At 35.4% G+C, this 140950-nt stretch overlaps 14 protein-coding genes, 2 long non-coding RNA genes and 5 pseudogenes across 25 annotated transcripts; 13 read left to right on the forward strand and 8 right to left on the reverse strand.

The window, feature by feature from the left end:
* The first annotated feature begins 7427 nt into the window (after positions 1-7427).
* On the forward strand, positions 7428-8982 carry LOC110224378 (BURP domain protein USPL1). The gene is made up of 2 exons (XM_021010384.1): positions 7428-7615; positions 8138-8982. Exons 1-2 carry the CDS (start codon positions 7559-7561, stop codon positions 8921-8923), a joined length of 843 nt encoding a protein of 280 aa, XP_020866043.1. The 5' UTR covers positions 7428-7558; the 3' UTR covers positions 8924-8982.
* Positions 8983-20752: 11770 nt separating this feature from the next.
* LOC9327553 lies at positions 20753-22158 on the forward strand. The gene has a single exon (XM_021011147.1). The coding sequence runs from the start codon at positions 20958-20960 to the stop codon at positions 21927-21929; it is 972 nt and encodes a 323-aa protein (XP_020866806.1). The 5' UTR covers positions 20753-20957; the 3' UTR covers positions 21930-22158.
* A 1184-nt stretch (positions 22159-23342) lies between these two features.
* LOC9327554 (phosphatidylinositol 4-kinase alpha 1) lies at positions 23343-36515 on the forward strand. Of its 2 annotated transcripts, XR_002328991.1 has the most exons (26): positions 23343-24591; positions 24826-25167; positions 25325-25501; positions 25602-25769; positions 25935-26093; positions 26183-26310; positions 26670-26979; positions 27112-27280; positions 27382-27599; positions 27787-27945; positions 28633-28815; positions 29336-29863; positions 29973-30332; positions 30613-30827; positions 31261-31441; positions 31528-31664; positions 31764-31917; positions 32853-33119; positions 33700-33777; positions 33875-33919; positions 34372-34544; positions 34633-34828; positions 35088-35228; positions 35357-35565; positions 35719-36193; positions 36323-36515. XR_002328991.1 is itself a non-coding variant. In XM_021010376.1 (25 exons), exons 1-25 carry the CDS (start codon positions 23638-23640, stop codon positions 36137-36139), a joined length of 6072 nt encoding a protein of 2023 aa, XP_020866035.1. In that variant the 5' UTR covers positions 23343-23637; the 3' UTR covers positions 36140-36308. The 2 variants fall into 2 exon arrangements, 1 of the variants encoding a protein (XP_020866035.1); XM_021010376.1 differs by lacking the exon at positions 36323-36515 and having other exon boundaries at positions 35719-36308.
* A 635-nt stretch (positions 36516-37150) lies between these two features.
* LOC9327555 lies at positions 37151-39482 on the forward strand. The gene is made up of 8 exons (XM_021015247.1): positions 37151-37349; positions 37605-37707; positions 37790-37828; positions 37979-38076; positions 38197-38311; positions 38389-38471; positions 38559-39105; positions 39226-39482. The coding sequence occupies exons 1-8, from the start codon at positions 37260-37262 to the stop codon at positions 39285-39287; spliced, it is 1137 nt and encodes a 378-aa protein (XP_020870906.1). The 5' UTR covers positions 37151-37259; the 3' UTR covers positions 39288-39482.
* Positions 39483-49296: 9814 nt separating this feature from the next.
* Positions 49297-52201, forward strand: LOC9330232 (cytochrome c biogenesis protein CCS1, chloroplastic). The gene is made up of 8 exons (XM_002891449.2): positions 49297-49821; positions 49898-50117; positions 50198-50309; positions 50395-50667; positions 50789-51054; positions 51205-51361; positions 51459-51542; positions 51708-52201. Exons 1-8 carry the CDS (start codon positions 49431-49433, stop codon positions 51855-51857), a joined length of 1653 nt encoding a protein of 550 aa, XP_002891495.1. The 5' UTR covers positions 49297-49430; the 3' UTR covers positions 51858-52201.
* Positions 52202-52271: 70 nt separating this feature from the next.
* LOC9327558 (protein SRG1) lies at positions 52272-53787 on the forward strand. Its single transcript, XM_021011342.1, has 4 exons — positions 52272-52566; positions 52633-52880; positions 52970-53297; positions 53384-53787. Exons 1-4 carry the CDS (start codon positions 52333-52335, stop codon positions 53618-53620), a joined length of 1047 nt encoding a protein of 348 aa, XP_020867001.1. The 5' UTR covers positions 52272-52332; the 3' UTR covers positions 53621-53787.
* Positions 53788-54981: 1194 nt separating this feature from the next.
* Positions 54982-58282, reverse strand: LOC9327559 (CASP-like protein 5C3). Of its 3 annotated transcripts, XM_021011343.1 has the most exons (4): positions 57837-58281; positions 57634-57766; positions 57412-57548; positions 54982-55512 (listed from the first exon to the last, which is right to left on the reverse strand). In XM_021011343.1, coding segments are annotated over exons 1-4 (402 nt in total). In that variant the 5' UTR covers positions 57968-58281; the 3' UTR covers positions 54982-55511. The 3 variants fall into 3 exon arrangements, with proteins under 3 accessions (XP_020867002.1, XP_020867003.1, XP_002894171.1); XM_021011344.1 differs by lacking the exon at positions 54982-55512 and having other exon boundaries at positions 57191-57548; positions 57918-58282; XM_002894125.2 differs by lacking the exon at positions 54982-55512 and having other exon boundaries at positions 57191-57548; positions 57837-58279.
* Positions 58080-64014, forward strand: LOC9330233 (annotated as a pseudogene).
* Positions 64015-64239: 225 nt separating this feature from the next.
* Positions 64240-66218, reverse strand: LOC9327560 (annotated as a pseudogene).
* A 332-nt stretch (positions 66219-66550) lies between these two features.
* Positions 66551-68692, reverse strand: LOC9330234. The gene is made up of 5 exons (XM_002894127.2): positions 68394-68692; positions 68230-68297; positions 67392-67499; positions 67088-67297; positions 66551-67012 (listed from the first exon to the last, which is right to left on the reverse strand). Exons 3-5 carry the CDS (start codon positions 67494-67496, stop codon positions 66662-66664), a joined length of 666 nt encoding a protein of 221 aa, XP_002894173.1. The 5' UTR covers positions 67497-67499; positions 68230-68297; positions 68394-68692; the 3' UTR covers positions 66551-66661.
* Positions 68693-68775: 83 nt separating this feature from the next.
* LOC110224694 lies at positions 68776-69632 on the forward strand. Its single transcript, XR_002329189.1, has 2 exons — positions 68776-69216; positions 69352-69632. It is a non-coding gene; the product is annotated as an uncharacterized LOC110224694 (long non-coding RNA).
* Positions 69633-74697: 5065 nt separating this feature from the next.
* On the reverse strand, positions 74698-76893 carry LOC9330235. Its single transcript, XM_021010526.1, has 4 exons — positions 76885-76893; positions 76056-76670; positions 75443-75517; positions 74698-75356 (listed from the first exon to the last, which is right to left on the reverse strand). The coding sequence occupies exons 1-4, from the start codon at positions 76891-76893 to the stop codon at positions 75096-75098; spliced, it is 960 nt and encodes a 319-aa protein (XP_020866185.1). The 3' UTR covers positions 74698-75095.
* A 1600-nt stretch (positions 76894-78493) lies between these two features.
* On the reverse strand, positions 78494-84567 carry LOC9330236 (annotated as a pseudogene).
* A 3368-nt stretch (positions 84568-87935) lies between these two features.
* LOC9330237 lies at positions 87936-89111 on the reverse strand (annotated as a pseudogene).
* A 5944-nt stretch (positions 89112-95055) lies between these two features.
* On the reverse strand, positions 95056-99138 carry LOC9330238. Of its 2 annotated transcripts, XM_021013959.1 has the most exons (19): positions 98906-99138; positions 98722-98788; positions 98585-98628; positions 98351-98467; positions 98104-98259; positions 97836-97984; positions 97577-97701; positions 97393-97484; positions 97119-97227; positions 96971-97034; positions 96655-96889; positions 96388-96561; positions 96228-96284; positions 95902-96036; positions 95729-95818; positions 95558-95633; positions 95376-95472; positions 95241-95302; positions 95112-95147 (listed from the first exon to the last, which is right to left on the reverse strand). In XM_021013959.1, the coding sequence occupies exons 1-18, from the start codon at positions 99029-99031 to the stop codon at positions 95251-95253; spliced, it is 1965 nt and encodes a 654-aa protein (XP_020869618.1). In that variant the 5' UTR covers positions 99032-99138; the 3' UTR covers positions 95112-95147; positions 95241-95250. The 2 variants fall into 2 exon arrangements, with proteins under 2 accessions (XP_020869617.1, XP_020869618.1); XM_021013958.1 differs by having other exon boundaries at positions 95056-95302.
* A 12163-nt stretch (positions 99139-111301) lies between these two features.
* Positions 111302-113638, forward strand: LOC110225461. 2 transcript variants are annotated; one of them, XR_002329798.1, is made up of 4 exons: positions 111302-111470; positions 111589-111679; positions 112265-112429; positions 113291-113638. It is a non-coding gene; the product is annotated as an uncharacterized LOC110225461 (long non-coding RNA). The 2 variants fall into 2 exon arrangements; XR_002329799.1 differs by having other exon boundaries at positions 111598-111679.
* Positions 113639-117741: 4103 nt separating this feature from the next.
* Positions 117742-119710, forward strand: LOC9327562. The gene is made up of 8 exons (XM_021010802.1): positions 117742-117884; positions 118130-118171; positions 118261-118295; positions 118413-118511; positions 118799-118931; positions 119042-119124; positions 119212-119305; positions 119406-119710. Exons 1-8 carry the CDS (start codon positions 117757-117759, stop codon positions 119500-119502), a joined length of 711 nt encoding a protein of 236 aa, XP_020866461.1. The 5' UTR covers positions 117742-117756; the 3' UTR covers positions 119503-119710.
* Positions 119711-121394: 1684 nt separating this feature from the next.
* On the forward strand, positions 121395-122553 carry LOC110225100 (annotated as a pseudogene).
* On the reverse strand, positions 122520-131463 carry LOC9327563 (E3 UFM1-protein ligase 1 homolog). Of its 5 annotated transcripts, XM_021013888.1 has the most exons (18): positions 131373-131463; positions 131230-131277; positions 131010-131077; positions 130796-130899; positions 130589-130682; positions 130442-130498; positions 130098-130349; positions 124825-124966; positions 124583-124737; positions 124379-124444; positions 124221-124289; positions 124118-124142; positions 123665-123711; positions 123504-123567; positions 123337-123398; positions 123195-123257; positions 122902-122994; positions 122520-122791 (listed from the first exon to the last, which is right to left on the reverse strand). In XM_021013888.1, the coding sequence occupies exons 4-14, from the start codon at positions 130846-130848 to the stop codon at positions 123544-123546; spliced, it is 984 nt and encodes a 327-aa protein (XP_020869547.1). In that variant the 5' UTR covers positions 130849-130899; positions 131010-131077; positions 131230-131277; positions 131373-131463; the 3' UTR covers positions 122520-122791; positions 122902-122994; positions 123195-123257; positions 123337-123398; positions 123504-123543. The 5 variants fall into 5 exon arrangements, with proteins under 5 accessions (XP_020869547.1, XP_020869545.1, XP_020869543.1 ...); XM_021013886.1 differs by having other exon boundaries at positions 123337-123383; positions 123665-124142; XM_021013884.1 differs by having other exon boundaries at positions 123337-123567; positions 123665-124142.
* A 2015-nt stretch (positions 131464-133478) lies between these two features.
* Positions 133479-136169, forward strand: LOC9330240 (phosphatidylinositol 4-kinase alpha 2). The gene is given in 9 exon segments (XM_021015098.1): positions 133479-133642; positions 133756-133800; positions 134328-134500; positions 134584-134779; positions 135035-135123; positions 135125-135152; positions 135313-135521; positions 135671-135823; positions 135911-136169. Coding segments are annotated over 9 exon segments (1266 nt in total). The 5' UTR covers positions 133479-133528.
* A 1275-nt stretch (positions 136170-137444) lies between these two features.
* Positions 137445-139557, forward strand: LOC9327564 (pseudouridine kinase). The gene is given in 9 exon segments (XM_021010527.1): positions 137445-137534; positions 137689-137724; positions 137727-137796; positions 137923-137961; positions 138201-138289; positions 138448-138562; positions 138638-138720; positions 138817-139363; positions 139496-139557. Coding segments are annotated over 9 exon segments (1131 nt in total).
* The last annotated feature ends 1393 nt before the right edge of the window (positions 139558-140950 follow it).

The raw sequence follows: 140950 nt of genomic DNA on the forward strand, positions 1-140950 counted from the left end.
TCCGAATGACTCAATTTCGGGTCTGAATAAAATAACGACATGATTAAATGCTCAATTTGTTCTTAAAAATGTTAATATAGATTACACACATATTTTTATTCATCGATTGAGTAATATATGTCCGTTTTAAAAAATTTGAATTGTAACATATGCAGAAAAAAAAAAACTAAAATTTACTAACTATTTATATATTTTATAATAATTTAAAATAATATAAATATAAGATCAAATAAAAGTGAAATAAGAATCATATATTTATGTTTAAATTAGGTAGAGAGGTTTTAGGAAATTAGTGCAAATTTGTTATATTAGCATTAAATCATCATATTTGATTTCTTTATCTATAAAAATCGTGGAGAATATACCATAAATAAAGCGTTTAAATATAGTAATTAGTTGAGAAAGTATATATATTTTAGATTTTATTAATTATTTTCGTTTTTAATTTTGCCAAAATTTAAGGAAAGATCCGATTGAAGATTTCCGGGTCAAAATTAAACAAATTTGACCCGATTTGGGTACCCCAAAAACTGCTGCAAAAATGTATAGTAGATATTTTAACTATATTTTTATAAAAATAAGTTGATTTTTGAAATTTTACTTTTATTTTACGTTTTCATTTAGTTTTAGTTACAAAGAAACTTTGTAATGTCACTTTTTGATACTATAATACATTGAAATCATATAAGGACGATTTTAAAAATGAAAATGTTAGCATAAATTGACACTATTTGTAAAATGGAAAGAGAATACATTATATTCATCCATGTGTTAGTCATTTTATGTCCTCGAAGATGTAACAAATGGGAAACAACCCAATTATATCACAAGAAATCAAAAATAAAATTGAGAATAATTGAGGTAAATATCTGTATTTAAATTTTCTCATTTATGTTTTTTTTTTGTCTTTTCATTCCTTTTTATTTTATATATCTAGTTCTTGGTAGTTTTAATGCGAAAGCGAAACTACTATATTTTTGTTAGCACTCTGCAGTTTCCTATTTAAAAGCTACTCATGTCAGAAACATTCATAAGAGAGCAAATTTAAAACAAATCTCGACCATGGATTTAAACCCTTAGTTTGTTGTGATTTCGGCACGTTAAATTTCTCTTAAATTCTTTTTTTTTTTTTTTTGTAAAACAAAACCACATCCATATGCTAAAAACAGATTCCACGAACATGAATATTCATTCTGATTTCTTCTTCTTATTTTCGTGTAAATTCGGATGATAAAATATAATGGATGATGTATTAAAGTCAAAGATTTTATATAGTGGGTTGGTTGTTGCCTTAGGATTAGAGTAATTATGCGAAAAAAAAATTAGGTCAATGATACTGCGACTAAAGTGCAATGAAAGATCAAAGAGCTTTAGGTTTACTTTTTATTTTTTTCTTATTATTATTATTTTTATTATTATTTTTTCTTATTATTATTAGAAGAAGAAGAAGAAGAGAAAGAACCGTGAGGTGAGGAGAGAGATGGAGACGTCGCGGAGTTGGTGGAATCCGGTGGGTGGAATCCGGTGGTGGATCTGATTGGTCATGGCCTGGCTGTGGCAGGCTTCAGTGGTGGTGAAGAGAAAAGTTAGAGCAGAACAGAGGTGAAGAAGAGAAGAACAAGAAAGAAAAAAAAAAAGGAAATAAAGTTAGTGTGGAGGAGGCAATTCTGGAGGCTCTTCGACACCAAATATGACGTCTTTCCTGCAAGATAAAGGTACTGATGTTTTCATTACCAACCCAGGAGTCCATAGCAACTGACGGATCTTGAATCGGGATTAAAGGCAAGAAGTTATGGTTGTTGCTTTCGGGTCAAGTAACTGCAGAATCTGTCAAACCCCAAAACCCTAAACGGGTTCCGAGATGGCTTCTTTGATGCAACATTTGGAGGTCCAAACGTTGTCCGATCTGAGTGAAACTTTTTGGAGTTATTCATGATACTACTAGCTAAAGATTCAATGGTGGGATCCGGATTCTAACGGTTAGTTGTTAAGTTATTCTTATGTTTCCGAGACAGTTCATTATTGAGTAAATGATGACAAGTTATATTGTTTGATTTGGTAAATTGAGGTTGGATTGAGCTGAAGCTCTACAGGAGAAGTCTTGGTGTTTTGGTGTATGTGTTGGTTAGTTGGAGAACCAAGATGGAATTTTGTGTTTATGTCGTAGCGTCTCCAACAAGTTTAAGGCTAAGGTGAGGACTAGTTGGTGTCTTTTTCATATACCGATATGTTTAGATAGTTACTTAGTTTAAGGTTAAGCCAAGCATACCTATATGTTACATTATAAGTAACATATATTTGGGTGATAATTGTATATTTTATTTATATGTAGATATATACTTACTGTATTTATTAAACGAACGTATAAGATGACAACAGAAAATAAATGTGTGTTGGTTGATGTTATGAGTGTGTGAAATGCATGTTATTTTGTGGTGAATAAATGGTTGTGTTATGAGAGAATGTGCCAATGGCACGAAGATGCGGTGAGCCGCGGAGAGTCCTACAAGGAGGAATCCTTGTAGTTTTGTGATGGTCTATGGACGCGGGTTGCGGATAGATCAGGATGGCTGACGAGCCGACGATTGAGAAGTGTAGGAAGAAGTGCAAGAGGCACGAGGAATCCGGTTGCACGAATGAAAGGTGCAGGAAGAAGTGCAAGAGGCACGAGGAATCAAGTAATGCACAATGTAGGAAAAAGTGCAAGAGGCACGAGGAATCCAGTAATGCATAGGGGATGGCGTGATTTGACACGTGATATCCTCCCTGCCTATGTGGTAGTGGTTATGGGACGTAGTCTCATTTGTTTGATGTGTGTGTGTCTTTGACACGTGATTGCTTGCTTGTCTTAGGTTTAGACTTTGTAATTGTCTAAGCGTGTTTGTGTATGAGGACTTCTTGAGCCCTAAGGCTTGTCCAGACTGAGTAATTTTCAATAGCTCACCCCTCTCTCTTTTGCAGGTTGGTTAAGTCAAGAGTTTGTTTTCCGTTGTTAATTGGCGGTTTTCATTTAAAGATGGTTTGGGCCGGGCCAGGAAGTCAACACGTTGACCAGCTCCGTATAGCGGATTCGGGTCCTTTCAATTTGGTATCAGAGCCCAAAGTTATGTCAAACCGGTTCTGATCCGGGAGACCGTCCTGAGGGAGATTGGATTTCTCGGGCATATTATTTGAGAAGTTGGGGTGTTAAGTTGACTTTGGAAAGTTAACGTTGATAAGCAATTGACCAACTACCAAGAAAACTATTAAGGTCGGTAGTTTTCTTGGACGAGAAGGTTACATTTGGAAGGTTGTAAAAACTTGCTGGTATACGTAAACATAATGACTCGACTCACAAAGGACGTGAAGTTCGAATGGACGGAGTTAGAATAGCTTCCGAAGGTGAAAGGAGTTTTGACGGAAACAAGTGTTACTACAACTAAAGATGAGGTTTCGAGATGGTGCCACTAAGTTCAAAGAACGGATCTTGTAGCAAGCACACCAATATCTTATGGATGGAGAACACATGAGAGAATTGTTGTAAACAAAGTGACGGAGAATAGTGTGGAAGGATACCACATAAGAACCCACATGATAAACTTCTTCAAAGAACGTGTATGTGATAGATGGTCATAACAAGAGCTAGTTATGCCAATGAAGAACGGGCTATTATAATTTTCATTGACTTTAGTGAAGTTATCTTTACCCGAATAGAAAAGAATATGGTCGAAATGGAATTTGGTAGTGGACTGCCCAAGCCAATTATTAGTAAGGATGCAACTTGGATAGTTGCAGAGGAGATGGAGTCAGGACGGAAGATGTCGGAAAAAAAAAAAAATGGTAAGATAATTTTTACATTGTGGATTCAGAGAAAGCTTCCGACAAAGGCTGTCGTTTCATATATTAAAGAAAACAAAAGTTTGTTGGAAGACAAAGTAATATCAGAAATCATCAATCTGGCTAGGTGGTAATTAAAGGAGTCCCCTAAGGATAGTGAGAAGGAAACCACTAAGGACTATGAGGATACATTAATTAGATTTGGAGCTTCGCCTAATGCAAGATGGACATTTTGTGGTAAATGAGAATTACTTGGAGAAGTAATACTTTGGACAAAAAAAAGCATAGAAGCGTGAACTTTGATAGGAACGAGACCTTATAGAGAGTGTTAGGAAAACACTATGAGAACTTTATGAGTTTGAAGAATTTTAGATGGATATTAGTCTTAAAAAATGAGCGCAGTGGAAGCGTGGTCGGTTATAACATGCGCATGGCATTAAACCATAAAGGTCATGGCTAATGTTTATACTATAACATGTTGTTAGACAACGTCGTCTATTGGTGATTCAGTTATTTTCACAAAGACTAGGTAGTGTGAAAAGTGTTGTTTAAAATTCAATTGGAAATTGGAAAAGTTTATTCAAGCTTGAGAATTATTCGAAGGATGAGTATTCTATATAAGATCGGGAAGGTTAAAAGAACTATGACACTAGAATATTTTTGCTCTCAATCAAGTGTATACTTGACCGGGTTGGATAAGAGACGGGTCAATTTCTTTTTTTTTTTTGTGTATGCATGGGTTCGTTATTGATATAAAAATCGAACAAAATATGTAGGCGAAGGGTATTTCAAGTTGGGTCAAAAACCAAGTGAAGGAGAAACAGATTTACGAATTCGAGGACGAATTCATTCTAAGTAGGGGAGAATTGTAACATCCCTAATTCCAAAATGTGGATATTTTGAATTGTAGCCCACATATATATATTGTCGTCTTCTAAAGAGCCATCGAAGCCACCACCCAAAACCCTAAGCCCTTGTAACACGAGATCATACTTGTTGCGCAGTTGTCGAAATTGTCTCCACAGTGACATACGTGAGTTAGACGTTGTTGTGTGTCGTTGCCGTGATGCCGTCGTTGTCGTTATTTTGAGTTGAGGCACCGTCGTGAATGCTTGATCGGATCCATCTGGTGAAAAGAGATGAGCAGCTTGGAGAGAATGCATGAGAGAAAGAACCGTGAGGTGAGGAGAGAGATTGAGACGTCGCGAGAGAGATTGAGACGTCGCGGAGTTGGTGGAATCCGGTGGTGGATCTGATTGGTCATGGCCTGGCTGTGGCAGGCTTCAGTGGTGGTGAAGAGAAAAGTTAGAGCAGAACAGAGGTGAAGAAGAGAAGAACAAGAAAGAAGAAAAAAAAAAAGGAAATAAAGTTAGTGTGGAGGAGGCAACTTTAGAGGCTCTTCGACACCAAATATGACGTCTTTCCTGCAAGGTAAAGGTACTGATGTGTTCATTACCAACCCAGGAGTCCATAGCAACTGACGGATCTTGAATTGGGATTAAAGGCAAGAAGTTATGGTTGTTTCTTTCGGGTCAAGTAACTGCAGAATCTGTCAAACCCCAAAACCCTAAACGGGTTCCGAGATGGCTTCTTTGATGCAACATTTGGAGGTCGAAACTTTGTCCGATCTGAGTGAAACTTTTTGGAGTTATTCATGATACTACTAGCTAAAGATTCAACGGTGGGATCCGGATTCTAACGGTTAGTTGTTGAGTTATTCTTATGTTTCCGAGACAGTTCATTATTGAGTAAATGATGACAAGTTATATTGTTTGATTTGGTAAATTGAGGTTGGATTGAGCTGAAGCTCTACAGGAGAAGTCTTGGTGTTTTGGTGTATGTGTTGGTTAGTTGGAGAACCAAGATGGAATTTCGTGTTTATGTCGTAGCGTCTCCAACAAGTTTAAGGCTAAGGTGAGGACTAGTTGGTGTCTTTTTCATATACCGATATGTTCAGATAGTTACTTAGCTTAAGGTTAAGCCGAACATACCTATATGTTACATTATAAGTAACATATATTTGGGTGATAATTGTATATTTTATTTATATGTATTTATATGTAGATATATACTTACTGTATTTATTAAACGAACTTATAAGATGAGAACAGAAAATAAATGTGTGTTGGTTGATGTTATGAGTGTGTGAAATGCATGTTATTTTGTGGTGAATAAATGGTTGTGCTATGAGACACTGTGCCAATGGCACGAAGATGCGGTGAACCGCGGAGAATCCTACAAGGAGGAATCCTTGTAGTTTTGTGATGGTCTATGGACGCGGGTTGCGGATAGATCAGGATGGTTGACGAGCCGACGATTGAGAAGTGTAGGAAGAAGTGCAAGAGGCACGAGGAATCCAGTAATACACAGTGCAGGAAAAAGTGCAAGAGGCACGAGGAATCCAGTAATGCACAGGGGATGGCGTGAGTTGACACGTGATATCCTCCCTGCCTATGTGGTAGTGGTTATGGGACGTAGTCTCATTTGTTTGATGTGTGTGTGTCGTCTTTGACACGTGATTGCTTGCTTGTCTTAGGTTTAGACTTTGTAATTGTCTAAGCGTGTTTGTGTATGAGGACTTCATGAGCCCAAAGGCTTGTCCACACTGAGTAATTTTCATGAAAATTGATCAATTGCTCACCCTTCTCTCTTTTGCAGGTTGGTTAAGTCAAGAGTTTGTTTTCCGTTGTTAATTGGCGGGTTTTCATTTAAAGATGGTTTGGGCCGGGCCAGGAAGTCAACACGTTGACCAGCTCCGTATAGAGGATTCGGGTCCTTTCAAGGATGACATACTTTTCTATATTTTAAAATTAAATCAGAAACATTCATACAAAATAAACCTTATATATATATATCTAAATTTGAGCTATTAGGAATCATCCTATCACAAATAAATATGTCTTAATTTCATTTATCAGGATTCAAACGTCTCCATCATATAGAGAAAAAAAAAACTCACAATACTATCAACACATACAATAATTTTAACTTTTTATGAGATCTGAAACTTTATGGAAAAAATTCTGTTCACACAAGTATTGAAAAGTTTCTTATGGCTGATAGTTGTTTTTTTTCTTACGCCATCGTTCCCTAGCGTTGATCCCCGATAGTCCTAAAGACTACATGCAAATGCGGATAAACAAATTTTGGCACGAATAATACAAGAATTATTTTGCAATTAAATCTTACTATTTATAGATGACTCTCGAATTCTCTATCTATTTTTAAGATGATTACGACCATAACTAATATACAAACAAGATTCATTTCTTTCTTTTTTATTTTTCAATTACGACGTAAAGGATGATCCATGAACTATATTGTTTGTATTATAGAATCCAATCAAACCAATCTCTTTGGATTAATATCGAATTATTTTATCTCCGTATCTTTTACAGTTTCAAATTAGATGACGATTTAAGAAGCTGCAGGCGTCACAATAATTTAATAATTACAAATAAAATTGAGTTAAAACTGTCAACAGTCTACTTATATGTGTAAACTTAAATAAACGAATAAATCCTCGAAATTTAAAAATAATGAAGAAGTCAGCATCATCATAATGGATTATTATAAATACACACACATAGATGGATGTTCAACTTCATTGAGATCTAAGATCACTTTTAAAAAAATATTCTGCTCTCCTTTTTTTATAAACAAAAAGTCAAAATATCAAGAAGAGGAAGAAGAAGAAGAAGAAGAAGAAACTCATTTTCTCTCCGCAGAGAAAATAAAATCCATGGCTTCTACTTTTAGGCTCTCTATTAGCTTCCTCACTCTCCTCCTCTTCTCTCTGGTATGTTTATCTCTCCCCATATATTGTTAACAAATTTATACACATATGTATATGATTCTTTATATATATGTACCTCTATATATGTATATACATATATGTGTGTTAAGAGGCTCAAATTGAAAGCCTTATTCTTTATACATATGAACCTCTATATATGTATATGGTTAAAAGTATTACTATAAGAAATAAAAATCCTGGAAACTAATCACATAATTTGTAATTGTGGCACACAAATTTACAGAAGTTTATGCATCATAATGTTTTAACTTTTAAGAACCTTTTTTTTTCTCTTCAGTCGGACAAAAATCTACAGCATATATTCATGACATAGTTTGTAATGAATTTTGATTTGTACATAAGTTCTTGCATCATGGGTTCTTACCACATTGTTAGGAAGAAAAAAGTATTATTTTCCTTCTGGCAACCTTTTTAAAAAAAATCTATTTAAATCGAAAAGAAAACTTTGAATCTTTCTGAAGTTTTTGGTGTCTAATTTATTGGTTTTGTGTTTCTTGAATGTAGTGGGTAGTGGAGGCACACACGTCAAGAAAGCTGATATCAATCAAGGAAAACGAAGGTCAAGATATTAGTCATTTGCCCAAAGATGGTGAATTCGATGATCCTTCATTGTACATGTATTTCACACTCAATGATCTCAAACTAGGAACCAAATTGCTGATTTACTTCTACAAAAACGATCTTCAAAAGCTTCCTCCACTTCTCACAAGACAACAAGCTGATCTCATTCCTTTCACTAAATCAAAGCTTGACTTCCTTCTCGACCACTTCTCTATCACCAAAGACTCTCCTCAAGGGAAAGCCATAAAGGAGACTCTGGGATATTGTGATGCTAAAGCTATTGAAGGTGAGCATAAGTTTTGCGGGACTTCTTTGGAGTCTTTGATCGATCTTGTGAAGAAAACAATGGGGTATAATGTTGACCTCAAGGTCATGACAACTAGAGTAATGGTACCGGCCCATAATTCGATAAGCTACGCTTTGCATAACTATACATTCGTCGAGGCTCCAAAGGAACTTGTTGGGATTAAGATGTTGGGATGCCATAGAATGCTATACCCTTATGCTGTTTACTATTGCCACGGACATAAAGGTGGAAGCAGAGTCTTTGAAGTTAATTTGGTGACGGATGATGGGAGACAACGGGTTGTAGGACCCGCTGTCTGCCACATGGACACGTCCACGTGGGATGCGGATCATGTAGCTTTTAAGGTGTTGAAGATGGAGCCGAGGTCAGCACCGGTTTGCCATTTCTTCCCTCTTGATAACATTGTGTGGGTAACAAAGTAAGAAAATAGACTTAGCTCTATATAATGTGAGTATGTGTTGTAATAACTATGGTTTGAAAGATAAAAAAAAAGGAAAAAAAAAAAAAAGAAAGACAGCCTTAATGTTGGCTTTGGTATTGCCTCTTTTGTGTAACTTGCAGCAGCTCGTGAAAATACTAGGTAATGTAACATATAATATCTCATGCTATACTACATATTTATATATCACGATGTATGTAGCTTTTGGTCCATGAAATATATATGTCCGGTTTGGAAGTTTTCGAATTTTGGATCGAAGTGACTCGATCATGCGGGAATATATGATTTTTACACGTGATGCTTATAATACAGGGTCGTCCAACGTATTCTTGCCAATATATTTGGGAGCCTTAATTTTTTTGCCCTATTATTATATATAAATAGAAATTTTATTTAATTTTTTAAAAATTTGCAGATTTTTTTATACTGAAAAATTGTTATTTTAAAATTTTTAGGTCTTTTTATACATTTTCTTATAAAGAATTGGGCCTCTTGAAATATAATTTTCATATTAATAATATTTTTTAAAAATATTTGGACCTTTTTTACATGTAAAATTTATATAAAAAAAAAGCTCCATGCTGTCGCACCTCCGCCCCACCCCCTCTAAGCCGGGGCTGTTGCCAATAATAGCAAGGTTTAGTAATATCTCTCGACTGTCGACAACGAACCATTCACATCACCAGGAATTGAACATCTCATCAAGTTATTCACTTAGCCTTGAGAGGTATATATACTAGATCATCATCCGTACTATAGTACGGGTTAAATTTTATTTATTACAAAATTTACGTATTATATATTTTAGAATAAAGTTGTGATATATTATAATAGTAATTGAAAAAATATAATTAGATTTTTGTCAGTCCCTATTAAGGGTGTCAAAATGGTTAACCCAACTCAACTCAACTCATTACCCAATGAGTTTGAAGTTAAATGAGTTCATGGGTTGACTCAACTCATTTAGCAAAATGAGTTGAGTCAACCCATGAACTCATTTAATTTGATGGGTTAGATGGTTAAATGGGTTGAACCATTAATGTAATAAATAAATTAATAATTAAAATAAATTAATAATTAAAATAAATTCACAATAAAAAGAAAATAATAATAATCACGGATTTACGTTTTTGGCGGGAAAATCACGAATTTATGTTTTGGCGGGAAAATAACAGATTTATGTTTTTGGCGGGAAAATCATTGATTTACGTTTTTGGCGGGAAAATCATAGATTTACGTTTTTGGCGGGAAAATCACGAATTTACGTTTTTTGGCGGGAAAATCACGAATTTACGTTTTTGGCAGGAAAATCATTGATTTACGTTTTTGGCGGGAAAATTATCCATCCTTATTTTTGGTTAAAAATTGTAAAAATTTTTGGCGGGAAAATTGTGTATTCACATTTTTGGCGGGAACATTGTGTATTCACATTTTTGGCGGAAAAAATAAGGATTATATTCAATCGGTTTTGAAATCGGTTTAGAGATTTAGATTGTTTTAATTCAATTTAACAAAAATTGTTGGGTTAAATGGGTAAACCATTGACCCATTACAACCCAACTCATTTCACCCATCAAGCCATTTGACTCAATAACTCATTTGATCCATCAACTCATTTGAATCAAAAATTTCAACTCATTAGGGTTCATGGGTTGAGTTGAGTTGACCCATAAATCTTGACCCATTTTGACACCCCTAGTCCCTATATATAATGTTAGAATGAATATATATATATATATATATATATATATATATATATATATATACATTTTTTAATTATACTCAATTATGGATATATTTTTTTAAGATATGAAAACGGAAAATAAAATTATTTTGATAAATTAATATGGTCTGAACAATGAGTTGATTTATACTAACAACCACAAATGATATTGCATATAATTCACTTAGATCGAAAATCAAAATATTATAAATGAATCGCTTCTAGAACGTAGATTATTTTTTAATTAATTAAAAAAGTTAGCTATTATTTGGAATTAATTTAGGAAATTCTTTTTTCAATTTATAATTCTTTGGTTGTTGAAATAGAGATTTGTTTGAGTAACTACGGAATTTACTAATTATTCGCATAATCGAATATGTTATGAACATATATTTAGTATATAATATACCAAATTCAATCCGTGCGTAGAGTCTATATTTTTATTTTAGAATCCTAATGAAAATATTGCATGCACAATTATTCGTTATTTTCAAAATTGCTTGCACAATCAAATTTTTAAATATTTTGTAGTGTCAACCTTATTTAATCTATCTGATCATATAATCTTAACATGTCGTCTATTATAAGGATCATAATTTTATATCATATAATATATTACATTTAACCCTCCGTCTAATATAACTATTTTAAATATATCTTTTTTAAAAATCAAATTAAAGTATTTATAATTTTTTTTTATCTTTTTAATTTATTAAATATTTATGATATTTATTAAAATATTAAATTAAACTATTTTTAAATGTTCCAAATTAAAATCTTTAAAAATATTTTTTGTAGTATATAAAATTATGAATTTCAAAAAAGAATTATATGAAATTAAATAGAAATATTCAAACAGTTATAAGGATCATAACTCATTTGTTCATATAATATATTATATTTAACCCACTGTCTATTATAAATATTTATTTTAAAAAAAATCAAATTAGAGTATTTATTGATGATATTCTTTAAATATTGATGATATTATTGAAAAATATCAAGTAAACCTAATTTTATATGTTGCAAATTAAAATATTTAAAAATATTATTGTAATATATAAAATAATACATCTCAAATAATAAATATATGAAATTAAATATAAATATTCAAATTCTGACCCGTTACTTAGTCGAAATTTTTGTTGAACTTATTTTTGGTTAAAATATATTACTCAAATGTGAATTTTTGACCCCTTAAATTTTTTTTTCATAGATTTAACAATTTATATTCGTTTTTAAAAATTCAAATCTTAGCTTATGCAGAAAAAATTTACGTTTTTTTGTTATATGGATGATATGATGATTTATTTGTTTCATAAAAATAGAATCATATAAAGATGAGAGGTGAAGTATAATGATTAATAACAAATTAATATGGTAAGTTAGATATCAAATCTTATATGTTCATTTTGATTGGTAATTCTTTTTTTTAAGTTAATAATATATTTTCGTTTTTAATAATTAAATTAATTAAATTTCATAAATAAGTACTCCCTCTGTTTTTTAAAAGTTGTCGTTTTAACTGTATTTGGACAAATTAAGAAAAAGTATACAATGACTATATTAACCTCATAAAAATGACAAGTAATTATTTACAAATAATTTGTGTTCAATAAAATGAGGGTAATTTGGGTAGTTATTGGCATAAATTATATTATTACCTTAAAACGACAACTAATTTAAAACAAAAAAAAGCTCTAAAACGACAACTATTCGAAAACGGAGGGAGTATTTGACTTGTTTATCCTTAATGAGCTAAATTAATTTACTCTTTATATTTTTATATTTAATGGCATTCTAATCCCTGTTCTAAAAATCGGCCGCCTATCCGCCTAGACGCGGATCGGGTGGAGACCGCGGCGATTTTGTCCAAATCGGTAAAAAAAATCGGTGATCCGATTTTTGTCCGCCTAGACGGCGCCTAGCCCAATTTTTTTTTTTTTTTACATTTTTTTCTTTTTTTGAATCTAAAATTTAAAACGTCCCACTTATGTTCATAATTTGTATAAAAATCATAAGTTTGACCTTAAATTCTTGTTTTCATGTATTTAATGCAATTTTAAAAACAAAATTATAGAAATTTCATATTTATAATAGATTAATATGTTTTTAAAATATTAAATAGCCTTAAAACTAGTCTCCGATTAATCCCCTTTTAATCTCCGATTTTTTTGCTAGGCGCTAGGCCCACCCTCACCGCCCGACTAGCGCCTAGCGATTTTTTAAACAAGGATTCTAATGTAATAACTTACAAAGGAGAAGTTTATTAAAGAGTAATTATAAATTATACTCCCCAAATAATAGTATAGGATATATATTATAGAAGTTAAGAGCAATATGCTTAAGTTTATATATATAAATAAAACATAGATCAAATACAAACCAAAATAAAACCAGCAGAAGTTATACATTCAGATGTGAATTTGAAATGAATAACATGATTGTTACACGTTTTCAACAAATATCATACATAATATTTTAAAATTTTATCCGATAGTGCATTATTTATATAATATCAGTATATCACGTAACTTGTTTAAAACATATCTATATCTACTAAATTAACAGTCACTTTTTTAATAACGGCTACATTTTCCTCTTGACACGTTAGCAAAACACTATTTTTTTTTAGTTTTGTTTTGCAACTGCACAAATAATTATTTTCATACAATACTTTAATATTTACAACCCTGAAATCTTTTCCTCTTACTCGCCGCCATCTCTCTCCCACGATCTCCATGACTACATTTGCAAATTTTTGCAAAGAATATTAACCCAATTCCTTCTTGCAATTGATTGATCACCTTATTTATACGGTTTCATCTTCTTTGCGAATTAGTTTTTTTAATTCCTCACCTAGCTCCGACCCGGTTACTTTCTGGACGTAAAGTTGGTCGCCGAAATATACCATTCTACCATTGTCCACTTTTCCTTCACAAATCACAATTCCTCATCAATTACTGATGAAGAAGAGAACGAGAACATAGTCATTCTGAAACACGAGAATAGAGTGAATTGCGGACCGCAATGATAAAACACGAGCACGAGAGTGATTCTGGTTTTTGAAATCAAATTCTGGTGCCGCATATATTATTATTAACGTGTATATAGTCATAGTTTTGATCCGGTTTAAAGACTCTGGAATATCTGGTTTATAAATCTAATTATGATGTAATCTCGGTTCATGGTTGGTTTAATATGTTGTTGTTGTATATATCCGTTGTAACGACATTTTGATCATTCTAATGAGAAAATCTGGGTTTCATCAAAACACTAATATGGTATCAGAGCAAATCTCGCTCAAATTCTCTGAAATTTTCTCGGATTCTTCTCATTTTCTTTGATTCTTCTTCAAATTCGACCTCCGATTGTTACGGCGATTCCAAATTTGTGCTTAGATTCGTTATCGGTTGCTTAAACTCATCTTTGCGAGCTCCGATTTTGGTTGAATCTTCACTCCTGAGCTTCGTTTGTTAACAATGGCGAAACAGAAGAAGAAGACGATGGTTCGGGACTCGCCTGAAGTTTCCGATGCCTCGCCGATGCAGACGCGTGCTAGATCTACTCTCATAGCTGGTGAACACAATGAGGTTACATCTCATCCTCAGTTTCCGGCTAATCGCAGTAGATCCGATGCAATTTCTACGGGGATGGAGCTGTACAACAACGTGCATAGTCCTTTCTTCCTCCATTCAGCTGATCATCCAGGTCTTTCTATCGTTACTCATAATCTAGATGGATCGAACTATAATAACTGGTCGATTGCGATGCGAATGAGCTTAGATGCGAAGAATAAGCTTAGTTTCGTTGATGGATCTTTACCTAGGCCAGATACTACAGATAATTCATTCAAGATTTGGAGTAGATGCAATAGTATGGTTAAGTCCTGGATACTGAATGTTGTTAATCAAGAAATCTATGACAGCATTTTGTATTACGAAGATGCGGCTGAGATGTGGAATGATTTGTTCTTGCGGTTTAAAGTCAGCAATCTCCCGAGGAAGTATCAATTGGAACAGTCTATAGCTTCTCTCAAACAAGGAAATCTTGATCTATCTACTTATTACACCAAGAAGAAGACACTTTGGGAACAATTGGCTAATACCAAGTCGTCTATTGTGAAGAGGTGTAACTGTGATCATGTTAAAGAATTGTTGGAAGAAGCTGAGACTAGTAAGATTATTCAATTCCTTATGGGATTGAATGATAACTTTGCTAATATCAGAGGACAAATTCTCAATATGAGTCCAAGGCCAGCGTTAACAGTCATATATAACATGCTTGACCAAGATGAGAGCCAACGTCTTGTAGGTTGATCCATGTCTAGTACATTGGTTAATCCTACGGCTTTCCAGGTCCAAGCTCAGACTGTTCCTGACCAGAATCAAATTCTTTTGGCTCAGAGTGGTTATCAGAAACCAAAATGTTCTCATTGTCATAAGATAGGTCACACTGCTGATAAGTGTTACAAGTTGCATGGTTGGCCTCCAGGGTCTGGTCCAAAGTGGAAGAAACCACAGACTATTGGCTCCACAAACCTTACTGCCACTCAACTTGCACCTCCAGTTGACCAGAAGATAGAGAAGCCAGTAGATACATCTGATATGTCTACAGCGCAGATTCAAAGTGTCATTTCTTATCTTAGTATGAAGCTTCAGACTACATCTGTTGAATCCATACCCGATATGAATTGTGCCTCAACTTCAACATCCGTACCTAGGGTCTCACAGGTCTCAGGTACATTCCTTTCTCTCTATTCCAATGCTTATTATGACATGCTTATTTCTTCTATCTCTAAAGAACCAGCAGTGTCTCTTAGAGCTTGGGTAATAGATTCAGGAGCAACTCACCATGTCACTCATAACCGCAGCCTTTATGTAGAGTATAGAGTTCTAGATAGTACCTTTGTTACCTTACCTAATGGATATACCGTTAAGATAGAGGGCATAGGATTCATTCAATTATCTGATACTATCTCTCTATTTGATGTGCTGCATATACCTGAATTCAAGTTTAATTTGATCAGTGTTAGTGTGTTAACTAAAACTTTAAAGTCTAAAGTTAGTTTCACTTCTGATGCATGCTTTATTCAGGAAATTACACAGGAGTTGATGATTGGTAAAGGTCTTGAGGTTGGCAATTTATATGTTATGGATTTCAATGAGTCTGATCATTCAGTTTCTTTAAAAGGTACTAGTTCTGTCTTATCTTCTCCACCTGTTTGTTCTAGTTTCATTGCTGATGCAACTTTATGGCATAAGAGATTAGGCCACCCTTCACAGTCTAAAATTGAATCTCTTGCTGATGTATTGAGTTTGAAAAATGTTAAAGATATAAATAAAAATGACTCTCATGTTTGTCACATTTGTCATTTGTCTAAGCAAAAACATCTTCCATTTAAATCAAGACAGAACATATGTAATACTGCTTTTGAATTGCTTCACATAGATACATGGGGTCCTTTTTCTGTTCCTACAACTGATGGTTATAAATATTTTTTAACCATAGTAGATGATTACAGTAGGGCTACCTGGATTTATTTGTTGAAAGCTAAATCTGATGTGTTGCGTGTGTTTCCTGAATTCATTCAAATGGTAGAAACTCAATATACTGTTAAAGTCAAATCTGTGAGGTCTGATAATGCTCATGAACTTAGATTCACTGAATTGTTTGCTGCAAAAGGAATAGTTGCATATCATTCTTGCCCTGAAACACCTGAACAAAACTCTGTGGTAGAGAGAAAGCATCAGCATATATTGAATGTAGCTAGAGCCCTGTTATTTCAATCAAATATACCCTTAGAATTTTGGGGGGATTGTGTTTTGACAGCAGTTTTCCTGATTAATAGATTGCCTAGTCCAGTTCTAAATAACATGTCACCCTATGAGAAACTAACTAGCAAACCACCTGAATATAAAGCCTTAAAGTCATTTGGTTGCCTATGTTATAGTTCTACCTCACCAAAATAGAGACATAAATTTGAACCTAGGGCTAGAGCTTGTGTTTTTCTAGGATATCCTGCTGGTTATAAGGGGTATAAGCTACTAGATATAGAGACACATGCTGTTTCTATTTCAAGACATGTCATATTTCATGAGGATATTTTCCCTTTTATATCTTCCACTATCAAGGATGATATAAAGACTTTCTTTCCTCATTTACAGTCTCCTGCACCTATTGATGTTCAATTGCCTCTTGAGCAAACATCTTCTGATGCACATCCTCATCATGATGTGTCATCTTCCAAGGCTTTGGCTCCTTTCGATTCAAAGCCTAACAGACAAAGAAAAACCCCTAAACACTTGCAGGACTTTCATTGCTATAATTTTACTAGTAATATTGTATATCCCATTTCAAACTATATTTCTTATTCAAATATATCTGAGCCTTTCCGTGTTTTTGTTAACACCATCACAAATAACCCTATCCCACAAAGATATTCTGAGGCCAAGGATTATGAGGTATGGTGTGATGCAATGAAGGTTGAGATTGGTGCTATGACAAGGACTAAGACATGGAGTATCTGTGCTTTACCAAATAATGTGAAAGCCATTGGTTGCAAATGGGTTTTCATTATTAAACATCACGCTGATGGAAGCATAGAGAGATATAAAGCCCGGTTAGTAGCAAAGGGGTATACACAACAGGAGGGGATAGACTATGATGAAACTTTTTCCCCTGTTGCTAAGCATACTACTGTGCGTCTGATGTATCTTCTTGCTGCTAAAATGCGTTGGTCAGTGAATCAGTTAGATATTTCTAATGCCTTCCTTAATGGTGATTTGGATGAGGAAATATATATGAAGATACCACCAGGATATGCAGATCTTATTGGAGAAGTCATGCCACCTAATGCTGTTTGTAAGCTTCATAAATCAATTTATGGCTTAAAACAAGCATCTAGACAATGGTTTCTGAAACTTTCTTCTACATTGTGTGGTATGGGATTTGAAAAGTCTGTAGGTGATCATACTTTGTTTGTGAAGTTTGTCAATGGAGCTTTCCTTGGCGTTCTGGTGTATGTGGATGACATTCTGATTGTTAGTAACAATGATGATGCAGTGAAGAATTTCATTACTGCTATGCAATCTTATTTCAAGCTAAGAGATCTTGGTCAGTCTAAATATTTTCTAGGCTTGGAAGTGGCAAGATCAACAGCTGGTATATCTCTTTGTCAGCGTAAATACACTCTGGAGTTATTGTCTATCACTGGTTTTCTTGGCAGTAAACCTTCTGCAACACCACTGGATGCCAGTATCAAATTGTCTAAAGACAGAGGAGTTCCTTTACCTGATACAAGTACATATAGAAAATTACTGGGGAAGTTGATGTATCTACAGCTCACGAGACCTGATATTACTTATGCAGTCAATACTCTTTGTCAGTTTACTCAAGCTCCTACAGATATTCATCTTACTGCAGCTCATAAAGTTTTACGATACTTGAAAGGCACAGTTGGTCAGGGTTTGTTCTATCCAGCAGATGATAAGTTTGACTTTAGAGGTTTCTCTGATTCTGACTGGGGTTCATGTGTTGATACAAGACGTTGTGTAGCTGGCTATTGTATGTTTCTTGGTGACTCATTGATGTCTTGGAAGTCGAAGAAACAAGATTCAGTCTCCATGAGTTCCGCAGAAGCAGAGTTTAGAGCCATGTCTTTGGCTACTAAGGAGATGATATGGCTTTCTCGCATTCTTTCAGATCTCAAGGTTCCACTTCAATCACCAGCCTACCTGTATTGTGACAACATTGCTGCGTTGCATATTGCTAATAATTCTGTATTTCATGAGCGTACAAAGCATGTTGACCTTGATTGCTACAAAATCAGGGAGTCTGTGGAATCTGGCTTCTTAAAGACCATGTATGTCAAGACCGAGAATCAATTGGCAGATGCATTGACTAAGCCATTGTATCCGGCTCCGTTCCGAGAGTTGATATCCAAGATGGGAATCTGCAACATATTTGCACCTTCATCTTGAGGAGGGGTATTAACGTGTATATAGTCATAGTTTTGATCCGGTTTAAAGACTCTGGAATGTCTGGTTTATAAATCTAATTATGATGTAATCTCGGTTCATGGTTGGTTTAATATGTTGTTGTTGTATATATCCGTTGTAACGACATTTTGATCATTCTAATGAGAAAATCTGGGTTTCATCAAAACACTAATAATTATTGAGGTATCAAATTTGTAAAATTTCAAGACTTGTAGATCTCTTCGTTTTGCATATATCGTTCTGGGTCTCAATTTCAATATTATTTAGATGTATAAATTGTGAATATTGGTATAGTAGAAGTTGGGCACATCGAATACATGGGCTTCAATGTCAAGGCTTTATGGGAAATATTTCCGGGAAAAGAGCAATTCCACGGAGCAAATCGTGGATACCAAATTGTTAGATCGTGATGAATCCAAGGTAACTGTCATTTATTTTCTTTGGTTTTCGCTAATCGTTGATTAAGTGGTCTTAGACCGTTTGGGTTTTTGCTTTGAATACACCACTTTTCCATTCCCATGAGTTACAGAATAGAATCTACAGTATCGAGACTTAGAAGTGTGGTATATAGTTAAATTTCATTTTTGTTTCTAAATTTCGAATCTCTTTGTTCTCTGTTGCAAAAGGATATCTTTCTTTTCTATAACTCAGTAACTTTGGTTTTCTGTACTTATTTTTTTTTGGGCAGCAACAAGTTAGACATAAAAGAGAATGGAGAAAGTTATAGGTGAAAACAACAGCACGATGAAAGAGTATGCACAAGATCTCCATCTTTAAGGTTTCTCAAACATATTTATCAGGCTATTGATCCGGTTATAAGGGTGAAATCTCCAGATCAGCCACCATGTTTCTGATCACAAAGACACAATTGGCGATGATAATTGAAGACAAGAGATGAGACTCAGACTGAGATTGTTATACACGTGTATTTGCTCTTATACCACCTATATTCAATTTAGTTCTCTTTTTCATTTTTAAATGTTTTCTGAAATATTCGGTAATAAAATTTTCCTATTGGTAAAACAACATATTACGTCCGTGCATAGCACGGGCCATAATGCTAGTACACATAAAATCAAAACCTACATGATTACGATTTTTCCACGGCATCATTTTCGTAAATAAAGGTGTAAAATTTGGCTATCTAGGATCTAGCATACTAAACCCTAACAGAAACTCTCATGTTGACAAAATAAAAATCCAATGGAGATTTCAAGAGATTTTTTTATATTACAATCTTCGAAAATAAGAATCTATATTTTCACTTTGAATTGTTGGGCTATTTCAGCTGACATTTTTTTTGTTTTTGTAAATTATGAATGTGGTGCGATGCTCTAATTTAATCCGACTACTTCTTGACCTTCACAAAAAGTATATAATAGGGTTGGTTTTCAATGGCCCTTAATCCACTTGTATAATTGGGTACAATAACTAAACACGGAAAACTAAAAAAAAATAGTGGTTCCAAAATCCATATTTGGATTTTAAGTTTAAGGCCACACTTGCGTCTACTCATTTATTGGGCTTTTGAATTGTTGGACTATTTCAGCTGACTAGTTTTATACGACTACGGTATGAAAATTGATAAGTGTTTTTTTTTTTTGGTAATAAATATACACGTAAAAATAATTGTAAATAAACATCTATTACTATTATCAGATAATGAAATATCTTGTAAGAGATTTATCAATTGAACTATAGTCTCATTCAATGAACGATTAAGACATTATCTATACTAAGCGGTAAAAAGAAAAGAATGAAAAATCTGAAAATCAGAAATACTCAAAACTAAAAATCTGAATTACAAAAAAAAAACAAAATCTGAATAATAGCTGTCTGATAACAGTATTTCAAAATTTGAAAAGAAGTTATTATTAAGTTTTATCCGAATCTTTTTGTTTGTTAAGATTTCTTATCACAAAAAAAAACCCCAATCTCTCCTTAATTTACACTTTTCACCTTAACAAAAAACAACCGTCCAATAGTATATCACCACACAAATGACGTGGCATAAAATAGCGTACCTTGGACAAATTTCGAATTAATTTAAAATTTAGAGTGTATATGCATAACAGAAAAGATCCTATTTTCTTCTCTCTCTCTCTCTCTCTCTCACTTTCTCATCATTTTCTCTCGTTTTCTCTCCTATTTTTCCGTCGTTTTCTCGCTTCCCTAAATGTTAATAGTGTACGACATTTCACAGTGACCACCACGCATAAAAGAAAAACCACTGACCTCCATTTTTTTCTTACTTTGTCTTATTCCTTTCCGTCGTTTCGTTTCCCCAGAAAACCATGACGACGAATCCGATCAACAAAGAACCGGTGAACGAATCTCGAAACGACGAAGTACAACAGACTGATGATGATGATGATGACGATGACGAGCAGCTTCCTTTTTCACTAACCTTGGGTTCAAAATCGTATTCCTCTAAGATCCGTCCGAAGACGTCACCGGTTCGTAAAGCTCCACCACCGGAGTTCGCTGGACCTATGACAACGTGGCCAACACCTGCTGATTTATTGGCGGCGCGTTCTATGCCGCCTTATCCCACTCCGCCGCCGCATCTGATACCGTCATGGATGAGTGACTATCCTGATCACCAGAGACCTAATCCGCCTCAGCTGTTTACTAATTTCTTCCCGCCGTCAAGTTTCGCTCCTACTCCGTCAAATCTAACTACTCCGCCGGCGATCAGACCAGTAACCGCTTCCGTTCGTGGTTACAGATCACAATCCACCGCAAATCAGAAATCCGGTACGATTTCTCCGCCGTTTCCTTGGGCGACTAATTACCGTGGGCAGATACAAAGCCTTGAGTATCTCGAATCGAAACAGATCACAACCATCACCGGAGAGGTACAATGTCGACACTGCGAGAATGTTTATCCGGTAAGCTACAATCTAAAGGAGAGATTCGCGGAGGTTGAGAAGATTTTCTTAAATAGGAAGAGGATAATGAGGGAAAGAGCTCCTTCGATTTGGCTGAATCCAGAACAACGGAGATGTGAGCTTTGTGGCCGTGAAAAAGCTGTGAAACCTGTGATTGCTGAACGGAAAAGTCAGATTAATTGGTTGTTTTTGCTTTTGGGACAAACGTTGGGTTTTTGTACATTGGAACAGCTCAAGAATTTCTGCAAACATTCAAAGAGTCATCGTACTGGCGCTAAAGATCGTGTTCTTTACTTGACGTATTTGGGTCTCTGCAAGATGCTTCAGCCTAAATGTGACCTCTTTACCCGTGACAGTACCGGCTCTAAACGGTGAGCTGATTTCTATCTTCTTCTTCTTCCTTGGTTTGATTCAATTTCAGTTTACATTTGTGGAAGATCTTTTGAAACTTTGATTCGGTTTTTTTTTTACGATATTTGGACTGTTGCTTTTAGGAGAATAATTGTGCAATTGCATTGCATGGATTATCTTTTGTCGTTTTCTGCTTCGTTGTATTCGGGACTTTGGTTTAATATCTCATTAATCTATATTATGGTTTTATATATGGATTATCAGTATCTTTTTACATTTTAATTTCGAATTCTCTGCATAATAGTTGATAGGTATTGGTACTATATAAATGATTTTCTTCTGATATTTTGACAAAAAAAATAAAAATTGTGATTTGACATTAAAGAAGATATTTAGAATGTTAACAATCTGTCTAAATCTTAACAGTTTTTCTAATATATGGAAAATTCAAAATTAATTTTTGTATGACCTCTAATTTCTAAATATATATCATATCACAAAAAGCATATAAAACAAAAATTGTGGATAATCTCCAACTTCCAAATGTTGACAAAAAAAAATAAAAAAATCTCCAACTTCCAAATATTTATCATATCTTTAGATATATATCTCGTAGATATGACTAAGTTATTGACAAAAATGATTAAATTGGAAATCATAGACACTTGAATAATCGGGGATAGATTTTATATTTAGGGGATGTTATTGGTTCCTAATTTACAAAGAATTTTGATGATTTTAATAAAATCATATAAAGTAAACAAATGAAAGATTTTAAACTATTGCTAGAGAGTTTTCGAGAGTTTTTTATAATCTTATTGATTAGTATTTCATAATTTTGTAAAGTTTCCCAAACAATCTCTTTATTTTGATGATACTTTTTATGACTTTATTTTGTGAAGAAAAGTAAGAAAGTCATAAACCAATAACATAATAATTTAATTCATTGACAATTATAGATTTTTTTGTTTTAATTGAATAACACAAAACTTTTAATAACTTTGTAAAAGTATGAATCTAATAACTCCAGATTTACGAGATTTTAGATTACTTTTTATAAATCTTAAATTAATAACATCAAACTTTAACAAACTTTTTAAAAATCTTGATTGAATAACAAAAAATTCTACATAATAAAGTCACTAAAACTCTATTTAAATCACAATCCAATAAACACACCCTTAATCGAGAAATGAAAGATATAGTCAGCTCACATTGACTGACCCTTTCTTCGCCTATATTATGAATCATGCACGCATGTTTTTAACTGCCAAATTTTCAATTCCAGAGTCAGATCTTTTGAAAAATTCACCAATTGATTTCATAAAATAAACCGTGTGCTGTTCACTATCGTCAGACCGGTTATACCGATATTAGTAAGATTTTACCAATTTACCCTTTCGTACATCCTCCACAACAGACAAAATTATCAACGAGACCCGAGAGCGAAGAAGAAAAGAGAGAGAGAAAAAAAAAAGGGAAGGGAAGGGACAAAATTAAATGGCGACTCAGGCGACCCACAAGCCCTTCCATGGCTGCTTCTTCTTCCTCCCACACAGCGACACGAATTGAAGATATTTGAATTCTTTCTACACTCACATTTATGATTTTCCCGTTCTTGTTGGATCCTACTAGATTTTGACTCGATCTTCAGGCAGATCTGATCGCGAAAATTCCCTATTTCCAGCTAATTTTCCCGTAGCGTTGGCTTTTTTTTTTTTTGTGATCGGAGATGGAGGCACTGACGGAGCTTTGTGACATTATAGCAGAGAATCCGAAGCAATTCTCGGAGAAGTTAGCTTGGATATGCGGTCGTTGTCCACAAACGGAATGGCTTCTCGCTGATTCTCCCAGGGTTTCTCGGAGTCATCTCAACGCGGTTTTAGCCGTTGCTCGGATCATCTCCAAAAATCCAGAATCAATCGATAATCGTGCCAAATCCGTCGTGAATGAGTTTCTCAGCGCTATACCTGCATCGTTCCGCCGTTCCTTCTGGCCGCATTCGTTTCCTTCGCAGTCGATCTCTTCGTTTTATTGTGATTTCTTGAGTTATCTTTCGTGTGCGGCGGATCTATCGCCGGAATTTGGTACCGAGGTTGCTAGGTTTACAGGGGAAGTTGTGATAGCCGCTATTGCACCGAGTTCTGGTGTGAGCGACGGGGATCCAGCAATTTCTAAGGCTTTTTTGGTCGCACTTTCTCAGAATTTTCCGTCGATTCTGCAATCTGATGGGGATAAGTTGATTTTAATGCTGCTTGATCAGTTTGTTGTGAACCGTGCTCCTGCCTCTCCCAAGGACCAGCGGCAACAGAACTCGGCTAACTCTGAAACTGAAACCTCGTCGTCTCAGGGCTCTAGTCCTGGCGACGATGGAACTAGCCATGGTTCCAATGTATCCTCTAAGAGTTCATCGTCTGTAGTGGTGGATGGGGGTAGTATTGTATGGAAGATTGGTGTTGATCAGCTGAGCTTTGGATTTAGCGAGGGGAGTGGAGGTGCTAACCCTGTTTTTAGACAACTAGTGGCTTCTTTTGAAGACGAATCCATTGAGAGCTTGGAGAAGCAAGAGATTGCCTTTAGATTGATAACCCATATTTTGGAGAAAGTTAAAATTGATTCCAAACTTCAGGATCAAGTGAGAATTATAGCCAAGAGGAAGCTTCAGACCATGTCTGCATTTCTGAAGGTAATGCTTTTCTTTTGGTGATATATTATGGTATTTTCTAGGATAGGTCCTTAATTAGGAATGCTAGAGAGGAGATATCTTGGTGAAGCAATTGTTGGTTCATACTCCCTTTTACAGTCTAAATTTGGCTTGTTTTCATGAGGGTTTGTGAGATGGTGCTTACCTTGCCGATTTTGAGTGGAGTAGGATTTCTTAGAAGAGATGATGACTCTGTTTCTGCCTTTTATTTTTCAGTCAACAAAGCGAGACTGGAACGAACAAGGCCCAGTTCTGAAAACTAGAGTCAATGCAATGCTGTCTGTTTATCAGGCTGCAGCTAAAATGAAAATCAAGAGCCTGGTGTCTCTTGAAACAGATGGAAAAACTTCTAAAAGGTTGGTCCTGGAGACGCTTGCATTGCTTTTAGATGCTGCAGATGCCTGCTTGACATCTGTGTGGCGGAAAATGAAGGCCTGTGAAGAACTGTTCGATTCTCTGCTTTCTGGGATTGCGAAGATTGCAGTGGCAAGAGGAGGGCAGCCACTTCGCGGGTTGCTCATCCGACTTAAACCACTGGTACTGGCTGTCTGTGCAAAGGTAATTTTGTTATGTCTTAACTCATATGAGCAACATACTCTAAACTACTGATGATCATGTCTGAAGGTCCATAGAAGTATTATCCAACACATCATGTCACAAGTCTTCTGGACATTTTACCTTTACTTTACTGAAGGAAGTTTCTATTTATTTTTAGTGTCTCTTGGAACAGCCAGATACTTGGGTTGGCAATCAAGGGGCTATGCTTGAGAGCGTATTTAAGACTAGTTGTGAGATTATTGAATCTGCCTGGGCCAAGGACCGGGCTCCAGTGGACAACTTCATTTCGGGGTTAGCTTCAAGTATTCGTGAAAGAAATGATTATGAAGAACAGGTGGAGAAATAATTTTTCCTTTCCTTTAGCTGGTTAATTAGCCTTTCTTGTGTTGAATTGCAATTTCATCTTTCAATAAGGCTCATCATTTGGTGTCCAGGTTGATAGAGAGAAGCAAGTACCTGCTGTACAGCTTAATGTGATTCGGCTGCTAGCTGATCTCAATGTTGCTGTTAAGAAGCCGGAAGTAGCTGACATGATTTTACCACTTTTTATTGAAAGCCTGGAAGAGGGTGATGCTTCGAGTCCTAGCTTTTTGCGACTCCAAGTACGATTCCAATTTCTACAGTGATACCTGGCTGACTATCGATTAGTATCCTATTATATACTACTTCCTCGAAAGTTAGCAATGGCAGAAACTGCTACCATCTATATCCTTTTTCGTTTGATTTTTTTGACATATTTACTTTTGCATTTATGCCAATTTGTGCAGCTTCTTGATGCTGTTTCTAGGATAGCAACATTAGGGTTTGATAAGTCTTACCGTGAGACAGTAGTTCTGATGACCAGAAGTTATTTGAGCAAATTATCGAGTGTAGGATCTGTAGAAAGCAAAACGTCAGCACCGGAAGCCACAACCGAGCGTGTAGAGGTATATGTCATTTGATACATGGTAGTTTGTTGTGTTTCTTTTTTACTTTTACTATGATACTGATGCTCACAAATCCAACTGTCGTGTAGACTCTTCCTGCAGGTTTTCTTACAATTGCCAGTGGTCTTATGGATACAAAATTGCGTTCGGACTACCGCCATCGTTTGCTTTCCTTGTGTTCAGATGTAGGCTTGGCTGCTGAGTCCAAAAGTGGAGGGTAAGTATATGATCTTAGCTTGTCTAAAATTTGAGTTTCTTTAACTGTTTTTGGGTTAAGTGTTCGCTGTCGAATAAATATTTGGGGATAAAAATATGTGCGCAAATTTTTGAGAAATCTACTGGCAATAGCTTTTGCTGGCTACAACATGTTTCCAGCAAGGGCTAAGTATTGGATGAACAACCAATGGTGTGTTCATGCTGTTAACGTAAAGATATATCAATCATCTTCCGCAGTCCATCTAGCCTAAAAGTTTAGTATAATCGGAAATTATTCAGTTAATGTTTCTCCACCTAAAACATTTTTCCTTCATATTTCGTACTGACTGGAATATTTATTGTGTGCTTCATTTCTGCTAGGAGTGGTGTGGATTTTTTAGGGCCTCTTCTTCCCGCTGTTGCAGAAATATGTTCAGATTTTGATCCTACTACGGATGTGGAACCTTCACTTTTGAAGTTGTTTCGCAATCTCTGGTTTTATATAGCCCTCTTTGGCTTAGCACCTCCTATTGTGAAAACTCCTACACCACCCCTGAAGTCAACCTCCAATTCAGTGAACAGTGTGGGAAGCATGAGTGCAACTGCTTTGCAAGCTGTGGGAGGTCCTTACTTGTGGAACACTCAGTGGGCCCTAGCTGTTCAGCGAATTGCTCAAGGCACTCCCCCCCTTGTAAGTCAGTCTAGAAGGTCATCTTCAGAGTTTAATTTTTGGTTCACTGTATTATTAACCTACTAAAACTGAATCTCACATCTCCCAGGAGTCTTTAGTTAATCTTATCTGATTGAGCATTGCTCTTCGTAGGTCGTCAGTTCAGTAAAATGGCTTGAAGACGAATTAGAACTCAATGCGCTTCACAATCCTGGTAGCCGCCGAGGAAATGGAAATGAGAAAGTAGCTTCAACCCAGAGACTTGCTCTTTCAACTGCCTTAGGTGGCAGAGTTGACGTTGCAGCAATGAACACAATCTCAGGTTACCAAATGGGGAGTTATTTACAATATCTACTAGATGGACTTTGATGTGATATTGTGATATTTTAGATACTTAGGAATCCCTTTCTTCAATTCTTTCAGGGGTGAAGGCTACCTATTTGCTTGCTGTGGCTTTTTTGGAGATCATACGTTTTATTAGCAACGGGGGTATCCTTAATGGTGACTCAAGTGTATCTGCCTCTAGAAGTGCCTTCAGTTGTGTGTTCGAATATCTGAAAACTCCAAATCTTACTCCTGCTGTTTCCCAGTGTTTGACGGCAATTGTGCATAGAGCCTTTGAAACAGCAGTCTCATGGCTGGTATGGAATTACCTGGTCATAGTATTTTAGCAAAGACCTTTTAGTGGCAACTCTAGCGCAATCATTCTGTCCCTTTGTATATGCAATTTGGTCTTTTTGTTACCAACACTAGCTCTGCTTTTCTGTTTTTGCTGCTTCTTCATTTAAACAGTATATATCTGTTACAGAAACTTTCATTTGGTTTCAGGAAGATCGAATATCTCTTACTGGGAAAGATGCTCGTAATAGAGAACTGACAACATATGCACATGCATGTTTCCTCATAAAGAGCATGTCACAGAGAGATGAGCACGTCCGAGATATCTCTGTGAACCTGTTGACTCAGCTACGAGACAAATTTCCTCAGGTAAAAACATATGGGTCTACATTCTCTCGTTCGAAAGATTATATGTAGGTTCACCATTCTGTAAGAGAGAAACGAGGTGATATAGTGCATATATGAGTAACTCACATTGATAATGGAGAGATAGAGTTATCTTTAGTCTTGATTGCTTTTCCAATGCGTGTATTTACAGAAGATATACCAGGAATAATACCCGAACCTCATAATTCTAATTATAATTCACATTTAGTTTTACATGGAACAAAAGTTACTTGGTTGATCCTTATGTGTTTTTCTTCTCACTTGTGTGCAAAAATTTCATGTGTTACCCATTGCAGATCTTTTTCCTTTTGAATCTAGCTGTTCGTATTGTTTTTCTTTCTTTTGATCTCTTACAAATTGGTCAATTCACTTACATTAGACATCAGTGGTGTAGTCTGTTTATTTTTATGCACTTTAAAATGTTTTGTGATTTCTGTTTCACTTTTGTTTACCATAGAGATTTTGGTCACGGTTTACTTCCTCCTACATAATTTCTCTCCATTGTAAATTGATTAGATATTTTTTTCCTTCTGTTTACTATCGGTGTTTGCCTTCTGTATGTGTGTGCTGGAGTATACCTCCAGGAAATGTTTGTTTGCTGTTGCCTTCTTCAACTGTTCTTCTGGAATCCCCATGCTTTGTAGATCAACTAACAATGAGAAAATGCAGGTCCTCTGGCATTCGTCATGTCTGGATAGTTTGCTGTTTTCAGTTCATGACAATACACCTTCAACTGTTGTCAATGATCCTGCTTGGACTGCTGCTGTTCGATCCTTATACCAGAAAGTTGTACGAGAATGGATCATAATATCACTTTCATATGCTCCATGCACCAGTCAGGGTTTGCTTCAGGTTTCCTTCTTTTTGCCAATACATATTGTCTTCTATATGCTCATTTAAATATCTTTATTTTTTATAGCGTTCTATTTCTTCAAGTCAATCTGTTTGTTTAACAATTATAAATGAAACCCACTGTGGAGATGTAGTTCCTGTCTCTTTTCTGTTGCAGTGCCATGTTTTAATTCCTTCTACTGTCTCTAACTAATTCGTTTTTATTTATCGATTCCTCTGTTTTCTTAAAATGCTTAAAGCAGCTGGACTTCAGTCCTTCTCTCCCTCTAACTACCGTAAATGCTTTTTCATGTTTCTGTACGATTCCTTGGTCCCTTCAGATGTACAGTCTGTTTTTCGTTCACAAACGAACTATGAAAAGCTTTGGACGTAGGCACTTAAGTTGTTCCTCTAGATTATTTTTGTCTATATTCTCATAGCAGAGCGCTATCCTTGGTTTCTGGTTAGATTGTTCTTGCTGTTCCTTTTGAGTTATAATAGAGATTCACATTCCGTCTCTTGTTTTTAATATGAACCTCAGGATAAGCTGTGCAAAGCAAACACATGGCAGCGAGCACAAACTACAACTGATGTGGTTTCTCTTCTATCTGAGATAAAAATTGGAACTGGAAAAAATGAACTTTGGTCTGGGATAAGAACTGCTAATATCCCAGCTGTGATGGCTGCAGCAGCTGCAGCGTCAGGGGCAAACTTAAAAGTTTCTGAAGCCTTTAACTTGGAAGTACTTGGTACTGGTGTAGTCAGTGCAACGGTAAAGTGCAACCATGCTGGAGAAATTGCTGGCATGCGAAGGTTGTACAACAGTATTGGTGGATTTCAATCTGGCTCGACACCTAGTGGTTTTGGTGGTGGCCTTCAAAGATTAATATCTGGAGCATTTTCCCAGGCACCACAACCAGAAGATGATTCATTTAATGAGATGTTAATTGCCAGGTTTGTGCGTCTTCTTCAGCAATTTGTAAATACTGCTGAAAAGGGTGGAGAGGTGGAGAAGTCGCAATTCCGAGAAACTTGTTCCCAAGCAACTGCATTACTTCTGTCAAACCTGGTAAGGTTTTCTTACCAAGAACAAAAGGGGTTATTTTTCTTACCAGTAAATGTGATATCTACCAGCTATTTTGTGCTGTACATTCTAATCTCTCTTATTGTTGCATTAGGGTGGTGAGTCGAAAACAAATGTCGAAGGCTTTTCTCAATTACTGCGTCTCCTTTGTTGGTGTCCAGCATATATATCTACTCCAGATGCTATGGAAACTGGAATTTTTATATGGACCTGGTTGGTCTCTGCTGCTCCTCAACTGGTATCTCTTGTCCTTGCCGAGCTTGTTGATGCATGGATATGGACAATTGATACAAAGCGAGGACTCTTTGCATCTGATGTACGATACTCTGGCCCAGCTGCAAAATTAAGACCCCATCTTTCCCCAGGGGAACCAGAAGATCCACCGGAAAGTGACCCTGTTGAGCAGATAGTCGCTCACAGACTGTGGCTTGGATTTTTGATTGATCGTTTTGAGGTTAGGATTTATTCTTTACTTTTTCTAATACAGAGGGTACTCATGTGTGATTTACCTCATTCTTCTTCCACATTGGTTAAGACGGTCTTAAGTGTTATAAGTGCTGAGTTTTCTTGTGATCCTCCTAGTTGAATCAATTTCACTTTTCTGTGAAAGACCTTAGGTGACAAATTGCAGTCTAAAGTAATTTTGCTTCACTTGAAAATTTTGCTTACTGATCATCAAGGAAGCAGATATTCGATATTTGAGTGAGTTTCTTATTGCCACTATGCTTTTTTAGGTTGTTCGACATAATAGTGCGGAGCAACTGTTGCTGCTAGGTCGGATGTTACAACGGAGTACAGACCTTGACTGGTGCTTTACTCGCCACCCTGCAGCTGCTGGTACCTTTTTTTCTTTGATGCTCCTTGGACTGAAATTCTGCTCATGCCAAACACAAGGCAATATGCAGAAATTTAGATCTGGACTCCAGCTCTTAGAAGATCGAATCTACAGGTAATTTTTTGCGGATTTCCTTTGTTTTTTCTTGCACTATACATTTTGTTACGCTTTCTTTATGGACATCTCTCAGCCTGTCTCTATGATTTGGCGGCACGCATCTGATTATTTTTCTTTTCGTCCCTTTATTTACAATGTACTAAATATTAATGTTCATGTGATCTCTTAGTGTTTTGTCGGATGTAGGATTTAACATAAATTGCCTTTGCACAACACATTGAACTGCCTGGACTAGTATCTGCTATGATAATAGCTATATCATATGCTGAGAACAATTTGGAAGTAGCTACATTTTAAGCTTTATGTCATCTTAGCCATCCAACATGGAATTTTCTGTGTTTTCAAAATACTTAAATAATGTTGCTTTGGTCAATTTTATTATCTCTGACTTACCTCTATTTTTATTTTTGTGCACATCAACTTATTCCAGGACGTCTTTAGGCTGGTTTGCTCATCAGCCAGAGTGGTATGATGTAAATATTCCAAATTTTTGTCAGAGCGAGGCTCTATCTGTTTCAGTTTTTGTTCACTTTTTATCAAACGAGCTATCAGAATCAAGTCAATCTGATTCCAAAGGAAAACCTCGTGAAAGTGGGAATTTGATTGATGTGGTAAGACAACGATCTGCGATTTTTTCTACTTTCACCTGTAAATTTGACTACAAACAATGATATTTCTTTGGGCTGGATGTTTACAGACTGATCAGTATCATCCTGTCTGGGGTGAGATGGACAACTACACTGTGGGAAAAGAAAAAAGGAAGCAGTTGCTTTTAATGCTCTGCCAGCATGAAGCTGACAGGCTTGACGTTTGGGCACAACCTATTAGTTCAAAGTAAAACTCGCTATCTTTGTATCACATTTTCACTTCTCAGTCGTTTTCTTTGACTTACATTTTTGATATTCATTCTTCCAAGTGGCAACGTATGTACAGGGACAGTCCATATTCGCGGCTTAAAATAAGCTCTGAGAAATGGACCGAATATGCTAAAACGGCCTTTGCAGTGGATCCTCGCATTGCTTTATCAGTCGCCTCAAGATTTCCGGCAAATGCTTCTGTAAAATCTGAAGTCACTCAGCTGGTTCAGGTATGAATTTACAGCTGCTACTTTCTAAGACTGTAGAAAGACAGATTTTACATTTTGTAGTTTGAGATGGATATACTGTATCTCTGGTATTAAGTTTTAAAAGAGCTGGGGTTGCACCACCACACAAAACCAGTGAGGCATAATGCAACTGGGAAAAAGTCCGCCATGGTACTTTTGGTTAAATATTTATTGAAGAACTAAAACTTATGTTGAGAATCAGATTGCTAGGACAGCTATGATGCACGGGGACGTTAATTTTCAGCCGTCTCACGTCCCAGTTTCGTTTCGGGGACGGGTACTTGATGGGGACAGCCTAAAAACGTTTCCCCCACGTTTCAGAGTAGTTAGGGACGTCAAGCAAAAAATGGAAACGTGAGGGAACATATACGGGGACGTTTCCAATGAGTTTTTGGAAATAAATTAAGTGTCCTCCTTTTAGAATAGGCAACTTAACTATTTTTCCTACAAAAAACTCAAACGTAAAAGGAATTAAAAGGCATGTTCTAGGGGTTTAACATAAGATTCCATGGAAGATATGAGGTTCTTTGAGTTTTCCAACCTTTAGATGATCCAGATCTTTGAAAATCAATTCCTCAATATTAAGCTTTTTTATGTTATTTAGAATATTAAATCAAAAAAAAAATTATGTTGAGACTTATATTTATATTTAAGGGTATTATATATATATATATATATGTATATGTTTTATTGAAGTACCCATGCCGTACCCGTATCTATGAATTTTTATTTTGCCGTTTTCCGTCCCCGTTTCCGTACCCGTTTCTAGTTCCCGTACCCGTTTCGGTGCTACTTAGTAGGACAGTACATGCTCTGGACCTCTTGGTATATAAAAATAATAATTTGATACCATGGCTATATTTCTTAATATGTAAATGATGTAAAATGAGCGTTCTCACTGATATTCTTTCTTGCAGACAAATATAGTAGATCTTCGTACAATTGCTGAGGCATTGCCGTATTTTGTTACACCAAAAAACGTTGAAGAGAACTCAGTGCTGTTGCAGCAGCTACCGCACTGGGCTGCTTGTTCAATTACACAGGCTCTTGAGTTCCTCACGCCTGCTTATAAGGGACATCCACGTGTCATGGCATATGTCCTACGAGTTTTAGAGTCCTACCCTCCTGAGCGAGTTACTTTTTTCATGCCGCAGTTGGTGCAGTCTTTGCGCTATGATGAAGGGGTAAGTCTTATCATGAAAATCTATATATTTAATGGCACTTCTCTCAAACATGACACACTCTCTCTCTCTCTCTTTCTCTAAGCAATTTGAATTATATTATTCGGTTTGTGCTCATAAGATTAGTGAAGGCACATCTTAATTATTGAAATTAAATCATATATACCTCTTTTTCTGTCGTCTATTTCAGCTTTTATATGTGGTTTTTTTCTTAGTCTTCGAAATAGAAATTTCCATTGGGTGTAGAAGCAATTCCCAGAACTCCTCCAACCATGGTGCTAAAAATTGGAATGACCAGCCCATTCAACCTTTTCTTTTCTTGGTCTTTTATCTAAACTAAATTACTTTTACGTTTCTTAAAATTAGTATTGGATTATCAGCTTCACATTTTTAAAAACCAGGTCTATCTCTTTGTAGTTGAGCCATTCAATCGCTCGAGGTTTTTCTTGTCATAGTTTTATCTTCAAATGCTATGGAAATTGCCCTTCTACTGGGGCTGGATATTGTGTAATGCCTTACATGAGTTCTTTCCCTTTTCCTGTTTCGTAAGATATTTAACAATTCAACTTCTTTTTAAATGCAGAGGCTAGTTGAAGGGTATCTTCTTAGAGCTACCCAAAGAAGTGACATATTTGCCCATATTCTCATTTGGCATTTGCAGGTAAGTATAACCTAGTAGACTTTTGCAAGATCTTAATTTTGCTTGAAACCTTTCTAGAGATTTGTTGCTTTCTAACTTCTGTCTTTAATAATGCCAGGGTGAGAATGTTCAGGAAACTCCGAAGGATGGTTCTATCGATAAGGTTTGCCCATTATTATATTTTCTGCTTATATTTTATTGGTGTTAGCTCCAATGTGGAGTCTACATCTTAGGCTAGACAATCTTTCATCTCCTTAGTTTGAGGAAAACAGTATCCTACAGTTGCAAAATATGGCCTCCTGAAGAAAACATCTGCGAAGTATTTGGTTAGGTTATTCTTCACATGTGATAGAACGCTGAAAATATCCTTGATTCAGCATGTTGACCGCTGGTTTATAAGCACTTAATTCCAAGATCTGGAAAATGGGTTTTATGACTGCTTATTGTTTTGTATTAGCATAAGTTTGTTCTTGGAAATAATTTTTTGGAGAAAAGATGTAGTGAGACAGAGAGTAGGTTGTTAAGCTATAGATAGTGGTAAAATCTTCGTTGTATATCTTTTGACTGATCTGCTGAAAAAATCTGAGCTTATCTCTTGTTTCTGTAATATTTCAGAATGCGGCATTCCAAGAAATTTTGCCAGTGGTTCGGCAGCATATCATTGATGGTTTCAGTCCCAATGCCTTGGACATGTTCACTAGAGAGTTTGACTTCTTTGACAAGGTTACTTCTATTTCTGGGGTGCTATTTCCTCTTCCAAAGGAAGAACGCAGAGCCGGTATTAGGAGGTAGCATTTTAAATTTAATAAACCATATCATGTTACGGATGTGTCTGCATGTATTAGATGCATGGTAGTCTAATACTCTCCATGGCAGGGAGTTGGAGAAAATTGAAATGCAGGGAGATGACCTTTATTTGCCAACTGCTCCTAACAAGCTTGTTAGGGGTATCCGTGTAGACAGTGGAATACCCTTACAATCAGCTGCCAAAGTCCCTATTATGATAACTTTTAACGTTGTTGATCGTGATGGTGACCACAATGATGTAAAACCACAGGCTTGCATTTTCAAGGTAAGCCTCCACATGATTTTCATATAAAATTTTATGTTTGTAGGTCGACGTGAAAGCTATTCTACTTGTTGTTCCTTATAGTAATTGCCAGTGCAGAAAAAAGAAAACAATTCTCCTGCCAGGCTCTACCACTTGTTTAAGTAAATATAGTTTGGAAAACATTGACAAAAAAACGTAGCTAGTGGTTTCTGGACATTCAGATGCTGCACTCAGATGGTGTTTACTGTGAGTTTGATGATTCTCTCTTGTATCCATTCAGGTTGGAGATGATTGCCGGCAAGATGTTCTTGCCCTTCAAGTGATATCTCTTCTTAGAGACATATTTCAAGCGGCTGGTCTTAATCTTTATCTTTTTCCATATGGAGTACTCCCAACTGGTGCGGAGAGGGGCATAATTGAGGTAAAACTCACTCTAAATTGTTTAATATCCTAGCTGGATGATGTAGATACGGTGGTATGAGAACTTTCTTGTATCAAATAAGGCTCAGACTTTTTTTTCGTATCTCTTTTCTTCCCTTTTATTTACAGGTTGTGCCTAATACAAGAAGCAGAAGTCAAATGGGTGAAACTACCGACGGGGGTTTGTATGAGATTTTTCAACAAGACTATGGACCCGTCGGCTCAACCACCTTTGAAACAGCACGAGAGAACTTCCTCATCAGCAGTGCCGGTTACGCAGTGGCTAGTCTTTTACTCCAGCCCAAAGACAGACACAATGGAAATCTCCTCTTCGATGAGTACGTTTCCTAGTTTGTGCATTTCCTTTGTTCTTTTCACTTGGTGCAATGGAAAAAAAAAAAAAAATCAAAAACTCACTATGGAAAAAGATAATGTGGGAAATTTCATGGAAGTAACACAACTTTATTACCATGTGTTATATGCTAATGCAGCGTGGGAAGACTTGTCCACATCGACTTTGGTTTCATTTTGGAAACTTCACCTGGTGGAAACATGCGGTTCGAGAGTGCTCATTTCAAACTGAGCCACGAAATGACCCAGTTGCTAGATCCGTCGGGTGTTATGAAAAGCAAAACATGGCATCAGTTTGTGAGCTTGTGCGTGAAGGGGTACTTAGCTGCTCGGCGGCAGATGGACGGAATCATCAGCACTGTTCAAATGATGCTAGAAAGTGGATTGCCTTGCTTTAGCAGAGGAGATCCAATTGGTAATCTTAGGAAAAGATTTCACCCAGAAATGAGCGAACGTGAAGCTGCACACTTCATGATTCATGTATGTACGGACGCATATAACAAGTGGACTACTGCTGGATACGACTTGATTCAGTATTTGCAACAAGGCATCGAGAAGTAAGAAGAACAAGAGGGACCTTAATGATATCTGAAATCAGAGTTATATAATTTGCAGGTAAAAATCTTTAAATCATCTTGAGTATTTCGATTTGCTAATATTTGTCTTCTCTCGGTTGGACATTCTGACTAATTACTTGAGAGGAAATTGAGGATTTGTTTTTTTGTTAATATATTTTTATCGTAGGGTTTTGCTATGCACCAAAAAAAAAAAAAGAAGTAACAAAAGAGAAAGGTAGGAGTGTTGTGGTGTTGGGATTTTGGATAACTTGAGATGCAAGCTATTGTGATTTGTATGATCTATTGATTATTGTTGTTATCAACTTTCAATGGTTGAAATGGTCACGTGTTTGTTGATAATTCCATACGTTATAAAACAATTTATTTGATTCACTGCTGATGATAATCTCAAATATATTCTATTAACGTGTAAAAGAAGAGTATTTAAAAAAAAAAAAAAAGATTTCTGAAGATTTTGGATCGGTCAATATATTATATCACAATCAAATGGTAGCTCCTCGAACCTCTTTTGACAATGTTAATATATATGGCACACAACATTGGGAATTTGTGGTGGATGAACAATTTTCTGGTTACTCCTCATTCCGCTTCCCCTCTGATATTGCTTCTCACGGTATCCATCTACAACTGACGAATTGGTCATTCAGTAGTCCTTAAACTGGACCAAGCAGTGTCAAACGAATATTGGATCTATTGCAGTTCATAGCAATATTTTTTTATCATTCACATTGCTTGGTGAACATAAGCTACAAGAATTGTAAAAGAACAACATCGTATGCTTCTTGTTAAGGTATGAACAAATTTGGAATCTCTCCTAAATCTCACTTTACTCAGGACACTAGTATACTTAATTCAAATCGATTTTATATAATAGTAATAACAATTTTCTTAAATTTATACTAAGATTTTAAATTTTTTACACAATCAACATTGTCAAGATAAGTAGGTCAACCTATGAGTCATGGAGTCAAAACAAAAAAAAAAAAAAAAGAGAGAGAAAGAGAAAGGAGACGGAGACAAGATAAAACGACAGATCTATCAGTTTAGTGACTACAGTGAGGATTTAAACTGAGAAACGAAGAAAGTCTGCGAGGGGTTCATCAATGGAACCGGTGATAATCGGTGCTCTGATTTTGGATGTTCACGCCAAGCCTTGCACCGCACCAATCTCAGGAACCACCGTCCCTGGCCAGGTTTTGAATTTGGGTTCTAAGTCTCTCTCTTTTGCTTGATTTCTTGTGCACAATCCGGCAATTAATCCAGTCATGTCTGCAATTGGAAGAAAAATTCAATAGTTCCGGATCAGCTCGTCCCTTTGTTTTTTTTTTTTTTCTCGAAAGCTGGAGTAGTTTTAACGATCTCTTAACCACAAGTGTGACAATTATGTGTTGTTAATTAGAACATAGATGTTGATGAATTAATTAACATGTAATCTTTTTCTTTAATAGGTCTTGTTTGCGCCGGGTGGTGTAGCAAGAAATGTAGCTGAGTGCATCTTCAAGCTTGGAATTACACCTTTTATGATTGGTACTTTGGGCCTTGATGGTCCAGGTATGTCTATTTATAGTATCATCGATTCATTTCTTAAGAAACCAAGTTTCTAAAACTCTTTTTTTGCTTCCTTTGTACCCAGCCAATGTATTATTGAAGGAGTGGAAGCTCTCCATTGAAGGTAAGACTTTGCCTCTTAACTTGTTGCGGTTTCCTTAAGAACGGATCAGTTTTTGCGATATCTAGTTAAGCAATTGATGCCGGATTCAGTTTTTGTGCTTTTACTTATCTATCTATGAGACATAGACCTTTTCTTGGTCGATAATGGCAGGAATCTTGCGACGTGAAGACATTAGTACTCCCATCGTGTCCCTTGTATATGACATTAATGGAGAAGTTGCCGCTGGTGTTGCTGGTGTGGATGCCGTTGTAAGAATACTCGTCTCAGTGATTATGTTTATGTTTCAATCCAAAAGATAAATTGGGTTTGAAGGATGTTCTTGTTGTACTTGCTTGGAGAAGTTACATTTACATTGTTTCCTCGGACAGGAAAAGTTTCTGACACCTGAGTGGATCCAGCGGTTCGAATACAACATAAGCTCTGCTCCTCTTCTTATGGTAGATGCAAATCTTAGCACTCTTGCTTTGGAAGCATCTTGCAAATGTAATGCTTATAGTTTCTCATTTTGGATTGTCTAATCATCTTTTTTGTATGTCTTCTTAACGTTTTTCTTCTTGAAGTGGCTGCAGAGTTCAATGTTCCTGTATGGTTTGAGCCCGTGTCAGTCACAAAGTCGCAGAGGATTGCCTCAATTGCCAAGTATGTGAGTGCCTCATGAAAGCTAGATTCTTTTTCGTTCTCTATGTAATATATTTGCAAGCCAACGGATATAGGTTTTGTTTCCTAACAGGTAACAATAGTGTCCCCAAACCAAGACGAACTTATAACCCTGGCAAACGCTCTCTGCGCCAAGAAAATTTTCCACCCCTTTAGATTAGAAGAAAATAATCTTTCTATTGAAGATATGTTCTGCACGCTAAAGCCAGCCATTTTGGTTCTCCTTGACAATGATGTTAAAGTAGTTATCGTAACTCTTGGTTCCAATGGAGCTCTCCTCTGCTCCAAGGGAAACCCGAAAATGGCTCTGAACTTAAACAGAAAGTTTCCAAGAAGTGGAGAGATCTTCAAAAGAGTACAATCTGTATGTTCACCAAACAGGTTTTCTGAATTAGGATCGAATCGCAGCCCGAGTCTTTTTGCAATGCATTTCCCAACCATCCCAGCCAAAGTCAAGAAGCTGACTGGTGCAGGTGATTGTCTGGTAGGCGGCACAGTCGCATCGCTAAGCCATGGGTTAGATCTAATCCAGAGTTTAGCAGTTGGCATTGCCTCAGCTAAAGCAGCGGTTGAGTCAGATGATAATGTGCCTCCTGAGTTCAAGTTGGATCTTATTTATGGTAAAGAGTTAGTTATGTATGCAATATAAATGAGAGTTTTAACTTTCGGTTAGCTCATACAAATATTGGTTTTATCGGGGCTGAGCCGGTTTACGTGTTGTGTTTGGTTTGACCGTACAGATGATGCAGAGTTGGTATACAATGGCGCTAAGATGTTGATGGTTCACCAGTCGATGCTATGAAGGATGATCTTGTGGATTGTTTTTCTTTTGCTAAAACAGTTTTTGCCGTAGCAATTGTTTAAAGTATTGCTGGCAAAAAGATAATGTCCAACAAATTCACATTTCTTCTTGTTTGTTTTGGTTTGATGTTGTATGGTACTCAATAGGACGGGTTTGCTATTGCACCAATAAACATGTTGTCTGAGAGGAACCAAACTTCACTTAACATAAGCATCTCTAAGTAGTTTGTGCATTACTTAGAGCATGTGCAAAACTTGATGTCGATATTGCACTTGGGCGCTTCAAAACTTGTCCTTGTAGTTTATTGCACAAAATCTCCCAAGTATCAAATCAACAGATAAAACCTTGAAGACCTCAAACTTGTCGTAACCCATTAATCAGAATTGTTCCAAGAGATAAACAAAGATAAAGCTTAGCTTCAAAATTGACAATTGAATACTCCTTGGAACTAAATCAGAGTATTCTAAGAAGCTACTTTTACATTGCTGATCAGATTTGGTAGAGTAGCATAGAGGATGTCTACTTGTATTAGATATCACAAGAAGAGCAATATGGAACAGTTACGAAACGAGTTTCCTGAACTTACTTTATAGTTTGTACTTGATCTTGATTTCTTATCCTCCAAGTTTCCATTTGTTCTCCGAACTTCAAAATATGGAAACCCCACATAAAAATGATATTATCCTTCGAAAGCTTTTGAAGAATTCGTTAAATTATTTCATTAAATAAAAGCCTGGAAAATCTAAAACCCACCAAAAGTAATTAAACCCCTTTTTTAAAAAAAACAATTAGTCGAATAAAGCCTCAAACCCTAAGTATACATATTTAACCTACGAGAGCGTGTTACATACGTAACCCTATATATTATTATATATAGACCTAATTAAACTCGCTCATTGAGTAGAAGAAAATCAAAATCACAGAACCCGTCTCAAACCTAAACGTCTCATCAACCCGTCGATCTAGATCGTCAATATATCGTCTGCGAAAACAATGATTCTGGAATGGGTAGGCGGAAGCGGTGGCTATATCGATCATGGTTCTCTTCTCGTCTCGATATATCATGCGTTGGAAACTGGAAGAGATTTACGAGAAAGCTAAAAAGGAGATTGATTCCTTGGAACGTAAGTGCGAAGAGCATATCGAGACAACTAAAAAGGATAGAGCTTCCTTGAATCAGAAGCTAGAGGTGATGGAGACATGTAAACTGATCTCAGACGCTGTAAGGAACTCATCATCTTAATTCTCACTTTTCCTTAATTATATTATCTATTTTATTAGTCCCGAATTGTTTATTCACGTGTAGATTTCTCGATCGTTAGGGTTTTGTTACGACGACTTACGACTTATTTCAGTTAGGATTTAGCTAGCTCAATTTATATATATGGGATCGTGTAGTTGTAGTTCTGATTACACAAAATTCTTTTTAAGTAAAATTAACCGTGTGATTCTTGTTTAATTATGATCAGATTACCCGCCATTAACCGAGATTAAATCAATGGCTTCGCGGACCGGGTTGGATCCTCAGGAAATTAAAGATATGTGCAGATATGGTTGTAATTTATTTACAACCATCTTCTATATTTACTACAAACCACGTCACGTAATCAATCACTGTTCTTTAATCTTATTTATCTGAAACATTTTCTTTTTCGTTAAAATTTATTATCTCAGGATGAGATTCTCGAGATACTGGGGCGCACAAGTCAAGCTACAAACGTTCAAGACAAGAGTACTTGAAAGGCTTCCAATAACCCTTGTTACTGGCAGTAACTGCTATATTTAGAACAATGTCTTTTATTTTATATACACTGGTGTGTTTTGTAAGCACTTATGCTAATTAGGATGCAGTTTCTTGATCTTTTGTTTTGTTTAATTTATTATCACATCAATCAATAGCTCGTCACAACAAGTACAATCAATATTGTTCCTAAAACCAGCCCGGTTCCGGTCGATATCCGGACGCTTCTCCTTTTGTAGTTTGCTTGAATCAATCGTGTATTGATTGCTTCCATGATCGGGGAAAGGATTAATGCGTATTTGGTTAGCGGGCTCACCGCGCTGCCATTATGAGTTGGAAGGTTTAAAGTAATTTGTGATTGCACCTCTTCTCCATACATTAGATATGCATAGATTAACACCATAGATGTACTGATGATAAGGGCAAAGCTTATGAAAAGAATCTATATACCCAATAATAAAATAAAAACTGGTTTAATTAAAATAATTGAAGAAGTTTATATTACACTACATGAGGATTTACAGAGCATGATACATAAAACAGAGTACTTAACAGTGATATTAACAGTGTTACTTGTATATAACGGAATTGATAGTTAGACGTTAAACATACATGTAAATGCCTATATATACTGTTGTACAGATCAACATTATCTAAAATGAGAATATCATAAAGTTTATTAAACTCTAATATGGTATCAGAGCAATAAATCGTTCTCATTCAAAAAGTTGTTGTGTTTTCCGGGAAAATCAACATTTTCCGGGAAAATTTTTCTTTTTTCTTCGATTTCTTCTTAGGCGATTTCATTTCAGCTTGTCGTGTTCATCTTTCTTCGTTCCGATCATTGTTATGGCGAAGAAAGGAACCAAGCAGCTCAGGAATCGACCTTCTCCTCAGGATTCTGGTGATGAATCACCGATTGTTACTCGATCTTCTCATGTTGAGAAATCAGCTCCAGGATCTTCGTTGAATATGTTACCGGCGAACTCAGATTCGATTGATAGCCATCATAATCCATTTAATTTACCTCCATTCTAGTGATCATCCCGGTATGTCTATTGTTTCTGAAACTCTCACTGGTGATAATTACAACTCCTGGATTGTTACTATGCGAACTAGTCTAGAGGCTAAGAATAAGATCAGTTTTGTGGATGGATCTCTACCTAGACCATCGGAATCTGATCCTCTATATAAGATCTGGACTAGATGTAATTCAATGGTTAAAGCTTGGATCCTAAATGTTGTTTCAAAGCAAATCTATGCTAGTATACTCTATTTTCAAGATGCAGCAGGAATTTGGGAGGATTTACAGAGACGTTATCATAAGAGTAATCTCCCTCAGATCTATAATTTGGAGCAAGAGATAAGTTCTCTTCGTCAAGGTGCTATGTCTCTCTCTGAGTATTACACCAAGAAGATCACTCTTTGGGAACGCCTTGCTTGTACTAAGAATCTAATGGAAAATGGTGGATGTCGTTGTTCTCAAGTGTTGAAACTGTTGGAAGATCATGAAACAACTCGTATCACTCAGTTTCTTATGGGTCTCAATGATGATTTTGCTAATATCAGAGGTCAGATCTTGAACATGAAGCCTCGACCTAGTCTCTCTGATATGTACAATATGCTTGAATCTGATGAGTCTCAACGACAACGTACCATTACTAATCCCAATCCTTCTGCGTTTCAAGTTAAAGCTCAGATTGGCAATTCTCAACAACAGGTTTTCCAAAAGAATCGTGCTATGTGCACTCATTGTGGAATGTCTGGTCACACTGCTGACAAGTGCTATAAGGTCATTGGTTATCCTGTTGGTTGGAAACCAAAGAGCCAACGCACAAACTCAAACCAACGTTTCATACCTGCTTCTACCAACTTAGCTATCACTGATTCTGTCTCAGATATTGACAAAGGTGTTGCTCTCTCTAATGATCAAATTCAACATTTGGTTTCTTACCTGAGTTCAAAGTTGCAGCCTCAGCATTCAACAGCTACACATGCTACTATAACTGAGATTCCTGCAGAAGCTTCAACCTCAGGAGTCAAGCCTACTATATGTCAATTCACTGGTATCTCTCTTCCATCCATTTTTTGTTCCATGACAAGTGAGAATGACTCATATTATTATTCCTTATCTGCTAAGGTTGATAACATGGATACTTGGGTTATTGATACTGGTGCTACTCACCATGTCACTTATAATAAGGATCTCTTTCAACAGATGATTCCTATTCTTGACACTACAGTGAAGCTTCCTAATGGTATTGGTGTGAGAATTGATGGTTTGGGAACTATTAAACTCAATGAAAACATTATTCTCACTAATGTTTTGTTCATTCCTCAATTTAAGTTCCATTTGCTCAGTGTGAGTTCATTGACAACTCAGATTTCTTGTGGTTTGTGGTTTGATTCTCATGGTTGTGAAATTCAGGATCTTACACGGGGATTGATCATTGGCAAGGGTAGTTTGCACAACAAGCTCTATTTCTTGGACCTGCAATATCATCCATCAGAACAAATTCCACCGACTGTTTGTGCTACCATCACAGTTTCTTCACACTTATGGCATCAAAGACTAGGTCACCCATCATATCAAAAGCTACAATCTCTTTCTGGTTTATTGTCTGTATCAGTTTCTAAGGCTTTAACTCCAGAGGAGAATCATTGTAAGATTTGTCATCTTGCAAAACAGAGGAAGTTACCTTTTGTATCTCGGAATAATAAGGTTAATAAAGCTTTTGATTTGATTCATATTGACACCTGGGGTCCCTTTGCTGTTACTTCTCATGATGGTTTTCGCTATTTTCTGACAATTGTTGATGATTACACAAGAGCTACATGGATTTATCTTCTCAGAAATAAGTCAGAGGCAACTACAGTATTACCTGGTTTTGTTTCAATGATTGAAACACAGTTTAATACAAAGATAAAGGGAGTTCGTTCTGATAATGCTCCAGAGTTTAACTTTACTCAATTTTACAAAGAAAAGGGGATTCTTGCATATCATTCTTGTCCAGAGACTCCTCAACAAAACTCAGTGGTTGAACGGAAGCATCAGCATCTTCTTAATGTCGCCAGAGCACTTATGTTTCAGTCACACCTTCCTCTTGAATATTGGAATGAATGTGTATTGACAGCAGCTTTTCTCATCAATAGACTTCCTACTGAGCATCTCTCTAATAAATCACCTTTTGAGCTATTGATGCAGACTCCTGCAGATTATAGTGCTTTGAAGAGTTTTGGATGTTTGGCTTATGCTTCTACTTCTTCCCATCAACGGCACAAATTTGCTCCAAGGGCTAGAGCATGTGTCTTTATAGGCTATCCTACTGGTTTTAAGGGCTATAAACTATTGGATATAGAAACACATGCAGTTTTCATATCAAGGCATGTTGTTTTTCATGAAGAGTTATTCCCTTTGGTCAGTGGAGATATGTCTCAGCAAATTCAGAAACTGTTTCCTATTGTGACAGAGATTGTGCATGATTTAGCAGTAGGAGATTCTGCTATCATCACAGAGTCACATAAGGATTCAGAGCAACATAGTGATATCATTGGTAGTTCTACAGTAGGAGATTCTGCGTCTATCAAAGGTTCACTTGAGCAAGAGCAACATAGTGACAAAGTTGGTAGCTCTGCAGTAGGAGATTCTGCACCTATTAACAAATCACTTGAGCTCAACCTGGATTCCAAGTCTCAGCGAGTGATCGTTAGTGATTCTTCAGTAGGAGATTCTGAGAACACTACAAACATTCCTGAGCTGGATCCACTGAATACAATGACTGAAGAAGATTCACTCATTGTTAATGCTGATAATAATGATGACAGTGGGGTAGATATGGTTATTGATCTCACAAGAAAATCAGAGCCACCTGCTTATTTGCAGGATTACCACTGTTACTTCATGAGTTGTGATATTCCTTATCCACTCTGCAATTATTTGTCTTATGACAGGATTTCAGGTCCTTATTTGTTCTTTCTCACGGTGATCACTAGAGAATCTGAGCCTGCTACATACAATGAGGCCAAGAAACATCTAGTTTGGATTAATGCCATGGGAGAAGAAACAAATGCCTTGGAATCAACAAATACTTGGTCCATTTGCTCTCTTCCAGCAGCCAAGCATGTTATTGGATGCAAATGGGTTTATAAAGTCAAATATCATTCAGATGGTACCTTTGAAAGACACAAGGCTCGATTGCTAAAGGCTATACACAAAAGGAAGGATTGGATTATGTTGACACATATGCACCTGTTGCTAAACTCACTTCGGTGAAAACCTTGTTAGCTCTTGCTGCTAAACTAGGCTGGTCCTTATCACAGTTGGATATTTCTAATGCTTTCTTAAATGGTGATCTAAAAGAGGAGATCTATATGCACTTACCTCCTGGATATGTTCCTAAGCAAGGTGAAACATTGCCTCCTAATACGGTTTGTAAACTCAACAAGTCTTTATATGGCTTAAAACAAGCCTCTCGTCAGTGGTATATGAAATTTGCAGAGACACTGCAACATCTTGGTTTTGGAAAACATCATTCAGATTATACTCTTTTCACCAAAGTGACAGGTTCTGCTTTTCTCATGGTCTTGGTTTATGTCGATGATATTATAATATCAAGCAATGATGATGATGCTGCAGCAACTCTCAAGTCACAATTGCAGTCTTTTTTCAAACTTCGTGATCTTGGACCTGCTCAATACTTCCTAGGCCTTGAAATTGCTCGGTCTTCTTCAGGTATCTCACTATGCCAACGAAAGTATGCTCTTGAATTGTTAGATTCAGCTGGATTACTTGCTTCTAAGCCATCATCTATACCTATGGAGCCAAATCAACCTCTGGATAAGGATGTTGGAGAGCTTATTGATAATCCGGAATCATACAGAAGTATTATGGGAAAATTGATCTATTTGACCATTACAAGGCCAGATATTTGTTTTGCTGTGGGCAAGCTAGCTCAGTTTACTGCTTCTCCTCGGAAACCTCACTATACAGCGGTTCACAAACTTCTTCGTTACATCAAGGGTACAATGGGACAAGGACTTTTCTACTCATCAGATCCTAACATGGAATTGACAGCGTTTGCTGATTCTGATTTCAGTACATGTAATGGTTCTCGCCGATCAGTCTCTGGTTACTGTGTGTTCCTTGGTGATTCTCTTATCTCGTGCAAATCTAAGAAGCAAGATATTGTGTCTCGTTCTTCTGCGGAGGCTGAGTACAGAGCAATGGCTCTTGCAGTTTGTGAGATTGTTTGGCTTCGCAGTTTACTAGAAGATTTACGTGTTCCAGTTCAGACTCCTACTGTTCTATACTGCGATAATCAGGCAGCTATACACATTGGTAATAACCCTGTGTTTCATGAACGTACGAAACATATCGGCAGGGATTGTCACACTGTTCGTGACCGTGTGACAGAAGGAACACTCAAATTAAGTCATGTTCGCAGTGAATGTCAGATTGCAGATATTCTTACCAAACCGCTTTATCCTGGCATCTTTCGCAGTTTACGGAGTAAGCTTGGCATTTCCAATTTATTCATGCCAGCTTAAGGGGGGATATTACACTACATGAGGATTTACAGAGCATGATACATAAAACAGAGCACTTAACAGTGATATTAACAGTGTTACTTGTATATAACGGAATTGATAGTTAGACGTTAAACATACATGTAAATGCCTATATATACTGTTGTACAGATCAACATTATCTAAAATGAGAATATCATAAAGTTTATTAAACTCTAATAGTTTATATAAACCAATCTTGTTAACTGAAAATGTTTTGATAAATTAAGTACCTTAGGGAAACACCGACCGAAATATATGAGAGAAAATCTTGTGTTTCCAACCACATTGTTGGAACAACGATTAAAGAAGCAATAACGATAAACAAGAGCTTTTTGTCGAGTATGAAACATCCATGAAATCGGATTGCGGCATGTGGAAACATGTGATACACATTGTCAGCTTCTAAGATCAAGATTGCCGTCGCGACTAAATACGGTTCGATGTATATGAAGAAAGAGGCTAGTACCCGATCTTTCTTCCCAACGCTTTGTTTGCTAGATCAGGGTAACTTCGAAGTACCATAGGGTCGAGTGTGAGGCAACGTCGGAGGAGTAAACCAGTGTACCAAGTTGTTACTCCAATTAGAAAGAAAAACAGAATGCTAATCCATCCACTTGACGAAAGTGCATAAGGAATAGCCAAGATTCCAACACCTAACACATATTTATGCCATTAATTTGCAAATTTTCTACATACAAAACTAATACTGTATTGTTGCTAAGGCCTAAGAGTAGTGAATCATAGTTATATGAAACTATACATATTTTATACCTGACAAAGAATTCAGTGTGCTGAAACAAGCGTGGACGGAGGAAATGCCAACATCGCCGGAATATTCTATCTTTGACATTTTCTTTTGTTAAGAAAAAAAAGTTAAAATGGGTAGAGAGTTTTGAGAACTTGCATATTGGTGTCAAGTGAGTGGTATATATACAGTAAAACCTCTATAAATTAATAATGTTGGGACCATGATATTTTATTAATTTATAGTGATATTAATTTATCTATAAATTAATACTTATTAATTTATAGGGTAAATTAATATTTATTAATTTATAGAAAGTCTTGTTTCAATTGTGAAAACTTTTTTTTTAAAATAAGAGCTAAAGCAATATGATCGAAATTAAAATTAAAGTTTTAAATTTTATAGTTTTAGTATTAAACACTTAATATTTTGAAGAGAAAATAATTTATTTTGATAATGAATAACAACGATTATAAAATTCACATACACAAACGATATACATAAATTAAAATTTACAAATGGTGACATCCATTGTTGTATTTTAAAAACTTATACGACTATTAAAACAAAATTATGCATATTTAAAATTTCAAAACTTACAAAAACTTTTGGCTATTTCTATGGAAAACACTAAACCTATTATATATATATATATATATATATATATATATGAAAAATTACATGATTATTAATTTATGATATTATTGGGACTATATTTTAACATAGAGATTTCAAAAAAATTAGAGAAATTATTAAAAATGCCCCTTTTTCAATACCCCTTTTCAAAAATGCCCCCTTTGAGAGTCCATTTTTAAGTTTGCCCTCTTTTAATTTTTAATGACCATTTTACCCTTATTTGAAACAAAATTAAGTCCACAAAATACAAAATATTTTTTGGCGGGAAAAGTGATCCCGCAATTTTCCCGCCAAAACACTTGTAAAAACCTTTAAAAAACCTTGTAAAATTTTCCCGTAAAAATTTTTACCGCCAAAAAATTTTTTTTGCGGGAAAAGTGATTCCGCAAATTTTTTTGCGAAATTTTTTTGGCGGGAAAATTTTTGGCGGGAAAAATTTATAAGGTATTTTAAAGGTTTTTTACAAGGTATTTACAAGTGTTTTGTAAGGTTTACAATGTATTTTAAAAGGTTTTACAAGGTACTTTTAAGGTTTTATAAGGTATTTATAACTTGTAAAACCTTATAAAAAACTTGTAAAACCTTATAACTTGTAAAAACCTTATAAAATAGCTTGTAAAATCTTATAATATCTTATAAATACCTTGTAAATACGTTGTAAAACCTTTTAAAATACATTGTAAAACCTTATAAATACCTTGTAAAAAACCTTTAAAATACCTTGTAAATTTTTGGCGGGAAAAATTTTCCCGCCAAAAATTTAACGCCAAAAAAATTGCGGAATCACTTTTCCCGCAAAAAAAATTTTTTGGCGGGAAATTTTTTTGGCGGGAAAAAATTTTACGGGAAAATTTTACAAGGTATTTTAAAGGTTTTACAAATTTTTACAAGTGTTTTGGCGGAAAAAATTGGGGGATCACTTTTCCCGCCAAAAAATATTTTGTATTTTGTGGACCTAATTTTGTTATATTTCCTTATATATTTATGATATCTTTTATTAAAAGAAGGGTAATTTAGTCATTTTGTACATAAAAGGGGTATTTTTAAAAATAGACATCCAAAGGGGGCATTTTTGAAAAGGGGTATTGAAAAAGGGGCATTTTTGTGAGTCTCCCAAAAAATTATTATCTTATTATCTTATCGAATTTGGTTAATTTTTACATTGGCCCGACTCGAAATTGACCAAATTTATTAATTTATCGTGTTTATTAATTTATCGAGTATTAATTTATAGACGTTCTACTATATATATATATAGTGAAGACCAAATAGAAAACCGGGAATTGGTTATTGAACCGGTTTAATGTGAAACCGGTTTGGATATTTTATCTCATCTTCTTCTTCTTCAAAAACACAAGAATCAAGATAACAGAATTGCCACCAAAGCTCCCATTTTTATCCCCACACAGCATAAAGCTTGAGGAATGAGAAGATAAGAGATCAAATTTCGAATATGATTGTAACACTAAACCCTAATATTCTCCATTTCTCCAAGCTCCATTCTTTTTCTCGATCTTCTTCGTATTTCTACAGAACTCGAAATGTCTCTCTGACCACCAATTGCAAGCTTCAGAAGCCTCAAAATGGGAATCAGAGAAGTAGTAGTAACGGAAATCTCACGAAGACCATTTCACTTTCCGATTCAGCGCCGCCGGTTACGGAAGAGACCGTTGGTGAAGTTTCCGGCGATGGAGGTGGTAATGGAGGTGGAGGTGGAGGAGGAGGAGACGGAAGAGGAGGATTAGGGTTTTTGAAGATATTACCAAGAAAGGTTTTGTCAGTTTTGTCTAATTTGCCTCTTGCTATTACAGAAATGTTCACCATTGCTGCTCTCATGGCTCTTGGTAAGTTATTAGGGTTTTTGTAGATTTGGTTTTTGCATCTGCATTGAGAAACTGATCAAAGTTTCATCTTTTTTAGGGACTGTGATTGAACAAGGTGAAACCCCTGATTTCTATTTCCAAAAGTATCCAGAGGATAATCCTGTACTAGGGTTCTTCACTTGGAGATGGATTTCCACACTTGGATTGGATCATATGTACTCTGCTCCTATTTTTCTTGGGATGTTGGTTCTTTTAGCAGCTTCCCTTATGGCATGTACTTATACTACTCAGATACCTTTGGTTAAGGTTGCAAGAAGGTCTGTTTTTTTTTGTTTCCTTTGTTCGTTTTGTAACTTGTTGTTTCTACTGAAGAGTTCATGACTTTAGCAAATTACAGATGGAGTTTTATGAAGTCAGATGAGGCAATTAAAAAGCAGGAGTTTGCAGATACTCTTCCAAGAGCATCCATTCAAGACTTAGGAATGATTTTGATGGGTGATGGATTTGAGGTTAGGATTAGTACTCTCCTTTTATGTGTCTGTGAGGTTTGTCTTGGTCTAGTGGTAGTAATTTTTCAGTTGGTTTGTTCTGCAGGTATTTATGAAGGGTCCTTCGTTGTATGCTTTTAAAGGTTTGGCTGGTCGATTTGCGCCTATTGGAGTACATATAGCAATGCTTCTGATTATGGTGGGTGGAACTCTTAGTGCGACCGGGAGTTTTAGAGGCTCGGTCACAGTTCCTCAAGGGCTAAATTTTGTCATGGGAGATGTATTAGCCCCAGTTGGGTTTTTCTCAATTCCAACAGATGCTTTTAATACTGAAGTTCATGTTAACCGATTCACCATGGATTATTATGACAGTGGAGAGGTGAGTCTTTTGTTTTGCTCTCCCTGCTCTCTCACTTTGTCTTCATGATTGAAATGTCTTGTGACCATTCAAAATTAAATCGAATTCTGTTTGATTTATCTTTTTCGATTTGTTGTTGTAGGTCTCACAGTTTCACTCTGATCTTTCACTACGTGACCTTAATGGGAAAGAGGTTCTGAGAAAAACAATTAGCGTTAATGATCCCTTGAGATATGGTGGGGTCACCGTATACCAGACAGATTGGAGTTTCTCAGCCTTGCAGGTGACAAAGGATGGTGAAGGACCATTCAACTTGGCTATGGCACCTATCAAGATCAATGGAGATAAGAAGTTATATGGGACCTTCTTACCAGTTGGTGATACTAATGCTCCCAATGTCAAAGGAATGTAAGAACCCTCTTGCCTTTGACAACCTTTCTTTACAATTAAGCCAACGAGTGTATAAGTGATGAAACATTTTCTTGGATTCTTGACATAGAGTTACATTTTGGTGTCTTCTATTGGCCTTAACTTTGCTCCAGTTGAGTTTTTTTTCAGATCTATGCTAGCTCGGGATCTACAATCCATTGTTGTGTATGATTTGGAAGGAAAATTCGCTGGAATAAGGAGACCAAACTCAAAGCTTCCCATTGAAATCAATGGTATGAAGATCGTTATTGAGGATGCAATTGGAAGCACTGGCCTTGAGTTAAAGGTAAAAGGACTTCTTAAAATGTAACCGGCACACAAAAAAAGAGATGTCCTAGTTTGTAAAATTATATGACATCTTTGTTCTTGGTCATGTGTCTCAGACGGACCCAGGAGTACCAGTGGTCTATGCTGGTTTTGGTGCTCTAATGCTCACAACTTGTATCAGTTACTTATCTCACTCACAGGTAAAAGTAACTCTCAAAATCGATATCCGATCTAAAAAGTCTTGTTATATACCAATGTGCCCCATTGGCATTTGGGTCTACTAGATTTTGTTTTCATCATCTAACTCTGTTTTTTTTGTTTGATATTCAATCACTTATGTTCTATCTTTGAAACATCATATAAAGATATGGGCACTACAAAATGGAACAACATTGGTCGTAGGGGGAAGAACAAACAGAGCCAAGAACCAATTCCCTGATGACATGAATCGATTGCTCGATCAAGTTCCTGAGCTAATCAAGAAGAATACTTCAGTTGTCTCCGAGCAATCTTGATTAGTTCTTCGAAATCTGATACATTTCAAGTCAGAACCAATATAGTTGTACAGAATTATGGAAAAGGTATAGTTTTCAAGAACGCATTCTACATGTTGCTGATCATATGGGAAGAGAGAACTTAGAAACTGAAACTTCAGAACTGATTTGCGTGGAGGTCTTGTTCTGAGTTACACAGTGAAGTTAGAATATAGATGGTGAATACTATTTTTGTCTTGTGGGTAGGTTTTCTCGTTTGTCAAGTTATATGATCTGAATGTATCTCTAACTACAAATGCCCCTGTATTATATATAGTCCTCTGTATGAATCGTTTTCTCTATTAATAAAACTCAATTGCAGTCAATAAAATAATAAAGTAGTGTTATCTTTGGGTTTAGAAAATGCCAAACCGACAACAAAGTCAAGATTGTCTTCTGATCTTTTGTCCCAAATTGCTCATCATATTCAAGATTCTGAAATCAGTAGCAAGCAACAATGGAGAAGCCAAAGTTCAAGACTGTCCAAGAGGTGGTTGCAGCCGGCGAAGGACTACCGGAGAGATATCTCCATGAGCCAACCAGCGAAGGCGAAAGTCAACCTCTTAACGGTGCGGTGCCGGAGATGGATATTCCAGCCATCGATCTCAGTCTTCTCTTTTCTTCTTCTGAAGATGGTCGAGAAGAGTTGAAGAAACTTCACTCAGCACTATCTACATGGGGCGTTGTTCAGGTTTGATCCTCTCTTTAGTAAATAGTAATGATCAGAGTCTGGACAAGTTCTTATTGAAGTAAGCAGGTGATGAATCATGGAATTACTGAAGAGTTTCTTGACAAGATTTACAAGCTAACCAAGCAGTTCTTTGCGCTTCCGACCGAAGAGAAACACAAGTGCGCGAGAGAGACAGGTAATATCCAAGGATATGGAAACGATATGATTCTGTCAGATAATCAAGTTCTTGATTGGATCGACCGTTTGTTTCTCACTACTTACCCTGAAGATAAGCGTCAACTTCAGTTCTGGCCTCAAGTCCCGGTCGGGTTCAGGTAATAAAATCCATACCTTTTCCAATTGCGACACCACCTTGGTTCATTATTGACTGGTGGTGAGTTTTGACAATAGTTTCTTTCTTTAGTGAAACTTTACATGAATACACGATGAAGCAACGGGTAGTGATTGAGAAATTCTTTAAGGCTATGGCTAGATCATTGGAATTGGAAGAGAATTGTTTTCTAAAGATGTATGGAGAAAATGCTATAATGAATTCAAGATTCAACTTCTTTCCTCCATGTCCAAGGCCAGACAAGGTTATTGGGATTAAACCGCACGCTGATGGATCGGCTATCACTCTTCTCTTACCCGACAAAGATGTCGAAGGACTTCAGTTTCTCAAAGATGGGAAGTGGTATAAAGCTCCAATAGTCCCTGATACAATTCTGATCAATCTAGGAGATCAGATGGAGGTAAATTAATCATGTAGATATTGTATAGTATGATTTTCAAAGATTGATTGGTGTATGTTTTGACATAATCTCTCGTGTGTGTTTAGATAATGAGTAATGGGATATACAAGAGTCCGGTTCATAGAGTGGTGACGAACAGAGAAAAGGAAAGGATCTCTGTGGCAACGTTTTGTGTTCCGGGGCCAGACAAAGAGATTCAGCCTGCGAATGGGCTTGTGTCTGAGGCAAGACCAAGATTGTATAAAACAATTACCAAGTATGCGGAGCTCCACTACAAGTACTATCAACAAGGTCGAAGAACTATTGAAGCTGCATTGATCTAATGGATCTGTTTGTTTGTTGGAACTTGGAATGTGAGTTTGCACTGTGTTGTGGTACAATTTCAAGATATATAATATAAAGAGTCTAAACTCTAAAGTAAATTTCCCCATATCAATTGCTATATTTGAAACACATTAAGCCAAACCAAAATACATATTCATATTTAATTTTTCTTCATTCCTGTTTTACAATACTTGAAGCTTTATGAACCTTACTCTTTTTTTTTTTTTTTTGCCTAAATTCGGTATCTGTTCTTCTAATACTCGAATAGTCGAATTATCTGAAATCCGAACTGAAGAGACCCGAATTTTCAAATGCTCAGATCTAATAAGAACTCTACTTTTTTTTTTTGGTGAATTAATAAGAACTCTACTTCAATATAGTGAACATGATTAAATTAGTTTTTGAAAAGCAATAGGTTAAAAAAGTAAAAACTTGGAGTTTGACCAGAAAACAAAACTTGTGAAGGTTTTATAACCGAGGGGCATTTACGTCAATTAGTTAGTTAAGTTGGGCTTTGTATGAGGTTCTGAAAAGGCCCATCTTTAAAAAATGGAAAGACCCAGAGAAAAACCCTAAGACCTTCGCTCTTCTTCTCTTCGATCTCAGATTCTCAGGCGAAGATTTTGTCCACATTTCCGGTGATCTTCTCGTATGGTGCTTCGCCTTCGCCTTCGCCGAAGTACTCATGGAGCAGGTTAAGACACAACTCGCTCAAGCTTACGCCGAAGAGTTCATCGAGGTCTAAATCTTTTTCCTAATTCCTCTTTCAATCTTTGAAATCGCCGACCAATTTGAAGTCTATTTTTAGTACAGGAAGTAGAAATTTCCGACCAATCTCGAAGATTGTCTGTGAATCAGTAGTTCTTAAATATCTCCAAGGATCCTCAATGTTATTGATTTAAAGTTTCAATCTTTGAAATCTTTGACCAATTTGACTCTTTTTTTGTACACAAAGTTAACTTTTTTCGACCAATCCAATGTGATTTTAGTAGTTTTCTGTTATGAACCAACCTTGTTTCCATGGATTTTCAATGTTATTGTATTAAAGTTTGGTTTTTTGTTGTTGTGGTTGTGCAGACTGTGAGAGTAAAATGTTTTGATAAGTGCATAACGAAGCCAGGATCAAGCCTCTCCGTTTGACCTCTGTCGTGACGTTTGCCGCCGCTGGTTATCTCTATTTGAGTTTTCGTTGTTTTAGTTCTATCATTTGCTCGACCAATCTGTCGATGTCTTTGTTTATTCGGCTCCGTGTAGCCTTTGGTATTTTTCTCCGAGTAGTTATAAAACTCTTTTAATTTGAATGCAATCTAAAAATCTTAGTTGGTAATGGTAAGAGAAAAAAAAAAAAAAAAAGAGGAAAAAATAGTAAAACAGAGGAATTCGACGCTCTGTTTTAAACAGAGTGAGTAAATAAAACAGAGAAATACAAAGAAACTTCCAGCTTCAAACATATTTAATATAAGATTTGATTCACCTAGCTCCTGGATTAAGCTCTGTTGTGTAATTCATGGACAGCTCGATTGAAGAATCGTTAGTTGAATCCGTCATACGGCTTCCCATGTTTCTTGTCATCTCCATGTTCAGACATTCTTTAAGATCCATTACGACTTGAGTCATCGTTGGTCTTCGTGAAGAAGATGGATTCAGGCAAGTCATTGCTGTCTCAACAACTTTCCATATTGTGTTCGGATCAAAGTCTCCTTGAAGCTTGGGATCCACAATGCTATTAATGTGATCAAAGTCTCTTGATAGCATCAAACCTACCCATTCACCTATATGTGATCTTTCCCTTTTCTGGTCTATCACGGGTTGGTTCGTTACTAGCTCTAGTAGAACAACACCGAAGCTGAACACATCGCTTTTCTCGGTCAACCAATTAGTTCGGTAGTATCTAAACAAAACAAGAGAAGAGAGAAAAAAACCACAATGTTAAGACTTATAACAAGAAAAGATTTCAATAATGCTGTAGAGAGAAAAAGGAAAACAAAAAGAATGATATAAACAGTACTTCCTTTATGCCGGTCGATTTTGTAGTAAAATTAGGAAAATAAAAGGTCAAAAGTCCAAAGTTCCACATGTCAAGGGTCAACATTGACCTATGTCCAATATAATGATGTATACCTAGGTTGCATGGAATCAGAAGCGGGTACGCGGAAACGAAACGTTTGGAAACGTGGAAGCGATTTTTATAGAAATTATCAAAAGTGGGTACGTGTTGGAAGCGTATATAAAAATTAATATATATATATATATATATATATATATATACATATATAATAAACATTAAACATTATATCATATAAAAATTATAATTAACATACAAATCTAATACATAAATTTTAAATATCTCTCTATATTTAAAAATCAAATAGTGTACGTTTACAATAGAGAAAAGTCAAATAGTTCAAAGTCAAAAATTTAAGATCATTCTTCATTCTCATTTTACTAATTCCATCAAATAAAATTGTTTTAAATTTTTTTTACCAATAAAAACATCATCAAACTCAAATTTCTCAAAATTAATTTAATTCAATTAATCATTTCAACATCTCTCTAATAAATGATTCATGCTGCTATCATTTTTCTAACTATGATATTTTAAAAAATAAAATACAAAATTAGTATGCAAAATTAGTTTTGGTTTTTCTTTTGTTGTATAAAAAAACTATCAAACATAATTTCATATTTCTTATTTATTTTGTGACATCAAATTTTTTAAATGGAATCGCAAGCTTCCAAAATAGAATCGTAAGCTTCCAAGGAGCTTCCAAAATGAATTTTTTAGAAGCGTTATGGAAGCGAGATTCCGAAAGCTTCCGAGAGCTTCCGATTCCGACTAAGATTCCGAAGCGGGAAGCGGACGTCCGACGAAGCTTCCGTGCTTCCTAGATGTATACTATGTCACACTACATCATTATACCAAGAGAACTTCGGATGTTGAAATGTTTTTTCTGTGCGATGCTCTAATTCTTTCTTTTTTTCTTTTCTTTTTTTTTTTGTATGAATGTTAAATTTTATTCAAACAAAATCCTTTTTACAATTATATTCATCCTTTTCTCGAGAAAGCATATTAAGAAGCTAACATTGAAAACAGAAAAGATTGAAATCTTATGTCCTTTTAACTCTGGGCTTTGTAACCAAATGCAAAAGACATCCTGGAGCTAAAATAAGCATAAGCATTTTAATGACATTTTAATAGACTTATCATCCCTTTTCTTCTTACTGCAGTTTTTGTTAAGAGAACCGTGCATAGAGAAGGAAAAACATGTCTCTGAGACAAGCTAGGAGTTGTCCCGATCAGCATATTGCATCAAAGTTTATGCTTTTGGATCATGTCTGTGATATTTGATTTCCTGAGATGATTATGAGTTATATGGTGGTAATAGAGATTTATCTGGTGAAAGTTGATGAATAACACTGTTAAGAAACTCTTGTCTTCTTATGTCAATTTGGCAAATCATCAGTGCATTGCTGTTTCAGGCAAATGTGTGAGATAGTGATGAGTTGTTATTACATTCTTGATTTTGGGTATGGAACAATGAGCGAAAATGCCTTCTAAAGAATAGTACTAACAGAGAACTCCTCAAATGTGATTTGGCCTAGTCAAATTGGAACATCAGTTTTTTACTGACATTATATGAATCTTTCTTTGGTTAGATATCTATAAAGTTACAAAGATTTGAGTTTCTATAGACAATTTTGTCTTTGCTACCTATCTATTTATGTTTTGTTTTAGATCAGAGAAGGAAGTAACCAGAGATTGAAGAGAGAAGAAGAGAGAGACAAGAACCAAGTCAAGAAAGCTAATGTTGCTGCAAACTGATATCTGTTGCAGATTGTTGGAGGGCAAGAGGATTCGTCTGATCGCAAAATATCTACAACACTAGCTGCTGATGAAGCTGAAGCCAAAGCTAGAACAGACACCACCTGCAAAATTAATAAAAATGGTGACTTTAGATCGAATACTTGTGTGTTTTTTTCTCAGTAGGCATTGGGTATAGATTTGCGTTACCCAATCAACAATAGATATAACGAGAAGGATCCGTGGCTTTTGAAATGGTTGGTTAAGAAGAACGCAATAGATATCTACTACAGCTAATGTCAGATTCCATGGTATAGCTAATGACATGATCGTCACCAAGTAGCTGCAGATTTGTTTATAAGATTATTAGGGTTCATAGGAGAATATAGAATCTGGAATTAAGAGTTGTTTACCAGAAAGCAGTGAATTGGTAGAAGCGAACACCGATGGTCATGAAGAGAAGAGAGCCAAATGCTAATACCGTTTGCCCTAACCTTAAGGAAAGGCTTGCAGTTGTGCCCACAGAGCTAGGGACCTCCACCATCACCAGATTTGCGTGTGTCACACGTAAGTTAAGCGCTTGAATCTAAAACTCTATAAAGGTGGAAGCTTTTGACATGGGTCTGGGTGAAAACAAAGAAATGACAATCATGACCATGACGAAGAAGAAGAGAAATAAAAGAAAAGGCAAGTTGATAGTGTTTCTGGTTCGCACGTTGTTTGTGACTTGTGAGTGTTACGAATGGTGGAAAAGAGAAGACTGTTCATGTTGAAAGAGTTGTGGTCTGTATTCATCAGACAAAGCAGAGCAATTGTCGGAGAAAACTGTTATGCAACACTTTTATTCCTTCCTTCTTCATTTCGTTTTCTCTCCCCCTTTTTCTATTTTATTATAGAAAAAGATGTGACAATTAAAACGCTCCAAAAGACAAAACAAAAACGGTTACATTCTCAGTCGTCGTTACTTGTGCCCAACTCATCTCCAGGAAGGATGCGTGCCATTCACGATCATAGATATCATCTTGATACCTACCACAATTTTGTATTAGACCATATTATATATTGATTTTATCAATTAGATTCAATTTAATTTTGTAAACAATTTTGATATTATTCACAAAACTTACCAAAATTAAATATTTGGAATTTTTGATAAAAACAAATATTACCGTATAATACGATGACCTGAGTCACTAAAATACTTCCTGAATAAGAGCTTGAGTGAGCCGATTTCAGTAACGTACAAATTTTTCCTCAATGGTCGTAGCTCCAAGATATTAATAAAAGGTATAGTTTCTCCCGTCTTAACAAGGCAGACCTGTAACGAATTTGATTTCGTCAAATGGATGATCTCCTCAACAGTTTCACTTCTGCTTATACTGTTGCCCATAAATTTGGACCCAAGTAAAGGTCCAAGTTCGGAGCTTTTCGCTTCCGAATCAAACCGAAATTTGAATTCAGTTTATTTGAGACATCTCTATACTATTATTTGAGCAATGTTAAATAAAGTTTAACCAGTTTCCATGTATTATATTACGTAATATGTCACTATATTTTCAGTTACTTTTGCCCACATTATAGCAGGGTAGTTTTGTCTACTCATTTTTTTTAATATATTTGCGTAAACAGACTTTCCTAATTTTCCGTTATTATAATAAATCGTTTTCCATAAAAAAATTAAAGTAGTAATTTGATTTTTTAACAAGTTTCTTAATTTTGGGCACTGTTATTTAAACAATTATTATGATATACAAATCTATATTATTAAAATTGAAGTACTTTTTGTAAAGTAGTCTTGAAGTTTATTTACAAAGAATGCCACTCCAATTAATATTATAGATATTTAAAAGATTTTGTTAAGATTTACAATTATGATTCTTAAAAGATTTTGTTAAAATTATGATTCTCCTATCATCTTTATTTATTTATTTTTAATCTTTTTGAAATATCATATTATACATAAAGTAAATAAAATGTAGATTTTTTTCTGCAAATGTTATGATTCAAATTTTTTAAAATAGACATATATTATTCAATCAATAAAAAAAAGAAATGTGTGCTCAATGTCTCACATCGACTAAAATTTTTATATAATGATTCATAGTCATATTATAAATATGACCAAAATGAATTCAAATCCAAATGACACAAGAAGCTTAACAAGCATCCAAATTTAAAAGTTTATGTTTGATTTAATTCAGTTATTTAATTGAACCGTTTACTTGTATTATCGATATTTTCCAATTTTACAAAAAGTTTAAAATATTATGAATATTTAAACTGAAAAAAACGTTTAAAATATCACGGGGTTATATGGCAGGATAGGTTTGGATTGGTATTAACATAAATAAAAAATATCATTAATTAAATGCTATAACACGGGTTAAAATGTTTTTATTTCTTTGTTAGCATCACTAATATTATAATATTAAACATACTATAATTAAGATTTAGTTAAGAACTTAAGATTGAATGAAAAAGAATATATTCCACGGTATACCGCGGGTTAGATTGTAGTTCTTTATTATAATTTTAACAATATTTCCATATTTTTCACATTATTAATTACAATAATTACTATGAAATCCGAATTAGGTACTTAACAAATATATATATTCACATATCTTTTTAAAAGTATAATATATCTCCTAAAATTTAGACATAGTTTTCTATTTTAAAAAATAAAAATTTTAAAAAATCATAAATAAATATACAATCATATATATATATATATATATAGTACATAAGTAATTCCAAATTTTGGATTTTTTAATTAGTTTAAATATTAAAATTTTGAAAACAATATTTCTTATTGTTAGAAGTGAAATATAATTAATAATAAAATAAAAGATATCAGAAATATTAATTTAAATTGAATAGTAATAAAGTATTGCACTCCTACTGAAATGTTAAAACTCTATTTTATCTATATTTTGTTATATTAAAAAAATAATAGTAGACTAAAATATTCTAAATTTAATTAGAAAAGAAATAAATAAAATAAAGTTTGGAATAATTATTTTTGAAAAAGTGGGTTATTATTAAATAAAATTGTAATTGTATAAAATAAAAAGAAATTGCTACAAATGCCCCTCCTTCCTTGTCACTTTTCAAAAATACCTCTCTCATATATACCCCTCTATAATTTGTACTAAAGAGACCATTTTGCCCTTATGTTATAAACTTAAGGGCAAATATCCCTAAACTTAAACCTTATTTAAAAAATATTTATATTCAAAAAATAAATAATTACAATAATTTTTGCGGAATAAATTATGAGATTATTTTTCCCGCCAAAAAATTACGGGAAAATTTTTGTCGAAATTCTTTTTTGGCGGGAAACTTTTTGTGGTTTATGGGATTACTTTTCCCACCAAAAAAGTTGCGGGAAAATTTTGGCGGAAATTTTTTTTTTTCGGAAATTTTTTTTTACGAAAAAACGTTTTTTGGCTGGAAAAACAATACCTTTTACATAGTTTTTATATGGTTTTTACATGGTTTTTATATGGTTTTTTTAAAATGGTTTTTACATGGTTTTTATATGGTTTTTACATGGTTTTTTTGGCGGGAAAATATATTTTTTTTTTGGCGGGAAAATTTTCGGAATTTTTGGCGGGAAAATTTTCGATTTTTTTTTGCGGAAAAAAATTCAAAATTTTTTGGCGGGAAAAGTTTCGAAATTTTTGGCGGGAAATTTTTGAAGAAGATAGGGTTTTGTGTCTTGAAGATAGGGTTTTGATTATTAAGGGCAATTTGGACCTTTTGCTACAAAATGAGAGGTATTTTTAAAAAGGGACAAAGGGAAAGCGCATTTTTGATTAGGGGCATGGTTGAAAGGGTATTTTTGTAAATCTCCCTAAAATAAAATATATTTTAAAATTGCTAAAAAAATAAAAAAAAACTAGTTTAAAAAATATTTCTTTAACATATCTCGAGATTCCTAATTTTCTAATCTACCATTTATTTCGCATTCCATAAAATGTGGTAAATATCTAGCAAATATGATTTTATGGCCAAGATATTCTTGATTTACTATCGAACTTAACTTAACCACTATAAGCTCTATAAATATGATTTCACTAACAAATGAAATCTCACATCACTATTTTACCTTTTATCATGATAAAAAAATCTTTCCAAAAATCAATGGCTCATTGGCTCCTTTATTTGTCATTCTCTTCCGTCTCTTTGCTTCTCACTTAACCTATGAAAGCAAACAAAGACTTTCTTGAGTAACTCAAGTCTCTAAATTTAACTTCATGATTGTTAGATTCTGCACTTACTTATGTTCTTTTTTTTCTTCTTAGAATAACCCAAGACTATTTGGCCTTAAACGGTTGTACTTCACAAATATGTATCAGTCAGTCAGCGCCGAAACTTCTTGAAATCACCTGAGAAGTCGGGTAACGACGCTTGAAACCAAAAGTTATAAAGAAGAGTCGCATGATTTTTCAAGAAACTTGCAGAACCTTCTCTCTCTTATCCTTTTCCCTACCCCTACTCTTTCCCTGTATATACGTGATCGCACCAAAGCTTCAGAATCAGTAAACAGCATAAGACTTCAAAGCAAAACAAAACAAAACAGAGCAAACGCAAAGAATATCGTAATGAAAAGGAATCGTCTTTTCTTCCTTTAGCTTCCTCGAAACTTTTGATTTTCCTCTAATTTTGTGTTTGTTCGCGTTCTACTTCGGCTTAAAGATCGATAGAGTAGAGGGGGTTTTGTTTCAGTATTGTCTTTATATATGTGCGACGTAACGAGCATTGTAGAATTGAAAGAAGGAGTTTTTTTTCTTCAGTAAAGAAAAATCCTACTAAGAAGTTAGAACGATTCGAAAGTATTGAATCTTTTATCTCAATACACGTAATGTTGAGCTAGAAACGATTTATCTTTGTCTTCACTTCTGTTTTAGAAAGAGTTTAGGAAACTTTAGAAACTGACAAATTCAGTTGAGGACCAGAGACGCTTACACGTTCGAAAACTCTTGTGTTGTGTGTGAAGTGAGTATTGGAGCAATTGAGATTGACAGAGAAGATGGCAGAACTCCGGATCAGTTGAGACCTCTTGCTTGTTCTCGTAACATCCTTCATCGTCCTCATGGCTCTGCTAGCTGGTCGCAAGGTGTCTTTATCTTTCGTTTTGTTTGGTTACAGATGGGTTCTAATAGGTATGCTTATTGTTTTTATATTAGGGGATACAAAAGTTTTAGCTGCAGTTTATGGACCTAAACCGGGAACTAGGAAGAACGAGAACCCTGAGAAGGCTTGCTTTGAAGTCATATGGAAGCCTAAATCAGGGCAGATTGGTATAATAAACTGCATTTAGTTTGATCATGTCTAGAATCTCTAGATGTTTTTTCGCTGCTTGAATCCATGGTGTAGGTGGTTCTTTGTTTCATTGTGTAGGACTTGTGTTTCTGACTGATTTCTAATTCTGCGTGATTTTAGGAAAAGCCGAAAAGGAGTATGAGATGATACTTTAAAAGACAATACAGAGTATTTCTGTCTTGACGGTGAATCCAAATACCACCACGTCAGTGATAATTCAGGTGAGTAACTCATTTCAATGCCTTTTGCCTTTGTAATACTTGTCCTGTCTTTTAAGAATCTCAGTTTATCTGAGTTGTATCTGATGTTTCCTTTCTTTTTTCAGGTTGCACATGATGATGGCTCTGTATCCTTTTTATGATTCTCGGTAACCATTTACTGATGTTGTTCAAGCACATTCAATCTGATATAAGAAATTAGCATTGATAGAGAGTAGTGAAAACTTGTAATTTTGTAAGTTGGGATGCTGAATATGTTTTAGTGGTGCGTTGATCTAAAAGACAGCTTTGGTTGCTTCTTTCCTTAATTCGATTTTGTTTAGCTTCTACCGTGTGCAGCTCTTGTAGACGCAGGAATCCCTATGAAGCATCTATCTTTGCAACATTATACTCTTTATCTATTTGACTTTCTGTGCTTCTTCTGATTTCTTTATCGGCATTTTTTATATTTCAGTTGCTATATGTTGTTGCCTGGCTGATAGTGGATATGTTGTTCTCGATCCAAACAAGCTACAATGACAGAAAATGTCGGCCTTTGCGTATCTAGTCTTTCCAAATACAACTCTCTCTGTGCTTCCGGAAGGATCATCACTAGTGGAAGGCGAGCCGGTAGAAGATGGGATCATTAAATTAGTTACCCATGGAGTAATGTCAGGTACTGTTGTAACTTCCCTTTCTTGAATAGAATTCACTATGCTACATTTTATGTATAGTCTCTTGTGTTCATGCATTTCATTTGTTTGAGATATGTTGTTTTAAGGAGCCTGTTTCACAACCACTGCATAATCGAATAATTTGTGGTTTTTGTTTTGTTTCAGTGGACGATTATTTCTGGTGTGTAGAGAACGGTCGTGCTGCTACAGCTAGTTTATCTGCATTTTTTAGGAAGAACTTCCAATAAATCCAAGGAGCTTCATCCAAAGCCAGTTAAAAGCCCGAATCAATAATGATTTGCATGAGAATTTGAACGGCTTCATAATTTATCTATGTTGTAGCTTGTATGGAACCCTTATCGTCAACGTGTCTAATCAAAATTTTGCAAGAATCTCGTATGGTTTAGATACAGCGAACAGACGACCCTCTTAGTTCAATACAAATGGTATCCATGAGCAGATATATACATTGATACTACATGAGTTACATGAAAGCCATTCTCAGGGCTATTTATGCTTGAGTTACTCATCATCATGGATTTTATCAAATTACTGCTGTAAATTTACTAGAAAATTTAGTAATGGCAACTTATCGCTAAATAGTCATAGTATGTATATATATATATATATATATATATATTCAAATAGCAAATGAGCTGTATACGGAATTCATTTATCCAACATACAAAACATATAGTGATTAGCATATGCAAACCATGAGACAACTACACAATAAGTTCAAGTTGCGTCCTCTTAGGTCGATGTTAAATGTGTTTCATTAGAGTTCTTGAGACCTTGAAGCATCAATTCGTAGAGCCCAAAACCACCATGGTGGCAACCTGGCATTCTTGATGTCATCGTCTTCAGCTCGTCCTGATCAATTATTAGAAGAGAAACTATAGTTATTCGTGACAGATGGATCATAGCATTTTAGAGAGTAAAAACATGCAATCGATTGTTCTTTGTTTCCCGAATGTATGCTTTATGGATTAAAGGAACTAACCATAGAGACAGTGTGGAGCTGTGTTGACTCAAACCCATCTTCAGCACTAGAGTATAGTTTTTGAATGTCATCTGAATGATGACTACACCTGATGAAGAAAAACATAGCTGGTCTCGCATTCTCAACTCCCTCCTAGATATTCCGATGAAGAGAGGATGACTCTGTAATTGTACAAAAGATCGATCAGACAGTTTCCGGATATTCATCAATGAGACAAACAAAAACAAATCCTTCTGGCTTACAAGAGATGATGCCGGTATGCCAGTTTCTTCGACAACTTCACGGGTAATGCTGTCAAACATTTCTTGAGTCACCTTCTTGTTTAAAACCTCACCATCTTTCTCAAGCTGATGAGAATCAATTCCTATTGCCATTGGCTGCAATGTTTAAAAGTCATCAACCATACAAATAGAGAAAGAGAGAGAGACAATGTGATTCCTCATGCAGTTATAAGTTAATAAACACCTCTGGATGGCCACCAGGAAATACGTAGTGACCTGGGAATTCCCCGACATTATTACTCCGGCGTAACACAATAAGCTTCTGGTCAGAAGTCTCGATAATTGCACCATTACCCAATGGACTTGAGGTATGTCGACATCTTACAGAGTCATCTGTGAGATAGAACAAAACTATATCCATAAGATACACTTGATCAAATAACATGGAAGCTCTCTCAGTTACCTTCTGTAGATATACCTTGTGATGTGATAAGGAAGCTCTCCCACAGAGAACTCAAGTTCGTTCCTACAAAAGTCCTTGGAAACCATCTCCATGATTAATTGTTATACGAGAAATCGATTAATGCAAACAATGAAAGAGAGAGAGGGAGAGAGATGAGAAACCTGTAATCTGTCAGGCCAAGGTTGGTACCACCATCATCATCTAAACAAAATGATCCATACTGAAATTTTTTAACTAGGAGTAAGCTTATTGAACAAACTAAAAATCTCTGTGGAAGTCTAAATGCAATTGAGTGACTAAGTAGAAAACAATTTCAAAGCCATTGCATCTTGTGCATTCTCATCATACTCTTGATCCTTGCAGAACACATAGGTGAGAATATCTAACATAACTTAAACAATATTCATTACCCTGAATTTTTGGCCATTGAACAATGATGAATTGCCTTTTGTTCTCTGCTCCCAAACCTAAAATTTCCAAAACGACCACGCACCATTAAAAGCTCGCACAAGACTTACACAAAACACTCATATATCATGAGATGCGGATCAATCTCTAACAAGACATGAGCATAACTTAATACCAACAAAGGCAGCAATCAAAGTGAGTTCACATTGTAAAACAAGAAAATGGAATATTCGTCTAACATTTAAGGATCAAGCATATTGAATCAGAAACCAAACACAAGTTCTAGATACTCCACTTGGTTCTCACCTGCGCAATGGATTCTTCTGAGACTAGGATCGGGATGTGGAATGCGATCATGAGATTTGGAGAAATCAACCGACACCTTTTGCATTAACACAACAAAAACAATTTAATTACATACATCGTCTCGATCTTTGGCAAAATATTATTATCATGGAAGGCCTTGTTTTCTCTTTATAAATCTTTGAACTTTCAAAAGCATCCAACCTTATCTCATCAAGCTCATTTAATTGGATCAATCTCCTCTCCTTAGCATTCTTGATGTCAAAGTTGAGTAGCTTTTACAGCCCACAAGGTCTAACACTCAAGTTCCAGGTTCACACAAAAGATAATAAGATGATCCTAAAAATTACCTGGAGGTATAAAAACCGGACCAGGTCAAACCAAGGCTTAACCTGAAATTGGGTGAAATAGAAGAGGCTTGGTCCTGCACAGACAGCTGTGAGAAAGCCGCTCTGAGACTAAAAACAGCGGTCTGTGAAGATTTGTTATTTGTTTGATTGCTTTTCTCATAAGAGGCTTGAGCGTACATATGTCGAAGACACAAACTCACGGTTCAAACAAGTAAACCGGTTTACATAAGTGAAATTGAAATTACTAAACCAAAAATACTTAACCACGTGAATTAGTAACAAGACTTCCTGTTACATACGTCTAAGAGCTAAGAGAGTCCACATCTTCACAAGTCTGGTCAGGTTTCGGCTGAAATTAACAATCCCTCCAGGAAGTTGAGGAACGTCTACTGCATGATGAAATTCAGCCACGGGTCTTAACTGCAACTGACCTATGAGTTGGATAACAGAACCAGCTGCAAGCCACCTCGTACTAGCCAAGTTAAAAGCTCCATTTTTAGCAATGTTGAGATCAAGCTGGGCATGTAATGCGTTAAAGTGATCCACCAGATTTGTGTACTCCACACTGTTTAGAAGTGCTAGACCCGGATTGATAAAAGCGATGACACGAGTCATGGCCAAAATGCGCAAGATCCTTCTCATCTGAAAAAAAAAAAAATGTCAAAAAGTAATCAAATAGAGACTAAATTACAGATTGAAAAGCAAATAAACAAATACCTCATCAACAGCATATAAAATATGTGGGTGATGATCATATAGGAAATGGCCAATGATCTCCCTGTAATCAAGCATATCTAATCTTCGTTGATTCAAATCTGTGATAGCATTCAAGACCTCATTGACTTCGTTAGTCCGGTTGATATAATGTTGAGTCCACTGAGTGTTGTCAGCACACCAAGCAGGAAAATGATCTGGAAATGCACCGCACTAAAAAAAAAAAGAAGCAATATGATAAATACAATAGCAAAAATTATACAGAAGTATTTAATATTCAAAAGAAAAAAAAAAGTAACCAACATACCATAGCACAGTAGGTCTCGTTACAGACTACACAAGGTGCATAATAGACGCTCCCATGTTGTGGATGAATCTGTGACTGTTGACCGCACAATGGACAATTCACCATTCTCTGGGAATGAAAAGAAAAAGATTGATTTTTATTCTCAAGAAAGAAATTTCAATGTCACAAACCAAGAATCTAGAGATGAAGACAGTAAAATTACAGATTCAAGCTCTCACGCAGCAACATGGAAGGATTTATCAGACTTCAATGGAAGATTCAAGACAATACTAAACAACACAAACTCGATTTCATCGTTTTAAACAGAAATTTCAATGTCACGAACCAAGAATCTAGAAACGAAGATAGTAAAACACAGATTCAAGACAATACTAAACAACACAAACTCGATTTCATCGTTTTAAACAGAAATTTCAATGTCACGAACCAAGAATCTAGAAACGAAGATAGTAAAACACAGATTCAAGACAATACTAAACAACACAAACTCGATTTCATCGTTTTAAACAGAAATTTCAATGTCACGAACCAAGAATCTAGAAACGAAGATAGTAAAACACAGATTCAAGACAATACTAAACAACACAAACTCGATTTCATCGTTTTAAACAGAAATTTCAATGTCACGAACCAAGAATCTAGAAACGAAGATAGTAAAACACAGATTCAAGACAATACTAAACAACACAAACTCGATTTCATCGTTTTAAACAGAAATTTCAATGTCACGAACCAAGAATCTAGAAACGAAGATAGTAAAACACAGATTCAGGCTCTCGTGTAGAGATTTCTTCATTTTCAGAAAAGCTAGGGTTCGCAAAAATCGCAATGGACGTACCTTGTTTCAGCTTAGGAGAAGGATTTGCGAATGAGATGCGAAGGAACGTTCGAGAAACTGAGAGTTGGCTGAGTAGAAAGATGAGTAGTGTAAGGTTCAGAGAGATATAAAGCTTCGAACTTTATACTTACAGAGAGATATAAAGCTTCGAACTTTATACTTACAACACCTCTGAACTTTGTTTGCAAGAGTTTGAGGTTGCAAAAGAAAGTTGCAAGAAGCGTTTAAAGCAGAGAAAAAAAAATGTAAAAGAGTAAAACGAAAACAGAGCACACGAAACTTTGGTCACCCAGTTCACGTCCGGTGAGGAACGCTACGTCTGGGTGTTGAGATTGAGCTCCTCAATTGAGGCTGCAAAGAAGAAAGCAACAGTGGCGATGAAAGTCTAAAGAAGAAGATGATTCGAGAAGAAAAGTCAACATAAAAGGTTGTGTTTGTGTACGTTGGATTAAAGGGTGAATTGGGCCTTACAGGTTTTGATTAGGCCCAACAGGAAAGTATTTTAGTTATGTTTAGTTAAAGCCCACACTTTCTATTCACATCACACGTCATTTGTTAATGAGAACTAGTTTTGTGTTATTGATTTGTTTTTCCAGCTTTTGAGTGTGTTGAAAAGTGGTTTTGTTAATTGCTTTTGCTTAAGATTATGTGACAGTTTATTGTTTACTTTGGTTTGCATCTTTATTAAGTTTCAAAGATCCAAACTTCTATTCTTATTGTCATGTCTTTATTAAGTTTCTTTATTTTTCCTTTTAGAAACTGTCTTCTGGATTGGGGTTTTTGTCTGAATTGTACATTGTCTGATGCAGGGATTTCGTGGTAGTGTAACTCCTGATTATGTAGGGTTTCAATTATGGAACACGTACAGCTATATAAGAACACATGCCTTATAGCTACTGTTTTGTGTTTGAATTTGTGTCTCTCGGGTCTCGGCTATGTTTGTTGCAGGGCCACTCAACTTATACAAAGATGATGCTTTCCACTCAGGTGAGCTTTTGAGTTCTCAAAGTAGTACCATTTTTCTGCTGCAGCATTTCTGATTTGGACTATTTTTAAGCTCTTTTGAGTGCAATTGGCGTTGGTGACTTTGAGTGACGACTAGCTTTGTTGCTTTTATTGCAGGAATGCTAATGGACCTTCTTTCTTCTTTGTTTCCATCTGCCTTTATCATTGTGGTTTGCTTGGGGAGCCTATCAAGATCATTTAGTTAGTTTCATTGTGTCTCAAGTTTTGTATTTTACACATTTTTTCAAAATTTTTAACTTTTGGATCCTCAATTTTGGATCTACCATTGGAGTGTGAAAAAAATAAAAAACCAACTAAGTGTCTAAATTTCAAATTTTACATTTTTTTCAATTATAAATATGGTTTGGACTCCCTAATGGAGTCCAACCATTAATCATGCTCTTCTTTTATGACATTTACTAGGATCAGACCCGCGGTCCACCGCGGGAGAATATTGATTTACATACGTTGATTTTAATATTGTGGGGTTTTTTAGTAGAACGAATCGTGTAATGTACTTATAAATATTCCTAATAACAAATTGTAAAGAAAATATTAAATTATTTATAATTAAACCAATCGTATTAATTATGATTTACAAAATGGAATTTTGTGTTTTAGAATTCAAAAATTAGACGAATCATGGGAATTAAAGCAGTCAAAATAGGTCAAAAACCGTGGGTCGAGTTCAAATCATCTCACTATAGGCCAGATTTGGGAAAATATATTAAATCCGCAAATAAGCGAGCCACATGGATTGATTCTCAGTGGATCATCGGTTTTCGTCCGGGGGTTGGCGGATCAACCCGCATGATAGTATTTATTGATAAAAATATAATTTATTCAACATGTGGTAGTTTAAAAAACTTTAAATAAATGAAATTATAATATTATAAATATAATGATATATAAGATTATTTTCTCTAAAAACATTTTAATTTATTTATTTTAGTAGAATTTTAATGGTTACTCTAAAATTATTTAAACAAAATCCACGGATAACCCCGCAAATCAGCATACATTCGCGCGACGGGGTTGTGTTTCATATATGCTACCCGCGGGTCGTGCAGACAGACTAACTACATGCCAAACTATATTTTGCCTATTGCAAAACAGGCTTAACGGGACGAATTAACTCGTTTTGATAGCTCTAATGGAAATATTATTTAGTCATACAACTCAATGGAGTTTGGACATAGGAATTATAGAATATGTATCTTATTTGTTAGATGAGAGATTGAAAGGTGAAATATAATGATTAAAAATAATTAATATTTTTCATGATTCACAAAATTTAATTAATATTTATCATCTTGTTGAATAATTTCTAAAAATCATATTCAAGAAATCTTTATAATTTGAAAATTAAACTTCTTTGGTAAACTATAAGTATGATTGTATGAAAATACCATAATTTCGATTTAATCTAATTAAATTAAAATTAGTTACATAGATTTCATATCTATTTAATTTACACGACCAAAATAAAAATATCTATTTATTTAATTTATAAAATAGATGTGTTAGTTGTGATAAATTTTTTAGAAATCTCTAGAAGCAAGTAAGATATCTTTTAATTAATGATAACTGGCTAAAATAAGTAAAATTAATGAGAAAAACGTTGATTGTTATGGAATTAGTTCCAAAAGTATATGAACAAATATATTATACGTAATTAATGTATAATATTGTTCGGAATATGATTTTATAATTAGTTACCATAAGTACAATCAAATTTTATTTGATTTCCATAAACATTTGATTTTAGTTTGATTTTTCATTATTAATTCGAATTTATATTCCAAAAAAATTTCAAAGATCCGATTTTAGAAATTTCGGGTCAATTTTCTGATTTTGACCCGACCTATTTACATTTGTACTTCTCTTTTAATAGTATAGAGATTTGTATAAAATTAAAAATGACGAAGAAAGAGAATTAAAAACATCACTACCTTGTTATACAAACTATAAATTTAGAAATTGAGCCATGCTGATAAAATTCTTTCAAATCATTTCTAAAATAAAAATGTATTTATTAGTTGAAGTAAAATATGTAGAGCCTTTATATACAAAAAGGAAAAAATAATATTCAGCATTACTACATACAATATGAATTAAACACGATAGTTCGATTTGATTAAAAAGTAATAAAATGTATATATTACTTTTAAAACATAACAAAAATTATGTACTTTCTAAATATAAATATTTAATAAATTAATAAAATGTATATACTTTAATACAATTAAAACTATTCATAAAATTAAATAATATATGATTTATCTGTGATATACACATGTTCTCATTTAGTACAGTAAAAATTGATATGAATGATATATATGTACACAATGGGTTATTCTAAAAGAATCATAATATACAATGATGAGATAATGTTTAGATTTCTCTTCTATCTATATTTTATATACAAATGATCTATATTTTCAAAAAAATTCTTATATCTACTTTCTATTTACGAATGATATACACAACGATAAACAGTCTCAAGGCCATGACAAAACAGAACAGTTGTTTCTTCTACTCACCCTTTCTTGTCAAAAGGAAGCTGTCCAAAAATCATCACCAAGCAAGGACATAATTCAGTGGTGACCAACGTATTGGATCAGCAAAGATATGTTCCGGTTATGGATCTCTTTCATGTTGGGATGACCATAGTCAAGCAACCATTGAACGACGTGGTAGGAGTTTATGTTAAAGGACATGACAGTGAACTTCCCGGCCATATTTTCGATGAATGATTTGGTTATATTGTCACTGTGGTGATTGAGTAATGACTGAACCAAGAAGTTCCTGAAAAGTAGTAGAGAAAGTGATAGGCAAAACAGAACAAAAAAAAGTGCCAAGCTTAACCAAATCATTTATAGTTCTTCTTACCCAATTCTGTCATAGAAACAAAAGAAGAGAATGAAACTAGTCGATGAAAATAAGGACACATTTTCCTCTTTTTGTCCTCTTTTTTTTCTTGGGTTTTAATTATTTTCATAGACAATAATGTCGTGTGATTAGTCTAATAAATTGATCTTATTATTTTTTATAAGTTTTTTTTTTCTTTACGTACATCATACTTTAATTTATGAGTCGTTTTATGTGCATTGATCACATTCAAGTTTTTCTTTAACTATAACAACAAACCATCTGTAAACTTTGTGAACTCTAAGACTGCAAGTGTTACTTACATTCCAAGTAACGTAACATACTGATAGGGAAATTTATGAGAGACAAGATCACGTGAAATAAATATTGGCGCACCAAGTTAAGTAAGGAAACATGATTTGATCATAAAACTTAAAATGTCTGTTAAAACAAGGAACACTAGGATCGGACCCGCGGTCCACCGCGGGAGAATATTGGTTTACATACGTTGCGTTTAATATTGTGTGTTTTTTAGTAGAACGAATCGTGTAGTATATTTATAAATATTCATAATAACGAATTGTAGAGAAAATGTAAAATTGTTTATAAATATACCCATCGTATTAATTATGATTTACAAAATAGAATTTTATTTTTTAAAATTCTAAAATTAGACGATTCATGGGAATTAGAGCAGTCAAAATAGGTCAAAAACCGCGGATCGAGCCCACATCATCTCACTATGGGGCAGATTTGGGAAAATATATTAAACCCGCAAATAAGCGGGCCACATAGATTAATTCGCAGTGGGTCATAGGTTTAATCGGTTTTCATCCGCGGGTTGGCGGATCAGCCCGCATATTAGTATTTATTGATAAAAATATAATTTATTCAACATGTGGTAATTTAAACAAACTTTTAATAGTATTTTGATTTATTTATTTATTTTAGTAGTATTTTAAATTTTGGTTACTTTAAAATTATTTAAACAAAATCCATGGACAATCCCGCAAATCCGCATACATTCGCGGGACGGGTTTGTATTTCATATATGCTACCCGCGGGTTGTGTGGACCGACTAACTACAAGTCAAAATATTTTTTGTCTATCGCAAAACGGACTTAACGGGACGAATCAACTCGCTTTGACAGTTCTAATGGGAATATTATTTAGTCATACAACAAAATGAAGTTTGGACATAGTAATAATAGAATATGTATCTTATTTGTTAGATGAGAGATTGAAAGATGAAGTATAATGATTAAAAATTAATTATTATTTTTCATGATTCACAAAATTTAATAAATACTTATCATCTTGTTGAATAATTCTAAAATCATATTCAAGAAATCTTTATAAATTGAAAATTAAACTTCTTTGGTAAGCTATAGGTATGAAAATATCATAATTTTGATTTAATCTAATTAAATTAAAATTAGTTACATGGATTTCATATCTATTTAATTTACACGACCAAAATAAAAATATCTATTTAATTTACACGACCAAAATAAAAATATCAATTTAATTTATAAAACAGATGGGTTATTTGTGATAAATTTTCTAGAAATCTTTAGAAGCAAGTAAAATATCTTTCAATTAATGATAATTGGCTAAAATGGGCGAAATTAATGACAAAAACGTTGATTGTTATGGAATTAGTCCCAAAAATATATGAACAAATTTATTATACGTAATTAATGTATAATATTTTTTGGAATATGCTTTTATTATTAGTTACCATAAGTACAACCAGATTTTATTTGATTTCCATAAATATTTTATTTTATTTCGATTTTTCATTATTAATTCGAATTTATATTCCAAAAAATTTTCAAAGATCCGATTTCAGAATTTCGGGTCAATTTTCTGATTTTAACCCGACCCATTTTCATTTGTACTTCTCTTTTAATAGTATAGAGATGTTTTATCAACAACTCATTTTCTTTTTTAACCGGGATTTCAATTATATCGATAAATCATTTTGTTAAAATAATCATAAATTTATATACAATAATGATAGATTATTATTATTAATATATTAACCCAAAATTATAAATCTATAAAGTTATAAACACTATAAATAAAGTTCTACTATGTATTTTATATTATAGTATTATATTATAGTTTTTTATTTTAAATGACATATAATCTAGATATTTTAGAATTTTATTTTGCATAATCACTATCGTGTAAAATAAAATATTTTGATATTTTAGATTTTTGGTTCTATAATATTTGAAAATCCTTTTAATTGCCAGTTGTAGTATACATGGTGGTGATTTCTTTTAACCTTTTTCTAAAAGAGTTGCTAAAACCAAAATCGAAAATTAACCTACTTTTTTTCAAATTCAATTTTTTTTTGGAGAAACTATTGAAATTGGTTAAAAGGTGTGTTTCGAGTAAAAACAAAATTGGTTAAATGGTGTGTGAGTGAAGTGAAAACCGTTCTACCTGACTTTTGCAATAATAACTTAAACCGGATTTCGAAGTATAATCTCAAACAAAGCAACTGATCGATATGTAGGCAACATTAATTTAATGTCTTACTAAGAAAATACTGACATATAAATAAATAACTACATAACGTAAGAGAGTGAAGAAACCATCATAAAAGTAGAAGTGGTCATAAAAATTACATAGCGTTTTGATAAACATCATCAACTCCTAAAAGAGCCTAAGATACAAAATAGAATAAGAGAACAGAGTCTAAAGAAACATAAGGGAACAAAGATCACAGCCTACACAGACATGGACGATGGAGAGAGAGAAGAAAGAGCATGAACAATGGTAACATCCTAATTCACTTTACAGACATTACCCTACCTCTCCTTGTTGTTTGGTTAGAGACACAATCATCATCACATTGTTCTTTTTGTTTTCTTCTCCTGCAAACACCCTTAAACGATTAAAAATTTCATGGAACACACAACAAGCAAACCCACCATCATCATCACCACTTGCTAGCTTTTTTATATCATGAGCTCTCTTTAGAACAGAGCTTCTTGCATAGCCTCTGCTTCTGTTTGTGTTTGTCCTTGTCCTTGTCCTTGTCCCACTGGTTCGGGTTCAGTTTCAGGGTGTTCCTCGTCTGGCAACTGCACTTCTTCCATGTGCTGTGGCTTGTTTGTTGTCTCCGTTGTTGTTCCTGTTGTCCCTTCCAGGTCCTGTATGGCTTGAACCACCGCTTGATTTTCAGTGCCTCCTATCTCAGCTTTCAACACAGTAACAATATCCTTAGCTCTCGCTTGCTGCATGACATCAAAACCAAGCATAAGCAATTAAGCTTGAAGCCAAGAAAGAACCATATTGTGTTTTTGTTTATTAGTTAAGTTACAAACAACTCAAGCTTCTTCTTGAGCTCTCCATAGTCACCATCTTGTTGTCCAGAAGCTCTCATTGACACCGCATTCTATGTTTATAAAATGGCAACAACATAGAGGTAATTTAGATAACTAATCAATACAACAGATTAACAAATTCTAGTGAAACAACTGGCAATAAAAAGACTTGTAAAATACACAAATTATAAACCTTAAATTGAATAAACCAATGCTGGACATTTGAGCCTCAATAATTAAGTTCCTATGTAATTCCCATAGTTCAAGTGAACAATTATTAGCAAGCCACCTACCAACTTGCTCTTGATTACCAAACAAAGAGAAATCTTAAATAAATAGTACACTAAAAAACAGATAAATAGAGTCCAAAAGCAGAGACCACGAATATAATTAAACTCTAGAAACTATTTAGATACTCTCTACTCACACGCTCGAAAGAGACAGTGTTCAGAAGGGAAAGTGACATTTATTCACAAGGACTAAAATTTCCAACTTTTTCTCGTCTATTTGACTCGAAAAATTGAAACACTCAAGTTCTATAATATCCACTGTGAGATCACAGAAACACTGACAAAACAGAGGAAAACAAAAAGGAAGGAAATTTTATACCTTTCTGGGTCTTCCTACGGGTCTACCAGTACGAGTAAAGCTTCTCTTAGGCTTCATAGGCTTCCTAATAACACCACCGATCTTAGGAGGCCGTCCTCGTCCTCGTTTCTTGACTGCAGCTTCCTCTCCTCCACTCTCTACGTTAGGTGGTTGTGGTGGTGGAGCAACAGAAGAAGCACCAGCATCAACTCTCTTTGGCCTCCCTCGGCGTCTAACACCACCATTAGCAACATACGGGAACACCGAAGCTGGAGCTGAGATAACTGTAGGCTTCCTCTCTCTTCCAGCAGCTCTTCCACTCGGAGGTCTACCTCTTCGTTTCACAATTTCCACACCACCGGAAACAGAAGCAGCAGTCTTCACTGTAGGCAAAGCTCCATCCTTTCTAGGACGTCCTGGTGGCCTCTTAATCGGTGGTGGCTGTATCTGTGCCTGCGGCTGTGGATGTATCTCATCCTGTGGTTGAGAAACAGGTAATTCACTTTGTTCCCAGGTTGGTTTCCCGTTAGTCTGAGGTTGAGGTTGAACTTCAGGTTTAGGTTTTGGAGAAATTAGGTCTTCCAATGGTAGAATCCTTAATAGGGATGCTAATAGTGATGTTCTTATTTTGTGTAGCTACTTGCTTAGTTTGTTGATAAAATGATTTTCAATTTTTTGGATGAGCAGTAACATGAACTTGAACGATTACATTGAAGAAACAAAAGAACTTTTTTATTAAAGAAGAAATATTTCCATGATTAAATATGTTCTGCAATCTGTGTTCAATGATTACAAAATTCATTAGTGATATGCATTTTTAGACAGTCATGAAACAATATTCACAGGTTGCCTCAGACATTAGTGATATTCATCACTGAAAACCCGATAATACGTGCAATTGTTAAGGCACATCATTGGCAAAACCAATGAGACTGTTAATCACTTGATGATATAGAATGAACAAAGATAAAATTTGAAGATTCATAGTAATCTGCATAAGAGAGATTCCCGTTTAGACATAGCTCATCATTCTAATTATGATGTCCCTATCTTTTCATCTTCACTTGCACTCATCAAAAGACACCAAAATGGCATTAAAACAAAACAAAATAACAACCAAATAAAAACTGAAAACACTAGATTATAGCAGATAATTTGAATACTACAATATACTATCACTATGACATGTGCATCAGAGAGATTCGCATCTAGACATTAGTCATCATTCTCATCTCAAAGAGATTATGATGTCCCTGTCTTTTCATCATCACTTGCACTAATCAATTATAAACCACAAAAGGTAAACTAAATCAAAACAGAAAACTAGGAGAGCCACCATAATCAAACAAAACAAGATACATATCAAAACAAACCAAAAGTTTACTATTCTATCGATATCTGTAGATAGATTTGAGGTAAGAGTCGAAAACCATACCAACACCACATGCTGCAAGATACAACAAGGAAGGCAGATGAACCAAGTCCTCCAGCTCCAATAACTAACACCAAAGACTTCAAAAGATTTGACTGCCCTAAAATCATACACACACAAACTTAGAACAAAAAAGAAGAATCAATTTTTGTAGCAGATGAAACAAGCAAATGAAGTCAAATTTCTTATAGATGAGTAAATTACACAAATGTAATCAAAGGGAAAACAAAGGAAACCAATATGAAGTTGACAGGTGTCAAGTAAGACACGTCATAATCCAAATAACACTAGACCACTCGGCCAAGCTGTCATTACTGATTGTTGTTTATTGCTAATATTATAAAAACCGTAGGATAATGTTATTGTTAATTCACGACAGAATTTAAATTTAGCTATGTCAACATAATTCACAAAACAAATTTGATATGTGCAATTTTGCTTAACTGTTTATCTCACAAAATTTAAACTTAAATAAACTTCTACAAAGAAAAAAAAAAAAAAAAGTGTTTTTCTAAAAGATGACCTATTCTTGCTGCTAGACTCAGATTTATTACAATTTATAAGATACACTATATAATTAACTAGAGTTGAACACTTAGCATAATGGATCGATTTGGGTCAGAATATAGATTTGTTTTATTTGTTCAGTTCAAAGAATTGTTACCCAAATAGACCCGATCTAAGTTTGGTACTGTTCGGATTGATTTTTTTTCTTTCGAATTAATACTGAAGTTTGATTTTAAATTCGGGTTTTCTGCGAACTTAATTACACCATAAATAATTATTGTATGTATAAATAGGAAATTAACTTTACAAGTAGAATGGACTTCCTCATTATGTTAACAAGATAACAAAAAAAAAAAACGACAGCATTTGATTCATTGTAAAGAAAGCAAACATTACAACCTCTTTATGTGAAAATTATAAATTATTACATCTTGAGATTAGACAATAATATTTTTTAAGAAACAGTCATTCAAATTAGATTATTCATAATTATTATTATTGGTCAAATTAGAGATGAGGATCAGTAATGGTACTCTCCGATCCAATTACCGGGTGCATTATAGTTACAACTCACGAAATACCAACCATTGTTGCATTATAGCACACCCTATCTTCACCGAGTCACTCCACACCACTTGCGTGTAATGCAAGCATTGTCCACCTGTGGTTTTCAAATTCAACTAGCTAAGTCAGATACTACTAATCCACTTACATCGTTTTTTTTTTCTTTTGTTTTTGGTTACATGTGATATTGTTGTGTTTATTTTTATTTTTTTGTAAACTTCAGATTTTAATTTTTTTACCATACATATTTTTCGATTATACATGCAAAAGGTGCATATACATGACAATTTTGAGGAAAACATCCTTTTTGTTTTTTTTTTGTTCTTTAAAGTTTTGCAATAATGGTTAAATCATATAAACTAACCTTTTTCTTATAATAAATTAGAAAATAATGAATGTATAAAAAAAGAGAATATTTGTATTGTAAACAATTGAGCTTAACTAGAAGTATAACCAAATATGTCGTTAAAAGCATAAAATGAAACAATATCATAGCTAGTTAGGTTATCAAAATTTAGTAAATATCGCAATAGACATTTAATCTACACTATTTGGAATTATATGACAGTTTCTCTTAAAACATAAGTGAACTTAAAACAACTATGTAAAAGCCTTAACGGGTCATACTTTTATTTGTCGTAACCTCATTTAATTTTTAAAAGAAAATAAAAAGTAAACAATATATAATATTAAATATTGCTCGATATATGTGGACTGTTTGTAAAATTCAAGAGTAGAAGAAGATTCAACTTGTATATGGACCATAAGGTCTTGTTTATATACAACTTTACGACATTGTAAACCCTAGAGAATAAAGGAAACTATACAAAATAGATTTGGTAATATCTATATACGATATCCCGAGATATCCTCAATACCCCCCCTTAAGTTGGAGCATGTAAATTTTGAATGCCCAACTTAAGTAGAAATGCATCGAATTCTCGTCGTCCTAGTGCTTTAGTAAGTATATCCGCAAGTTGGTCTTCGGTAGGCACGTGAAGAGGCTTGAGAACACCTTTGACTATCTCATCGCGAACAAAATGACAATCCCGTTCAATATGTTTAGTACGTTCATGAAAAACCGGATTGCAACTTAGATGAATAGCCGCTTTATTGTCACAACGGATCGTCATAGGGTCGGTATGATCAAAGCCAAGGTCTTGAAGTAATTCTTTAAGCCATTTCAATTCCTTAGTAACCTCATTCATTGCCCTATATTCAGCTTCAGCGGAGGAAAGAGACACAACGTCTTGCTTCTTAGTTTTCCACGAAATAGGAGAGGAGCCAAGCTGGACAAACCAACCTGTGAGAGAACGACGGGTTAATGGGCAAGCAGAATGATCCGAGTCACACCAACCGGTGAAGTGCATTGGTGAGTCTGCCCGTAGGAGTATTCCTTGTCCGAGAGTGCCTTTGAGATAGCGAACGACTTTTAAAGCAGCAAGCCAATGTTCCTCCCTTGGATTCTGCATATACTGAGATAAAATGTGTATCGCATAAGTGAGGTCAGGACGTGTAGCAAGAAGATAAATTAAACGGCCAACCAAGCGACGGTACGTCTGCGGATCAGCCAACGCCGGACCATTAGCAAGAGATAAACGATGGTTTTGGTCAATAGGAGATCCCGCGGGTCTGCAACCAAGAAGACCTGCCTCCATAACAATCTCCGTAGCGTATTTCCTTTGACACAAATAAATCCCAGCCGGACTGCGGGCCACTTCGAGACCCAAAAAATATTTCAAAAATCCCAAATCCTTCATGTGGAAGCAAGTAGATAAATAGTTCTTGAATGTCTGAATTTCCGCAGGAGAGTTGCCAGAAATAATCAAGTCATCAACGTAGACAAGAATACGCAGAGAGATACCTTTCTTAGAATAGACAAACAATGAGTAATCGGACCGAGTCTGTGAAAATCCATACTTGAGAAGAGCATCCACCAATTTAGCAAACCAACAACGAGGGGCTTGTTTTAATCCATAAAGTGATTTTCGGAGACGACATACCCTTGTATCACCTGCAGAAGAGAACCCTTGTGGTACTTTCATGTAAACCTCTTCTAGAAGATCACCATGAAGAAAGGCATTGTGAACGTCCATTTGATGAATTTCGTGATTTTTCTTAGCAGCATAATCAAGAAACATACGAACTGTGGTCATCTTTGCGACAGGACAAAATGTTTCCGTGTAATCAATACCTTCTTTTTGGTGATTTCCAAGAACAACAAGACGAGCTTTATGTCTTTCAATCGTCCCGTCCGATCGGAGCTTGATGGTAAACACCCATTTACTACCAAGAGCTTTCTTGTCCGGTGGTAACTCTTCTAGATCCCAAGTATGATTACGTTGTAACGCATCCATCTCCGATCCCATAGCATTTTTCCAGACCTCATATTCCATAGCTTCGGCAAAAGAACGAGGTTCAACATTGGCGGTAAGAGATGCCAAGTAACTTCGATGCTTAGGAGAGAACCTATCACATGAGATATAATCAGAGAGAGGATAATACGAACCTGAGGATGGCTGAGTGGAGGATGACGGAGAAGAGAGAGGGGGAGGAGGATCAATAGAGACTGTGCCAACCACATAATCATGAAGACGGACATTGGGTATTTTTGGTCGTTTCCCTTGACCAAGACTTTCAGCTGCCGGTGCGGTGACACCACCCGTATTTTCTGTGACAGCAGGAGTTTCTTTGGCCAAGGCAGTCTCGGACTCTACAGTTTTCTCTGACTCGACCGGAGCCGGTGTAACCGCAGCCGTGATTTCAAGAGAGTCCGTATCATCGTCCAGAGGAGCTGCAAGTAGTGGAGAAGATACCTCACCCGTGTTTAATGGTGGCAAAGGTGAAGTAGAAGTCGACAAAGGAAACACATCTTCTTGAAATGTAACATCTCTTGAAACAAAAAATATTTCCCGGTCCAAATCATATAACTTCCATCCTTTCTTCCCATAAGGATAACCAAGAAAAATGCAACGACGACTCCGTGAAGTAAACTTGTCACCTTTATGATCGATGTTATGAGCATAGGCTAGGCATCCAAATACCCGCAAGTGTGTATAAGAAGGAGTGTTTCCATACAACTTTTCAAAAGGAGTCGCACCTTGGAGCAAAAGCGAAGGTGTACGGTTAATGAGATAGCCAGCGGTAAGGATACATTCGCCCCAATAGTCAATAGGAAGATTAGCATGAAACCGTAGAGCCCGAGCAACATTCAAGATATGACGGTGTTTACGTTCGACCCGACCATTCTGCTGTGGAGTATGGACACAAGACGTCTCATGAACAATTCCTTGTTCTTCAAAAAAACGTGTAAGACACATGAACTCACTTCCATTGTCACTGCGGATAGATTTCACCTTTTTCGAAAATTGGCGTTCTATTAATGCCAAAAAATCACGGAGATGTCTCGCGACCTGAGTCTTATCGGGAAGAAGATATAGCCAAACGGCTCGAGAGTGATCGTCGACGATAGTCAAGAAGTAACGCGATCCACAGAATGCCGTAGTACGATATGGTCCCCATAAATCAACATGTATTAAATCAAAAACTGCTTTTGCATTATTAGAACTGTCGGGAAAAGATTGACGAGTTTGTTTTGACCGTAAACAAACGTCACAACTCTTAAATAAATGCTCACTACTAGTATTAGAAACACCACGAAAAACAGGAATCATTCTAGTGACACGAGAAGATGGATGACCAAGTCGATGATGCCACAAAGCCAAATCATCCGCAACCCTTGTCTGCAAAGCTGTCGCCGTCTCGATCCCCCGAAACCGGTACAGCCCCTCTCTCTCTCGTTCACCTAACCCAATCAGCATCCTCGTAATGCGGTCCTGTAGAAGTAGAATTTTATCAGTGACTTGTCCGACAAGGAAGTTTTCGGTGACAAGCTGGCCAAAAGAAATCAGATTAATATGAAACCCGGGAACCAAATAAACATTATAAAGCGATAATTGTGGAGTCAGTTTAATGGTTCCCTGTTTCGTTGCAATGGCATCGCCAGCAGCTAACGAGACCAAGACCGGAGCAATGTCACGAGTGTCCGTCAAAAGATCAATTTGGCCTGTCATGTGATGTGTTGCTCCGGTATCTAAAATCCAAACATCATTAGCATTCTTACCACTCAGTTGTGTCGTTGTCTTGCCAGTGTTCAAAACTTTTTCAACAAGCTTCCACTGATCGTCGGTGAGCCCGAGGAGGCCTTGTCTATCGGTGTCAGTGATTTCGGTTGGGCCCGTTGTTGCGGAATTAGCATTCAGGATCTGTGTAAGATTAGCCCGTGGAGAATTGCCACGACCACGGCCATTAGAAAAATTCTGTGGAGGGCGAGAATCAATTCGACTGCGCGGTCGATCACCCCACCATTCTGGATAGCCCACAACTTTGAAACAAGAAGAAGCTTCATGTCCCGTGCGTCCGCAGGCTGAGCATTGGCGAGATGGATCTTTATTTCCTGGTCCAAACCGAGAGGGTCCGTTGAAACTGGTGTTGCGCTTAGTCACGTCGCGTGTAAACACCGGAGTTGATCGCGGAGAAGAGTTTGAGCCGGACATATGAGCAGCAAAACCCATCACCGCAGGTTCACTGGTCACATTAGTGCGAATTGTTTCATTCTGCGATACCGTCTGATACACTGTGTCCAAGTCGGGGAGAGGATTAATGGCACAAATCTGGGAACGGATGACACCATGAGTGGCTTCGTCAAGACCAGAGAGGAAGTCATGGATACGAAGTGTCTCCTGTTCCCTGTCACGAGCCGTATTGAGGTCACACTCACACTTGCCACAGCTGCATCGTTTGGAGTTCATACAATCGGAGATACCATCCCAAAGCTTCGTGAGGCGGCCAAAATATTCATCCACCGTAGAGCCATTCTGCTTACAATTCGCCAAAGAATTTCTGAGCTGTTGAAGACGAGCCCCACTCTTAACCGAAAACCGCTTCTTAATGATGTCCCATAAATCTTTAGCTACCTCTCTTGTTGAAATTGTGGAACGGATTTTAGGCTCAATCGTTTGTTTGATCCATCCGACCAACAAGTGATTGTTGGCAGTCCAATCTTCAAGTTCTGGAGCGTTTGCAGCCGGCTTTGATATGCTGCCGTCGAGAAAGCCAAACTTTTTGCGAGAGCTAAGAGCCATACGAAAATTAAGTGCCCACTCGTCATAGTTCAAACCGGTGAGAAGTGGTTGAGAAATCACAGCCCCCGGATTGTCGTTTGAGGTTAAATCGTAGGGAGAGATAGTCTTATGCTTCGGGTTGGTAGTCGTTAAAGCCATGGAGGATGCTCTGTTTTTGGAGTCGAAAACAGAGTAATAGTGAAAAAGGAGCCGAAAGGCAAGAAAAACAGAGAAGATCCGAGAGAAAAGCCGAGAGGCAATGAGAAGAGAAGAGCCGAGAGGCAAAAAGAAGGAAAAAAAAACCGAGAGGCAAAGAGGAGATAAAAGCCGAGAGGCAAAAATAATTGTTTCGCGAGAGCGATTTTAAGATTTTTCTTGCTCTGATACCATGTAAAATTCAAGAGTAGAAGAAGATTCAACTTGTATTTCATGGACCATAAGGTCTTGTTTATATACAACTTTACGACATTGTAAACCCTAGAGAATAAAGGAAACTATACAAAATAGATTTGGTAATATCTATATACGATATCCCGAGATATCCTCAATACTGTTTGTGTATGTATACGGTATACCTATACAAGAATTGCTGGTGTAGTTGTAGTACTTTTTCTCGGCGACCCAAAGATTCACGGCCGATACGCCTGTGAACGTGGAACTACTTCCCTTGGCTAGGTTTTCTCCATATGGTGATCCTGTCGAGTGAGTAAGATTGCAGTCGGCTTTTCTAGAATTCGCATAGTTCTATGCGTAGTTCGCGACCGTTGTGTCCCACACGACGTTTGGTACTCAACCCTGCGTACGGGGGGGTGTTGTGAGCGGTAACGTAATCTTGTTGAGCGTTGGTTGCAATAACCAGAAAGCTAATCACAACGATTAGGAGTGATGAGGTTTTGAGAGTATTCATTACCGTATTTTTTTTCATAATTATGATTCTAGGAAGGAGAAGATATATAGTTTATGTTGTGAGTCTGAGGAATGCTTTGCCTTATTTATATAGACAAGATGTGCTTATTAGGGTCAGTGGTTTTGGGAAACTTTAACATTGGGGAATTGACTTTTCTTTTTTATAAAAGATTATATATTTTTTTAAGTGAAGTAAACTGGTTAAAAAGTGTTAAGATGCTTTTTAATTATATATACTAGTACGCAATCTAATGCTAGATACAATTGTCTCACAACAGAAAATAAAATAAGGAAAAGTGTACTGGGAAGCTATGGAGCAAAGTGACAGCAAATGAAAAAAAAAATATACAAAATCTAAAACATTTTCTGTATTTTGCGAAAAATGATTTTTTTTTTATAAATTTAAAAAAACTGGCGAGGTTTATCAATTTTTATATAATATGTTAAAAATGACAACCGAAATTAAAAAAATCATGAAATTATGTTATTTTAGGATATATGTTAATCTCCAAAAACAAAACAAATATAGATTGCTGATTGTTTATAGGTTGAAGCATTACACTCCTAAGTATCTACTTCTTAACCTTTATATAATGTCCACTGATTTTTTTTTTTTTTTTTTAAAGGACTGAAAAATAATTTTGAATAGATATTTGGTGATGTATATTTGTATTTGATTTGAAGATTCATGTATAATATCAGTGTTTGATCGCATGTGCATGGCCGTGATCCTCCGCCGGTTACAACGTTATTGGAGCCTTCATAGTGTTGTATGATTACTTTTTTGTTAGTGTGGTTAGATTATAACATACTATTTCCACTAGCCAATCTACATCCACTATCTAATATTTCTAATAAATAAAATAGATCGAGTGTAAAGAAGAAGACGTAATGTCCAAATAGCTTCTACTTTTTTTTCATTTATTTTATAAAAAATATCTTTTACAATTGCAGGCCAATTGCGTTACGATGCAACTTTCAAACACCACAGAATTGGGACCTTCTCCTTCTGATCACCTTCGAAGCTTCACTCGATCCAAGGCAAACAGAAAACTGCTTCTACTGACTTGGCAGGCGTCGATCTATTGGTGTGGAGCGACGACAATCTTTTAAGAAACAAAAATGTTGGTCTAATGGTTTTGGAAAAATTTATGCTGATATTAAAGGAAGGGGAAGAATATTCGAGCCATTTTTACTGTAAATACAACATCATCGTTGGTCAGTACTGTATACGTTTGAAATAAAAATATTATCAACTTTTCACAAATTTTAGAAATTCATTTGTATTTCGCTTTAAAATTCATAATAGATCCACTGTATTGTGGACCTGTTTTCACCTAAAAAAATGGTAACGTCTTTTTAGATGATTAAGGATGTTAGATAAAATTTTTAAATAGTTGTCATGATTTTGCTTTATATATATTTCCATAAAAATCAATTAGAACATCATGGTTCCGGAAATGTTAAATTTTCTTTTTTATTGATTTTTTTGTTAAAAAAGTGTATATATAATTTCTTTTTTGAAAAAATACTTGGTATATGCCTAGACTCAAATTTACATTAAATAAATTGTATATGCTATGCTCAGATTACAAGATGGCCAGTAGAGCTGGACATAATTTGGCATAATTGGATCGATTTGGGTCATAAATTTGGAATTTAGATTACTTCGGTTTAGAGGATTGTCACCGAAATTGGACCCATGTAAGTTTGGTACAGTTTGGGTTGACATTTCGAATTAAATTGAATTTAAAATTTCGGTATTGTAAGAAATACTGTGTGTTTCATTTATTTAGAAGAAGACATTACAACTGAATATATACACGAGGGGGAGGAGCCTGTAGGTTAAAGTAATCACAGAAGGTTCCTTAATCTATGCAATCATATAATTCTGATTTAAACGTGGATGTATCTCCAATAGGTATATCTGCAAATTCGATTACAGTGCAGATTAAAATATCCTTATATGAGTAGGAACACACTTTCTCACTAAAGATAAACAAACAGGATCACAGTCGTTTCCCTCGGCATATTTGTTTACAAACCTGGACTATCTTTTTTGGAGGCAACCACCTCAGGCCCAAAGCGATTCCTATCCTTGGGTAATGTGGTTTATTTGGAAGGCTAGAAATGCCAAAAATTTTGAAAATATAGATGAGAATCCCCTAGAGGTGATTCGATTGGCAGACACAGAATCTCGGGCTTGACAGCAAGCACAGGTGGAGGAGGAGGTTTCAATCTCGCCTTTTCTGGGAGGACAAAACCATTCTCTTCCACGTTTAGATCCATTGCCGACCACTTTCAGCGGTCATAGATGTTATGTGGATGGGTCATGGAAGGCGACGGATAGTTTTGCAGGTTATGGATGGGTTTGTACATCAAATAGTATGATGGTAACGATGGGAGCTTCCAACAGGCGACGAAGTCTATCTGCCCTGCACGCGGAGATGGAGGCATTGGTGTGGGCGATGAGATGTATGATTGGAGCTGGCAATCTACATGTGGCGTTTTTGACTGACTGCTCTGACCTGGTGAAGATGGTGTCTTCCCCAACAGATTGGCCGGCATTCGCAGTATACTTAGAAGACATTGCATCTGATAGGGAAGAATTCTTATCCTTCTTTTTATCTCTTATTCCACGAAGCGAGAATGTAAAAGCGGATCGTTTGGCACGAAATGTTCGTACCATGCCGCACTATGTTACTTTTGTAAACAACATTCCGCCAAATTGGCTTTCCTAAACTAATCTATATATGATGTTGACAAAAAAAATAAAAATAAACAAACATTTGATTAACTGTAAAAGAAAGCAAACCTTACAACCTCTTTATGCGAAAATGATAGAATATAATATTACACGTCGAGATTACACGACATATTTTATTTTCTTAAGAAGAGGGAGGTAATCCAATTAAGAATTATTCATAGTTAATTAATATTATAGGTTATATTAGTGATCAGGATTAGTAAGGGTATACTCTCCGAGTACATAACCGATTGCACCCACATGGTGGTGGGCGAGTGGTTGGCGGGCCCTGGTCGTTTGGGTGAAATTCCCTTCACCCTGGCTTCGACTCCACATGCTGTTATCAACATTATTGTGGGTAGTCTGTCAGTTGGGCTTTGGCCCAATTGGTTTACATGGTAGTCAGAAATGCAGGCGGCCTGATTACCCCCTGGCACTTAGTCGGAAGGCATTCCAAACTCGGGATAGGCAAAGTGGTAGCCCGAAGGGCCTAGCCGTTAACACGGTGGACCAGTCCACTATGTAGCACCTCGGTGCGTTCCTACCGGGGCCGACCGGATAGCCGATAGGGTTTATCAAAAAAAAAAAAAAAAAAAAAAAAAACATTACCGATTGCCTCATAGTTACAAGTTACAACTAACGAAATACCAACCATTGTTGCATGGAACTCTAGCACACCCTATCTTCACCGAGTTACTCCACACCACTTGCGTGTAATGTTTGCATTGTTGTCCACCTGTAGTTTTCAAATTCAACAACCTTAGCCAAATTTCAATTAATTATCACTTACACTGGATGCTTCGCGTTTACTATGTTACAAGTGAATGTTGTGTTTATTTTTAAATAAAACCATCATAATTTGTTGTTCACCGAACATATTTTCGAGTTATATATATGCAAAGAAAGAAGGAAAACATATGGAAGACAACATTGTAAAAAAAAAAAAACGAATATTTTCTTTTCTTCTACATCTAACAAAAATAATATCTTCAATTTTTTAAAGAAAAAAAAATTGTAATGTAAAACCAATCGAGCTTAGCCATACATATATTGTTCAAAAGCATAAAATTAAAAATAATAGTTAGTAAATTAAATATTTGTACTATCGTAATATTTTTTTTTTTATCTCTACACCATTTTACCGCAGACAAAAAAAAAAAAAAATCTCTACACCATTTTTCATTATAGAAATTAGAATTCTTAACAAGAAATGAATGAACTCGAAATATATATAGAAAGTTATCTGTTTGTGTAAGTAATTAATACCTATGCAAGAATTGCTGGTGTGGTTGTAGTAAGGTTTCTCGGCGACCCAAGAAGCCACGGCCGATACGCCTGTGAAGATAGCACTACTTCCCCTAGCTAGGTTTTCTCCATATGGTCCTCCCGAGTTAGTAAGGCTGCAGTCGACTTTTCTAGAATTCGCATAGTTCAATGCGTAGGTCGCGACCGTTGTGTCCCACACGACGTTTGGTACTCCAACCTGCGCACGGGGGTGTTGTGAGTGTTAAGGTAGTCTTGTGGAGCGTTTTGAGCATTGGTTGCAGTAACGAGAAAGCTAATCGCAACGATTAGGAGTGATGGGGTTTTGAAAGTTTTCATTATTGTTGATGCACGAATTTCAACAAAGTATATTTGTAAGTTCTTTGATAAGGGAAAAACATTCTCATTGCGTTGAAGGTCGGGAGCTAGGCCGTTCTCGCGATAAACATAGAGTTTATTTGTTTTATAGCTGCGTCTTGTGAAAGACTGCCTACGTACCCTTAGAAAGGGATCAAGCCATTCGTAGTTCATATTAAAACAAGTAGGAGCTAGGCCATATTTGCGGCTAGGCGATCTGTTGACGTGCTGGATAGCTTGGGGACGATTTGGACGAGCCGAGCTGTTAACTGAGAAGTTGGACGAGCTGAGCAGTCAGCAGAGAAGCTGGACGAGCTGAGCTGTTTAACTGAGAAGCTGGATGAGCTGAGCAGTCAGCTGAGAAGCTAGACGAGCCGGGAGATGAGATTGACGATCTGGATCGTTAGGCGAGCTGAAGAGCTTGAAGACGAGCTGAAGAGCTTGATGACGAGCTGAAGAGCTTGAAGACGAGATGAATAGCTTGCAGACGAGCTGAAGAGCTTGATGACGAGCTGAAGAGCTTGATGACGAGCTGAAGAGCTTGATGACGAGCTGAAGAGTTTGATGACGAGCTGAAGAGCTTGATGACGAGCTGAATAGCTTGCAGACGAGCTGAAGAGCTTGATGACGAGCTGAAGAGTTTGATGACGAGCTGAAGAGCTTGATGACGAGCTGAAGAGCTTGATGACGAGCTGAATAGCTTGCAGGCGAGCTGAAGAGCTTGGTGACGAGCTGAAGAGTTTGATGACGAGCTGAAGAGCTTGATGATGAGCTGAAGAGCTTGATGACGAGCTGTATAGCTTGCAGACGAGCTGAAGGGCTTGATGACGAGCTGAAGAGTTTGATGACGAGCTGAAGAGCTTGAAGACGTTTTTAGTATGGATTTCTTCTCCTTTTTTCCTCCCTCTCTCTTCAATGAGATGCCTCTCTATTTATAGGAAAACTAAGCTGGTGAGAGAAACATGGACCAACTTTTATGGGCTTTTTTGGGGCTTGATGTTTATTAAGTTATTCTTGATTTGGGCCGAGCTAAAATAAGGGGTGCAATCCAGCCCCCAACAATTATCGTGATGATTCTAGGAAGAGGGAGATATATTGTTTATGCTGTGAGTTTGAGTAACGCTTTGGTCTTATTTATATAGGCAAAATATGTACTTAGAGTTAGGGTCAGTGATTGATAGCAAACAATAAAAAAAGTTAGGGTCAGTGATTTTGGGAAACCTTGACTTTGGGGAATTGATGACTTCTCTTTTTATCACTAACTACTAACTAGCAATCTTAAGCGAGATGAAATGGTCTCAAAACTGAAATATAATAAGCAAAAGTATATAATAAAAATAGTACGTCAGTTCTAGAGAGAAAAGTGAGCGCAAATGAAGTATGTATGTAAAATGAACAAAAATTATTATAACTTAAGAGTTTTAAACTTTTAAATTGGTTTCCCTCAAAATAGCATCTTAATCTTAGGGAAAGTGGATTTACCAATTTTGGTTACAAAATGAAGTAAATCTGTAATCACCTTTATATTCATTGTCCATTGAAGAAAAAACTTGAATGGGGAGATTTAATTAACAGTACAAGAAATCAATTGATTAAGGATGCACAAAACTCTTATTAATTGTCGTTAATCCTTTTTTAACGACATCTTCAAAATCGTCAGTAATCATGCACTGCAAATTTGCGTGGTTTTTTTTTTCCTGGATAGTTCATATATATTTGTATTTGCCTTGAAGATGTATATTATTTTTTGTTAATGAAAGATGTCTATTCTTAATATTAGTGTTTATCTAAATACATATGAAGGCATGCGTGCATGGCTGTGATCCTCCGCCGGTTACAACGTTAATGGGTCGACAGACAAACTCTATCCACTTGTACCAGTCTCCAACCACTATACAATTTCTTTAATAGATAAAAATGGAAAAACGGTCTATTTCCCCACGAGAACTATCGCATCACGACAGATAGAGCCCAAAGTATGACCCCGATCTATATATCTCTGAAACAAAAGTTATAAACCTAAATCTCCCCGACACAAAAGTTTTGTATCTAAATCTCCCCGAATTAATAGTTCTAGATCTATTAAACCATAATCCTGGGTTTCGTCGGTTTATTTTATATTTAACCGATTATTACAAAAATTAAACCCAATTAAACCAGAGAAAACCAAATTTCTCAAATACATTATCTCCTTCCTCTCTCTCACGCCTTTCTCTCTCTCTTTTGCTTCATCTTTCTTCTAAAATGGTGAGAATCATAAAACCCATCACGTATTCTCTCATATTTGTCAAAGATTTTTGTGGAATTCTTAATTCTAATGCTTCTTCTTCTCAAACTTTCTTCCTTTTACCCTTTCAAAAAAGTATGACTTCGATGCCTTACGTGACTTCATAGCCAATCACAAACAAAAACCCGGTGGGTGAATCAATTTTTCTTCTACTGATTGCTGCAATTTGACCGGAATCACCTGCAATTTAACCTCTATCAATCCAGACACCGGAAGGGTTACTAAATTGGAGCTCGTGAACAAATAGTTGTCGGAGAAATTGACTGAATCTCTCAAGAAGCTAGTTGAGATTAGGTTCTTAATCGGTCTCAGAATTTCATCAAAGACTCGATCCCAGTTCCGATTTTCAACTTGGTGAATCTACAGACTCTTGATTTGAGTTCTAATGATCTCTCCGGCGAAATCCAAAGAAGTATAACTCTCCCAGCTTTGCAAAGTCTTGATCTTTCCTCCAACAAAACCAGAGTTCTCAACTTTTTTTTTTTGTTTCTCTAGCATATAATCTTTGAATTTCTGTTAAAATTGATGTTTTTATGTGTTTACCGGTGATTGGAATCGGAGAATTATCGATTCCATGTTTATCAAGTTTCAAAGACGAGAAGCTATACCAGAAACCTTCGTAGACGGAACTGTTCAATGGAGCGAATTGAAGTACGATTGGTGGGGTTTCCTTCTCAGCCAATGCCCCGATCTTACTCTCTGTGTGCAATTCTCTGGGAAGAGAGAGATATTAAGAAAATTTGGTTTTCTTTGGTTTAATTGGGTTTAGTTTTTCAATAATTGGTTAAATATAAAATAAACCAACGAAACCCAGGATTATGGTTTAATAGATCTAGAACTATTAATTCGGGGATATTTAGATACAGAACTTTTGTGTCGGGGAGAAATAGGTATAGAACTTTTCTTTCAGAGATATATAGATCGGGGTCATACTTTGGGCTCTATCTATCGTGATGCGATAGTTCTCGTGGGGAAATAGACCGTTTTTCCGATAAAAATAGATCGAGTGTTAAAAGAAGACGTAAAACCCTATTTTACAAATAAATAAAAAAAAAGAAAGAAGACGACGTAGATCATATACTATTAAAACTAGATTTTAACCCGCGGTACACCGCGGGATGATTTAATTTTAAAGTTAGTATAAAAATATTTTGTAAATTGTATTTCCTTATAACATATTTATTTATATTATAGTTTACAATTGTTATTAAGTAACGGTATACCACGAGTCCACGAGATAATTATTAATAAACAGAGGATTTAACCCGTATTAAAGCGGTATATAAATATTGATTCAAATTCGTTCGCCATATAAATCATTTCCGAAATATAACCCGTTCCGTAATTTCTTAACCCGTCCTGTGATTTGTATTAAAAAAATAAGGATTAAATCCGTATTGAAGCGGCGGATTAATGCTATTTTAATTTTTTTATTATTGTTGATTCAAAAACCCGTCCCGCCAAACCCATCCCGCCAAAAAACTCATTTATTTTATTAATGTTCTTATTTATGATATGATTCTGAATCATTGTCTAAATATTTTAATCGATGTAGAACGTTGAACACACATTTTCGTCAATTGGATAATATATGTCCGTTTTTAAAATTTCGAATCACAGTATATGCAGAAAAAAAATTGATTTTTTTTTTACTTTATGTATTATATGATGATTCAAAACAGTTAAAAACAAATCAAACAAAGATGATAGGAGAATCATAATTATAAATCTTAATCAAATCTTCTAAAAATCTAAATTATTAAATATGGAATATCCGGTGTATGAGTTGGGTTAAATATAACCCGACCCAACAAATTTTTTGTGAAGGAATTTTTAAAATGGGTCGGATATCCGATATACCCGAAAGCTTTTTTACCCACCCGTCACAAAAAGTGCTGCGATTATACAAGTATAGATACAAATAGTAGAGTATGGGCAGATGCCAAGTGGATGAAGGTAGTAGATCATAAATTAATTAACCACGCGTGAGTTAAACGCTAGGGATGCATTACATCCGAGCAAGATCAGATACATTCGGATTCGTAAATCGTAATAAGTTAATTAACAACAAGATAAAACAACTCATAACGTATAGTTTAATGGTTAATCGATTCAACCTGATCACATTAAAAATAAACGATTTGACTCATATCATCGCAATTGCAATTATGGTTAACTACTGTATACACTTTGAATAACATCTTCAAATTTCTTTTTTTTCGTTTTTAAGAACTATAGCTTCGAGATCTCTTGATTACAAAAAAAAAAAAAAAAAAAAAAAAAAAAAAAAAAAAAGTTGACAGAGGCTATATCTATATATACATTTTTGGATGACTTTTAACAAATAAATCCTGGAGTTGGAATGTATTTACAAAGAATGCCATTGGCATTTATTATTTACTTTTACAAAATTTAAATAAAAGATATGAACCAAACAATATCTTGCCTAATTTGTTTTTAAAAATCTCTACACAATCTTTCCATATATCTTCAAAAAACTTTTATAGCAAATATTTATATTAACATTTTGCATAGTAATAAAAATACTAATTTATAATAATCAAAATATTCACATAGAAAAATTATATACACATACAAGAAAAAAACTATATATGTCATCATTTAAGCCGTTGCTTTATTTAAATAAAATAAAAACACAAAAACCTGAAATCATATATTTTATATGATAAATTTAAAATATATATTAGTGATATAAATTTAAAATCATTCAAAGAACGGTATACCACGGGTGAGATCCTAAAATTATTGGATTTTATTACAATAATAATTTATTTTCTTAGATTTTATAACACTAATAATTTAGCTAATGGGATAATATAGACGGGTTTATATGGAATGACGGGTTTGGGTCGATATTAATAACGGTATATTAAGGATGAAATCCTAAAATTAACAATCAAAATACAATTATACAATCTTAAACACAAAACAAGAGAAACAATATTAACAAAACAAATATAACTTAAAATTTTTAGTTATTAAAAAACCGACCCACGGTATACTTCGGAGTCAAATATTCAAAATTTTAAAATCCACCATACATCGTTACTTAAAAAAAATGTATGTTTTCGTATCTATACTTTAAAAATTGAAACCTAAACAATAGTAATCATACACTAGATAATACATAGATAGATATCTATATTTAAAAATACAAATTAATATGATATATCTTCAGTTAAACTTTAAAAAATAACATTATATTTTTTTAAAAAATATAGCCACGCGGTGTACCGCGGGTTAAATTCTAGTATTATACATTTTTCAACCAAATATTCAAAACTAATCCACTTTATTATGGTTCCATTAACAAAAATAAAACTTCTGATAAGTTTTTAGATGATTTTAATAATATTAGCCTAACATTTTAGGTGAATTCAAAATATTTGTTATGATCTCTCAACTAAACGATGACCAAGATTTTCTTATGGTGTATATATATCATTCGTGCCACACTTTCTTCCTACGTGGATCCGCCCCTGAGACAAACCAAATCGGCAAACAAACACAAACCAGTATGTATGTTTTTGTACTGGTTTATCATTTACGTATATACACATCAACAATATACGATAAGAAATATCTCACTTTCGTTATTGTCGCTGATGATGGGAGCAATTCTTCTACACTCGTTCATGTCGTACTATGCATAAGAGAATTTAAGAAAAGCAAGTACTACACGAAAATAGGTACGTCTATTTGCTAAAGTTGTATAATCACTATAGGTTTAATCAAAAAAAAAAAACAAAAATTGTATATAAAATCTGAAGCTTTTCTTTTGTTATCTTAGGACTCAAGATTATGGTGCACTTCTCGATTTTAATCTAGCATTGTAATTATCAAAAATCCAGCACTATGAAGTAACATAGCATTGTAATTATCAAAAATCCTATATTAATTAAACCTCCTGAAATGATATAGCATTGTAATTAGCAAAAATCCAGTAGAAACTAGGTTTAGCCTAGGAGGCAAAATTACAAAAGGTTATGGATATTATTACTTTGAGAGATTTATTCCGTGCTCTTGTTTTTGTTTTGAATCATCTGCAGGCCATGTGTGATGCTGCAACACATACCAAAAGGTTATTTTCAAGACAGTGATCTATAATTCAGACTTCTTATTCAAAGAAGCTCACCTTTCGGCAGAGATTATAACCCTGTCGTCTTTCATCTCCATTTCTGAGGAGCTCATAAGCTGGTGTCGCCAAGCACAGTCAACCACTTCATCCGCACCTATTTAATCATAAAGATCTAGGTTAGACAAATAACCGTGCGCTAAAGAAAGAAAGACAGAAAAGGCAAAGGGAAAGATGCTCACTATCAGTCGAAAGGGATTGGTCTTTGATGCACACGGTTTCAAGGTCAGGGCATTCCAGACGGTGTCTGCTAAGGGCCTGCAAGAATCATTGAAAAAGACACAAGTAAAAGACACAGGAAGTAAAACCAGCGACATTTAGATAGATATGGGATTTCATTGAAAGATGCCCACTGCACGGATGCTGGTTATATTAGCTTGAGCCTTCAAGATCTCTGTATCACGTTCGAGTTTCTTCTTCGAGCCCGACGGCCAAGCTTCGTCCTGTTATGTTTCAGAAGAAAAGAAAATTATATAAAACGCAACAAATGATTCCAGACAAGCAAAAAAAGAGGAAAGGCTCATACCTCAGGTAAACAGATGGTCACTTCTTTAGGAAATAACGTAGTGATTGGTCTCACTGGTTTAGGCAACCTTTCCGGCAGAATTTCTTCACCATCACCGTTCCTTTCCACCAGGAACATTTTATCACGACAGATATCCTGCAGATGACATGAAAAATAACTCCCAACGTATCAAAGAGAAGTATATATATTTTCGCATATGCATGCATATATATATATATATATATATATATATATATATGCAGTATCGCCAGTTACAAGTTATCAGGGAAAATAAACTTGAAAACTAGAAAAATGGATATTATTAAATAAGAGTTGGATTAGCATACTGGATATGCAAGACACAGCAAGACACTGGAAAACATATATGAGGCTCCAGGTTGGGACTGAAAATGAAATATAAAAAGAAAAAGTCAGAATAACCATTTTGAGAAGAATACAAGAATAATTAAGACAGACTATGCATATATAAAATAATAGAATTCCTACTTTCTCCTCTGGGCTGTCTAATTGGGTTTGTGAGGCTATGACAACAGCATTCTCCGGTAAATTCTCAAGCTTGCTCTTCAAAGTAAAATACAGTTCAGTGTTCCCCAATTCAGATTTCCCAATGTCTTTCAGCATCAATATCAATGAACTTGTTTCACTTTCATTAGAAACCACCTACGGTATCATACACAGAGGTTAAAGGGTTACAGAGACTAAGTAGTATTTTTCAAATTAAATAAAAAGGTAACAAAAAGTGGTAAAAATTACCTCAAAGATTTCATTAATGGCAAGTTTATCTGCATCGTCATTGGAAGAACTGTCATTGGAAGAACTATCTAAGCGAAGTGAACTCGCTGCACAAAAGAAACCATGGTCTTTTTCACATAGACCACCTAAGTCATTGCCATCAGCTATCGGCCTATCAAATATAACCCCGAGTTTTGAAGATTCATTGTCTTCAAATGCAAGGATTACTTTTCCCTTGAAACCTAAAGTCGGCCACCTTAAAAAGAAATAAAACCGTCTTCTCTTAACAACAATCTACATTAGCTGAAAATTTGAGAAGAAAAACAGTAAACCATACCTAAGTTTTGCAAGACGGAAAGAAGCAAATGCAGTACGTGAAAAGACGAACTCCACTCGATCACCTAAGAATTACATAAGTGTCTGTTCAATAAAACAGAAAGTGGCACAAAAACTAAACTGAACAAATAATACATAAGCAACCATACCTGTTTTAAAGGTGTAACTTTTAGAGGTTGTGGTTGAAGTTGGAGCAGCCTGTTCAGCTCCACGGCTATCACTTTCTTTGGTCGAATCTGCTTCCTTGGATGTTGATCCCTGAAGCCATCCATAAAAAGTGGAGAATCAGTGTTAGTAGATTTCCGGGACAGGTATATTTTCTGAGGCATTTGGAACCAATATTCAAGAGTTCCAATTTTCACGATTCAAAATCAGAAAAGAAAAGTTGATACGAATATTGAGAAAGGCTAAGTGGAAGTTTACCCCAGGTAATAAGAGTGTGTCAACAATCATCAATTTGGCCCCATAATGTTTCGCAAGCGCTTTTGCTAAGACTTCCCGATATATCTCAGAGCCTTAAGATATACCATATGAAATTTTTGTTAGGAAAATGGATAAGAGAAACAAAATAATTATAAACAATAATTGTCCAGAGTTTTCTTCATACCAGCTGGTCCAGAGAGCAGGATACGGGGACATATTGTCGACAGCTTTGGTCCATAATTTGCAAACTTGCCTCCAAACTTCAGACGGGCAAATGTTGATGTTATCAAATCATCCTTAGTTGTGTCACTGTGACAATCAATTCAGGGAGTTGTTTATCAAGACTTGGAAGACCACAATAAGTGTTGTCCATCCATCTTATCATAGTTTGTGTGACAGAGATTCGATAAAAAAAAAAAAAAGAGGTTCTAACCACAACCGACCTTAAGAAATATGGGAAGTTCTCAAAAGAAAATTCTATGTCCTGAGGATTGAGTACGCTTGCTCGCAAAGAATCCGTATGTGCTTGGCGTCTAGAGGATTCATGAACAGATGAAGCAGAAAGATTTTCATATTTCAGAGGCTGAAATATCTGAAGACGAAGTCAAGGAAACAAAAAAAAAATATAGCAACAATATCATAGATTGATAGATAGATAGGAGGAAACAATAATATGATCCCCTCATTACAGAAAGGCTCTTAAAAGGATACATAAGCATGTTTCCAAGGGGTGCTGAAGACAACCTCATCGCCACCCTGCAGATCAACACAAGTATCCTTTAGGTAAGGCTTGCGATTGACCACAACAGGACCAACTCCACTCCCTTTTATCTGAAGGGTGGGAACTGAAGGACCTCCGTCTCGGTGCTGCCAAGGAAAAAAAAAAACAAAGAAATTATAAGTAAAAGAGCTTTGTGTCCTTTGGGAAAGTAGAAAACTTAACATAACAGATTCATACCTTCATCAGCGTCAGTTCACACAGAACGCCGGGGACGATGAATAGATCTGGGATAAGTAAATCGCATTCATGGCTTCCAACAGTAAACACAGCGCTTGTGATGACACAATGAGGTCTCTGAAATGGCAAACAATATTCTCAGGACAGACCCCCTCCCTAGATCAACTAATGTGCATTGCATTGTCAGCTAAATGCTCTCCTAGGCAAAGAGCATATGAAAGCAGTCACACATACCTCTGGATACTGAGAAATAAGCTTAGCCCAAGGAAACTTAGGACCTGATCCAAGAATTAAAACATGCATATGAGGAAATAGATAAAAAAAAAATGATTCATGAATAAAAGAATCATAAAAGAGTGAAGATGCAAAACCTGCGGGGGTATGATTATTGATCACCAAGCCTTCGTCTCCCGGTTCCGATCCGGTATGATTATTGAGCTTCAAACCAAAAACTCAGAATCAAATAAAATCAATCGAAAAGAAAACAGTCCAAAATTCGAATGGGAATAATTAAGGAATCTTGAAGAAGGTTGGTGATGGAACAAAAGGTGAGACCTCGCGACGTTTGTTAGGCTTCCGTTTGTCTACGGCCTTCTTACCATTGGCTCCTTTGGTAGGATTCAGTTGCCGTGAAGTTTCAGGAGAATCACGTACCCGCTTTGATGAATTCCTCGTTTCCATGTCTAGAACGAATCTGATAACCCAGAGTTATCAAGAGGAGCAAGAACGTAGAGAAGAGATGAACAGAACAGGGAGAAGAGAGAAGGCGGCGGCAGACTGAGGAAAGAGATTTGTGTTATTAACGGATGGACTCCATAACCGGTCCATGGCCCATTAGAGTTTTACCTTATTCTCTGTATCCTGCTATTATTCTTGTATATATATTCCTTATATTATTTCTGGACGAATTTTGCACAGATTATCTGTTGTCAATTCTGTCTGTAGTTTTGCACGAATTTTGCACAGATTATATGTTATCAATTTTGTCTGTATTTCTGCACGAATTTTGCACAGATTATCTGTTGTCAATTCTGTCTGCAGATTTGCACAAATTTTGCACGGATTATTTATTATCAATCCTGTCTATATTTTTGTACGATTTATGCACGGATTATATGTTATTGATTCTGAACTGTTTTATGCAGTATATTACAGAAACCCTATTTTTTTTTTTACTAATGTAATAGCCATGTTTTCATGAGCAAAATTTTGAGTTTCTCAGGAATCAAGATTATATATATTGAGATTTTGTAGGAGGTCCCAACCAGCTAAGAGACATAACTGTTTCCAATCTCCGTATCAGATCTCGGGTCTCTGTTTCAGTTCTCCAATTAAGATAAATGCTATTTATTTATTATGTTTTATATACATGATCCAATTAAAGTTTGATAAGATAAAATTTGCATGAAAATTGGCACATGTGATTTGATTTATAATTTTTGTTTAGAGAATTAATTGAGAAGTTAGTGAATGGAAAGATGTTTAGTGGCATGATAGATTGAATGTTTTACTATAAACCCTAGGTTAAACTGAAAGTAAACCGAAACCCTAAATCCTAGGTTAAACCGGTTTAATAAACCCTTAGTCACGGTTTAAGATCAACTTTCCCATAAATAGAAAGTTCCATATATGGAAAGTTTCCAGAAATAGAAAGTTTCGTAAAATAGCAAGTTTCCCAAAAAAAAAAATAAAAGGTTTCCTAAAATAACAAGTTTCCCAAAATGGAAAGTTACCAAAATAGAAAACCCCTTCATAAGGAAATATTCCAAAACCCTAAAGTACACGTTTGTTTAGGATTTCTTTCTAGATGAGAAATAAAAAGTTTCTATATAAGGAAAGTTTCCATAAATAGAAAGTTCCATATATAAAACCGAAACCCTAGCAAAAACCCTAGTACTATAAATCGCGGATGCTAAAACCCTAAAACTTAACCGCGAAATCCTAATATCCTAATCTAGTATGATCCGATTGTTTGGTTGTTGCATACTAGATCAATCTTCTAGGGTTGATTTCATCCATATATAACATGATTGTTTAGAAAACACTTGCTGAAGACAAGCATGGCTCGGTCTTAAATACCGCATGACTTGGTCTAACCGATTACATGAGTTCTCATTTAACTCTATATATTATAGATATCAGAAATCAACTATTATGAATACACGGCACTCAATGCCTCTGGTGATAATTATTTAAAATGGGTTTTGGACACTGAGATTGTCCTAAAGGAAAAAGGGCTTGGTGAATCTATTGTAGAAGAAAACAATGTCACTAGAAGAGAAAGATATAAGGCGATTACTAACATACGCCATCACCTCAATGAGAGTCTTAAAATCAGTACATCACTATTAAGAATCCTCTGGACCTCAGGACAAAATTGAAAAAAAAAAAAAAAAAAAATCAATATAACCACCAAAGAACGGTGCTATTACCCAAAAGCCCGATTCGATCGAAAGAATCTCAGATTCCAGGAATTCAAATTCTTGAATGAGTATAACTCAGCACTATTTAAAATAGTGTCAATACTGAGATTCCGTGGTGAGGAAGTTACTGAGAATAACTTGCTAGAGAAAGCATTCTCGACCTTTCACACAAACAATATATTGCCTCAGCAACAATATCGTGAAAAAGGTTTTTACCACATATGCAAGTCTTAACTCTTGTTTTGCTACTTGCTGAGCAAAACAATGAGTTATAAATAGTGAAATGAGACCTCCTGGTCGTCCTACCACATTATCAGAAGCCCATTGGGCTGAAGAGCCTAAAAAGCCTAAAGAGACTAAAGAGTCTAACCACGTCCAAAGAGATAAGTATCATGGCCACAGTCATGGTAAATGGAATGAACGTGGTAGAAGTGGCAATTATAATTTATATGATCAAGGAAACCATTCATATGGTTAAAGCCACCGACCCGACTTTGGTCGTAATCGAGGTAGAGGCCGCGGTATACCCAAACCACAACACTCAAATAAACTTGTTTGCCACTGATGAGTAATGGGGAAACCATTGGACTAAGACGTGCAAGACACCTAAGCATCTCGTTGATCTCTATCAAGAGAGTTTGAAAAGAATCAAGAAGCTCATTTAGTTCATCACGATGGTGAAGAAGATTTCGACCATGAGATAGATGATTATGAGAATTCAATAAACGAAATATCTAAAGACATGGTTCATTAGCCAAATTGCGGGTATAGCTAAATTTAGTGAAGGCTAAGGGTAGGCCCATGGCAGGCCCATATTCCCAAGGGCACGCATCCTCAGATGCTTCATATTCACCCAACTCAAAGGGGCTTGTTGAGTTTCAAAGAAATGTGTTTGAATGGTTTCCACATTGAAACTAAGGGTGAAGGGAACAAAGGATTCCCATATATTACTAAGAGCACCCAAGACCATGAGAAGGTCTTAGAGACTATACCCGCGTCATATATCTTTACTATGCCAAAGTCAATATGATAGAGGCTAATACAGTAAACAAAAGGGTTTACTGAGAAATTCACTAATGGCATGACCGGCTTGGCCAGCCTGGTTCTAACATGATGCGTAAAGCTGATATTAAAATAAAAAGGCACACTCCTTAAGGACCTCACGTGTGTAGCATATACACAAGGGAAACCCATACTAAGGTCATCACCAGTCAAAGCAACTAGAAACTTGGTGTTTGCTAGATTGCTGGCCCAGACCATAAGTCTGTGAGCCCACATACTTAAGACTATATGTCTAGATAATGCTGGTAAATTATGTCCCAAGCGTTTTATGGCTACAGTATGTCCATGAGGGGGAGAGTAGTATACCCCGTGGCACATGTCCATACTTGAACTCACAGTAGCTGCTTGGGGACACGCAATATTACATGCAACAAGAGCTTATACGCATCAGGCCATTTTAGTGAGCATAGATATTCCCCATCCCAATTGCTAACGGGTCATGAGCCAGACGTTTCCCATCTTAAGACATTTGGGTGTTCAGTCTATGTACCCATTGCACCACCACAGAGAGCAAATGATGGGACCTCAAAAGGGGATGGAAATATACGTTAAAAAATGATTCTCCCACCATCATTAAGTATCTCGAGCCAAAGGCCAGATACAAGGATTGTCATCTCGATGAATCCGTTTTCCCAACACTGGGTGGAGAGACTAACAAGCTGGTCAAAGAACTTACATAGAATCAAACATCCTTCACATGGCAAGATCCTCGGACTCCATCAGAGATCCAAAAGACTATATATCTGCAAAAGCTAGCTAAAACAGTTGCCAAGATTCCTATAATGACCCAAAGAGAGTAACAAAATCGTACATACCAGCTTGTAATGCACCAGTACGTATTGATGTTCACAAGGAACTTAATCAAGTTGCTACAGAGGCTACAACACGTAAGAAACGTGGTAGACCCAAAAGGTTCCAAAGACAAGAACCCTCGGAAATCAAAGAAAGGTGCAAAGGAAACCGAGAAGGTTCAAGAAACCATAGACATGGCCGGCTAATAGACATAACCCTAAGGTACCAATCAATGAGGTTTGGGACGCCAAACCTCAAGGTCCTGAAAGTGTAAAGAGATCTCTATAAACTATATCATGTTTAGAATGCAATGGAATCGAAAAGATGTCGACATCAATGATAATATATTTGCGCACAAGGTAGCAACTGAAATGAATGAGGATCAGGAGCCCACGTCTATACTAGAGTGCACTCAAAGACCTGATTGATTAAAATGGTACAAGACCATAAAATGTGGAGCTAAGAATCATTAAGAAGAAGAATGTGTTTGGTCCAATACAAAGGATACCATTCAATGTAAAGCCAGTGGGACAAATGAGTCTTTGTGATTGTGTGAAATAAACATAGTGAAAGCGTGATATATCAGATACGGCTTGTCGCACAAGGATTCACACAAAGACCAGAAATAGAGGAGATATACTCCCCTGTGGTGGATGCTAAGATATTTAAATCTTTGCTAAGTCTGGCTATATAAAAGAAAAAGATTTGCGGCTAATGGATGTAATGCCTGCATATTTATATAAGTCCACTGGATAATATATGAGATTACCAGAGGGTATTGAGCTCAAAGATAAGAAAGATTCTCGAGAACAGCACTGCATAAGGCTGGACAAATCCTTATATGGACTGAAACAAAGCGGACGTATGTGGTATAACCGGTTATGCGAATATCTCATCAGAGAAGGCTATAAAAATGATCCGATCAGTCCATGTATTTTTATCAAGAAGTTTGCAAACAAAGGATTTGTAATCATAGCAGTGTATATGAATGATTTAAACCTCTGGGTAATCGCCCAAATAGTTGAGTATATCTAAAGAAAGAATCTCAAATGAAAGACCTAGGCAATAATTAAGTTCTGTTTGGGATTACAACCTGAGTACGTGAATAATGGAATCCTTGTGCATCAAATGGCATACACTGAAAGAGTACTCAAGGAGATTTAATAAGGACCAGGCCCGCCCATTGACCAGGCCCAATGGTGGTGAGAAGCCTCAGATTGGATAGTGATCCATTCAGTCCGGAAATGCCATACCTCAGTGCCATAGGAGTTCTAATGAATTTGGCTAGACACACTAGACCAAACATTTGTTTTGCCGTGAGTCTCCTGTCTAAATTTAGTTCATGATCAACCCAAAGGCACTGGAAAGGTTTAAAGGAAGGTTTGATTAAGCTTTAAAGTCTATTCTTCCTGCGTTGTTTACTTGGGTTTATTCTATACTGATCTAACCAAAGAAGGTCCAGTTTGCTTTGGTTTAATTTGATTTGCTGATGCAGGTTATTCATAAGATCAGATTATGGCATGGTCAATGAATAGGAACTATGTGTGGCTTGATCCCTTCCAAGGGTACGTAGGCAGCCTTCCTTAAGGCGCATCTACTACTACTACTACTACTACTACTACTACTACTACTACTACTACTACATCAAAGACCATCATATTTGAAGACAACACAGCATGTATTGCTCAACTCAAGGATGGCTACATTAAGAGAGACCGGACGAAGCACATTTTGCCAAAGTTCTTCTTCACTCATGAATTACAGAAGGACGGTCAGGTCAAAGTTCAACAGATCCGGTCAAGTGAGAATTCAGCCGACCTATTCACCAAATCATTGCCGACTTCAACGTTCCGGAAGCTCATTCATCAGATCGGAATGTGCGGACTTAAGGATCTACAGTGATGCTCAAATCAGGGGGAGTAATGCGTGTTGTACTCTTTTTCCTTCACCATGGTTTTGTCCCACTGGGTTTTCCTGGTAAGGTTTTAATGAGGCAACATTCCCCAGCGCATTATAGAGATCCCGGTTTAGTATCGGGCACGGTTATGTCTTCCAAGGGGGAGTGTTATAAACCATATGGATGGACTCCATAACCGGCCCATGGCCCATTAGGGTTTTACCTTATTCTTTGTATCCTGCTATTATCCTTGTATATATATCCCTTATACTATTAATGAAAGACACAGTTCACAACAATTTGGATAATGTTGTTGATTACTTTGATTTTCCCTAGGTGGGACTTGAGAGTATTTATTTGTACCGAGTGGGAAGTAGTAAAGAGACAAGACCGGTTCGAATTGATCAAAATCAAAATCAGAGGTAGGGTTCAAAAGCCGGTCTAAATCAGTTTATTTCCACTTAATTCGTATCGGTCAAACTTTTCTGGAGCAGTTTGGTCGCGTCCACAGGCCGCAGGGAACGAGACGTGGAAAACTTTCCGCCGTTTGTTTCCGGGAATACACCCCTCTGTACAAACTGCTGAAGGGATATCATAGCGGCTTGATCAGATGATAGCTCGCTGGTATTATGACGTTGAGGTGGATATGACAGCGGTTTTGTTCTTGGACAGACCGTGCCGCACGAACCGCTGCACCAAAAGAAAAAGTCATCGCTTTCGGGGACGTCACAACGGCTCGATCAACAAGGCCGTGGAGTTACTCATGCAATCCAGTCAAGAAGACATTAGCACCAAACTGGCACGCTCAGCCTTTTGGATCAAGTGGACACAAAATGGTCCTTGAGCCAACTGCTGCATTCAGAAACTTGTTCACATTCATCCGATTTCAAGGCAAGGAAAACATTTAATATAATTAGCCAGTTTGAAGCCTGCGAATACTCGGGTCAAGAGGAGAAATGGAAGAGCTCGATTGTGTTGGCTACAACAACAGCTCACAGAGCTAAAGTTGCAGCCTTGGAGAAAGGAAGGCTCCATGAGAATCCGGTTTGGCATATTGATGTCTGAGTTTGGTAGGGAAGATACAATCTGTGCATAGTAATGCTTATAACAAGACTCGAGCCTTGAAATCAAACTAACCCCTTTTGTTTAGCAGCTCACATATTAGGAGTTTGATTACACGATTGGTTTATTTCAGTTTCGTTTGTCTCTTTTTCTTTTGTCACCTTCAATATTTTTGAGTAAGGTGATGGGATTGATTTGCAAAAACGGTGGCAGCAAGAGAAGGAGAATTGCTGCTTAAATGTTGAATTTTGTCTCATCTTTATTCTCTTAACATTTCAATCTATGAAAAGTTAATTGTTAGCAAGTGGATTTCTCTATCTTCTTTCAACTTTCTTTGGTTTTGAACCGAACTAAACCGACCCAAGTTGTTTGATTGTGAATCATATGGATTCAATGTTGTGGAAGACATGAAGATGTGATAGAAAGGAAGTGGAGACATTCTTTAAATGTATTTATTGTTAATTTTAGTGGGTTAGAGAGTGAGGTGTGTTAGGTACCAATTGAGAAAGTGATGGTTAGGAACAAATAAAATGGGAATTTATGAAAGAAATTGAAGATGAAGATTATGAATTTATGAACATAGGGGTACTTTACAAAAAGTACTTCAATTTTAATAATATAGATGTTTGATTTAATTCAGTTATTTAATTAAACCGTTTACTTGTATTATCGATATTTTCCAATTTTACAAAAAGTTTAAAATATTATGAATTATGAATATTTAAACTGAAAAAACGTTTAAAATATCACGGGGTTATATGGCAGGATAGGTTTGGATTCGTATTAACATAAATAAAAAATATCATTAATTAAATGCTATAACACGGGTTAAAATGTTTTTATTTTTTTGTTAGCATCACTAATATTATAAAACAGTATTGGAAAAATATCTTGAGAGATGGGAGACAGCGGCGACGGTAGGGTTTTGAGGCTGGATGCGGAGGATGCTACGATGATGGATATTGGGGACAAAAACAGGCCACCGGGAGATCCGGGAAATTCAAATATCTGCTTAAATACTCTATACTGTATCTGGAAAAATCATGATATTAAATTCACTCTGCATATTGAAGGGGGAGAGATGTTCTTTAATAAGGTTAGTCTAATGATGTCCCTTTGGGAAATTCAATTATCTGCTTGAGGACTATATATTGCTCGTTTTGGAGAGTAAGGCTTGTTTAATAATGTACAATTGGAATAATCAATGGTCTGCGTAAACTATAGTTCTTGCTGGACTGGGCCAGCATCATAAAACGATTCAATGATGCTCCAAATTGAGAAAATTCATTATTCTGCATATAGATTTGATTCTCAGCATATGCCTATGTATCTTACTGGGCTATGACATTAAAATTCAAGCTTCTGCATATAGATTCAATTTTCTGCTTATATCTGCCATTCAAAAGGCTTGTTGAAGTATGTCCCAAATGTCAAGAAATTCAAGTTGGGACTTTATGGATAACGAATTATCCTCTGTGCCTAGCTCTTGTAGCTCATCTAGTCAGCGATGGCACATCATTGAGCAACGCTTGGTTGGTTCGAGGCTCGAACTAGGCACTTAACGAGAGAGAATAATGTAAATTAATCATCTGTTCGTAGCTCTTGTAGCTCGGGAAAACGGCCATTTTCAACCCCAACTATTTGGGGGCGGGTTTTTCCAACCCAAACTAAGGCCTCCCGTCAATTTCTACCCAAACTCAAAACTAATTCAAATTCAAAACCTAAACTAATGAAAATTAGCCGATTTCAACACGACAGAAGACGGTGTTAGTTCGGGATTTAACGGCTGCTGAGTCAGCGATATCGTGGCATTGACGTGGCGGAAAAGCGGCCATTTTCAACCCCAACTATTTGGGGGCGGGTTTTTCCAACCCAAACTATTTGGGGGCGGGAAAAAATAAAACGTCGTCGTTTTCACTGACATGGCTTCTGGTCAATGAAAACGACGACGTTTTATTTTTTTCCCCTTCAAACAACGAAACGACGTCGTTCTAATTTTGGGGAAAAATTAAAATTAGGGTTCTTCATTTTCTCTCGAAACAGAAAAATGTTCGTCGATTTTATGAATTCACAGGCACTGTAAACGGAATCTGAAAGAAATGTAGCAATAGCAAGAAAAAGCAAAATTTGTTCCTAAATAGTTTGGTCTAGCAATTGTGTCCGTCTAAAGATTTTGTCTTTCTTCCTGCAGTGGAATCATTGTACAGACATTCTATCTCGAAACTTGTCTGAAATCAATTGTGTTTATAGTCTCGTGACCTGAATCATCATCACTATAATTCACAACAATTTCAATCCGCATAACAATTCATGAACTCTAAAGCTATGGTAACATTATTAAAACATACACAAACTACATTTCTATGTATCTAAAATCTTATAAATACTTTATAAATACCTTATAAATGCATTTTAAATACTTTTAAAAACCTTTAAAATATCTTGTAAAACCTTTGAAAAACCTTAAAAATTCTTTAAAATAACTTGTAAAACCTTTAAAAACACCTTATAAAATTTTATAAATACTTGGATCGAGTCTTCAAGTAGTAGTTACAATCCATAAGTACCTTATAAACCTAATAAAACTTTATAAAAATTTCAGATTTAAAAAGGGGCATTTTTTAAAATGGACATCTAAAAGGGGCATTTTTGAAAAGAGGCACACCAAAAGGGGTATTTTTAACAATTTCCCTTATTTCTAATGAAAAACTCTTCTATCTACCATTACTATTCTAATTTCCAAATAGAATTCTCAAATATTATTATTACACAGTTTTAATACTCGATAAGATTATTTTATTTTTATTTTTTAAGTTCAGGATAGTTTTTTTTATTATTTCAAATCACCTTAATTTTTTTCAATCTATGTTAATTTTCTAAACACTAATTAATATTTAGTTTTTCTTTTTTAGGTATTCACTTTTTAATTTAGAAAAAATTAATAATATAGAAAATATACTAATATATATTATATTATAATTATAAATAATAATATGTTCTAAATTCTTTTTATTTTTTAATCGGTACTCAAATTTTAAATGTCTATTTTCCAGAATGAATTGCTTTCTATTTTAAGTAAAAACCTTTAAATTTGGTTTTTTAACTCTTATTTTCTTTACTCTACTAAATAATTGTAACTCTTAAAAAATAAATTTTCTACCATTAAAATATATGATAAGTTTCTTTTTTCGTATCTCTAACTATCTAAAAATATTTACTCATTATATGTTAAAATATAATGATCTAATATTTATTCAATCTCTATTCAAAATTTTCATATTGTATATGATCTAATATACAATTTTTTTCGTTTTTTCATAATATTTCATTAATTTTTGTCAATTATTATTTTTATTTAATGTGTGAATTAGTTTTAGTTTAATTGTTTTTGTTTTAATAAATGAAATAGGTGGAGCCCACAAAAAATAAATTATGATGACATGGATGCTGATGTAGACACCCTAGATGGAGAGAAAACTCTCCCATTATATATATAGATTTGGTATTTATTAATTCTTACTTTCTTTATTCTACTAAATAATTGTAATTCTTAAAAGTGATTGTTGTTCCATTAAAATATATGATAAGTTTCCGTTTTCTTATCTCTAACTATTTAAAAATAATTACGCATTATATGTTAAGATATAATTATCTAATTTTATATTTCTCTAATCTCAATTCAAAAGTTTCATGTTTAAATATGAGTAAGATATAAAGTTTCTCCAACGTAGTAAAACGTTTCTCACATTTTTCACTACAATATTTTTCGTTATCTTCTATGATTCACTCGTCGTCTCCCAACATCTACTCTCTTTTTTCCTTAGATCATTTCTATTTTCTCCTTCATATCATTCGATACTCAATTTTTTTTTTTATAAGTTTCATGATCTTTTTATTAAATTGAACAGAAATCTGAGGAGATGTTTATCATAAAGCTTTTTTTTACCATGTTTTGGTGCATCTAAAATTGCTTTATAGAAAATAGATTTCATAGACTCATTCCTATTCGTAAACATAGGATTTCAACGTGAAATTTTGCACTTTATCTTGACCATTTGAAAAATACAAAAATCTCTTTCTACATATATAATTTAACGTATATTATGATTCTAGAAAGTATTCTTAATGTGACACTTACGAACTCATAAAAATTATTCTAATTTTAAAATACATTTATTTTAAAAAAAAAATCCTTTTTATTTCTAGGGGTTTTTGCAAAAATGCCACTTTTCAAAAATACCCCTTTTAAAAAACCTTATAAAAAATGCTCTTAAAAATATAAGATTTACCCAAATATGTATGTAATATTATTAAAACATACACAAACTACATTTCTACGTATCTAAAATCTTATAAATACTTTATAAATACCTTATAAATGCATTTTAAATACTTTTAAAAACCTTTAAAATATCTTGTAAAACCTTTGAAAAACCTTAAAAATTCTTTAAAATAACTTGTAAAACCTTTAAAAACACCTTATAAAATTTATAAATACTTGGATCGAGTCTTCAAGTAGTAGTTACAATCCACAAGTACCTTATAAACCTAATAAAACTTTATAAAAATTTCAGATTTAAAAAGGGGCATTTTTTAAAATGGACATCTAAAAGGGGCATTTTTGAAAAGAGGCACACCAAAAGGGGTATTTTTAACAATTTCCCTTATTTCTAATGAAAAACTCTTCTATCTACCATTACTATTCTAATTTCCAAATAGCATTCTCAAATATTAAAGGGGTTTTTTTTATTCTCAAATTTTAAATGTCTATTTTCCAGAAATGAATTGCTTTATATTTTAAGTAAAAACCTTTAAATTTGGTTTTTTAACTCTTATTTTCTTTACTCTACTAAATAATTGTAACTCTTAAAAAATAAATTTTCTACCAATAAAATATATGATAAGTTTATTTTTTCGTATCTCTAACTATTTAAAAATATTTACTCATTATATGTTAAAATATAATGATCTAATATTTATTCAATCTCTATTCAAAATTTTCATATTGTATATGATCTAATATACAATTTTTTTCGTTTTTTCATAATATTTCATTAATTTTTGTCAATTATTATTTTTATTTAATGTGTGAATTAGTTTTAGTTTAATTGTTTTTGTTTTAATAAATGAAATAGGTGGAGCCCACAAAAAAAAAAATTATGATGACATGGATGCTGATGTGGACACCCAATGGAGAGAAAACTCTCCCATTATATATATAGATTGTCTCTGTAATAGCTTATTACTTTATGTTACATTTTTTTTTTTGGTAATTATTACTTTATGTTACATTAAACCAGCGCAATGTTGGATTTTAGCATTGGTCTAAGAGCAATGGTAAGTACTAACTTTTTTCTTATGTGCATCTCTTATAGTGTTATTGGTTGTATGACTTGTGGAAAACTGTATGATTCTTTAATAGGAAAATTCTGCTATTTTGGTGACTTCTGGTGCACAACATGATTAGCTGAATGAGAATGTAAGTATGTGAATCCTATATATGTGTGTTTATAAGAGAAAGAGTTTCATTTTATAAGATTTCTTCTCTTTGTCAATATTATAGCAATGTTTTTGTCTTCAGAAAAGCTCTGGTTTCTCAGGTACGTCCTCTTTCTAAATTTTGGTGTATTTAAATCCCGAATCTTATTTCTTCTTGCAAGTTTTAATCATGGGAAGACTCTTAATCATAAATATGTTTCTCAAATCAGGACATCTTCAGTACCATTGGTCTAGTCATGAATAATCTATCTTTGGTACATGTTCTATTTCTCTGTTTTCAATATCTTACTGTTGGTGCTTGCATTATAATTTTTGTAGAACTAGAATTAGATGTGGTGCTGGAAATGTCTGATTCGTAGACCGAAATTCAGCCGCTTTTAATCAGGTAAAATTTGATTCCCCTAAATCATAGTTGTGATTCCTACTGAGATGTCATGATTTTTCAACATCATATGATGATTTTTCTTGGATTTACTCATTGAGATTTTATATCAAATTTGGAGGAGGTGAAGGTTCCTATATATCTCTCCAAGTCCACACGGCGCTACGGGGACTAGTGACATTGCACGTCGTCTTCAACACTCCTCTTTGCAAGTAAGTAGCCATGCATTTGAAACAAACATAACAAAAACACAAAAATGAAACAAACAAAAGCGAACTAATTAATTTTACCATTCATTCAAAGAAAAAGCTTACACATGAACACGTTAATATACTAACAAATTTAAATGCAACATAAATGCAAACAAGAATGTAAAAACTAACAAAAAACACTACAAACGAAAATGTTTACAAATACAAATTTATAAGACCTACGCAAACTTAAAATTCAAAGGCAAATGCAAAATATCAAAACCAAATGGAACCATTTTCTTAGGTGTACTTACTGAGTTTATATGTGATTCTTTAAGAATTTCTTGATGATCCTCTCTCAATCAATTTCTCGATGATCCTCACTCAATCCCACCCTAACATAAATACTAGTCAGTAATGCTCATTTACAAGCATGTGAGCCGTTAGAGGCCCTGTGCAGATTGATAATGATTAAATGTGGTCATTCTTTATTTTACTTATGGTAGAAGCGCTCTTTGCAAAGCCCACAAGACACTTGTTGGAATAGCTCAATCTTCGTGTTCTTATCGAGCCTTTTGGGCTCTCCCTCTCTTCTTGTTTTGATAGAGAATAGGATGATGTTGGGATTCATATGTATCAACACCCCCGCCTTTGAAAGTAACCTTATCCTCAAGGTTGAAACGAAGAAAATGACTTTTGATGACATTCTTTACATTCCAAAGAACACTTGTAATCCGGAAGGCCCTTCCACTCGATGAGTACTTCCTCAAGGTATCGAAATCCATACTTCTTTCCTTTACCTTCTTTTTGATTTTACATCACCACTTTAGTTCGACTATGGATTCGATTATAATCTGTTGAGTTCAGATATCGCAAAATAATTAACAATCTTGGTTCACGCTTAAACCATAAGAACCAAGATTGTTAGTGCCGTAAAAAACAAACCGTTTCTAGTTAAAAAAAAAAAAAAAAAAGATTGTAACCTTAAACCAAAAGAGAAAGCAGCAAAAAAGGAATAAGGACTATAACCAACATAACTTTCTTTAAATATCTGAAATCACACAAACCTTCCACTTTTTCTACTAACAAAATTTGTCAACAACGACAAACTTAAAAGAAATACAAAATTGCTTTCTACTCATCTTCCTCCTCTGTTCTTACTCTTGTTTCTGTAAAAACGCTTAATTGTAAAGGCAAAGGGAATGAAAATTTGAAATTGAGAACCCACTTCTCCTAGATTTTTTCTTTTTGGCAGTATTTTTGTGTTTTATTTTTAGTTCTTGGGTCATTATTTCGTAGAGTAAGTCTGAGATCCCACCACTTTCATCAAGATTTACGACAAAATTTGAAATAAAGATTAACAAGAGATGACACAAGTATGTCTTAGAAAAATATCTGGCACCATATGCATTATACGCTGCAGTCATTCTAGTTTACAGTTTGGTTTTGGTTCAGTTTTTCCGGTTTTCAGTTTTATCGGTTCTATAGAAACTTGAATTACTGAATAAGATAAACCGATTTGTAATTGATTTTAGTTTGGTTTTGGTATATTGACAAGATGCAGTTTGGTTTCGATTTAACCATATTGATTTTGTTCGGTTTGGTTTTTTAATTGAATCTTTATTCTTACAGGGAGTTGGTGAAACATTTGGGAGAGTGACAATCGAAGCAATGGCTTATGGACTTGCAGTGGTGGGAACAGATGCAGGAGGAGCAAAAGAGATCGTGCAGCACAATGTGACCGGTTTACTTCACTCAATGGGACGATCCGGTAACAAAGAATTAATCTCTTGTTGCTACTTAGAAATCCAGAAACGAGGCTACGATTAGGGAGTGAAGGACGCAAAATGGTTGAGAAAATGTACATGAAGCAACATATGTACAATCGATTCGTTGATGTTCTTATCAAATGCATGAGACCATAAAAAACACTTGGATTTACCAAAAAATTTAGGTTAAAAAACGAAAATTTTCAAGCTATTTTTTGGAGTTATTGAATTTTTAGGATTTTATTTTCCTATATTCTGGATAGTAATTTAGTTGGCAGAGCTGACGACTTTATTTACATGAACAAACATGTTATTTGATCAATACAAAGGTTCACGGTTTTGAAAAAAAAAAATGTATACAATGATGCTTATTTATAGCATTAAAAGATAAATACTTCAAAATCTAAAGAACTGTATATATTTTTGCAAACTTTTTTAAAAATTTGATACTTAAAAATCAATGAATAAATATAACTTAATATAGTATATTTTCCTCTGAAATTAAACATGATTATATATTATTATATTACATATGTATCAAACTAATAAATTGCTCAAAATAAATAAAACTAGTAGAAATAAACGGAAAGTTAGAATTACGTGTTTTTTGGTCACAGTCTTAGCTTATATTAATTCCTTTTCGACAATTCTTTTAAACCAGATGACTAAAACATATGTTAGATGTGGTCCCTATCTCTTTTTGTGATCAGCACACAGATTCATATGATCATATTTTGATTTTGAAAATAGGGTTCAACAATATTTTCGATTTTGATCAATTTAACAAATAATATCATACTAGGAAATTGCAATTATAATGCTTCTTGAATCAAAAACACAAAGCGGAAGTTAGCGTGGAAAAGGAAATGTACGATATCAAATGTAGTCCACAACTCACAACGTACGTACGTTAATGACATTTTTGTTTGTCTTTGTGATTTTTTATTTAAATTGATTACACCTATTTTTTTCTGATCATCTACAGACTAAATAAACAACCCTATATTTGACTCATTTTTTTATTTGTTAGGGGTTCTCTATAATAATAACTGGAACTTGAAAGAAAAAAAAACGTTTTTTTCCCCTTAGAACCCACCAAAATGTGCGAAGGAAGAATCACAACTCAACAAAAGGAATAATCAAACTTCAAGGTAGCTTTCAGCTTTCGACATCACACGTATTGAAGGTAGTTGTGTGACTTTATAAAAAGAGGAAAAAAAGACGGAAATTTCTTTGAGTGTGGACCACATTCATGACTCACTTAATCATCTGAATTACTCATAGTCAAGATTCTCTTTTTTTGTGGTTTCCTTAAACTGACTCGATATTAATTAAATAATTATTTCTTACACGCCATTCTTTTCAAACATGAATAATATAAGAACTAAGCCAAGATGAACGTACATTAATACACCAATATTTGGTAATGAGAATATGTGATTAGATGATAGATAGATATATGCATATTACATCTATACAATTTAGCTTTTTAATTGTTTAATTTCTGTTTTCTATAAAAAAATTCCAATTTAATCATTTTCCATTTTAATTAATAGAACTAGAATAGAATGATCAGAAACAAACTATGATCATAAGAAACCAAAATTAGGAAGAAATAAGACATTACGTATATTGGTTGCAGATTAATCTATTTTCTTGCAATTAATTGTTAGTTTTTTTTCTTTCCTGATTCTTCACTTTTTCTATTGGTGTTATCAAGTTGTGGTAACCTTTTTCAAAATAGCTAAAAATGCTATATAATAAAGTATTTGGTTTTTGTCAAGCCAGTTTTTAATTTCAAACATAAGACTAATATAGAAGCCAAAGATTGAACGTTAATTAGCATAACAACTTGATAATGAGAACTTTAAAATATGAGATTTTTGATGAAAAATATAGGCATCACTAATATGTATGCTATTTACCTTCTTTTTTTTCTTGTTCAATTTCCCAGTCCTATGCAAATTTACGTCAATCCTTACCATTGTCTAGAATTAGAAAGATAAAATAAATAGGATAATATCTTCATTTTGCAATGAACCATCTTTTATTGGCTTCCTTTATTAATTAGTCACCCACGAACATCACGACTTTTTGATATATTACCCTCCTAGCCTCCTTCTAACCTTGTTCATATATATTGTTGCTTGGGTTGGTTCAGCTTCTAGAAACACCGAACTCAATATCTTTGCAAGTTGGTCCTCCAAGCTTATGTCTATGAGATTTGGAAGGAAAAGAATTCTATATTTTACCTTCTTTTTCTAAGCAAATTAATAATCAGGTTTTAAGGTAGCTTTTGGTTTTCGATAACCCACGTATTAGAGATTTAAAGATAGTTGTGTGACTTAAAAGTTGTACGCGTAGTCAAGAGTCTCTTTTAATTGCTTTGTGGTTTCCTTAATTACTCAATACTAGTTATGGGATTCATTGTTGTTAGTATTTTGCCTACTTTTATGTATTCTTTGCGTTCGGACCACACTCATGCCTTAATTAAAAATTACTTTGACCAAGTGACTCAGTTACTCTTTTTCCTTTTGAGTTTGGATGAGTCACTTAGTCATTCGAAACTACTCATCCCATATAAATTTCTTGTGGGCGTACTCAGTCTTTTTTCTTTGTGGTTTTCTCTGTTTAAATCTCTAATAATTACGGGATATATAGCTGTTATAGTTTTGTCAAAATGTGTATACCAACTAAACTTAAACTATTTAGTAAAAAATTTCATATTTACATGCGTAGGTCGGTAGGTGCATGCCTTACTATATAGTATTAATAAAATAAATTATTTTATAGGGTTGTAAGATCCAACAGTAGTCTACGTGTAAAATTTCTATCAATATGAGATTCATAGAAATTGTAATTTTCAAAGTATGTATAGACGTATAGTTGTTTACTAATTAAACTGAAACTAAAAACAAATTGTATATTGGTTTTGAAGATCCAGCAGTAGTACACTGTAGATATCATAAGTTCAATGTCAATGAGACGTATGATTTCGATGATATCATAAGTTCAATTTCCTTTTTATCTATTTCATAGAATTAATTAGAAAGAAAACAATAAATTATTCCCTAGGTCACCTTGTTCAAAAACGCGGCCAAGGCGGCCGATTACGCGGCGGATAGTCGCTCGGCGGCAAGGGACCGCCGGGATTAGGCTAAAATCGGATCAAAAATCGGAAATCTTGAAAAACTTGATTTTTTTTGTTCTTTTAAAGGTTGAAAATGATAGATACTTGATGGATCTAACATATCTAGCAATAAACACTAAGAAAACAAAAAGAAATGATGAAAACTAAGGAAAAAATCAAGTAACAGCGGATTTAGGGTTGCAGATCTCTCATTTTCTAAAGGTAGAAGATGAGGGTATTTTGATAATTTAATACCAATTAAACGTAAAATGAACAAAATAGACATAAATGTCACTGGAACTACTCGAACTCCCCACCCGTATAAGAGGAACCGCCCTTAAAACCACTGGACCAACTTGCGTTTTTGATTTGATTTCCATACGAATCATATATATACAATATATAAGTAAAAAATATAGAAAACTAATCCCGATTAATCCCCGTTTAATCTCCGATTTTTCGGCTAGGTGCTAGGCCCAGCTCGAGCGCCCGACTAACGCCTAGCGATTTTTTGAACAAGGCCTAGGTGTAGTTGCACAAATTGATAATGAAACATCTGAATTAGGTTTCCCTCATTAATTAGTGACCGACCACCGACCAAAATATTTGACATTTTGATTTAGTGAAATAGAAAAAGAAATGACATTTTTTTTAATCTCTCACATCATGTTTTTGCTTTTTTGGGTGTATAAAATACACATTGCTGCTCACATATTTTCACCATCACTGGTTTTTCGAAACAGCTAGCTCTCAAAATACAGAACAAAAGATCTGCTGAGCATTATAAAAACTATTCAAGTTTTTCTCATCAAATTAAACATGGCGGCTTCTAGTATGTCTTGTTCCCTTCTTGATTTTTCATGTTATGTTAGTTTATTGATTCTTCTTCTTTTCTTGTTGTTATTGTGTGGTTAATTGAAATCTCCAACAAGTTATTTTCAACAAAGGCATTATTTTGTTGATTTTCATGTTTATGTTTTTTTTTAAAAAAAATCTCCAGGCAACTCTCGCTCTTTCTAATGGCTTTTTTTTTTTTTTTTGGTCCTAGAAATTTGTATCAAAACTTTTGTAAACCTCAAGTTCCTTTTGGTAATATAATTAAAATTTTATTAAAAGAAAATTGTTATGGTGCAAGTTGATTTTTACTGTGGTTTTTATTATGTTGTGGGCTATTATTCTCAAACAATTTTGTAAGGTTAATGACGTTGTCTTATGGTAAAATCTTCGCAGGCAGTACAAATGTACCTGCTCAACAAGGAGACCAAAGGGTCACTATAGTATGGCTGCATGATAAGGATGGTCATTTTTTTTTTTTTTTTTTAGGATGGTCATTTTCTTGAGTACGTAACGTTTATATCACATGACTTGTTTTATTTTATTACATATTATATCGTTCATTTCTTCTGAATCCAAGTTATGAAAGACTTTTTTCCGTCTCACAAAAATGGAATATTATTCTGTGCATGTTTTGTAAATTAACCATAGATAAACCATCTTTTTGCTTCTTAACTCTTATTTTTATTTGTATTGAAATTGTTTTATCTCATTCTATTTATTATTTTCTGTTTGCAGTTCAGTTAACTTTGTGAAAAGTTTAAAACTTAAAAATGTAAGAACATTCTATGCTGCTGAAATACACTATACTAGCTAGCCACTCATTTTGTTAACAACATGAATAATTATTTTACATACAGGTCATATATGTGGATATGTCCACCAGTCGTTTACAGAAATACATGTGAGATGAGTTAGCTTATTATACTCAGTTTTTCTTGTAAACATTATGTGATGTCATTAAAGTATATATTACTAGAAATGCGTCTAAACAGTTAATATGGTGGCTTTATTGAATCAGCATACGACTTCGGATCTAATATCAAACAAGATGATCGAGAGGCAATAGATTCCGCAGCTAAACTTGTTGCTGGCTTTTTGTTGGCTGAACCACTAAATGGTAAATTGCACCATATTATTCTTTGGCTTATTTAATTATTATTTTTGTTTTTAAAATGGAAAAGTTTTTGCACTCAGGTTTTTTAATATTGTTATAAACATTAAAATATATATATAATTATTTTACCCGAAATTTTTATTTTGTTTTTGTTTTCTCTAGAAAATCTTTAAAAATATAAAGTACTGTTAGGTTTTCTTTTTCTACACTACACATCTAACATGTTACGTAATATGCATCAGATCTCTAGCTAATTATATTAATCACTAAATTTTTGTATTTTGATGTAGTCGTAAAAGGAGTAGGAGGTTTTGGCATGGGTGCAGTAGTTGCTCTCCAGTTTGCAACAAATTGTGCTCTTGGACATTATCCTTTAAGTCCCCGAGTTGTTGTTGGAATTAATGGATGGCTGTCTATTGCCGGGTATCATCTTTTAGCACTCAATCATTTATCTCTATAAAGTTTTTAAACATAACTTAACGTTACGTTACATATCCCATTGACTGATGAAAGACAACCTTGCATGCAGGAGCATATATACAAAGCAGTATAGAATCTACAGTTGGGGCTGTAGCTCGTGCTGCGCAACAGAAAATCTTATTTTCACGTCCAACAGGTAATTTATGTATCTATTTTCCTCTTAAGATAATAATGATCACGTACGAGACAATATACTAACTCTTTGTGATTGTACGTGTCGCAGACGATCGTATACTTCCTTACACCAGTGAAAAAGAGGTTGTTGACTCCCTTAACGAGGCTGGCTTCGGAGAAGTCTACTTCTTACCACTCTCAAGGTATATAAACATCAATTATTTTACGAATTAGCTTTGCTCTATATACCATTTTTTGTTTGAACATATTTGTCTAAGTTTCTTGGGTTATGCCAATGTGTAGGCTTGAACCGATTGTTCCTGACACTCCTAGCGTAACGAGTCTCGTCAAGCTCTGGTTGACTCTGAATCTCCCAATCAGCGAATATTCTGCACAATAAAGACCGCGCGTTATCTAGTGATTTATTATCGTCGTTTGTGTTTTTCTTTGTTATGAGTAATTCAGTGTGACTCATGAATAAGTTAATTATCTGATATTTAGACTTTATGGCAATTTGTTTTTCCTTCTTGTTTCGTCACCTTTTCAGTTGGTACTATCAAGTTGTGGTAACTTTTTATTTATAAATAAATAAATCTTACTTACTATAATTAAGAAGCCAAATATTAACGTAAATTAATATTTGGTATAATGAGAATATGTGATTAAGACGATAATATATGCATATTATACGTTGTATAATCTAGCTTTATTAGTTCCTTTTTTTTATTTGATAAAATAAATTATTAATTTCCTATTTCTCTATACAAATTTTTAATTCAATAATTTACCATGTTAATTAATAGAACTAGAACTAGATTAAGAATGAGAAAGGAATTATCAAAAGAAAAGTAGAATTAGGAAGAAATAAGACATTGGGTATATGGTTGCAGATTAATCTATTGTTTGTAATTAAACATTTCTTATTGTTTTTCCTCTTGATTTTCACTTTTTCTGTTGGTCTTATCAACTTGTGGTAACCAGCTTTTTCAAAATAGCAAAAAAGGAGTATTTCGTTTTTGTCAAGCCACTTATTTCAAACGTGAGAGAGTAATATTGCAGGAAGCAAAAGATGGAACGTAAATTAGTACACCAATTTGGTAATGAGAATATATATGTGATTTTGTACGTATACTATTTAGCATTATTCTTCTTGTTCGATTCCCTTGTCATATGCAAAGTTAAGTTACGTTAATCAGTTTACCATTTAACAGAATAAAAGATAAAAAGAAATACAACACTAATATTAGCAGATATTGATAATTCGTTCTTGCAAATGAACTTCATATTGGTTTCCTTCGTTAATTAGTGACCAACCAAACATTTGACATTTTGACTGAGAGAGAGCGAGAGTGAACGTGTGTATACTCCTTGCAAATTTAAAATTTCTACCTCACATTCAGGTCCGGTAAGGCAAACCACCGAAGCCACCGATTAGGGTCTCAAAATTTGAGGGCCTTTTTACCTAAAAATTTGTTAAGTTTTCTTATATACAATAATTTTTGTAGAGCCTTTTAAAAATATTTTGGGCTTTTAGAGACAACTACAACATTCTTTTAATGGTAAAAATCTAATTTAAAATAAAAAAAATTTTATGGGCTTTAATTTTGTTTAGGGCACCCAAATTTACCGGGCCGGCACTGCTCACATTACCTTCTTAGTGTATATAAATCTCAAATATTCATTTCTTAATCTTTCTCAAATATTACGCTCTTCTAAGCAATTAAAAATATTTTTTCTTTTCATGGTCACAACTCTCACAACAATACTTGACTTTTGAAGTAAATTCATTGTTGGCTAGTAGACGAATATTATCATTTGTATACAATATGCTTACAATTTGTGAATTATAAAATGGGCTCAATATGGGATCTGATTTTCATTTAAAGCCCAACACAATTAATGAGACCACCGCCTTTAGATTTCATAACGTTCACTTGTAGCGATCTTTTGCTTTTCAAAATGTTCTCTCGTAACTGCAAATTTCTTCTTTGCATCGACACCTAAAATTTTCTTCCTTTTTTTTGAACAACACCAAATTTCTTCCAAGGCCATCAAATATCAACGCCAGGTTTTGTTTGTTTATTTTGTTCTTTTGAATTACTTAAAAGTCTTTTTTCCTTGTCGAATTTGTGTTTATTGTTTACCAAAATCTCGCTTTTGGATTAGAGTGTTGCTTCGATTTTTGAGTTTCAAAGATTTATGATTTGAATTTTTTTTTATCAAGAAAATCCAAAAGCTCTCCTTTTTTTGCCATTGCGTAATACATCTTAGGGTTTCTAATTATAATATAAGCTCTATAAATATGATTTCACTAACAAATGAAATCTCACATCACTATTTTACCTTTTATCACGATAAAGAAATCCTTCCAAAAATCAATGGCTCATTGGCTCCTTTATTTGTCATTCTCTTCCGTCTCTTTGCTTCTCACTTAACCTATGAAAGCAAACAAAGACTTTCTTGAGTAAGTAACTCAAGTCTCTATATTTAACTTCATGATTGTTAGATTCTGCACTTACTTATGTTTTTTTTTTTTTTTCTTAGAATAACCCAAAACTATTTGGCCTTAAACGGTTGTACTTGACAAATATGTATCACTCAGTCAGCGCCGAAACTTCTTGAAATCACCTGAGAAGTCGGGTAACGACGCTTGAAACCGAAAGTGATAAAGAAGAGTCGCATGATTTTTCAAGAAACTTGCAGAACCTTCTCTCTCTTATCCTCTTCCCTACCCCTACTCTCTCCCTATATATACGTGATCGCACCAAAGCTTCAGAATCAGTAAAGAGCATAAGACTTCAAAGCAAAACAAAACAAAACAAAACAGAGCAAACGCAAAGAATATCGTAATCATAGAAACCATGTCTCTAATCTCAAGCTTTTTCGGAGGCAGAAGAACAAACGTGTTCGACCCATTCTCGCTTGACGTTTGGGATCCGTTCGACCTTCAGAGCGGGCAAACGCACCCGCCAAGGACGTCGCAGCGTTCACAAACGCCCTGGGGCGCACGTGTTCAAGGCTGACTTGCCTGGACTTAAGAAAGAAGAAGTGAAGGTGGAGGTTGAAGATGGTAACATACTTCAGATAAGCGCAGAAAGGAGCAGTGAGAATGAAGAGAAGAGTGACAAGTGCCACCGTGTGGAGAGGTCGAGCGGGAAGTTCATGAGGAGGTTTAGGTTACCGGAGAACGCCAAGATGGAGGAAGTGAAGGCGAGTATGGAGAATGGTGTGTTGTCGGTTTTGGTTCCGAAAGTGCCAGAGAGGAAGCCTGAGGTGAAGTCTATTGACATTTCCGGCTAAAAGGGAGTGTTGGAAGTTGGGAAGTTGGAGAGAAAAATGTGTGATGCTGTGAAATAAATGTGGTGTGCGTGTGTGTTCTTTTTTCTCTTCTCTTTCCCCTTTAATCTTGGATCTAGCTGTATCAAAATCTTAATAAAAGAGTTTTAAAATATAGTATCTGCCCACTGATAATCATCCAAATAAAGTCGTAACTGGATTCAACATCCTACTGTCTAAGTTTTAGTGTAGCATATCAGCGGAACACTTGAGGAAACTGTAAGATCAAAAACTTTTTGGGATCAGGATTGTTGTGGCTGTGAGTCGCCCAAGACAAGGCTTCTAAGAACTGGCATTTGGCTCTCGAGGAGTTCCCGTTTGGTCAGGATTCTGTCAGAGGAGCAGTCATGTTCCTGTACATGTGAATGGAACATCTTAAGAGATCATCCACTATAGAGATTAATTTAATTCGTTGCATCTCGAGTGAATATATGTTGTCTACAAAAAGGAGAAGGATGTAAACCTCTCCGGTTGAAGCCGACATTAGAGCAAGAAGAGTTACAGTTGCTGTCTGGTAATCGGTCAAAGTTTTGTACGCAGATTCATCGAGTTTATCCTACAAGGTTGAAATAGACATAAGACTAACATCTAATACAAAGTAAACAGACGCTAATTAAGTTAGGGGGCGACAAAAACAGGAATGTGTCCTGCTTGCACCCCATACTAGATGTTCATTTCATGAATATAAGTTGGTTGATCGAGAGAGAAGATAGATTACATTTTCAACTAGTGACTGTCTATCCAACGTAGTAATACCTTCAAGTGTGAAATAGCTGCAGCAATAGCTCTGCCTGGGGCTTGTAAAGCTTTATTGTGAGCCTGTCAACAATTTTCCCCCGTTAATTGAGTTCTGAATATTGAGCATACAGTACAGTTACACTCACATGGATTTATATACCTTGATATAAAGGAGGGAGACAACTTTAGCGAGAAGTGCAACAGGGTCTGATTCGGTAGAAACTTGAGATGTCAAATCCCAAGTACAAAGAACATCCCCAAGCGATGAAAAGCAGTGATCCAGAATCATACACTAACATATTGAAACAGCGATAGGGTGGTACATACCTTACCGTATGCATGTAGGAGCGTCCTTTCCAGTTCCTTGTCAAGCTTTTTCAAGACCAATCCACTGCACAATTTAAGTTAACATTTAGTCGAAAGCCCGTAGAAAGCAAAACCAATTTGCTTAAGAGAGATCGGATCTTGATAAATAATAATTATCGTACCTTTCCTCTGCCAAGTCTCTGAAGGTGGTCATGAAAGCGTCTACGCGCTGAAATACAGATAATTCCATCAATGAGTTTAGTTTGCATTCACGGGAAAGAGTGATTAACTAGGTGGCAGAAAATACGTGAAACAGACATTTTAATGTACTGGTCAGGCCTAAATAATAGTAACAACTCCCCTCTGATCCTATAGGTATTAAAAATTTTCACATCGTTACGATCACCAACTCCCATTAAATTTCTAATAGAACAAGCAACTTTTAGACAGTACATAATCAACATGGTAAGCCCAAGGGAAAAGGAAAAAAGAGCGACGAACATCAGCTGGCATTGTTCAAGTGCAACAATAAAGTATCACGTTAGAGTAGTGATCAAATTTGCATATGAGGGCTGTTCTTTCAGAAGAGTCAAGCAAAACTGTATCTTGAGTTTTGGAGTCTCCAACTTCAGTACCATTCTTCAATTTGTTGAGGATGTCCTGTTTTGAAAATCGAAGCTTGATCAGTGAAATCAGTAAGTAGATGACCTTAGAAACTCCACTTTATTTTCGACTTACCAAGTCATGAAGAAGTGTATCAGCAATTGTGGCTGTTGTTGTTCTCAGAAGATGCCTATGTAAAACAACCTAGGCGCCAGAAGAAAACAAATTGTTACACTATCTTCTTTAACTTTAAGTAGCAAGTGCGGCTTACAAAATGAACTGAAAGTACTTACTGAGGTCGATTGGTCATCTTCAAATAGCTCAAGTGCTTTTTCGTAAAGTTGCATATTTAGGAAAGACTGCCAAAAGGAAAATTGATAAAAAAAAAAAAAAAGGTCATAAGATAATATCATGCTGGCTGATAATGCTGAATAACATCTCCAAGATATCGGTCGCCACACAAAAGTAAAGCTATAGTTGAAGCAGCTGGGTCCAACCTCATCAAGCTTTTTCTGAAGATTTTCCATCAAGCGTTTCATTCTATCTGCATTTTCTGTGAAGATTTTCTTTCTTCTCTCCTTTAGTGAATTAATGAGCATCGGTCTCATAAGATCAGCCAAATGCTTAAGAATTGAATCTGGGTTCTCCATACCTGCCAGAAGCAACATAGTTTCTGTCACATTGACGATCGCTACATAATTTTTTATGCACACGTAAAGAAAGACTTTCTCAGAGTTACCTTCATCTTCAAACTCAGGCACAAAGTCGACGATCTTTTTCATCACCCACTCGTCTGGCGGGATAAAGTTATTACCTTCTTGCGCCTTAACGGACTCTTTCTTGCCTCCTGCTTTCGAATCCAACTTCTGCGACGACGACGATATTGAAGTTAAACTTGATTTTGGTTTAAGCTTAATTATGGGTTTATAATTCAATATTCTATATTGGATAAAACCCAAAGTTAAGCCTAAGTTCTAGATTTCTCTAGAGCATCATAGAAAAATCATCACCTCCTTAAATGTTCTAGAGAATTCTATTAGATAGATATTTAGAAAATTATGTAGAATAATCTAGAAGTTTGTAAGATAAAATCTAGATATTTTAGTAGAGTTATAGAGATGATGGTAGAATAATCTAGAGACTTTGTAAGCTAACCTTGGAGGCTATAAATACCTCCTCACCCCCCTCATTTGTAACGAAGTTGAACAAGTGAATAAAAAGAAAGTTCAAATAAAAGAACACTCTTTAAAAGTTCTCTAAGTCTCTCCAAAAGTCTTTCAAGTAGTCTCTAATTGTTCTTCCAAATTTTCTATCATACTTAGAGGGTTTCTTATCTTGATTATATCGAGTTTCTCGGGTATTACGGTCTTGGGCTAGTGCTAAGCACTATCGAGTTTGGTTTCTTTACATGGTATCAGAGCCATTCTAATCTTGTGCTCTTCAAGATCGGGATTATAGGATAACTCGGATCTACTCTAAGTATGGAATCTATGGGTCGTGTTGTTGGATTGGGAATGGAGATCTTAAACCAATCTAACTACCGGTTATGGAAGTCATGTATGGAGTCATACTTGGTTAGTGAGGACTTATGGGATGTCGTCGGCGGAAGTAATACTTCACCACCTACCGGAGATGCTGCAACCGCGGAAGCGACAAAGGAGTGGACACGTAAAAATGCCAAGGCGGAGTTTGCTTTAAAGAGGTCAATATCCTCAGGAGTATTTGAGCATGTCTCAAGGTGCACATCCGCTAGTTCAATTTGGCAAGCGTTAGATCGACTGTTCAACAAGAAGAATGAAGCTCGTCTACAATTGTTAGAAAACGAGTTGGCAAATGCGAAGCAGGGGGAGTCTTCAATCTCGGAGTTTTTCATCAAGGTAAAGAACCTTTGCTCTGAGATAAATAGTCTTAATCCGGAGGAATCAATCTCGGATGCTCGGTTGAAGCGGTTTATTATTCGAGGTCTACGACCCGAGTATACACCGTTTGTGACTTCGGTTCAAGGATGGGCTACACAACCTTCCTTGGAAGAGTTTGAAAATTTGCTCGCTTCGCAAGAATCACTAGCAGTACAAATGGCGGGAGTCAAAATTCATGATGACTCGGGGAGCGCCTTTGTAGCTAGGAGGCAACACAACTTCAAAGCCAAATCTAATGACGGTGGTCCAAGAAATAATGATGGACATGAAGGATCTTCTAAGGGAGATAAGAAAAAATTCAAGTGCTATCGGTGTGGAAAACTTGGGCATTTTAAAAAGGATTGCCGAGTCAAGCTGAAGGAAACAAACATGGCGGAATCAAAAGGTCATAATGAAGACGAAGAATGGGGAAAATGTTTTACGGTGGAGGCTGCATCTTCAAGTACATCTACACCTAAGAAAGTGGAAAATAATTGGATCGTAGATTCTGGTTGTAGCCATCATATCACTGGAGACGAGAAATTATTTTCTAGTCTTCAACGCCATGAAGGAAAAGAAGCAATCATTACCGCGGATAATTCAATCCATCACGTTGAGAAGGAAGGAACGGTGGTCATCAAAGGAGATGATGGAAGCCCAATCACTCTTAAGAACGTTTACCATGTTCCTGGAGTAAAAAAGAATCTTCTCTCCGTGGTAAATGCGGTGGACTCAGGTAACTATGTCTTATTTGGCCCAAGAGATGTTAAATTCTTAAAGAATATTCAAGAGTTAAAGGCGGATGTGGTTCACACTAGAGCACGAGTTAAAGATCTGTACGTTTTATCGGCGTCAAACTCTTATGTGGAGAAGATGAGTACCAACGATAATGCTTTTATATGGCATGCTAGGCTTGGTCATATAAATATGACTAAGCTCAAGGTTATGGTAAATAAAGACTTGGTTAACGGGCTCCCAAAGTTGAAGATCCAAGATGAAGGCACACTTTGTGAAGGATGTCAATATGGAAAGTCTCATAGACTTCCATTTGACTATTCCACTTCAAGGTGCAGTGTTCCGTTGGAAAGGGTCCATAGTGACTTGATGGGTCCGACAAGAACACCCTCATATTCCGGGTATCGCTACATGTTGTTGTTCGTTGATGACTTCTCACGGTACACTTGGGTATACTTTGTGAAGGAAAAATCTGAAGTATTCTCCAAGTTTCTAGAATTCAAGGTTACCGTGGAAAGGGAGTTAGGTCAGAAGATCAAGACCTTAAGGACGGATAATGGAGGGGAGTTCATGTCTAAGGAGTTTCTCTCTTTTTGTAGAGATAATGGTATCAAGAGAGAATTTACATGTCCGCATACACCTCAACAAAATGGAGTAGCAGAGAGGAAGATCAGACATCTAAGTGAGACGTGTAGAAGTTGGCTCCATGGCAAAGATTTGCCTAAGGAGTTATGGGCGGAGGGAATGAGATGTGCAGCCTATGTCATCAACCGGATGCCACTTAGTCCAAACAATATGAAGTCTCCTTATGAGATGGTTCATGGGAAGAAGCCAACGGTGAAACATCTCAGAATATTTGGATCAGTCTGCAACGTCCATGTGTTTGATTCACAAAGAACTAAGTTGGAGGCAAAGGCGAAGAAATGCATATTTGTCGGCTATGATGAACAAAGGAAGGGTTGGAGGTGTATGGATCCTGAGACACACAAGTATGTTGTGTCTCGTGATGTTGTCTTTGATGAAGTTTCTTCATACTACGGGCCACCTCAAGTCTTGGTTGAAAAAGATGGTGCGAGTTCCTCCAAGATCGATGAATCAACTCTCCAAGTACCATGTGAGAGTGGAAGTCCTGGAAATAAAATTCAAGGTCAAAGGGGGAGCACTAACCAAGAAGAAGAGGAACAAGATCATGGTTCGATGGTCAATCAACGGCCGAAAAGAAACATTGTCAAGCCTGCAAGATATAGAGATGAAGAATTCATCACTACTTATTCATGCTTCTTCGCAGCTCCGTTAGATGATGATGAGCCATCTTCTTATGATGAAGCTAAAGGAGTCCAAGAATGGGAAGCTGCAATGAAGGAGGAGATGAGTGCTCTCAAGAAAAATGAAACTTGGGATCTGGTTCCAAAACCCAAGGATGTTGAGCCCGTTTCTTGCAAATGGGTGTATCGAATTAAGCGAAAAGCAGATGGGAGCTTGATAGATTTAAAGCAAGGTTGGTTGCTCGGGGATTCTCTCAAAAGTATGGAGAAGATTATGATGAGACATTCAGTCCAGTGGCGAAGATGACTACGGTACGCTCACTTTTATCCTTAGCAGCATGTTTTGGTTGGAAGTTATGGCAACTTGATGTGAAGAATGCCTTTCTATATGGTGAGCTTGATAAAAGTATCTTCATGGAGCAACCACCTGGTTTCGAATCACGAGAGCATCTTGATCATGTGTGCAAGCTGAAAAAGGCCTTGTACGGATTAAAACAAGCTCCACGAGCTTGGTATGGAAAGGTTGCTCAGTTCCTTCAATTTTGCGGCTATGAGGCATCAAATTCTGACCCGAGTCTATTCTTCAAGAAGAAAGGAGGAGTCCACGTAGTAGTTCTTCTTTACGTGGATGATATGATAATTACTGGGAATGATGATGCAGAAATTGCTCGCTTACAAGAAGATATGTCGATAAGGTTCGAGATGAAGAAGTTGGGTGAGCTGAATAACTTTCTTGGCCTAAAGGTTGAAAGAGTAAAGGATGGAATATTCGTTGGTCAACAAGGTTATGAAAGAAGGATTGTTGAGAAGTTCGGGGTGCACGAAGGAAAGACGCGCACTACTCCGATGGATGTGAACATCAAGCTCAAACGTGATGAAGGTTCATTGTTACCTGATCCTCGACCTTATCGTGCTCTTGTGGGAAGTCTTCTATACTTAACCATTACAAGACCTGATATTGCCTTCGCAGTAGGTCTTGTAAGTCGGTTTATGCAAGCACCAAGGAAACCACACTTAGAAGCGGCAAAGAAGATCTTGAAGTATGTCAAGACAACTCTTGACATGGGCTTGGTGTACAAGTACAATGCAAAGATTTCTCTTCATGGTTTTACAGATGCTGACTTTGGTGGAGATCTAGATGACCGAAAATCAACTTCGGGCTATGTGTTCTTATGTGGAGACACAAGCATTTCGTGGTGTAGCAAGAAACAACCAACGGTATCGCTATCTACCACTGAAGCGGAGTATAAAGCTTCCACACTCGCTGCTCAAGAGTGTATATGGCTTCGAAGACTCTTTGAAGATTTGTTCGAGCCCATAAATAAACCGGTGGCTATCTACGGAGATAATCAAAGTGCTATCAAGTTAGCTAACAATCCGGTGTTTCATGCAAGGACAAAACATATTGAGTTAGAACATCACTTCATAAGGGAGAAGGTTCTTGATGGAACAATTGAAGCCTTGGAAGTTCGAAGTGAGGACAACGTTGCAGACATCTTCACCAAGTCATTACCAAAAGGCCAATTCGAGTTACTTCGCTTGAAGCTCGGGATGGTTGACAAAATCAAGTTTAAGGGGGAGTATTGAAGTTAAACTTGATTTTGGTTTAAGCTTAATTAAGGGTTTATAATTCAATATTCTATATTGGATAAAACCCAAAGTTAAGCCTAAGTTCTAGATTTCTCTAGAGCATCATAGAAAAATCATCACCTCCTTAAATGTTCTAGAGAATTCTATTAGATAGATATTTAGAAAATTATGTAGAATAATCTAGAAGTTTGTAAGATAAAATCTAGATATTTTAGTAGAGTTATAGAGATGATGGTAGAATAATCTAGAGACTTTGTAAGCTAACCTTGGAGGCTATAAATACCTCCTCACCCCCCTCATTTGTAACGAAGTTGAACAAGTGAATAAAAAGAAAGTTCAAATAAAAGAACACTCTTTAAAAGTTCTCTAAGTCTCTCCAAAAGTCTTTCAAGTAGTCTCTAATTGTTCTTCCAAATTTTCTATCATACTTAGAGGGTTTCTTATCTTGATTATATCGAGTTTCTCGGGTATTACGGTCTTGGGCTAGTGCTAAGCACTATCGAGTTTGGTTTCTTTACAGACGAGCCCCTGCCTTTCTTCTGGTTTCTCTTAGATTTAGGACGGGCGTCCTCTTCATCATCTGAAACCGTCTCATTGGTTGCTGTCTTCATGCTGACAGACTTGCCTTTCTTCTTCTTTGATCCTTTATCCGTATTAGTACTGGCAGGTATGCTTTCTACCGATTCTGAAGATTTGCTTGAATGATCTATCAAACTAGCATTAGAAGCTTGGATGCTAAAAGCTTCTGCCTCTTTCTCAATTTGATCATATATTCCCTAAACATTAGTAAGTCAAACTAAGGCATAGTTCAGATAGAGAAAACCAAAATGGAAAAGACAAACAGCTAATGATAGCCTTCATTTAATACCTTTATGAACCCATTGCTTAGGACATAGGACTCGCCCAGGATAAGTGCTTTCTCAGCCTGAAAAAAAATAAAAATATAAAAAATTGGAAATCAGCAAACAATTGCAAAAGAGCATTGACTAGTTATCAAATTTGATCAAAATCCCACCTTGAGAGCTGATTGGACGGAGGGACAAAGAAGCAACATCTTGTTTGCATCCTGTGACGTGAATGATGCAGGCAATACAGAGAGGGAATCGATCCTGAACCGAGTATCAAGGGTTTCAGTAACAATGTGATATAGACCCCATGATATAAAAGCAAAAAAAAAGACACCATAGACAGAGGGGACAAGAGTACAAGGAATAAGCCTCACCAGCTGTTTTGTTCAATAGCATCCTCGGTGGTAGAATCCAGCATCTCAATCATCGAGGAATGAATAAATACAGCAGCTAAAGGTTTACCATCTGGGTATCTAGACTATACACGTCAGATAACACAAAATCTAATGAGAAACATTGAAACCATTCCATAACTTATATTTTCACAAACTACATAAAATTACCCCAAATTAATATATGATCTGATACCTGTAAGAACTGAACGGCTTGAGAGAAATTCCAAGCTTCTGCATGGTCTCATAGGGAATATAAGAATTCTGCATGAAAAGGAACAAAATAAAACATAAATCCATTTCATCAAGGGAGAATAATATACAGAATATGCTTGAAGTGCAGTCAGGTCAAGGTTCAAATTTAATTATTTTCCGCAGCAAACTAACAAAAAAGGGACTCATACAAAAGGACAAACCTGTGAGAAGAAAGAGTCTACGCATTCCTTTTGAGCAACTGCAAAAACCTGTCCCCAAAATTAAACAGCAAAGTTGGTAACCGAACATGGGAAAGAGAAAGCAATGCATCAGACGCCATAAAGACTAGAATTCTACGACATACACTAGGAGTCCAATGTGTACCAGCACGTAATGATCCAAGCATCTCCTCTTCCTTCAACAGTCGATCAAATATAGAGTGGAAAAACGAATTCTCAACAGGGACTCCACTAGCTCCATTCATTTCTTGAACCAACTGATGCAACGGCGTCCACAACGAAAGACAAATTGGAAGGAACAAAGATACCCCTGGAAGCACCTCGAACCATAGCCGTAACACGCGCTACATAAGCAGGTGTATATAACTGTCCACCTTCTAGCCTTGCTTTCACCTAATAAACATTGAAAGATACAAAAGTATAGTAATAATATTAAAGCTCTCTCGTTCACTCAAACAGAATCTGACAGAGCTTAGAGGAGAAGCAACCATTACCAAAGTTCCAAGCCGAGGCTCTAAAACCGACTGCAGCAACTCTGATCCCAACCTGTAACTGACCAGCAAGCTCAGCCACAGAGATATGGCTGCATTCTTGAAGCCTCTCATTGATCTCTTCTGCAATTGAATCCGAATACCTTTGTGATATAATCTCTCCTTGAACAAGCATTAGCTCTGGATCACTCAACACAACATCCTGCGCACATGATATAAAATCAACACCAATCGTATCCGCAAGATCAATAACAGAGACACGTCCTAATTTACTAATCTCACTAGCGATTTCTTTCTTCAATTGCTCCTGCGAAACAAATCAATAAAGACGATATATAAAGCAAATTTGCGGATGGTTCGTATTTTCACTACATTTGGAATCTTTTGTATACCTGAGTGATGTATTCTTTTCCAGTGACGGTGTGAAGGAGATCCAAGTTGGATGACGCCGAGCTCTTGTAGCTTCTGAACCAATTCGACGACATTTCCATCTGATAATCTGACGTGCTGAGCGAACTCGAACTGTTCACCTGCTGAGCGAACTCGAACTGTCTTTGCAATTCCAACAATTCTTCATCCATCCTTTTCGTCCCGGAAATTTTTAGATCAAAGTGATATCGGAGAATCGATGCAAAGGATTTTTCCGTCAGTTACTCAGCAAGATTTGATGATTTTGTTCAATTGTTCAAACACACGGATGTAGTCATTTCCTTAATTTTTGAAAACCGGACCGGTCGGTATTAGTTAAAAACATTTTTAATTGAAACTTAAACGGAAGAAGCCCTAATAACGTCGTTCTTCTTTCTCTATCTTCTTCTTCTGGTTAGTTCGTCGAGAACTGCAAATCGCCGGTTTCTGTCTTTAGGTTGAGAATCAGATTACATGTTCTGGACCTCTTGGTATAAAAGTTACCATTTGTTATCACATTTTTTTTTTTTGGATTAAATCACGGCTATATATTTATTATTGTTTGAATGATGTAAAATGAGCTATCTCACTGGTACTCTTTCTTGCAGACACATATAGTAGATCTTCGTACAATCCCTGAGGCATTGCCGTATTTTGTTACACCCAAAAATGTTGAAGAGAACTCAGTGCTGTTGCAGCAGCTACCACACTGGGCTGCTTGTTCAATTACACAGGCTCTTGAGTTCCTCACTCCTGCTTATAAGGGACATCCACGTGTCATGGCATATGTCCTACGAGTTTTAGAGTCCTACCCTCCTGAGCGAGTTACTTTTTTCATGTCGCAGTTGGTGCAGTCTTTGCGCTATGATGATGGGGCAAGTCTTATTATAAAAATCTATATATTTAACGTCACTTCTCTCTCACCAGCCTCTCTCTCTCTCTCCCTCTAAGCAATTTGGAGGAGAAAAGTTTTTTATTTATATCATTTGGTTTCTGCCCATTAGATTTAGCGAAGGCATATCTTAATACGTGAATTTATATGATATATAGCTTTTCTAGCGTAGTCTATTTAGTTTTCATATGTGGTTTTTTCTTTTTCTTAGTATTGAAAATAGAAATTCTGGTGCTAAAAGTTGGAATGACTAGCCTATACAACCTTTCTTTTCTTGGTTTTTTTTTATCTAAACTAGTTTTTTTACATTAGTATTGGATTATCAGCTTCATATTTTTCAAAATACATGTCTAATTTTGTTGTAGTTGGTCCATTCGATTGCTTGAGGTTTTCTTTTCGCAGATTTATTTCAAATGCTACGAAAATTACACTTCTACTAGGGCTGGTGTGATGCCTTACTTGAGTTCTTTCTTTTTTCCTGGTTCCTACGATGTTTAACAGTTTCAACTTCATTTTTGGAATGCAGAGGCTAGTTGAAGGGTATCTTCTTAGAGCTACCCAAAGAAGTGACATATTTGCCCATATTCTCATTTGGCATTTGCAGGTAAGTTTAAACCTAGTAGATCCACTTTGCAATCCACTTTGCAAACTCTTAATTTTGCTTGAAAACTTTATGGAGATTTGTTGACTTTGAAGTTCTATCTTTTATGATGCCAGGGTGAGTCTGTTCAGGAGACTCCAAAGGAAGGTTCTATCGATAAGGTTTGCCCATTATTATCATTTTCTGCTTATATTTCATCGGTGTTAGTTCCAGTGTGGAGTCTACTTCTTACTACTGCTAGGCTAGTAGAGTATTTATGTTACTGCTGATATATATGTGGCTAGACTATCTTTCACAACACTGAAATCATTGCCATCTAGTACAATGTACTGGCCTTAATTACGGAAAACAGTATCATACAATTACAATATATGGTCTCTGCAGAAAACATCTGCGAAGTCTTCTGGTTAGGTTATTCTTCACTTGTTATACAACGCTGAAAATATCCTTGATTTAATAGCTTGTTTACCACTGGATTTAAGCACATATTACAAGATCTTGAAAATGTGTGTTATGACTGCTTATTGTTTTGTATTAGCATAAGTTTGTTCTTGGAAAATATCTTTTGGACAAAATATGTAGTGAGACAGAGAGTAGGTTGTTAAGCTGTAGATAGCGCTAGAAACTTCGTTGTATATCTTTTGACCAATCTGCTGAGAACAATATATCTTGTTTCTTAATATTTCAGAATGCGGCATTCCAAGAAATTTTGCCAGAGGTTCGGCAGCATATCATTGATGGTTTCAATCCCACTGCCTTGGACATGTTCACTAGAGAGTTTGACTTCTTTGACAAGGTTACTTCTATTTCTGGGGTGCTATTTCCTCTTCCAAAGGAAGAATGCAGAGCCGGTATTAGAAGGTAACATTTTAAATTTAGTAAAACCATATCATGGTACGGATTGATCTGCATGATGCAAGGTAATCTAATACTATCCATGGCAGGGAGTTAGAGAAAATTGAAATGCAAGGAGATGACCTTTATTTGCCTACTGCTCCTAACAAGCTTGTTAGGAGTATCCGTGTAGACAGTGGAATACCCTTACAATCAGCTGCCAAAGTCCCTATCATGATAACTTTTAATGTTGTTGATCGTGATGGTGACCACAGTGATGTTAAACCACAAGCTTGCATTTTCAAGGTAAGCCTTTGCATGATTTTATACAACTTCTTTTTATGTTTGTAGGTCGACATGAAAACTATTGTACTGTGATGTTGATTCTTATGGTATTTGCCAGAACAGAGAAAAGAAATCAGTTCTCCTGTCTTGCTCTTCCACTTGTTTAAGTAAATAGCACGGAAAACAAATGTAGCCAGTGGTTTCTAGACATTCATATGCTGCAACCAGTTGGTATTTACTGTTAGTTTGATGATTATCTCTTGTGTATTCATTCAGGTTGGAGATGATTGCCGGCAAGATGTTCTTGCCCTTCAAGTGATATCTCTTCTGAGAGACATATTTCAAGCCGTTGGTCTTAATCTTTATTTTTCCATATGGAGTACTCCCAACTGGTGCGGAGAGGGGCATAATTGAGGTATAACTTCTAAAATGTTTAAATTTGAACCAATTTCCCTTGTTGGATTAAATAGATATGGTGGTATGAAGAGCTTTCATGTATCAAATAAGAGGCTCAAACGTTTTTTTATCATATCTCTTTTTCCCTTTTATTACAGGTTGTGCCTAATACACGAAGCAGAAGTCAAATGGGTGAAACAACCGACGGGGGTTTGTATGAGATTTTTCAACAAGACTATGGACCCGTTGGCTCAACCACATTTGAAACAGCACGAGAGAACTTCCTCATCAGCAGTGCTGGTTATGCAGTGGCTAGTCTTTTACTCCAGCCCAAAGACAGACACAACGGAAATCTCCTCTTCGACGAGTATGTTTCCTATTTTGCTCTTACCCTTTGTTCTTTTTGCATGGTGCAATGGACAAAAAAACAATCAAAAACTGTCTATGGAGAATATAATGTGGGAAATTTCATAAAAGTAACACAACTATATTACCATGTGTTATATGCTAATGCAGCTCGGGAAGACTTGTCCACATCGACTTTGGTTTCATTTTGGAAACTTCACCTGGTGGAAACATGCGGTTTGAGAGTGCTCATTTCAAACTGAGCCATGAAATGACTCAGTTACTAGGTGTTATGAAAAGCAAAACATGGCATCAGTTTGTGAGGTAATTTTCCAAAACTTTATCCAATTTCTCCCCATCAACATTTTGGTTCTGAAAGATAGATTTTCTATATCTTTCTGCATAAAAAAGCTTGTGCGTCAAGGGGTACTTAGCTGCTCGGCGGCACATGGACGGAATCATCTGCACGGTGCAAATGATGCTAGAAAGTGGATTGCCTTGCTTTAGCAGAGGAGATCCAATTGGTAATCTTAGGAAAAGATTTCATCCAGAAATGAGCGAACGTGAAGCTGCACACTTCATGATTCATGTCTGTACCGACGCATACAACAAGTGGACTACTGCTGGTTACGACTTGATTCAGTATTTGCAACAAGGCATCGAGAAGTAAGAACAAGAGGGAGTCTAATGCTATTCCAAATCAGAGTTATATAATTTGCAGGTAAAAATCTTTAAATCATCCGAGTATTCCGATTTGCTAATTTTTGTCTCCTCTCGGTTTGGACATGATGACTGATTACTGGAGAGGAACTTGAGGATTTATTTTTTAAATTTTTTTGTCGTAGGGTTCTGCTATGCACAAAAAAGTAACAAAAGAGAAAGGTAGGAGTGTTGTGGTGTGGGGAGTTTCAATAACTTGAGAAGCAAGCTATTATGATATTTGATCTTTGATCTTTGATTATTCTTATATTGATTGGTGCATTCTTACCACTGGGCCATTTTGACCACAAAAATTAGTGTACAAACTAAGTAATTTATATATACATATGGTGCAGTTGCATCACCCTTCCCCAACGGGGGTTCGCCCCTAGTTGGTATGCAAAAAATGAACAAAATATATTCTATTAGCATGTAAAAGAATAGTAAAAAGCAACTTTGGAAGAGTTTGGGTCGTTTGGGATCAGTCAATATTTACATATCTTAATCAAACGGTGGTGTGTGGAGTCTTTAATAGCTCCTCGAACCTCTTTTCACGGTGTTGTACTTGTTTACATATGCATACAACACTTGGATGGATGAACACTTTCTGGTACGTTACTCGTTTATTCCAGTTACTCTCATTCATTCTTGCTTTCCGATTACTCATTCCGCTTCGTGTAGTGGAGGAACTCAAAAGCTGCCCCTCCGATATTGATAATGATCTCTCTGATATTCCCTCTCACGATATCCATTTAACTTGGACAACTGACAAATCAATCATTCAATAGCCCGTAAAACTGGACCAAGCAGTGTCAAACGAGTATCTGATCATGGAATTTATGATGTCCATCACAATATTTTGATCATTTGCATTGCTTGGTGAACGTAAGCAACAAATGTTGAAGAAAAGTACAACTTAGAAATACAACTTAAGTCTCACTCTACATTTTTATCCTTTATTGAGGAATCTTGGCAATCTGACAGGATCTGCTGCTTTATGTTTTGTCTTAGCCAACAGCTTAAGGCTTCTTGTTTTTGTTAAGGTATGAACAATTTTGGAAACGCTCTAGAATGGCAATTTACTAAATACAGTACTACAGTAGTTTAGTTAATTCAAATTTTAGTACATAGAATTCATAATTTTGTTTTTTTTTTAAAAAAAAAAACACTCACCATTCAATGTGTAGAAAATGTCTTTAAGTCAACCCATAAGTTTACACAAAAAAAAAAAGTCAACCCATGAGTCATGGAGTACAAAGAAAAAAGAAAAGAGAACGGAGTGACAAGAGACAAGATAAAACGACAGAACAACAGATCTATCAGTTTAGTGACTACAGTGAGGATTTGAATTGAGAATCGAAGAACCCAAGTTTGAAAATTACGTGTTGGTAATTAGAGATTTGACTTAAGTAATTAACATTTCTTGTAGAAAATTCTAGTTAATTTGCTTAATAAAGGCTCTCCCTCTCTCTATATCTTTCATTTTATAGGTCTTGTTTACGCCTGGTGGTGTAGGAAGAAATGTAGCTAGGCTGAGTGCATCTTCAGACTTGGAATTAGACCTTTTATGATTGCTACTTTGGGAATCGATGGTCCAGGTTTCTTTATTCAATAGTCTGTCTCATCGATTCATTAATTCAAGAAACGCGACATTCGTCAGTCATTGTGTTTCTTCCTTTGACGTTTCTTGGGAGCTTGATTTGGTCTTTTTTATTCATACACAGCCAATGTATTATTAAAAGACTGGAAGCTCTCCATGGAAGGTCACACTTTGCCACTAAAATTCTTTCTGTTACTTTACCAACAGATCAAGTTTCTGTTATATATAGCAAATCAATTAAGTCTGTCCTTTTACTTGTCAATTCTAAGAGATTTCATAACAAGTGAAACCTATTTGTGAATCTTGTTTCATTTTTAACATCTTAAATATAACTTTATAGTCCTTTTCTTTGTCTCTGGCTTTACACTTTGGTTAAAAAACTTTTCTTGGTCCATGTTGCAGGAATCTTGAGACGTGAAGACATTAGCACTCCCATTGTATCACTCGTATATGACACAAATGGAGAAGTTGCTGCTGGTGTGGATGCAGTTGTATGTATCTTTTTTTTTATCTCATATCACCGTATTAGAATGCTCATCTAAGCAATCGTGTTTATTTCTTTTTGATCATTTTGTTGGAATTGGGATTGTAGGAATGTCGTTGTTTTACTTAGTTGGACAAGTTACATTTACATTGTTTCCTCTGGCAGGAAAAGTTTCTGACACCTGAGTGGATCCAGCGGTTTAAATACAACATAAGCTCTGCTCCTGTTCTTATGGTGGATGCAAATCTTACCACTCTTGCTTTGGAAGCATCCTGTAAATGTAATGCTCATGGTTTCTCAGTTTGATTGTCTTATCATAGTTTCGTCTGTCTTCTAAACGTTTTTCTTCTTGAAGTGGCTGTAGAGTTCAATGTTCCTGTATGGTTTGAGCCTGTGTCAGTCACAAAGTCTCAGAGAATCGCCTCAGTTGCCAAGTATGTGAGTGCCATGTTTCCATATTCATGAAGGCTAGAGTCTTTTGCGTTCTCTATGTTTATTTGCAAGCCAAACGGATTTCAGTTTTGTTTCCTATAGATAACAGTAGTGTCCCCAAACCAAGACGAACTCATAGCGATGGCAAACGCTCTCTGCGCCAAGAATTTGTTCCACCCCTTTAAATCAGAAGAAAATACGCTGTCCATCGAAGGCATATTCCGCGCGCTAAAACCAGCCATTTGGATTCTCCTTGAAAATGGTATTAAAGTAGTTATTGTAACCCTTGGATCCAATGGAGCTCTCCTATGCTCCAAGGGAAACCCGAAAAAGGCTCTGAACATAAACCGAAAGTTTATCAGAAGTGGAGAGATCTTCAAAAGGGTACAATCTGTATGTCCACCAAACCGGTTTTCTGAATTATTATCGAATCGCAGCCCAAGTCTTTTCGCAATGCATTTCCCAACCATCCCAGCCAAAGTCAAGAAACTCACTGGTGCAGGTGATTGTCTGGTAGGCGGGACAGTCGCATCGCTAAGCGATGGTTTAGATCTAATTCAAAGTTTAGCAGTTGGCATTGCCTCGGCTAAAGCAGCGGTTGAGTCAGACGACAATGTGCCTCCTGAGTTCAATTTGGATCTTGTTACCGGTAATGAACTAATTACTATGTGTCAATATGAATGAGAGTCTGAATTATGGTTAAAGTTTCGGTTAGCTCATATATATTGGTTTTATCGGGTCTGAGCCGGTTTACACTTTTGTATTTGGTTTGAACGTACAGATGATGCGGAGTTGGTATACTATGGCGCGAAGATGTTGGTGGTTCATCAGTCGATGCTATGAAGGATGATCTTGTTGGTTCTTTTGCTAAAACAGTATTTGGCCTTAGCAATTGTGTTATGTAACACTAGTAACAGTATCAAATTTTCTTTATAATTCTAGAAGTATTGCTTATAAAAGTAGTTTAGTGGTTTGTCTAGTAGTCAAGTCCTATCAAATAAAGTATTGCTGGCAACAAATAATGTCCAACAACTTCTGAAGTGTTTAGAAACCAAACTAAAGATAAGATGAACAATTTCAACGGTTTTTTCTGATATGGTCGACAAATATTTTGAAAACTTGTAGCTATAAGATAGGTCTATGTGAAACTCAAGCAATTTCATAATGGATTTTATAGAGGTCTTTCGATTTCTAAACTTAATACCAATATCTATTGACCAACATGTGAACCTAATATCAAAGCATTATGTATAATTAAATAAACTAATTATTCATAGACATAGCATTAAATAGATAAAAATATAAAAATTTACTAAAATAATACTATTTTTCACCTTTCAAAAACATGGTTCCATTATTTTATACCATTTAGAATATTCAAAAAAAAAAAAGAAAAGAATATTCATGAATTTTTCTTGTATTTGATAAGTGTTTCTGTTTATAAATTACTATGAACATGTTGCAAAAGAATGATTAAAAAGTAAAGTAACTAGATATACTATAGTATATCGTTAGAATATTCGACCTAACACTTGCAAAAGAATGATTGAAATGCCCTCGCCAGTTACTACAACAAGTATGTGTGTGTGTTTGTTGGGTATGTGTGTGTCAGTGTGTGTCTATACATACCTCTCACGATCAATTTGTTAGAGACGTAAAGATTTTTGTTTTTGGTAAACGTGGGAGACGTAAAGATTGCTTGGTCATCTGGAATTTTATTAATTAACTTGTTTTGGAACCACAGATAAAACACTACGTCCAAAAGAGGGAAACTAAGACGGCGGACGACATACAAGTCCCGGAGACAAAGCCGGAGGAAAACGAGATTTCCCCGGAATCTAAACCCTATAAAAGGATTAAAAAAACAAAGTTCTTTCTTTTTGCACAAAGCAGAAAACAAATAATTAAATAAAAATTACTCCCTCTGATCTAATTTAATTGTCGTTCTGGAAGTTTTTGAGTAGATTAAGAAAGTGAACCATTTGACTGTTTTAACCTCAGCATTAAAACTAATTTACAATCTTATTTTTTGTTTTTTTTTTAATTAAGGTTATGTTAGTAATTTAGTTAGTGTTATTATCTTTTCCAAAGACAACGACACTTAATAAAGAAAAAAATCACTCCTAGAACGACTATTAAATCTGATCGGAGGGAGTAATAACCTTTAATTTTATCTTTGCTCAAATACTTTTCTTCAAAATATTCTCATTAGGCCAAATCCGAAATGGGATGAAAA

This window comes from Arabidopsis lyrata, assembly GCF_000004255.2.
Source record: "Arabidopsis lyrata subsp. lyrata unplaced genomic scaffold ARALYscaffold_1, whole genome shotgun sequence".
Taxonomy (NCBI): Eukaryota; Viridiplantae; Streptophyta; class Magnoliopsida; order Brassicales; family Brassicaceae; genus Arabidopsis; species Arabidopsis lyrata.

What these genes read in the sequence shown, in the direction of transcription:
- LOC110224378 (XM_021010384.1), top strand. Translation starts at nt 7,559, where the DNA reads ATGGCTTCTACTTTTAGGCTCTCTATTAGCTTCCTCACTCTCCTCCTC. An exon ending in CTCTCCTCCTCTTCTCTCTG is followed by an intron (nt 7,616 to 8,137) that starts GTATGTTTATCT and finishes TCTTGAATGTAG; the next exon opens with TGGGTAGTGGAGGCACACAC.
- LOC9327553 (XM_021011147.1), top strand. Translation starts at nt 20,958, where the DNA reads ATGACGACGAATCCGATCAACAAAGAACCGGTGAACGAATCTCGAAAC.
- LOC9327554 (XM_021010376.1), top strand. Translation starts at nt 23,638, where the DNA reads ATGGAGGCACTGACGGAGCTTTGTGACATTATAGCAGAGAATCCGAAG. An exon ending in AGCAATGAACACAATCTCAG is followed by an intron (nt 27,281 to 27,381) that starts GTTACCAAATGG and finishes CAATTCTTTCAG; the next exon opens with GGGTGAAGGCTACCTATTTG. An exon ending in GTGGGAATTTGATTGATGTG is followed by an intron (nt 31,442 to 31,527) that starts GTAAGACAACGA and finishes GGATGTTTACAG; the next exon opens with ACTGATCAGTATCATCCTGT.
- LOC9327555 (XM_021015247.1), top strand. Translation starts at nt 37,260, where the DNA reads ATGGAACCGGTGATAATCGGTGCTCTGATTTTGGATGTTCACGCCAAG. An exon ending in GTGGAAGCTCTCCATTGAAG is followed by an intron (nt 37,829 to 37,978) that starts GTAAGACTTTGC and finishes CGATAATGGCAG; the next exon opens with GAATCTTGCGACGTGAAGAC. An exon ending in TTGCTGGTGTGGATGCCGTT is followed by an intron (nt 38,077 to 38,196) that starts GTAAGAATACTC and finishes TTCCTCGGACAG; the next exon opens with GAAAAGTTTCTGACACCTGA.
- LOC9330232 (XM_002891449.2), top strand. Translation starts at nt 49,431, where the DNA reads ATGATTGTAACACTAAACCCTAATATTCTCCATTTCTCCAAGCTCCAT. An exon ending in ATTATTATGACAGTGGAGAG is followed by an intron (nt 50,668 to 50,788) that starts GTGAGTCTTTTG and finishes TTGTTGTTGTAG; the next exon opens with GTCTCACAGTTTCACTCTGA. An exon ending in GCTCCCAATGTCAAAGGAAT is followed by an intron (nt 51,055 to 51,204) that starts GTAAGAACCCTC and finishes GTTTTTTTTCAG; the next exon opens with ATCTATGCTAGCTCGGGATC.
- LOC9327558 (XM_021011342.1), top strand. Translation starts at nt 52,333, where the DNA reads ATGGAGAAGCCAAAGTTCAAGACTGTCCAAGAGGTGGTTGCAGCCGGC. An exon ending in CTACATGGGGCGTTGTTCAG is followed by an intron (nt 52,567 to 52,632) that starts GTTTGATCCTCT and finishes TGAAGTAAGCAG; the next exon opens with GTGATGAATCATGGAATTAC. An exon ending in ATCTAGGAGATCAGATGGAG is followed by an intron (nt 53,298 to 53,383) that starts GTAAATTAATCA and finishes GTGTGTGTTTAG; the next exon opens with ATAATGAGTAATGGGATATA.
- LOC9327559 (XM_002894125.2), bottom strand. Translation starts at nt 57,967, where the DNA reads ATGGTGGAGGTCCCTAGCTCTGTGGGCACAACTGCAAGCCTTTCCTTA. An exon ending in TACCAATTCACTGCTTTCTG is followed by an intron (nt 57,767 to 57,836) that starts GTAAACAACTCT and finishes ACAAATCTGCAG; the next exon opens with CTACTTGGTGACGATCATGT. An exon ending in TTATATCTATTGTTGATTGG is followed by an intron (nt 57,549 to 57,633) that starts GTAACGCAAATC and finishes TTAATTTTGCAG; the next exon opens with GTGGTGTCTGTTCTAGCTTT.
- LOC9330234 (XM_002894127.2), bottom strand. Translation starts at nt 67,496, where the DNA reads ATGGTGAATTGTCCATTGTGCGGTCAACAGTCACAGATTCATCCACAA. An exon ending in ACGAGACCTACTGTGCTATG is followed by an intron (nt 67,298 to 67,391) that starts GTATGTTGGTTA and finishes TTTTTTTTTTAG; the next exon opens with TGCGGTGCATTTCCAGATCA. An exon ending in TTTTATATGCTGTTGATGAG is followed by an intron (nt 67,013 to 67,087) that starts GTATTTGTTTAT and finishes TTTTTTTTTCAG; the next exon opens with ATGAGAAGGATCTTGCGCAT.
- LOC9330235 (XM_021010526.1), bottom strand. An exon ending in CCGTAGGAAGACCCAGAAAG is followed by an intron (nt 75,518 to 76,055) that starts GTATAAAATTTC and finishes TTATAAACATAG; the next exon opens with AATGCGGTGTCAATGAGAGC. An exon ending in AGAAGAAGCTTGAGTTGTTT is followed by an intron (nt 75,357 to 75,442) that starts GTAACTTAACTA and finishes GATGTCATGCAG; the next exon opens with CAAGCGAGAGCTAAGGATAT.
- LOC9330238 (XM_021013958.1), bottom strand. Translation starts at nt 99,031, where the DNA reads ATGGAAACGAGGAATTCATCAAAGCGGGTACGTGATTCTCCTGAAACT. An exon ending in AGCCTAACAAACGTCGCGAG is followed by an intron (nt 98,789 to 98,905) that starts GTCTCACCTTTT and finishes TTTGGTTTGAAG; the next exon opens with CTCAATAATCATACCGGATC. An exon ending in CCTGCTCTCTGGACCAGCTG is followed by an intron (nt 97,485 to 97,576) that starts GTATGAAGAAAA and finishes GTATATCTTAAG; the next exon opens with GCTCTGAGATATATCGGGAA.
- LOC9327562 (XM_021010802.1), top strand. Translation starts at nt 117,757, where the DNA reads ATGACGTTGTCTTATGGTAAAATCTTCGCAGGCAGTACAAATGTACCT. An exon ending in GTTGGCTGAACCACTAAATG is followed by an intron (nt 118,512 to 118,798) that starts GTAAATTGCACC and finishes ATTTTGATGTAG; the next exon opens with TCGTAAAAGGAGTAGGAGGT. An exon ending in GGATGGCTGTCTATTGCCGG is followed by an intron (nt 118,932 to 119,041) that starts GTATCATCTTTT and finishes GCATGCAGGAGC; the next exon opens with ATATATACAAAGCAGTATAG.
- LOC9327563 (XM_021013886.1), bottom strand. Translation starts at nt 130,848, where the DNA reads ATGATTGAGATGCTGGATTCTACCACCGAGGATGCTATTGAACAAAAC. An exon ending in ACCAGAAGAAAGGCAGGGGC is followed by an intron (nt 124,967 to 130,097) that starts TCGTCTGTAAAG and finishes TTAACTTCAATA; the next exon opens with TCGTCGTCGTCGCAGAAGTT. An exon ending in AAGATGACCAATCGACCTCA is followed by an intron (nt 124,290 to 124,378) that starts GTAAGTACTTTC and finishes TCTGGCGCCTAG; the next exon opens with GTTGTTTTACATAGGCATCT.